This window comes from Phyllopteryx taeniolatus, chromosome 11 (genome assembly GCF_024500385.1).
Source record: "Phyllopteryx taeniolatus isolate TA_2022b chromosome 11, UOR_Ptae_1.2, whole genome shotgun sequence".
Taxonomy (NCBI): domain Eukaryota; kingdom Metazoa; phylum Chordata; class Actinopteri; order Syngnathiformes; family Syngnathidae; genus Phyllopteryx; species Phyllopteryx taeniolatus.
The window spans coordinates 4,401,905-4,546,083 of NC_084512.1; positions in this window are offsets into that span (position 1 = coordinate 4,401,905).

Consider the following 144,179-nt stretch of genomic DNA (forward strand, 5'->3'; position numbering starts at 1 on the left):
TAAGCCCTATCGTTCAGTCTTTTCTGTCCTTTTCATCGGGTCCCCCCACTTGTCCTAGTTATTCACCATGCCCTAGTATTTTACATCCACATGTTTCTTTAGATTCTGATTTTTCTGATTGTGAAGATGGCCCCGATTTAGTTAACCTTCTGTCTGATTCTGAATCTGACACAGATTTAGATTTTTCTGGTTCCTTCCCTAGTTTATCCCGTCGTCAGTTTTTGTCACGTCTCCCCGTTTCCAACCCCAGTGAGTCCAAATCCTTTCCCTCTGACCTTTTCTTGGGCACCCGTTTGGCCCTCTACCCGGGACCGCCGCGTGGTGGCCAATGGAGGCGCCCAAGTAAAGGTCAAATTTTGCCCCCTCGTTGTTTTTCCCCTGTTCACAAGTCACTTAATTTTTCACCTGTTCCCACACGTTGTTCCACGGCTACAATTAAGTCACGTCTAGTCAAACCTGCCCCCAAGCCACCATGTTCAGTACCAGCCATTTTTCCTAGTTCACCTTCCCGAGAACTTGTGCACTCTTCCACTCCCGTACCCTCTACTCCCAAACCTCAATGGCGGAAGGCTGAGGAAGCGACTGCAGGCCCCGTTCCTGCTCCTCGGCAGCTGCGGCAGGCTCCTGTTCCTGCTCCTCGGCAGCTGCGCCAGGCTCTCGTCCAGCGGCCGCCACCCGTCCCCGCTCCGGCGACGCTCGTCCAGCGGCCGCCACCTGACCCCGCTCCGGCGGTGCTCGTCCAGCGGCCGCCACCCGTCCTTGCTCCGGCGGCGCTCGTCCAGCGGCCTGCCACCCGTCCTTGCTCCGGCGGCGCTCGTCCAGCGGCCGCCACCCGACCCTGCTCCGGCGGCGCTCGTCCAGCGGCCGCCACCCGACCCCGCTCCGGCGGCGTTCGTCCAGCGGCCGCCACCCAACCCTATTGCCTGGCCCCTGCATTACCATTGGGTTCGGCACCGTTGCCGTCCGCCTGAATGGCCCTGTAAAGACCCTGGTGCTTGGCGTCCTGGACGACCTCCTGAACTGCTCAGCCAAGCACCTCACCTCGGGTGGCCTGGATGGCCACCAGACTGAATGCCAACTGTTGGAGTTTAGCTCCAAATTTCCTTTCGATTACTGATTATCTACTGTATCTTCGCTTCACATCTTTTATCAACTCTACCTGTGTAACACTACTGCCACTGTCAGGCTAAAGCGAGCAAACCAGGAGGGGCAGCACACTCTTGTATTTGCATGAGTAATATACTGTATGTCGGCTGAGAAACTATACACACACTGCAAGTGTACATCTATCCACAGGCATCTCATGCACACAAATGAAAACCTTTTTACACATTATACTGAAATGTGTTCATATAACATACTGCTGAGATGATCCAGATCTCCTTGAAGCAGTCAGGTTTTCATTAGGGCCTCACCAAACGTCTACCACTTCTGAATTTTTGCACCAGCCCCCAAAGCCGGGCAAGACCCATCAGCTGCCTCTAGGGAAAACGAAATCATAACACGCAAAAAGGCCTGTTATGATGCTTGCAGCTTTACAACATCCCTCATAAAAGTTGATTGTTGAACTGCTGCCTAGGGTGTTCTGGTACCATATCTGGTAATGCGTGTATTTGTTTTACATATAAACAAACACCAGCCAGGAATTGTCCCCCCACCAAAAGATGAAGAGAGATCACCCTCTTATCCACAGGAGTTGGACTCCAATGAACAGGGACCAAGCTGGTGCCCCTCCAATGGGAAGGTGGACCCATCCTGCCCTTTTGAGCTGTGTCCAATGGGCGGCCCAATGGGTGCATGTGCTACTACACCACTCCAGAAAAAAAAAAAAACTAGTAAAACGGTGATTGTTCGTACTTTACAGTAGATTATGCCATTGTGGAGGTGTAATTATGTGAAGATAGTAGGTATGGACACTGAAAACCAAAAACCAAACCATGGGTCTTCAATGGCCCAGCTAAGGGACTTGCCAAACCGCCCTCACACCCGCTACTTAAAAGAGGCCACCAGCCTCGCCTCCTCACACAAAAATAGCTCCCCTCCTCTTTTTAGGGCAACACTCAGGGCTCTATTTTCGTAACTGGTGTATATCCATCGCGGGGCCTGCGCACCTCTGTGAGGAGGCGGGTTAGACCCGATGTTGGTAATTTTGTAAACTGGCATACATCAGCGCATTTAAAAGTGGGACGTCTTCGCCGGTGTGGGTGACATCACAGCCGACCTTAATCCTGTCCAATCGAAGCGGCTCCTCTCATTCCCTTCGAATGCAGCAAGAAAAACGTGCAATTTGCTTCTGTTTATCATCTACAGTATGTCTGCTAACTGATCACCCTGATACAGTAAAGACACAAAACTTCAATTTCTCAGGTGTTTGGAACTGCAAAATACAGTACCGTATTGCACTTTAAAATCAAATTCACAAATGAGAATCTAGGAATTATTTTACTCCATTTTCTACCTGTGCATAATAATTCTCAAAACCTAAATAGATTTTCAAACAGTACCAACTAAAGTGTGAACTATTTTAAATGGATGAGAAAGTGATAAACTGCCCTGCAAATGTATAAACCTTATACATTAACCATGCATAATAAACATATATTTTATGGCATATGTAGGATTCCACCAAAACAAAATGCTATTGTAGTGAAGCTGTTGACTAACATTAAACTGCACATATTTTAACTATTACCGCTGCAAGGATTCATTTTCATTGATCTATAAGCAAATGAATTGAACACTATTCAGTCACAGTGGTTGCTAAAACCAACCCGCTCAATCGCAGTTGCTGTGTCTGAAATCGTACAGTGCACTATATAGTGTGTAGCGAATACGCCCTATGGAACACGTGTCGACGGCACCCCCACGAGCGGACAACCTTGCATTCCTGCCTTCTGACCCTCAACAAGCCGGTCTGTTACCACAAGACTCAGGAAATCTGTTTGATGTCACCTGAGCCATAAACTGGTCAAGAGTCCTCCCCCAGCCATTCGTACTGGTTTCTCCAACAAAGAGCCTTTTCTGAAAACTGATCTAATGACCAAGAGTTTGGGAAATCCTCTTTTCAAATGTGACAGTTCGGGACCATTGACAATAATGGATTTATTAGTTAGACACGCCACAAATTGAACTATTACTCACAGATCGACGCAGGAACTAATCCAGAGGAATTACAACCGACCTTGGGTCATTTAAATGTCCCACCGGACGCTCTGGGACCATCAGTATTGCTTGAGCGAACACTACGGGATCATCAGTAGTGCATGGGCGACACCGACTGGTCACTGCAAGCTTTTTGATTATGACTGCTATTTAGCGTGTTAAACGTCTGTTTTTATATTTTAGGAAACCCTGCACAAATGCTCCAAGTTTATCTCATGATACCAATGTTTTTCCAGGTCTGCTGCCAAATCTGTTTGTCAACCGAATAATATGATTGTGTTTTACCTCAGACAACGTGAAAATGTAACATCACGGACATTAAGTGTTATTAGCCACCAAATAAGGTTGAAACACTCATTACACAGCTTAACCATGGTGTGTGACATAATGCAAAAGCAACAAATATGTGTCATGTTTTATTTTTTCTTTGTTGAAAAGTTACTTACATTTATAAAAAAAAAATAACTCCCTCCCTCTGCGACGCATCTCGTCCTGCCATTCTTCTACTTTTTATTCTCTGAAGACGCAAAGCGTTATGGTACTGTATATCATGACTCGTTGAGTGACCATCGGTTCGTCACAACATTTTGCTATGCTTTCTGGGAAATTTTTAGTGCACTGTATAGGGCACTGAATTTGATCAGTAAGCATTCGGACACCACTATAAAATATATAGTGCACCATATAGTGGTTCGTGAATGATTTTGGACACAGACAATGTCTTTTATGTATTGCGGACCCTCTGGCACACAACAGTCTCCCTCTTCCTCAACTTGCGCCTCCCCCCTTGTCTTTCCCATCCAATTACAAGTCAGGGCTCATCCTATACACATTCAGTTTTAACACAACACATAACTGCAGGGTCACTATCATATGTTTTAAAATTCATTCTGTCGGCTGGCTTGTTGCCCTTGTTTTGGCCCGTGGGCTGTATGTTTGACACCACGTCCATTGAAGCTTGCCGTTCAATATAACATTTGCATGATCACATATTACCTTGGCTTCATGCATGTCCCCTCAAGCCCTCTCCTGCAAAAGAGGGGCACGATCCTGTTGTTATTTGGAGTTGGAGGGCATTAGCCGCTGATGTCTTTACACTTGTAAATGAACCTTGCGCTCCTCCTAATCTGTCTGTTTAATGCACTATAGATTTTATTTCATCTCATTTAATATCACATTCTCAATAATGATCATCAAGCTGACACTGTCCCCTCCTGCGGAAATTAAATCTTACCACTGAGTGCAAAACTAATAAAAGATGTTGAAGAAGGAAATAAAAATAAATAAACATAATGCGTGGTAAGCAGCAGGGATTTGTCTTCAGTTGCACGAGACAATTACACAAGGAATTGGAATTTATCAGCTACTTCACCTCTCAAAGGCTCCTTAATGGGCTACCATCACTGGGCAAGAACTCACTGACATCATCTCACTAATAGAGATGTACAAATGCATGTGGCACTTCTCTCACATGGGGATTTACATACAGTGTACAATCACACATTTTTCTCCATAATAAATGTTCTAAACATTAAAATAGTTATGCAGCAATTAAACTATGTCCTCTTCATTGTTGTTGCTGAGGAACTTCCCAACAAATTTAAAGCATCAACCTCATTTTAATAGTATTATCATTCTGTAATTGTTATTATTTGCTAGTGGTTTGCATTAGTGATATATGGAACGGGTGTGTCACATTTTTCATTTACTCCATAGAAAAGAAAATATTAATAAAAATGACCATTACATATACAGTCAACATAGTTGATAAAATAAAAAAAGGAATTTGTCCACCCGCTGAGGTTATCGCAACTTCCGTCTAGGAAGACTTAACATTAATATTTTGTAGTATGAACTTTCAGTTGTTGTTTTACACATTTGAGATGACACTAATGCTGGACCGAGGGAGCATATGTTGCACTGTAAGTGCTATTTAATCATTCCAACAACTGATATAGCAATACAGGTTTTGTGCATACATGTTCTTAACAACAGCTACAACAGAAAAACATTTGTAAAGTCCCTTTACCGGGGTCATTAACCAAGCGTGCATCAATGTGAGCATCTACTACGTCACAACGAAGACAAAGGTATTCTCCCACAAAATCGCTGCACATTCAGTATATAAATGGAAGAAAATATAATCCCTCGCTACGGTTCACCTATTGCAGATTCAGTGCATTGCAGATTTATTTTAAACATATTTATATTGCCGATAATTCGCCATATCACGGGATTTCTTTATATATATATGTGTGAAAAAATAAACAAGCCGGCGCGGTGATGACTGGTTAGCACATCTGCCTCACAGTTCTGGGGACCAGGGTTTAAATCCCGGCCCCGCCTGTATGGAGTTTGCATGTTCTGCCCGTGGCTGGGTGGGTTTTCTCCGGGCACTCCGGTTTCCTCCCTCATCCCAAAAACATGCTTGGTAGGTTGAATGAGGACTCTAAATTGCCCGTAGGTGTGAATGTGAGTGTGAATGGTTGTTTGTTTCTATGTGCCCTGCGATTGGCTGGCGACCAGTTCAGGGTGTACCACGCCTCCCGCCCAAACATAGCTGGGATAGGCTCCAGCAGCCGAGAGTTTGTTGACAGTCAATGAGTACGTTCGGAAATTCAATCTCAGTGAGTGCAGTGTTCAGAGAGGCAGAGCGCGGTTCATTTTCTATGAATTTACGAATGAGCGTGTTGGCCATTGGCAGGGATACATCACTGGGTCCGCTATATTGCATGTGTCAGTTCTGCCTGTAAACATCTCGTCCTGCCTGACGCTCCGTCCGCTCTGTCTTCTCAGTCAGAGCGGCGGGAGTGCGCTCCGGCACTCCCAGAGTGTGGCGCTTCGAATAACCCAATGGCACACACCAACAACGCTCTGAGTTTCCGACCGTTTCGGAGTGTAGAGAGCGCGCTTGGAGGGAATTTCCGAGTGTACCCTATGTCTCACAGTTACCGTGTTTCGTTACTTTATCAATAAATGTGAGATAAATAATACAGTACTTTATTTGAAGCCCTACAATGCCAACCAAATGTTCTGTGCCTTGAAAAGATACGCCGTTAGCGGCAGAGGAAGATGCAAGCAGTAGCAGTTAACTAGCAGAAAAGATGAAACTTCTCGAACTGTTGAAGGAAGGGAGAAGGTTTGCAGCCATTGTGGCACAAGAGAATCTTTGTTCAGTACATAACAAAAGGCGACAATAATATCAGGTTGACAGCTGTAATGCTCTTCCCGGCTGTGCACTACCAAATCAAAATCAAAATCGGCATCAATTGCAATGTTGAGTACCTTTATAGAATTATAAAGGTACTCAATAGAATAGTTAATATTATGTATGTTTAAGAGTATAAAAAGTGTTTAAGAGTGTAGGAAATGTTCATGAGTAAGGTAGCAGTTAATAAGAGTGTGGGAAAGATTACTAAAGCTGTGTCCAAAATCACTCACTAACCACTATATAGTGCACTATTTAGTGGTTACGCCATTTTGTTGTGGTCTCCGAATGCTTAGTCATCAAATTCAGCGTCCTATATAGTGCAATAAAAATTTTCCACAAAGCATAACAAAAACTAGTGACCAACTGATGGTCACTCACCGAGTCATGATATACTATAATGCATTGCATCTTCAGAGAAGAAGAAGTAGAAGAATGGCAGGACGAGATGCGTCGCAGATGGAGGGAGTGAATGTTTTTGTATAAATGTACAGTAAGTAACTTAAACAAAGCTTCGTTTGTTGACATTTTTATAGCATTGTAATAACAGTACATTTTAATAATGCAGCAATCTTATTTATTTATTTATTTATTTTTAACTGACCGCAAAACAGCCTATTTTGTTATTTTGTCATTAACAGAGCGGCATGTAGTGTCCAAAAGCTTTTTTGAATGAGCTCACTCTGTAGTCCACTATATAGTGCAACCCTACATCGGGAGTAGCTAGTAGTGAGTGAGTGAACGATTTCGGATACAGCCTAAGTGTGGGACCGGGGAGATTCATACAGCTTTAAAATGTGTGAAAAAAAACACGGCCACCACTTTGCGGATTTCACCGATTGCGGAAGTGGTCTGTAACCTAACCATAATGATAAACAAGGGATGACTGCAATCGGTTCTCCCTTTGCAGTGAGAACAGCTTCCACTCTTCTCGTGAGAGTCTACACAAGATGTCGGCGTGTGTCTGTGAGAATATTTGTCCCTTCATCTGGAATAGCATTTGTGAGGTCATAGGCCACTTACGTTTGACCTGAGAGAGGGCCTCCTGGCTCACCAAGTCCGTTGTTGTTGATCCCAAAGGTGCTTCATCAGGTCAGGGTTCTGCGCAAGTTATTCCACACAGAACTCTTCCAAGCATATCTTATGGAACTTGCTTTGTGCACTGGAGCTCAGTCATACTGAAACAGAAAGCGGAAGCACAGAGTTGGAAGCACATAATTGTACAAAAGGTTTTGGTAAGATAATGTTAATATTCAGTGAGCTTCCACTCAGCTGCCCGCAATAAACCACTGGACAAGCATCTCCCCAGATAACTCACACCTAACCTTCTTGTCATCTTCCTCCTCTCTTTTCTCCTCAACTCTTCTCGTGGTCTCTGCCACCCCTCCTCCCGCTCCTCTAGCTGGCTACTTGACAGTTCGAGCCAGTCAGGGTCACCTCCCTCACTTCCCAGGGATTTGAAGGGTGCAGCTCTGGAGCTGGAGGCCCCACGCCCCAGCGGCTCCCTGACTTGCCCCCAGCGAGTAGGGAGTGAAGTGCAGGCAAGTCTGGGTCACAATGCTGAATACGAGCTGCGGGCCTCGAGGCTTGGCCTGGCTCGGCCAGGCACTGACACTTCTTGCTGTGAAATAAAGCGGGACGTAGGCTGCCAGGCACTGACATGACCTCCTCAAACTGATGTGGTACACACTGGCAGCGTTCTCACCAATGCTACAGAGGTTGAAAACAATCTCTGCCCCTTTTCACTTCCTACTTTTTACTTAGTTTTTATTGAAACCATTTTCCTTATTTTTCTTGAACTTTCTCGATAAATCATTAATTTTGGTCCTCTAGCAATAAGTTCCTACATCAGATTGATTGGAGGTCTATAGTCTCCATGACAGAGGGGTTTTCTGCATGAATAAAGCACAGCATGCAAACTATTTTAATCATATGATTTGCAAGATTTTATTTCTCCATGACATTTTTATGTACAACCTCAATTCCAATGAAGTTGGAACATCCTGTTAAACATAAATAAAAAGAGAATACAATGATTTGCAAATCATGTTCAACCTATATTTAATTGAATACACTACAAAGACAAAATATTTAATGTTCAAACTGATAAACTTGATTGTTTTTAGCAAATAATCATTAACTTGGAATTTTATGGTGTTCCAAAAAAGCTGGGACAGGGTCATGTTTACCACTGTGTTACATCACCTTTTCTTTTAACAATATTCAATAAACATTTGGGAACTGAGGACACTAATTGTTGAAGCTTTGTAGGTGGAATTCTTTCTCATTCTTGCTTGATCTACAGATTCAAGTGTTCAACAGTCCAGGATCTCCGTTGTCGTAATTTACGCTTCATAATGCGCCACACATTTTCGATGGGAGACAGGTCTGGACTGCAGGCAGGCCAGTCTAGTACCCACACTCATTTACAACAAAGCAACGCTGTTGTAACACGGGCAGAATGTGGTTTGGCATTGCCTTGCTGAAATAAGCAGGGCCGTCCATGAAAAAGACGTTGCTTGGATGGTAGCATATGTTTCTCCAAAACCTGTATGTACCATCCATCCATTTTCTGAGCCGCTTCTCCTCACGAGGGTCGCGGGAGTGCTGGAGCCTATCCCAGCTATCTTCGGGCAGGAGGCGGGGTACACCCGCCAGCCAATCGCAGGGCACACATAAACAAACAACCATTTGCACTCACATTCACACCTACAGGCAATTTAGAGTTGCCAATTAACCTACCACGCATGTTTTTGGGATGTGGGAGGAAATCGGAGTGCCCGGAGAAAACTCTCGCAGGCACGGGGAGAACATGCAAACTCCACACAGGCGGGGCCGGGGATTGAACCCCGGTCCTCAGAACTATGAGGCAGACGATCTAACCAGTCGGGCATTGGCACTAATTCAGCCCCATACCATCACAGATGCTGGCTTTTGAACTTTGCGTCCATAACAGTCTGGATGGTTCTTTTCCTCTTTGGCCTGGAGGACACGACGTCCACAATTTCCAAAAACAATTTGAAATGTGGACTCATCGGACCACAGAACACTTTTCCACTTTGCATCAGGCCATCTTAGATGAGCTCAGGCCCAGAGAAGCCGGCAGATGTCTCCCATTGGATGTTGTTGATAAATGGCTTTTGCTTTGCAAAAACAATTAAGTTTATCAGTTTGAACATTAAATTTCTGGTCTTTGTAGTGTATTCAATTAAATCTTGGTTGAATAACGATTTGCAAATCATTGTATTCTGTTTTTATTTGTTTAACACAACGTCCCAACTTCATTGGAATTGGGGTTGTAGAATTCTTCACCTCTGGATCACTTTACTATAACACAATGCCGCAATTATTTTACTTTAAAACACAGTCGAATGCCTATGATGTCGTACAATTCAGAAGTCAACCAACATTTTCAGGTGGGTGTACATTCACATTGGCCACATTACTAAAATTGCAGGGTTAAGTTCAAGACTTGATTAACTTGAAAGGCAAAATCTTGTCGCGTTTTTAGCAAATACTATTTTCATTTAGTTGACTGTGTTTTAACCATGTCTTTTGTGAATTCCAGGTGTTTTGCCTTGTTATTAGTTAGGTACAGGATATTCAACTGATGTAAGCTCTGAAGGAAATAATTAGTAATAAGTAAGTAGTGATAATAATAATTGTTCTTATAGCGTTAAAAAAAAGCATTTGTTTTTTCAAACTACACGTGGATTAATATTCCCGATCTGTGAAGATATAACTTTATTCTTCTTTTTTTTTTTTTTTTTTTTACAGAGTTTAGCAAGCTATTTGATTATAGACATTCCAGTTTCAGATATAAATCATAAGAACACTTCCACTGTGAAACAATGATAACAGCCACAACCTCACTATAGCAACCTACAAATGCAACACAATAACTGACATTGCTTGACAGGTAAAAAGTCTGAGCTTGTAACAACAGGCGGTGTTCCTGTCAGTACTTAAATTTTATTCCATTTGATGTATCTTGACATTTTACATATTTCAAGAGATTAAGAAAAGGTGGAATATTAATTCAGCAGTCATTTAAATGATATCCTGTGCAGGTAATTCGGGTTAATTGAAGCTCTGGTAATGTAAAAATGTCTTCTAAATCTTTCCTCACTCTTTTGTCACCAACAACATCTTGACATAAATCATCCAAAGCTTTGTTTAACCAAATTACATTGGTGCTTCCTAAAATGTATTAAATATGTGGCAAGGAATAAAGAAGGATTAAAACCATAATCAGAAATGTATTGTATACATTATTCTTTGTTCTGGCATTCTGCTGCCTTCATGTGTCCATTTTTAGTTGTGCGTGACAGCTGGCTTTCTGAGTGGCGTTTGCAGGCTAAATTGGCCTGTCTCAGTCAAGAAAGTGCCTATGTTTGATGCCAGATAATGTTCACCGGCGAGTCGGGGGGGTGGGGGGGATTAAAGACGAACCACTGATAATTATACCCAACTCCACAGTTGTCCTAACCCTCCTCAGCTAGTTGAAAGAAATTTCCCTGTGATGAACAAAACAGCAGAAAGATGACGGAGGGGGAAAAAAAGTGAAGAGCTGATGATTCTCTTTGAAATTAGTTTTCCTATTTCTGTTGTGTCCTCTGTAGCCTCTGCCAATTTAAGAAGAGTGCTACTGTATTCTCAATGTACTGCAGACATAATCCTGGCCGTTGCAAAGGTACAATCGCTGGGGTTTGTCAACATTAACTGCTTGTGAAATTTCTGACAAAAGCTCGTAAAGAAGTCATTGTTAAAAAGCATTCAATCAAAGAAAAATAACTACAATGATGGAGTTGTCCAAACTCAATGATAATGGTGCAGTAAACAGTGGCGACAAGTGCATGCTGTGAGATCCAGCTGTGCCAACAGCATCTCTTCTGCTCCCTCTCCTTGCAGTACACAAGAGTGGCTACTTTTCAGCTGTTTCTTGATATTTCAGCCAAATTCATCAATAACAAACACAAGCAGAAGTGTGTGATCTTTAAATGCTTTATTCACACCCATCCATTCATTTTCGACACCGCTTTTCCTCACTCAGGTCACGGGTATGCTGGAGCCCATCCCACCTGACTCTGGGCGAGAGGCGGGGTGCACCCTGAACTGGTTGCAAGCCAATCGCAGGGCACATATAAACAAACAACCATTAACACACATATGGGGAATTTAGCATCTTCAATAAACTTACCATGTATGTTTTTGGAATATGGGAGGAAACCGGCATACCATGCACACGACACAAGCACCGGGAGAACATGCAAACTCTACACAGGCAAGGTTGGATTTGAACCCAGGTCCTCCACACTGTGAGGCAGATGTGCTAACCAGTCATCCATCGCTTTATACACATTTTAACTGGAAATGCTATTTACTAGTTCCATTTTTTACAATGCAACAACACAGGTGGCAGGTAGTTTTTTTTTTTTTTTTTTTGTATAATTTGTTGTTTATATCTCAATAATGGTATCTGTTGTGTTGACTGTAATTATGAAAACAGAAATCCAATCCATTGAAATTATTTTAAATAACTGTAGCCATCAAAACCGTTATCCACACGAAAATCTCACCATAAACACCGCAAAGGAAATGAATAGTCATCTCTTCTTAAGCTGGAGGGACAATCACGAGGTTCTCTAAATACATTGTCAACATTGCAAAGCTAGAAATATCAGGTAAGAAAAAAAGGATGAAATTTAAATGATCTATGAATCTGTTGAGACTCCAAATTGCCCATAGGTGTGAATGTGTGTTTGAATGGTTGTTTGTTTCCATGTGCCCTGCGATTGGCTCGCGACCGGTTCAGGGTGTACCCTGCCTCCCGCCCGAACACAGCTGGGATAGGCTCCAGCACCCCGTGACCCTAGTGAGGATAAGCAGTAAAGAAAATGGATGGATTGATGTATCTGTTTTTCTTGTATTTTTTTTGGGGGGGGGGGTTATATAGCAGTACTGTTCCTCTGGAACTAGTAAAGGATCCATAAGATCGAATGGTTTTCAAGAGAAACAAGTTGTCACTTTTGTGTATTAAGGTGCAATTTGGAAATATTATACAACAAGAATATACTTTCTGTTATATCTCCCCATATTTTTATTTCTTTCTTTTTCATTTCACTAATATATCCTGCATTATGTCGACTATGCTATTACAATCATTATTATCACTCTGAAGTGTATGATTGCAAGACCTAGCAGGGGATGATATTCCATGCTGAGGTTAGGCCTGTGCGCAATGCTTAAATGACAGAGCATATATTAATATGAGATCCATCCAATTATCACTAATGGAGGTTTCTGATGTGATACAGTACTCCGTCATTTCAGGTCCATGAGCAAACATTTGAGAATAATTTCCCATATCGATTTGGAGGAATGTTGGGAACAGCTCCTGTATGTGTCTACCGCAACTCTTAGTAACTTGATAAATAAGAGTAATTGTATCTAAATCATACAATGAGTAGCAGTGTGGCTTAACCATTTTATAATCAAGGGTGCACATATGTGGCGCGCAGGTACAAAGGCGCCCTGAAAATATTAGTGTGTCACTGCATTTACGTACCATGCATTTTGCATTCTTTTTTTCTGGAACGGAACGGTAGACGGGGTTCGAGTAGTGTTGTGTCGTTCAGGAATGATGCTTTCAAACCAATAAATCCTTTGAGTGAACGTACTTAATGGAATCTCTTCATGAACAGATTTGTTCCTTTCGCAGTTCATTTGAGCTCAGCCAAGAGTGTGTGCCGCATGAGAAACTCCCTTGCAAATGGTGCCACTCGCGGGGTGGCGACATGGTCAAATTCTGTAACTCTTTAAGTGTCTATCTTCTGCTGTCGTCACTCAGCGAGCTACTTGCTTGATGGCGCAACCTAAATTGTGATCGAACCGCTCACTGTATCCCGTGTTTCACTGCTTTTGCATTATTTTCCTTACCACTGTTCACCAATACTGATGACGTAAAACACATTTCCTAGTCCATCCACAGCTTTGAAACTTTTCTATTGACCAAGTACACACACTACAAATCTTGGACAACATTTCCTGAACTTTACAGTTAACAAATGACAACCAAGAACATCCAAGGCAAGTAAGATATTTCTTAAAACCCCTATAATAATCCGTATTATATATATTTCTGTGATTCTGCCAAATCTGACGTTAACTGATCAATTTGCACAACATGGCCTGGTTGCTTGTGATTTTACTCTGATGATGACTCAAACGCTAATTTCATGAATTTTCTAAACTACCACAGTGCGGATGAAAAAAATATTTTTTATAAGAGATGGACCCGTGCATTAGTTGTTGATAGAAAACTAATAATATCAAACTTTTATTGAGTGGCACTACGGGGCCCCTATGCTGACGCTGACTCTGAAGGCAGGGGAGCCTCATTTGACTCTGCCGAAGCCACAAATGTGCTCCAAAGCTGCCCGACGTCCATGTTCCGTCTGTAGACACCCTTGACAGAATGTGAGAGAAGGGACCCAATCACAACATAAGAGGGAACATGTTGGAATCTGTGTAAACCTCCGGCCGAAACCTAGTGCACCTTTAATCCTACGGGACTCAGCAGCCCCTTTCACCCCAAGGCCCATCACGGAAACTGTGATTGACTGTGTGAAAACTTTGCAAGAGTTGACATTTGGGCAAACCAGGCTACCAGGAACATAGTGTAAACCTGTAGGTTTTGTGTGTAGGTTTTATTGTCAATTCATCCATCATTCAATTGATCCGTCCATGAAAAAGACGTTGCTTGGATGGCAGCATATATTTCTCCAAAACTGTATGCACCTTTCAGCATTAATGGTGCCTTCACAGATGTGTAATTACCCATGCCATTGGCACTAACACAACCCCATACCATCACAGATGCTGCCTTTTGAACTTTGCGTCCATAACAGAACGGATGGTTCTTTTCCTCTGGCCCGACGGCGTTTCTGGGTGTTGTTGATAAAGGGCTTTTGCTTTGCATAGTTGAGTTTTAAGTTGCACTTACGGATGTAGTGCCAAACTGTATTTACTGACTTTGGTTTTCTGAACTGTTCCTGAGCCCATGTGGTGATATCCTTTACACATTGATGTCAGTTTTTGATGCAGTGCCGCCTGAGGGATCGAAGGTCACGGGCATTCAATGTTGGTTTTCGGCCTTGCCGCTTACATGTAGTGACTTCTCCAGATTCTCTGAACCTTTTGATGATATTATGGACCATAGATGATGAAATCCCTAAATTCCTTGCAATTGTACGTTGAGGGACATTGTCCTTAAACTGTTTGACTATTTTCTCATGCACTTGTTTACAAAGAGGTGAACTTCACCCCATCTTTGCTTGTGAATGACTGACCAATTCAGGGAAGCTCCTTTTATAACCAAACATGGCACCCACCTGTTCCCAATTAGCCCGTTCACCTGTGGGATGTTTCAAACAGGTGTTTGATGAGCATTCCTCAACTTTCTCAGTCTTTTTTCCCACCTGTCCCAGCTTTTTTGAAACGTGTTGCAGCCATATCTTGTCTTTGTCGTGTATTCAATTAAATATAGGTTTGCAAATTATTGTAGTCTGTTTATATTTATGTTTAACACAACATTCCAACTTCATTGGAATTGGGGTTCTAAAAAGCTAAATAATACTATGGTATTTACAGTATAAAATGTATTAATTGAATGTGCAAATATCAAAGACCAGGTGACGTGTGCAACATAGTCAAGGTCAGAGAACCAAGGCAAATAAGACATAAATTAGATGACAAAACACCAATGTTGCTGAAGTGGCTGGTGCGACCCTGAGTCATGTGTGTGTGTGCGCGTGCGCTTGTATTGATGTCTGTTTGTGAGTGTGTGTGCATGTGTTGGCATCAGAGTTCAGAGTTCAGGTGGGCAGAGGACAGAAGAGGTAGAGGCGGCAGAGTGGGCAGACAGTAAACAGCCTGATGAATAAAACTGTCTGTGAGTCGGCTCGTCCTGGCCCGCAGTCTCCTCCCTGATGGTAGCAGACTGAAGAGGCTGTGAGATGGATGGGTGACATCCTCCGTTATGCAGAGGGTTTTACGGGTGAGGCAGATGCTGTAAATGTCCTGTGGGGATGGAAGAGAGGTTCCAATGATCTTCTCAGCTTCCCTCATTATGCACTGGAGAGTCTTGCAGCAGGATGCGGTGCAGGCTCCGTACCACACTGTGATGTAGTTGGTCAAGATGCTCTCTATGGTCCCTCTTTAGAATGAGCACATGATTGGGGTCGGGGCTCTGGCTCTTCTCAACTTGCACAGGTAGTAGAGACGCTGGTGAGCTTTCTTGGTCAGTGATGAGGTGTTGCTGGTCCAGGAGAGGTCCACAGTGATGTGCACTCCCAGGAACTTGGTGCTGCACACTCTCTCCACCGCAGCACCGTTGATGTCCAGGGGAGCATCCTGGGAGTGTACTCTCCTGAAGTCCACCACAATATACTTGGTTTACACCACATTTATGGAGAGATTGTTGTCCGTGCAACCCGGCCAGGCGGCTCACCTCACTGCTGTAGTCTGTCAAGACACCACAGTTGTGTCGTCTGCAAACTTGGTGAAGTTGTTGGGGCTGTCTGTCGGTATGCAGTCATAGGTCAGCAGGGTGAAGAGCAGGGGGCTCAACACACAACTTTGAGGGGCCCCCGTGTTCAGAGTGATGGTGCTGGATGTGTCGCTGCCGACCCGTACTGCCTGCAGTCTCCCTGTCAGAAAGTCCAGCAGCCAGTTACACATTGAAGTGAGGAGACCCAGGTGGTCCAATTTGTAGATCAGTTGTTGAGGGATGATGGTATTTAATGCTGAATTGAAGTCTATGAACAGCAGTCTGACATCTGAGTCCTTAGAGTCCAGGTGTGTGAAGGCAGAGTGGATACGGCGTCATGGGTTGACCGGTTGGACCGATAAGCAAACTGGAAGGGGTCCAAGGAGGGGAGGAGGGAGGACTTGATGTGGTGCATGACTAGCCGCTCGAAGTACTTCAACAGGATGGGCGTGAGCACTACTGGACGGTAGTCATTGAGGCAGGAGGGAGACGACTTCCTCGGGACCGGGATGATGGTGGTGGCTTTGAACCACGTGGGGACAACACCCTGACTCAAGGAGGTGTTAAAGATGTCTGTGAAGATATCTGTGAGTTCAGCTGCACAGTCCCTCAGAACATGACCAGGTATGTTATCTGGGCCCGGGGGTTTTCGTGTGTTGATCCTGTTGAGAGATCGTTTCACGCTGTCCCGGGTCAGTGTCAGCACTTGGTCACCAGGAGGGGGTGGAGTCTTTTGTGCAGGGGGGCTGTTGTGTTCCTCAAAGCGAGCAAATAAGTCATTTAGCTCATTTAGCAGGGAGGTAGAGCTGTCACAGGTCTGTGGTGAGAGTTTAGTGTATGTAATGGTCTGAATACCACGCCACAGACTCCTGGTGTCACTGCCGTCACTGAAGCGGTGGACGATCTTCCTGGAGTACTCCATCTTTGCCTCCCTGATGCCATGGGATGGATTGGTGCTGGCTGTCCTCAGGTCCTCTTCATACCAGATCTAAAAGCCATGTTGCGGATCTTCAGTAGTCTGTAGACCTTCCCCAACAGCTATGGCTTCTGATTAGCATGGACAGTGATGGACTTAATGGTGATGACATCATCCATGCACTTGCTGATGTAGGCAGTAACAGTCTCTGTGTACTCCTGAAGGTCTGTGATGCAGTTGTAGGTGGCAGCCTGTTTGAACATGGTCCAGTCTGTGGTGGAAAAACAGTCTTTAAGTGCCTCAAGGGATCCTTCTGGCCACACTTGTATCTGTTTCCTAACTAGTTTCAATGGCATTAGCATAAGCATGAGATGGTCCAAGGCGCCGAGGTGGGGGAGGGGAGGGGCCTACAAGAAAGGTAAAGACATTGTCCAGAGTGTTATTTCCCCATTTTAGAAAGTCAATGTTGGAGTCGAGTTTTGAAAACACAGTCTTGGGGTCAGCATTGTTGAAGACCCCACCTAGGATGAGGAAATCATCTGGGTGGGTAGTCAACTGTTCACTGATATGATGGTATAGCTCATTTAGCGCCTCACTCCTGTTATTGCTGGAGTTTGGAGGAATATAGAGAGCAACAAGCAGTATGGCAGTGAATTCCCTTGGTAAATAAAACGGCCGGCAATTCAGAGCCATGAACTCCAGTAGCGGTGAGCAGTATTGACTGACCAAGATAGCGTCCCGGTACCAGGCAACATTGATGTAAACACACAGTGCCCCCCGCCCCCCGAGTCTTACCTCCCGCGAGAGTTCTGTCCGCTCGACAGCATGCTAGCCGGTCGAGCTGAATTGCGCCGTTCCATAAACACAAAAACACAGCACTCTCCCACAGTCTTATAACTAGAGTGGAGTAATCAAATGTAATTCAGCTTGTTGTCCAGAGAGCGTACGTTGCCTAACAAGATGGAGGGATTAGCCAGCTTGTGTGGTTTAGCCGCAAGCCTAGCTCAGATACCTCCGTGCTTGCCCCGTTTCTGCTTCCTCCTTCACTGTTCAAGGCGAAGTGGGATTCGCAGCTGTTGTAGGCACCCGGAGCAGACTGCAGTGAGAGTATACTTTAACTCCGTAAAAGTAGTTCTGCTGATGTTGATGATGAGCAGACACTTACGACTGTCTTTGTGTCTTGGCACGTGCAGACATGACGAACACGGACTAAACCACTATGACGTATTAGACGAAAAACACGAAAACACCATTTGTTTGGGACAGAGAGCAGCGTATGCATGTGCCGCTATCTTGAGGAGGAAAAAAAATATAAAAAAATATATATAAAATATAATATTAATATATAAACGATATTTAAATATATATATATATATTCCAAATATAAATGACTTAGTTCTCCCCATGCCTGCGTGGGTTTTCTCGGGGTACTCCGGTTTCCTCCCACTTCCCAAAAGCAGGCACGGTAGCTTAATTGAAGACTAAATTGTCCGTAGGTGTGAATATGAGTCCGAATGGTTGTTTGTTTATATGTGCCCTGCAATTGCCTGGCGACCAATTCAGAGTCTACCCGCCTCTTACCCAGAGTCAGCTGGGATAGACTCCAGCACGCCCGCTACCCTAGTGAGGATAAGCGGTGTGGAAAATGAATGAATGAATGAATATAAATGATTTAGTAAAGTGACCAAATCGGAGTTTGGCCAGTTTAATTGGATGAAATGTGATCGAAATATAATGTATTACTGTATTAACAACAGCTTTAATTGGAAGTAGTTTTGAAAGACAGATAGCCTATACATGCATTCATTGTCTTTTTATCTCTCATTTGCTCTTAAATGTTTAATCTGTCCTCTTTCAATAAACATGATGGCTCTGGCTTCTCTTCTGCTATTGATTTTTCTCAGTCTTTCTACTTACCTGCCCCTAATATTGACTTCAACTGGGTCGGGGTAGGCTCCAGCCCACCAGTGACCCCAAACAGGATAAGTGTTTAAGAAAGTGAATAAATTGATGTACTGTATGTACATTTGAGTTACGGATTGAGAGATTCTAGATACCCAGCGTTTGTCATTATCTTAACTTTGAACCATCCACTTACGGTACTTCCACTTACTTTACTTCAACACACTTACGTCTTTCAGAAATTAGATCACTTTCCACTGAAGTGCGAGAAGTGTTTTTTTTTAGAGTTGCATGACCTAAAGTCAATTCTAGTAGAAGTCCTTTATTTCTGCAAACAACCCCCTATGCCATAACGCAGGTGTGGCAGTCAGTTTACACCATAGGTTATTCCACAAGATTAAGGCTGTTTGGGTTCTCCAATCTACTCTCCCCCTTTCTTACTTCATTACTGTTATAGCATGTGTCAAGATCTGTTGTGAGAGTGCCACTTAATGAAGCCATACCTGAATTTATTTGCCCGCGCTTCAGCATAGACCGAGAGAGGAAGTACCAATTAATAGAATGTAAGAGCACACAGTGATTTATAATTAACAAGCATGCAGGTTATCGTAAACATAACACTCAGTGTAATAGCCCAGGAGAGAGATGAGAAGTGGAGAAAGAACTAAGGAGGTGGAGAAGGAGGGTTGGAAAAAAAAAGAGTTGATTTGTCCCTTGGTGGATGAGCGCGGGTCCTTGTGGCTGACAGGAGCTGTCTAAAGCAGCTAAATGAATAATCATTTGTGAGTTAGACTGCAGACAAACGCTTAACGAGGATGGTGTGAACCTTGCTGACATGAGGAGGCTGGAAAGAGAGAGTGAGAACTATTGCAAGACAGCAAACATACCCAGCTTGGAAATGAATGGCACTCATGTTATAATGGCGATGAAGGCGCTACTCAATAGGCCTAAGTCCTACCTGTAATGTAAAGTACCGGTATTTGTTTGTCAAAATTTCTGAACAAGCAATGAATCCTCCAATTAATTCTCAGTTGTTAATGCCAGTGCATAATAGCGTCTGTGTACCAAAGAGAAATTGTAGGAAACAAATGTGACAGCTAAGAAGTGCGGTTTGGGGGTGAGAAAGAATATTTTATGAATGTGGACAATCTTGGCTCATCCAATGTCATTGACATGGTAAACATCTTCAGTAACACAAACTCCCACCTGCCTCAAAGCCGTATCGCTTGGCACCTTCTCTACTTCATGCATACTTCAGCAATAAGCTGCGAGAGGCTACATTACACAAGGTTAAGAACAGTGAAGGGGCTTTGCCAGGCAGAATGAGAAGTAAAGAAGATCACTGTGTAGCTCAGTGTCAGCGGGCTGTTTGCATTTACAAGACATCAAAAGAGGCAAAAGATCACGTAATCTTAATTTTTGTATACGATAGCCCAATAATTGAAGTCTGGTGCTTGAAGGAGTTCCTTGCAAATCCTTTTAAAATCTCATAAAAAGAGTAAATAACGAATCAAATCAAATTTAAATCCAAGGAGCCTCCAAAGCACTCATTAAGCATGTATTAATAATGCTTTACCGGTTAAAAAGAGTTTAAAGTGTATAGAGCCAAATCCCATTTATGTATAGGGGATAATATTATACAGTAAAAGAACAGTGCAATAAAAAAAATTTACATGTACTAAAATACGGTCATTGAAATGTGAATGTTCAATTTGGTAAATATGAACTTCCAACGAAATGTAAAAAGTAAGCAGACTTCTTAAAATCAAACATTGTTGACATTATTATTATTATTATCAAATATAAAATATAAATTGAATGATGAATTATCCAATGTTTTAGCCCGATAGGCTGACTGCTAACAGCAATGATAGATTTGGATGGTTTGTTTTGTTTTTTAACCACACAAGATAATAGCATTATTCTTATATACTAATTGTTTCAATCTTACTGCATTATCTACGCGACACTAAAAAGAGCCACAATATTAGTGAACACTAACAACATTCGGAATAGGCTGCAGCTCAGGGGGGCCTGACCACAAATTGGCCTATCTTGGAACGAAACTGCATGGTTGGATAACATTATTCAAATGATCTGTAGTTCACTGGAAGGCATATGTTTTAGGTGTTGTGCAATGGCTTTTTAATGGTTCAGCTACTATGAGCTAATATACAATAGCGCACAAATGAAGACAGCATTGTCCTGCAGGGTTCCCACGGTAACACTTCAACCTTTTTGAATGCTGATTGGCCATCTGGTATTGTTTTGTGTTACTTCCTATTAAGCTCATTGATCCTCCCTCCCTGTCTGCGGCATGTGGCTGATCATAGTGGATCAGTGTATGTGCCTGTAATATGAATATGGTATGATTACACGACATTATGGTCTCTGTCTGTGTGTTCGCCGAGGCAGCCCCTCCAGCTACGCTTATGTTGACTGTGGCTGTGATTGGGCTGTTTATGTGGCACTTGCACTAAAGGAGCAGAAATTATAAGGGAATACTGTATCATGTGATTGGATCACTGCTGTGGACAGTATTATGAGGCATCACCAAACAGCACACAGACGTTGTCTGTACTCTTAGTCATCTTAAAATATTAGAATCTACCCACAGAAGTAAATGGCATGGTGTGTTCATATCAATATTATTGAATTAGCAGTTTTTGGGGGTATTTTCAAATTACAATTATTGTTTTGATAAGTGGCGGCATGGTGGACGACTAGTTAGCATATTTGCCTCACAGTTCTGAGGACCGGGGTTCAAATCCCGGCCCCGCCTGTGTTGGGTTTGCATGTTCTCCCCGTGTCTGCATGGGTTTTCACCAGGCACTCCGGTTTCCTCCCACATCCCAAAAACATGCATGGTAGGTTAATTGAAGACTCTAAATTGCCCATAGGTGTGAATGTGAGTGTGAATGGTTGTTTGTTTATATGTGCCCTGGTTGGCTGGCGACCAGTTCAGGGTGTACCGCACCTCTCGCATTAAGATAGCTGGGATACGCTCCAGCACGCCCGCGACCCTAGTGAGGAGAAGCGGTACCGAAAATGGATGGATAGATGTTTTGATAGGTACATTAATTTGTGTCATTTTTTTTACCCTTGGCAACATGATCCTAATTTGGTTTGTCATTTCCGTAACAGTGTGAAATAACTGCACTCTTGGTATGCCCTCCGTCACCCTTCAGCATCTGGTGTTTTATGTTCAGTACAAATGGAGTCAGTCTATGTGCAATCTTTCTCAACGTTTGATGGGTCATGAGTCGACTAAGAAAAAATATGTACAGTATTTATTGTATATTTTTAGAGGACAAAATGTATGGGGAAAAAAAACAACTAATAGGGTTTTAAAAGAACAAGGAGATTGGAGGAAGTTCCAGATAAATAACCAGAATTGTCCTTCGATGATCTGTTTTTTTTCTTTTTTTCAATCCAAAGCAAAGCAAAGCAAATTTATTTCATACACAAGGTAACTCAATGTGCTTTACATGATTAAAAGCATTTAAAAACAAAGAAAAAAACTGCTTATAAACATTTAAAACAAAGATAATTTATTTTAAATGAAATAAAAATACCATTAAAACAGCATACAGTACAAGAAATATAATTTAAAAGTGGAAATGTGCTAGAAACCATGGGGGAAAAAAGAATTTTTAACCTGGACTTAAAAACATGCACACTTGGGGCTGACGTCACTTCTGTTGGCAATGTATTCCATTTGTGTGCAGCATAAAAGCTAAATGCTGCTTCACCATGTTTGCGTTGGACTCTGTGCTTCACTATTTGACCTGAGTCTGTCGATCTCAGAGCCCTACTGAGTTTATATACCATTAGCATTTGTTTCATGCTTTTTTTTTTTTTTTTTTTCTGCTTGACACATGTAAGCCTTGACTCTGGACATGTTCTTCAGATGGTAGAAGGCAGGAAAGTCAGGTTGGAAGGTATCAGAACACCAAGGTTTCGGACTTGGTCTTTGGTTTTTAAAGAGAGTGACTCCAGGTATTTACTAACAGCAATCCTCTTTTCCTTACTGCCAAAAACAATTATCTCAGTTTTGTTGTGGTTTAATTGAAGAAAATGTTGGATCATCCAGTAATTTATCTGTTTTAGACAGTGACACAACACCTCAATTGAACTGTAGTCATCTGGAGACACTGCTAGATATAACTGTGTGTCATCTGCATAGCTATTATAGTCAAAATTAAAGAATTTGACCCAAGGGTAGCATATACAGGCTGAACAGGAGGGGTCCAAGAACTGACCCTTGAGGGACCCATAGGTCATTGCCATTCGATGAGATTGAACACTTCCAATGGTTACAAAAAAACTCCTCTCCTGCAGTTAGTACCTGAACCATTTAAGGACTGTTCCGTTTAGTCCGACCCACGTTTCCAATCTGTTCAACAGTATATTATGATCTATCCTATCAAAAGCCGCACTGAGGTCAACGAGACCAGAATTTACACCTTTCCCAAGTCAGTATTCAACCTTATATCATTTAGCACTTTGATAAGAGCAGATTCTGTACTGTGATGAGTTCGGAACCCTGATTGAAATTTGTCAAGAAGTCCATTTAAGTTCAATAAATTGCTGAGTTGATTAAAAATAACTTTCTCAACAATCTTGGCTATGAAAGGGAGATTTGAGATGGGTCTATAGCTTGCTAACATGGAAGCGTCCAGCATGCTATTTTTTAGCAGAGGCTTAATGGCAGCTACTTTAAGAGCTTTAGGAAACTCGCTTGACTGAAGTGAGCAATTGATTATTTGCTGCAAATCAACTAGCACAGACTTCGCAACACTTTTGAAAAAGTCAGATGGTATTGAGTCAAGACAGCTGGTTGATGGTTTCAGCTGCTGAACCATTTTCTCTACAGTTTTTTGGTCAACTGTATCAAATTCTGACATGGTAATCGAGTTTTTCCTGGGTGGCTTCAGATGTAGTATCATTTTATCATTTTGCTGATTTGTGCTAATATTTAACCTGTTGGATTGTATTTTTTTCACTAAAATATCTGGGCAGAGGGGTGGGGTGGTTGTGAGCTTGTCAACCACAGCAAACAGGGTGCGAGTATTGTTGAAGTTCTTACTGATGATTTCAGAAAAGTGTTGCTGTCAAGCCCTGACTAACTCTTGGTTAAAATTACAAAGACTTTGTCTGTAGAGGTCATAGTCAATTTGGAGTTAAATTTTTCTCCACTTACGTTCTGCTTTCCTACACTTTGATTTACAGGTCTTTACCATCATTGTGCTCCTCCACGGTGTTATAGGTCGCCTCAAGATTGTCTTTGTTTTAATAGGAGCGAAAGCATTCATGATATTTGAGAGTTGATAGGTGAAATTATCCAAAAGTTCATCAACTGTGTCAGCATTCTCTCATTTATGTACCTTTTCTTAATAGACATCCAAACGCCAAGCCTCAACATGGAAATAGAAAAAGGAAAGAAATTATAAAGATGTATTGGCTTTTATTTTTCTTATCTGAATTTATTTACCGACACCCAGTGGTGGTCCTAGCTTGAATAGCGCCTTACCACCCAAGCCCCCCCCCCCCCCCCCCTCCACACAGCCCCTCCCATTGCCAGCCACCTGTGACAGGTTGTGCACACAAGTACGTGAAAAACATAATAAATGAGAGTGCATCTTATGTAGTAACATAATTTAAAATAGTCATGGTGACATCTTCTCCCATCACTTTCATTCCTGGGGAAAATGAAGTCTGCTGGTCCTCTATGAACCAGCTCTGTTTGTCAGAGGTGAGGGCCACGGGGTCGGTTGAGAGAGGCTCATCCTCAACAGTGGGACTCAGTGGTGGTTGAGCTCCAGGAATCTCTATTGGGACAGCACATGAAAACATAACTCGTCACATAGCAGTGGAGCATGTCACATAACGAATTATATTTTCATTTCCTCAGCAACTTTTATGGAGGAGGCAGACACACACATACATGTACACACACACACACACACACACACACACTTCAGCAAAACCCACTTAAATATATGAGCTGTGGCGGTAGTTGTGCGTCTTGATGTTTTATACAAATACAATAAATAATATAAATTTGATATGAACCAGGAATGGATTGAGCATGCAAATTAACATGTTATTACATATCATTATACATTAAAAAAGTCAAACAGAGGTCCCATTTAATTAAACAGATCAGCACTACCATTTAATTTATTTTGATATATCACACTTTCAAACATTTGAACGAAAAAAAAAAAAAAAAAAAATGAAAGGCTCTAAAGCAATCAATCAGGGGTCTTGGCGACAGGCTAATAAAAGAGACACTACAAGGCAGTGGCACTATGCTAATAATTAACCTTACGTCAACGATTTCAAGTCAGGCCGCCGACACCCCCCTACCCCCAAAATAAAATTACAATACCCTACAATCATTCAGAACAAAGCTGTGTCATACATTTCTGTATCCTTTGCTCATTTATCAGTCTTCTTTCCTTTTCTTTCAAAATTGTGACCTTGGTTTTAGCAATTTCCTCTCCATTTTTACAAAAAAAAAACATGCATTTCCCATCATTCCCCAAGTATTAACCCCTCCCACACCCGCCATCTCTTCTCGTATCTCTTCTACAGAGGTTCTACACAGGGGTACAAATTACCCATAAAAACAGCAATAATTTACATGGCATACAAAAAAAATAAATACAAAACATAGCTTTTTTTATAAAAAAAATTCATTTGGGGGGGGTTAAAGCATGTTGCCGGCCCACCGGGAGTGATGCCCTGTGCAATTCCACAGTACCAAATACCGCCAATGTCAACACCTACTCACCCATCTTCTCATGAAAAGATGAAGGCATAATTGTGGTGAACTAACAACAACCTTCCCCCTTCCTTGGCAGTTTCCGACTGAGGCTCATTTATTTACTTTAGTATTCTGTGGGGGGGGGGGGACATCCAAAGTAGAGCCACAATGGCTGATTTAAGCTGCCACCCAAATTCCTTTTTTTTTTTCTCTTTTTGCTAAGAGGATTTCTGTCTGGTCCATGTAACAGACCTTCTCTCTCTTACTAGGACAAAGTCACCCATCACATGTGCTGAGTGAAAGTAGTGTCTTGCCGCTAGCTGATTGGCTAATGAGATTTATACAAATGAAAAAGTAGGATAAGGAGGAGGCTTTCGGTGCAGATTTGGACACAAATATACGTACATTTATATAAAGATGTATCGATATACAGTCTGGGACTGGCAAGGCATCAAACGATTGGCCAGTTAAATGGCATGCATGCTCAGTCACACGTATAAATATTCATGGATACAAGCATGCACACCTCCACAGCTTATCCCCTAACTGGCCACCAGTCAAAATGAGCCTTATTCTCAGGGGTTTATATTTTCTCCAGGCCGGGCTTGGCTAGGCACACTCAGTTAAGATGGCAACCAAACAATCTCTCCTCTCACTTCTACCGTTTCTTCCTTTCTAATGCTAATGCCTGGATGAATATATTCCCTTTTCCACTGGCATGCAAGAGAGCCAAATTTCTGATTACCTCCTGTGACAAAATTCCATTGCATCTAGGTCAAAAACTGCTTCAAAGCAATGACAGGATTGTAATGGTTTGTTTTCAAAGTATAGAAATTATGTAAATATAATTCAACGTATCATAGTCAGGCCGGCATGGTGATGACTGGTTAGCACATCTGCCTCACAGTTCTGGGGACCGGGGTTCAAATCCCGGCCCCGCCTGTGTGGAGCTTGCATGTTCTCCCCGTGCCTGGGTCGGTTTTCTCTGGTTTCCTCCCACATCCCAAAAACATGCATGGTAGGTTGATTGAAGACTCTAAATTGCCCGTAGGTATGAATGTGAGTGTGAATGGTTGTTTGTTTATATGTGCCCTGCAATTGGCTGGTGACCGGTTCAGAGTGTACCCCGCCTCCCGCCCGAGCATAGCTGGGATAGGCTCCAGCAGCCCGTGACCCTAGTGAGGATAAGTGGTAAAGAAAATGGATGGATGGATGATAGTCAGACAGTTGTTGATGTGGCGTAAATCTGGCCTCTCTAAAGTAATATGGACGGTCCACAAAGGATATGGAACTCAAACAGCATAAACAGAAATAATGTGTATAATGAAATGTGACAGCAATAAATACAGCATTTACTGTAGTTACAGGATGCTGATTTAAGGTTGTTGAACAGTGGCAGTTAGGGACGAAGCTGCAGATTGTCATAATCCCAAAACTCTTTACACATTCTTTCCTCAGTGAATTAGATTTACAAATGGGTTCTTCAGCCACGCATGCATCCCTCAAGGGTGTACTTAAGTCTATCTACCTAGATACTGTATTTACTGTACCTACTGTTATCTTCCTGCATCATGCACTTCCTGTCAAAGCAAGATTCAGCACTGGTTCCCCCCATGGCTGTATTGATTCTCCTCTCCTTTTCTTGTACAGTTGCTGAAACTGCAGTCATCAATTGGTCAAGCTCATCAAGTTTTCAGATGACACCACCCTTACTCGACTTGACTCTGATGGCTACAGGAGGACAAACATTTTTCACCATGGACAACACACAGAAACATTTACTTTTAGTTCATTAAACAAAGTAAAATTAATCAATCAGTGTGGGTGAAATTTATTTCATCCCATTAATTCTCTCTACCACTTATCCTGTTTGGTGTCACAGGGAGCTCAAGCATCTCCAGCTGACTTCAGGCAAAAGGCAGCCTACACTATGGAACAGGCACCAGTCAATATCGCAACTCTAGAGACAGGCATAATTTACACTGTCACCAGGTAGGAACTGAACCTATGGTGCCTGAACGGAAGGCAGTCGAGTGAACCACTACACCATCAATGTCTACCTTTATTGACTGTATTATAAAAAACTGCTTACCTATACATTACAGCTTTATGCCTATCCGGTTACTGACAAGACAATTGTTTTTTTTTGTTTGTTTGTTTTTTTTCCCAGGATTTTTCTGCTAGAATAGCAGCAGCTCATCTCCACTAGCAGGACCAAAACAAGAGCATATTGTATCTTTGAATGAGGGTTTATTTGAAAATTATTAGTGTGATATGTACAGAGGTGGGTAGTAACGCGCTACATTTACTTTTTGCTAAACTGTATGTCAGAGTCCTTTAAAGCCACCGTTGTCATGAGCAGTGCCCTGCAGTCCTTTTTGTAGGACTGCGCTTTGCGCTTTGCGCCCCTCTCACCCACTCTCTCTCCCTCCATCTCTCTCTTCACAGTAATCAGCAACATCTCGGCCGCGCTCCTGTCATCAATCAGCCCTCATCATCACCTGCATAAAAGCCTGCCAGAACCTGGAAACTCTCGCTGGAGTATTAACGCTCTCTTGCGGTACCACGGCTTCTCACTACTCACTTCCTCACGTCCTCTCTGACCTCCTTGTCCTCAGTGTTCCCTCCGTGTTCCTCGCATCCACGACGTCAAGCCAGCCGCCTGTCCTCACCACCGCCTGCCACACGTTCCCTGGCTCAACAACCCGCCAGCATATCTCAACGACCATCTCCATTCCCCTTGATTCAATAAAACTTTTCATCACAACCGCTCAGCCTCCGCTTGCTCTTGGGTCCCGTCTGGATCAACTCGTGACAGAATACTCTGGCCCGAATGGACCCAGCAACCCCGGAGGCGCGAAAACGGAGGCGCCTCCCATACAAAGAACCTCATGTACCTCTGCCCTAACCCTACTCCGGGGACCTAGGTGCATGTAGCCAGTTTCTACTTAATTGCTCACTCGTTTTCAATCTTCAACCGTACAGTTATTCCACTGAACAAGCCAAGGTCGCATTTGTCACTAACCTTCTCTGTGGCAAAGCAGCCAAATGGTCCACCGCGTTATGGCACAACTCCTCCCCAGCACTCTAGTCATTCGATTCATTTTCTGTTGAACTCAGAAAAGTCTTTGATCACCCCGTTCAGGGCAGAGAAGCCACCTGCCGTCTCCTTACACTCACTCAAAGCGCTAGTTCCGTAGCAGCATATTCAATCGAGTTCTGGGAGAATGCGGGTGGGATGACGCGCCGCTTAGGGGGATTTTTTTAAACGGACTTTCGGAGCAACTCAAAGACGAGCTCGGTGCCCGGGACGAGCCCTCCTCTCTCGAGGCTCTAATAGCGCTCACATTCCACCTCGATAACAGACCACGAGAGAGCGTACGAGAGAGGAGGGTCCGAGTGTGCAAGCTCACTCCCACCATGAGCGCCACGCCGGCAGCATCTAACCCGCCTCCCATGCAAATTGGTCACACCCGACTAGATCCCCAGGAACGTCAGCGTCGTGTCATCCAGCGGCTGTACATTTATTGTGGTCAATTTCATTGCCAATTGCCCCCTGCGACCAAAAGACCAGGCTCGCCACGGTAAGCCAAAACACCAATTTGTCTAGCTCTTCCTCCCTTATGACCGTCCTTGCTTGCATTCTAGGTACCGCTCACAACACACCCATAGTTGCTCTAATTGATTCCGGTACAGATGATAGTTTCATTCACGAAGGTACAGTACATCAGATCCAACTCCCTCTTCAACCACTCACGTCTCCCAAGAAAGTCACAGCCCTGGATGGCCGAATCATCTCCCCTCTCACCCACCAAACAATGCCATTCACCTTGCTCATTTCCAGAAATCACAGTTAGAACATCTCTCTTTTTGTTATCCCTTCCCCTGATACCCCATTATTCCTCAGAATTCCCTGGTTCAAAAAACATAAGACTGGACGCACTTGGCCATCACCGGATGGAGCCCTCACCGCCACTCACACTGCCTGCTCTCAGCTGTGCCACCCTCTGGTAAAACACCACCCTCTTCCAGTGTTCAGCAAAGACCTGGCCATTTCTCTACCCCCCCACCGCCCATATGACTGTGCAATTAATCTGCTGCCGGGTGCCCCTCTTCCCTCCAGCCGTCTCTTCAACCTCTCCCGACCTGAAAAAAAGGCAATGGAGGACTATATCCACAACTCTCTAGCGTCCGGACTCATTCGACCTTCCTCGTCTCCAGTATTAGCCGGTTTCTTTTTGTTGAAAGACACCACTGCCCATGTATCGACTACTGTGGACTCAATGACATCACCGTGAAAAATAAACCTCTGCTTCCCCTCATCGACCCCTGGTTTGAACCCCCCTGTGACGCCCAGATATTCACCAAATTTGACCTATGAAACGCCTACCACCTCATCCGTATACGAGAGGGGGATGAATGGAAAACTGCTTTCAATAACCCTCTCGGACACTTTGAATACCAAGTCATGCCGTTCAGATTAATCAACGCCCCCGCTGTCTTCCAAACCTTCATTAATGACATTCTCCGTGATATGTTGAACCAGTTTGTTTTTGTTTATTTGGATTACATTCTCATTTTCTCCCGCTCCCCTAAAGAACATTGCAGTCAAGTACGCCAAGTCTTCCAATGCCTCCTTGAAAACCGCCTGTATGTCAAACCCTAAAAGTGTGAATTCCACCTCTCCTCTGTACACTTCCTAGGCTACATCATCTCTAAAGTACAACTACAACCCGACCCTGCCAATTATCCAAGCAGTCGTTAACTGGCCCAATCGCACCAACCGCAAAGAACTACAACGTTTCCTTGGATTCGCCAACTTCTACCGTCGATTCAGCCGTAATTACAACAAGGTCGCTATTTCCCTCACAAGCCTGACATCCACCAGCTCCCCCTTTGAGTGGACCCCGGCAGCATCCCAGGCACTCAGTTAACTCAAGACCCTGTTCACCAGTGCTCCCATTGCAGGGGCTGTCCTCTCGCAGCGGGACTGTATGAGCCAGAAACTTCACTCGTGTGCCTTTTTTTTCCCGTTGCCTGTCCCCTGCCGAGAGGAACTATGACGTTGGCAAACGTCTTAACCCCCGACAAGCATGCTGGGCCCTCTTCTTGAGCAGGTTTAATTTCAGTCTCTCCTTCCATCCTGGTTCCCGAAACAGCAAACCCGATGCCCTGTGTCGAATTTACTCACCCCCCTCCAATCCTGAAGAACTGCAATCCATACTTCCTTCCTCGTGCTTCGTAGGACTAAGACTCGCCTGGATCCCAAGACCGGGCCTCCGAACCACCTGTTCGGACCCGATTCCACACGCTGTGACGTCCTTCAGTGGGCCCACAACTCCAAACTCGCTTGTCATCCCGGCATCACCCGAACCATTCAATTCATCCAGCAGCACTTCTGGTGGCCCAGCCTTGGTAAAGACACCCGGGAGTTCGTCCAAGCCTCCTCAGTCTGGGAAGTCTTCACAGCTGCCCCCAGCTGGTCTGCTGCATCCCTTGCCTATCTCAAGCCGCCCTTGGTCCCACATCGCGCTGGACTTTGTTACCGACCTACCCTCATCTGAAGGTAACTCTATCATTCTCGTTATTGTTGATGGGTTTTCCAAATATGTCCATTACGTACCCCTCCCCTAACTACCATCTGCCTTCGAAACTGCTAACCTCCTTGTCCAGCATGTCTTTAGACTCCACGGTATCCCCATCGACACAAACACACACAAGCACTATGCACTAGCTAAGCAGAAACACTACGGTGCTGAGGACAAAATGGCGGACGAGGCAAGGGCGTCGTAAAGTCCAAACGTTGTAGGTTCGAGTACGTCGTAACTCGAGGACTTCCTGTATTTGCAAACAGACACAATATGAAGCCTGTTAAAACCATGTTATCATGAATAAAGTGCGAACATTGCCAAAGCTCGGCTAATGCATAATAATCATATGCAAGCAAAACATTTCATGCCAGTGTTTATTTGATTCTCTGCATACATTGAGAATAAAGTGAAACAAACAAACAAACCCATGAATGGTGCAAAGTTGTGTATGACAGCTTAAGGACAGTTTGAACACATTTTGATGAATGCTAATTCATTTGTGAATCTTTAATCATGTCTAAAAACGTGTAAAATGTTCAAAATGACATCTCAACTTAATTATTTCAACTTGCAAGTTGTGATAAAACTCTTATTAAACATGCACAAGGTTTTTTAAATGCTGTTGAATTTACCATTACATCCAACATGCTTAGATTATATACTGGGGCAAGAAAGTATTTAGTCAGCCACCAATGTTCTCCAACTTAAAAAGATGAGAGAGGCCTGTAATTTTCATCATAGGTATACCTCACTTATGGGAGACGAAATGAGGAAAACAAATCCAGAAAATCACATTGTCTGATTTTTAAATAATTTATTAGGAAATTATGGTGGAAAATAAGTATTTGGTCACCTACCAACAAGGAAGATTTCTGTCTCTCAGAGACTTGTAACTTCTTCTTCAAGAGGCTCCTCTGTCCTCCACTCGTTACCTGTATTAATGTGACCTGTTTGAACTCGTTATCAGTATAAAAGACACCAGTCCACAACCTCAAACAATGAGATTCCAAACTCCACTATGGCCAAGACCAAAGAGCTGTCAAAGAACACCCGAAACAAAATTGTAGACCTGCACCAGGCTGGGAAGACTGAATCTGCAATAGGTAAGCAGCTTGGTGTGAAGAAATCAACTGTGGGAGCAATTATTAGAAAATGAAAGACATATGAGACCACTGATAATTTCCCTCGATCTGGGGCTCCACGCAAGATTTCACCCCGTGGGGTTAAAACGATCACAAGAACGGTGAGCAAAAATCCCAGAACCACACAGGGGGGGGGGATCTATTGAAGATGAAATGTGGATGGGTCTTTCAGCATGACAATGATCTCAAACACACCGTCCGGGCAAAAAAAGGAGTGACTTCGTAAGAAGCATTTCATGGTCCCGGAGTGGCCTCGTCAGTCTCCAGATCTCAACCCCATAGAAAATCTTGGGAGGGAGTTGAAAGTCTGTGTAGCTCACTGACAGCCCCAAAACATCACTGCTCTAGAGGAGATCTGCATGGAGGAGTGGGCCAACATACCAGCAACAGTGTGTGAAAACCTTGTGAGGACATTTGACCTCTGTCATTGCCACCAAAGGGTATATAACAAAGTATTGACATAAAATGTTGTGATTGACCAAATATTTTTTTCCAACCATAATTTGCTAATAAATTATTTCAATCAGAGGATCCGATTTTCTGGCTTTTTTTTTCTCTTCTCATTTTGTCTCTCATAGGTAAGGTATACCTATGATGAAAATTACAGGCCTCTCTCATATTTTATGTGGGAGAACTTGCACAATTGGTGGCTGACTAAATACTTTTTTTGCCCCACAGTATATGTATAATATGCAATGGCTTGAACCTCATTTGGGGTTTGAGTAATTTCACAGAAGTATCCTGCGCTCAATAAAACATTAACATGGAGAGATGGTTCAACTAGTCATTTCACAGGGGATTCATATTCTGTTTATTAATTGTTTATACCAGAATGTGTGCTACTGTGTTTGTCTTGCCTTCTCAGCCACTTTTGGTTTCCCACTACTCCTCTCTCAGTTGTCTGTGATGAAGACATATGAGGACACTCCCCAGAGGCTGAATTGTCATTGTGGCATGCAAGAAAGAATGCCATGGTCAGACGCACAAACACACACATACAGCGGCTGAAATAAGTATTGAGCACGTCACCATTTTTCTCACTAAATTCATTTCCAAAGGTGCTCTTGACATGAAAATTTCACCAGATGTTGGGAACAACCCAAGTAATCCATAAATACAAAGAAAGTAGAACAAATAAGAACATAAATTAAGTTATGAGTAATAATGTGAAATGACACAGGGAAAAAGTATTTAACACGCCAACTGGTATTTATTTAATACTTTGTACAAAAACCTTTCTTTGTAATGACAGGTTCAAGGTGCCTCCTGTATGGAAAAACTAGTTGCATGCATTGCTTTGGTGTGATTTTGGCCCATTCCTCCACAGGAGCAGTCTTCAAATCTTGAAGGGTCCGTCGGCTTCTTTAATGGACCTTGAGTTTCAGTTATTTCCATCGATTTTCGATTGGATTCAAGTCAGGTGATTGGCTGGGCCATTCTCGCAGCTTTATTTTTTTTCTTTGAAAACAATTTTTCACTGCCCTTTCTTCATGTATTCAATACTTTTTCCCTGTGTCATTTCAGATTTTTACACACAACTTAATTTCTGATCTTATTTGTTCTAATTTCTTTGTAATTATGGATTACTTGGGTTGTTCCCAACATCTGGGGAAATTTTGAGGTCAATAGCACCTTTGGAAGTATATTTAGTGAGAGAAATGGTAAAGTACTTATTTCAGCTGCTGTATATACACCAGGTCAAATGTACAGTACTATGCTATGGTTGCTTACATAAAGGGGCTAGCATGAAGGAGCATTGACATCTAGGCATTTTTAAAAATTATTTTTAATGTGTGCGTGTGTGGCGGCACGGTGGCCGACTGGTTAGAGCGTCAGCCTCACAGTTCTGAGGTGCGGGGTTCAATCCCCGTCCCCACCTGTGTGGAGTTTGCATGTTCTCCCCGTGCCTGCGTGGGTTTTCTCCGGGCACTCCGGTTTCCTCCCACATCCCAAAAATATGCATTAATTGGAGACTCTAAATTGCCCGTAGGCATGACTGTGAGTGCGAATGGTTGTTTGTTTCTATGTGCCCTGCGATTGGCTGGCAACCAGTTCAGGGTGTACCCCGCCTCCTGCCCGATGACAGCTGGGATAGGCTCCAGCACGCCCGCGACCCTAGTGAGGAGAAGCGGCTCAGAAAATGGATGGATGGATGGATGGGTGTGCGTGTGTGTTAGTGTGTGCGTGCATGCGTGTGTGTACAGTGGACCCCGCTCTTCGCAGGGTATAATAATAGACACTCCCCTAACAGTGATTATAATTCCATATATTAATAGTTTAAACCATATATATACATACCAAAAACTATCATCCCTAATACTGTAGCATTTCAGATGCTTACAAACATCTTCTAACATTGTTGTACCCTTTAAAAAACACATCTTACAGCGAAGCATGCAAATGCACCTATGTACAGTACCTGTAGCTATGTACATGTGCATAATGATGATGATGAACTATTTTTCCAGTGTAAAACAATGAACCTTTGACTGCAAAGCAAAGCAGGAGTAGCAGTTATGTAGCCGAGTGCCGACTCTCCACGGGGTGGCCTGTACTGGTGGGAAAGTCTGCTGGCCCTGCAATGGTTAGCGCCACTGACCCAAAACTGTTGGATCCACGCAGTGAGAGCACAAAGTACCTGTCGAAGTTAGAATTAGTGATGTCATTGTTTTGTTTTTTTGCAATATGTTTATGTCCCACTCCCAAATCAATATACTTGGAACAGAGTATTGCTAATGTTGGAAAAACTATGTCATTATATATTTGAATATCTTTGCATAACTCTGTAATTTCCTTTTGTGCTGTTAATAGGGACATACAGAGAATGAGCTGGACCCTGGAAGAGCTGGTTCTTACAACAGAGGGAGTTCTCAAAAGTAATATCCACAGCACAAAGCCTCCTGCTGTAAAGGTGAGAATAACTGTGAAAATGCTCACAATTCAATGATTACTTTTATGAATATGATGCAGGATAGTCGTAAGTAAAGCCAGTGGTATATTGTATATCACGTGAGGTCAAAAGACTTTATTGATGCACAGTAAATCTGATGCAGGGTGATTTGGGCACTATATTCTAACATTAAACTGGGGCCTGCTTCTGTGTTACATGAAATACAGGATGCTGTCTGAAATGTCAATGAAAGAGAGATAACTTACTGTATAGCCCTTACTGTGTTGTGTTTGGGCAGGTTTAACACAAGCTGACATTTCTAATTTGCCTCCTGACATGACGGTGACCACTGTGCACACGCACGCGCGCGTGTGAGTGTGTACGTATGTGTACTCAATGACTTGATTGCAGACAACAATAACGACAAAGCTACACGATGTATGTGTGCCTCTATGTGTTACCATAAGTGTCAAAGATATTTTTGCCAACATCAACACACACAAACATGAATGAGACAAACACACTGAGGGCTTGTCTTACTAAAGGTCTGCATGTGCAAAAATGGGTGCAAACTGCCAAACTGCAAATACATCAGCCAACCACAGTAAATTGGCGCAGAATTCATTTTGGCAGATGTATATGCAAATAAATGGATTTAGCATGCACCAATGTGATTTATCAAACCTGAGACAAATTGCGATGGTTGCGTCTTTTAAGTTTCCGCATTGTCAGGATTCAGGTTGCAAGTTGGACCTAGATGCAGAGAGGACAGGGAGGTGAGTTTGTGAATAAAGGTTTATTGCAGCTTGGAAGCAAACAAAAAGGGCTCCGAGAACTAGATCCAGGATTAGCAGGGTTCCAAGGAGGACCAGTCTGCCAGGGTATGAGTCCGGGTTGATGGTGGGCCACAAGAGGTGAGCGCTGGTTTGCAGGGAGCAAAGACAAATGGCAGACTGGGGACAAATAGCAAGAATGGGGTAGAAATACAAATAAAATTACAAGGTCTTCAGGAAGCAAAAGTTGGACAAGGCAGCTAGGCTACAAACTCGACATAGAGCGTTGATCGTTTGGCGATGAGTTGGAGTCCCACAGCGTCTTAAGAGCAGTCAGCTGTAATTAGGATGACAAGGTGCAGCTGCTAGACTCCAACACGAACAACCCTGCAAAGCACTCATGACACACACACACGCACACACACACAAACTGGACTCAGGGTGCTGAAACAGCAGCCCTGACACGTATTTTGCCAAACCAACTTTTTCTAGTCTTGGGGATGTAATATTGTCTCTATGGTGCCTCAGTAAACATATGAAATATGAATTAAAATCGTCCACGCATTACTGAGCACCAAACATTTGTCTGCTGAGGTAATTTGAATTTCTCGAGCTTATCTACATCACTAGTAGCGAAGCGCTCTGCCTACCTCTTTACTCCGAGCCAGCCCTGTCAACACGTGTGCTCTCACAAGTGCGTCTTCTACACGGACCCAACAAAAGGAAAATCAAAGGAAAGGGGGCAGTGTTCGCCAAATATGGACAAAGCAGATGCAAAACTGGGTCAAACAGAATTAGCTGTCAGAGGGGCCTTTTCTGGACACTCATATGACAAAACCAAGGTGTTTTTTTAAAATTAATTGACACTTTTATACTAAGTCCATGTTCGAGAGTCTCTCTATGGAGGTCTAAATAGCCTAAAATACGGTGCCTTTAAATAATACCTCTGAGTGGCAGGTGCAAACCAGCACGCAAAGCAGCACTAGCGTGTCTTATGCAAAATGAGAGGAGTGACAACTTGTGTAAAAAAAATTCAAAGGCCACCAACAAAAATGATCGCCACCTATACTCTATTCAGCCATGCAATTTTGGAAATTCTGAATAATCTAATGGCTGACTCTTGAGCCAGTCTCAAGAATGAGTCATGCCATATTACCAATGACAAAAACTCTTTCTGTGCATCTGGGTCATTTCAGCGCCCTGTGACAGTTGGTGCTGGCATCTCCCAGAGCAGTTTTCTGGCTGTCCTCTCCAAATTTTTAAACAATGATACGCAGGATGGGCATATACAACCAAACACACACTCGGGACAAGTTCAATCAAATAAAACATGGCTTTTATGCCGTTGCTGGCTTTCCCAAAATTACTGGAGTGATTAATTTATTTTCTTTGACTCAGTAATAAGTTTGTTTCCCTTCCACTAACACTCCCAATTCTATCACTTTTGCCACGTTCTGTGTTTCTGCCTGCTGGTGATATAATTTTTTTCTCTGTCCGCAGGCTAACCTGTTTCATTGGTGGGTGTAGCCTCCTGGCCACACCTGATTGCAATCTGCTCTGTTTGGTATTTAGGTGTAGCTTTGGTTGAAGGAAGGTGCTAGAGTGCATTGCATCACGCTTTGCTTACTGTATTGGCATTGTCCTTGTTCAACCTTACTTCTTACCGGTTGGATTCTGCCTCGTCGCTTCCAGAACTACTTAAGGTTTGTTTTATGGTAAGTATTTTTTTGTTTCTATTGTATTTTTATCAGCGGTGGGACCAAGTCATTGTTCTGCAAGTCACAAGTCAGTCTCAAGTCTTTGTCCTCAAGTCCCGAGTCAAGTCCCGAGTCAAGTCGTAAGTATTATACCTTCAGTTTTGAGTTCTTTCAAGTCATTTTAACAACAAAATATAAATATATTTTAAGATATCCATCCATCCATCCATCCATTTTCTGAGCCGGTTATCCTCACAAGGGTCGCGGGAGTGCTGAAGCCTATCCCAGCTATCATCGGGCAGGAGGCGGGATACACCCTGAACTGGTTGCCAGCCAATCGCAGGGCACATACAAACAAACAACCATTCGTACTCACATTCACACCTACGGGCAATTTAGAGTCGTAAATTAACCTACCAGCCATGTCTTTGGGATGTGGGAGGAAACCGGAGTGCCCGGGGAAAACCCACGCAGGCACGGGGAGAACATGCAAACTCCACACAGGCGGGGCCAGGGATTGAACCCCGATCCTCAGAACTGCGAGCCAAACGGTCTAACCAGTCGTCCACTGTGCCGCCTTATTTTAAGATCTATATATCTATATTATATTATTAGGTGTATTATTATATATATATGTTAATTGTTTCCCTTAATGTACACGCAGCACCAGACAGAAAAAAAGGAATTGTTGAAATTTTTGCAGATTTATTAAAAAAGAAAAACTGAAATATCACACAGCCATGAGTATTCAGACCCTTTGCTGTGACACTCCTATATTTAACTATATTTTGTCCATTTCTTCTGATCATCCTTGAGATGGTTCTACACCTTCATTGGAGTCCAGCTCTGTTTTATTATACTGGTATTCTGACCCTTTGCTCAGTATTTAGTAGAAGCATCCTTTTGAGTGAATAGATCCATGAGTCTTTTTGGGAATGATGCAACAAGTTTTTCACACCTGAATTTGGGGATCCTTTGCAATTCCTCCTTGCAGATCCTCTCCAGTTCTGTCAGGTTGGATGGTGAACTTTGGTGGGCAGCCATTTTCAGGTCTATCCAGAGATGCTCAATTGGGTTTAAGTCAAGGCTCTGGCTGGGCCATTCAAGGACAGTCACAGAGCTGTTCTGAAGCCACTCCTGTATTTTAGCTGTGTGCTTAGCGCCATTGATTCGTTGGAAGGTGAACCTTCGGTCCAGTCTGAGCACTCTGGAGGTTTTTGTCCAGGATATCACTGTACTTGGCCGCATTCATCTTTCCTGCGATTGCAACCAGTCGTCCTCTGTCCCTGCAGCTGAAAAACACCCCCACAGCATATGATGCTGCCACCACCATGCTTCACTGTTGGGACTGTATTGGACAGGTGATGAGCAGTGACTGGTTTTCTCCACACATACCACTTATAATTAAGGCCAGCAAGTTCTATATTGGTCTCATCAGACCAGGGAAACCTATTTCTCACCAGCTTGGAGTCCTTCAGGTGTTTTTGAGCAAACCCTATGTGCGCTTTCATGTGTCTTGCACTGAGGGGAGGTTTCCGTCGGGCCACTCTGCCATAAAGCCCTGAGTGGTGGAGGGCTGCAGTGATGGTGGACTTTCTAGAACTTTCTCCTGACTGCATCTCTGGAACTCAGCCGCAGTGATCTTTGGGTTCTTCTTTATCTCTCTCACAAAGGCTTTTCTCCTCCGATTGCACAGTTTGGCCGGACGGCCAGCTCGAGGAAGGGTTGTGATCATCCCAAACGTCTCCCATTTAAGGATTATGGAGGCCACTGTGCTTTTATGAACCTTAAGTGCAGCAGAATTTATTTATTTATTTATTTTTTGTAACTTTGGCCATATCTGTGCCTTGCCACAAGTCTGTCTCTGAGCTCTTCCGGCAGTTTCTTTGACATCATGATGCTCATTTGCTCTGACACGCACTGTGATTTGTAAGATCTTACATAGACAGGTGTAGCTTTCCTAATCAAGTCCAAACGGTATAATCAAACACAGCTAAAAGTTAAATATAGCATTAAAATAGGGAGCAGGGAGCTGCATATTAAAGTCAGCTAAAAAAAAAAAAAAAAAAAGTCGCAATAAAACTTTATGAAAGCCAGTGTAAAGACTTTAGAATTGGATTAACATGCTCTGACCTCTTTGCTCTGGTCAGAACCCACTTGCATCATTCTGAATGAGCTGCAGCTGTTTAATGCTCTTTTTGGGGAGTCCAGTCAGAAGACCATTACATTAGTCAAGTCTACATGAGATAAAAGCATGGATGAGCTTCTCCAGGGGCCTCATGTACAAAAGGTACATACGCACAAAAATGTGGCGTATGTTCTTTTTCATGGCAAAGTTCAGATGTATCAAGAGTGGAAATGTGCGGTGCCTCACGCCAACTTCATAGCACGTTTCTGCAGCTTTTGGTGCTTTGGCGACACTTCCATCCTGTTTCAAACGCTCCACCATCATCCCAGTCCCCAAGAAACCTGCAATCTCGGGTCTGAATGACTACAGGCCTGTCGCTTTGACATCTGTGGTCATGAAGTCCTTTGAACGTCTTGTGCTGAACCACCTCAAGAGTGTCACAGGTCCCCTGCTGGACCCCCTGCAGTTTGCCTACCAAGCGAACAGATCTGCGGATGATGCAGTCAACATGGGACTGCACTTCATCCTAGAACACCTCGACAGTGCAGGGACCTACGCGAGGATCCTGTTTGTCGACTTCAGCTCAGCGTTCAACATCATCATCCCTGAACTCCTTTCATCCAAGCTTCTCCAGCTCAGCGTCTCACCTGCCATCTGCCAGTGGATTTACAGCTTTCTGATGGGCAGGACACAGCAGGTCAGGCTGGGGGAGGCCACCTCATCCACACGCAGCATCAGCACTGGTGCGCCCCAAGGTTGTGTCCTCTCTCCGCTGCTCTTCTCTCTCTACACGAACGACTGCACCTCAGCGAACCCGACTGTCAAACTCCTGAAGTTTGCAGATGACACCACTGTCATCGGCCTCATCAAGGACGGTGACGAGTCTGCATATCGACAGGAAGCGGAGCGGCTGGAGCTGTGGTGCGGCTGACACAACCTGGAGCTGAACACGCTCAAGACTGTAGAGATGATCGTGGACTTCAGGAGGCATACTTCGCCACAGCTGCCCCTCACGTTGTCCAGCTGCCTTGTGTCAACCGTCGAGACCTTCAAGTTCCTGGGAATTACAATCTCCCAGGACCTGAAGTGGGCGACCAACATCAACTCCGTCCTCAAAAAGGCCCAGCAGAGGATGTACTTCCTGCGGCTTCTGAGAAAGCACGGCCTGCCATCGGAGCTGTTGAGGCAGTTCTACACAGCAGTCATTGAATCAGTACTGTGTTCTTCCATCACAGTCTGGTTTGGTGCTGCTACAAAAAAGGACAAACGGACAATCAAAACTGCTGAAAGGATTGTCGGTACCCCCCTACCCACCCTTGAGGACTTGCACGCTGCCAGAACTAAGACAAGGGCATGCAAAATCCTCTCGGACCCTCCCCACCCCGGTCACCAGCTCTTCCAGCTCCTTCCCTCAGGTAGGCGCTACCGATCAATGCAAACTAGAACTAGTAGACATTCCAACAGCTTCTTCCCTCTTGCAATCAACTTCTTAAACAGCTAATTTATAATTCCATTACAACAAGCTGGCAATTTTTTGACTTGAGTTCGTTGTCACATTTCTGTGGGGCCAATTATGTATTACTCGTGCACTCACTGTAGTTGTCTCGCCGTGCTGCACTATTTGCATATACTGGCCACTCATGCCAGAGTAGCATCTGCTCCATTTGCACACTGATTGAGGAGTATCTGTAACATTTGCACAACCATTGTCCCAGATTATCGCACTACTCGTCACTTTAAACCGCATACACTCCTTGAAGTCTCATTGTCCTTTTCACAATGGTCATTGCACCGGACTATTGCGATATTAGCCATTCGAACTGCTCTAAGTGCTAGAGGACTCTGCATCTTTTTGCACAATTGTTTTTTGTCAATGTCTTTATGTCTCCAAAGTGTTCTGTAAATTGACTGTCTGTTGTACTAGAGCGGCTCCAACTACCGGAGACAAATTCCTTGTGTGTTTTGGACATACTTGGCAAATAAAGATGATTGTGATTCTGACTTCGAGGTGATGCTGGGAAACCATTATAATAAATCTGCAAATCAGTGACACATGAACAATTGGCACTGATGAACAATTCATGCCCGACAACATTTGATTTCAACAATGTAAAAGTAAGGACTTGGAATTCACTTGTGTATTTAATGAATCACTATTTGTGAGGACTGCGATTGGCTGGCAACCAGTTCAGGGTGTACCCCGCCTCCTGCCCGATGATAGGCTCCAGCACGCCTGCGACCCTAGTGAGGAGAAGTGGCTCAGAAAATGGATGGATGGTTGGATGGATGGTATTTGTGAGGACACCTATAAATTGATCAAGGCGATCATTTATGCCGCCTATTGCCCTTACAATCTCCTCTTGTGACTCCAGCACAGCACGGGTGAGGACACAGCCAGTCGGGCGGGCAGCAACAGCCGGTTGTTGGAATATAATTGCGTAGGAGACGCTGGGGATGCCGGAGGAGATGCCAGGAACTGGGGATGAATCCTCTGCATCTGTGACACCTGTGATGCCAGCACTGAAAAAAAAGAATCCTTTGAATTTAATTTGAACCTTTACATCGGTTGCATATGAGTAAAATCAATTCATCCATCCATCCATTTTCTTTTTAATATATGTGCATATGGCCTAAAAAAAAGTACTTCAATGTAACAGAAAATATCGTCTGATATAGCCGATATATCACTGGTGGCCCCATTCATTCGTTCATCTTCCGTTCTGCTTATCCTCACTAGGGTTGTGGACATGCTGGAGCCTATCCCAGCCATCTTCGGGTGAGAGGCGGGGTACACCCTGAACTGGTCGCCAGCCAATTGCAGGGCCTGGTGGCACCAGTGATACAAAAGCATCTGTAGAAACCTTTCCATTCACCACAGGATGAAAAAGAAAAGTTTTCCTTTCTCCAAAGCTATAGGTTCCTTAGGAGTTAAATTCACTTACTCATCCTTGTCATTTAGTGCATGTTAATGTCTTAAACATGAAAATAATGGCAGGCTCCCTTGCCCTTTTCTTAATCCCCACTGATCTCATATTGCTATGGTTGCTGAGTTAGAGCCGAGCTCAGAAATTCGAGAGCTGAGGTCACAATCTTTGTTTTTCACATTGCAGCATCAAGTAGCTGTAAAACTTTGGGACACACTGAGTGTCTTGATGGTGGCCAGATAAACATTTGATTCTATTTGAACAAGTGAAGTGTTTGTATGCTTTTGTGTCTTTCTGCCAGAAGAGTTAACGACTGTTGTAAGTCGTCCAGGGCTGTGTCTTGATTTGTGCACAGTTGCTGCTGAGGGTGTCCATGTGTGTTCTCTCACTAGCTATTTTTTTCCCTATAAAAGCAATTTGCCCCATCCTTGAGCTCAGCAATGAGCAGATGCTTGCTTTGTAAATGATGATGCGAGGCGCCATAATAAAGAGTTGATAAACACAGAATTACTGCTGGGTTGTGGGCTTGCAGAGAGAAGGAGGGGAGTGGCTGAAGTGGTAAAATATTTTGAGAGAAAAAATCACTCAGATAAAGAGACAGATAAAATAAAACCTGGGAAAGTGTTACCTTTTATGTATTACGTAGTGTATGAACGTGCCTGAAAGCATCACAATAGGAGTGCAAGACAATCACAGAGCCAAACACATATTCATAACCTATTCCTTTTAATGAACATTCACTATTTCACTTCGATACCTAAATTATTAAATATAATATATTGCATGAGGCCTGATTTGAACCCGGGTCCTCAGAACTGTGCGGCAGATGTGTTAACCAGTCGGCCTACTGTGCCGCCCACTGGAGATTACTTGAGGAAATTTTTTTTTTAAAATAACATTTTAGAAAGCTGCTTAGAGTGCAAAACTGACAAAAGTATTAATTATTTTGACATTCTCCTCTTTAAAAAAATAAAGTATTGCTCAGTAACCTTTATCAAAGTGAAGCTATTGGTACAGGTATTGAAATGTTTTTATTAATACCCAACTATAGTCATGCATCACTTAACCCCCTTCCAGTGTACAAGCCAATCACAGGACCTAAGGTAATAATTTGTTCTCCTTCTTTGGATGGCCCATAGTAGGTTCCGTTACATGCGCCAGCAGTGACTGTTCGGCGTGCTTTATGAACTCAACTCTACCCCCCTATAGTGCACAGCAAAGCAGAACATTTACAAAGTATATCTTGTAGGCTGCGAATGCCGTTATACAGAGGGGAAATTCGCAAATAGCCGAGGCAACAGTCTGAACCATGATATCGTGGGGGATCATTGCACATCCAACATTCTGGACTTGATGCATTCACAACCACTAAGGTCGACACAACGCAGAGAGGTGGTAAAATACAGATTTGTAATTTTGGGACCAGTATGCTTCACAACAGTTGACAATGGAAAGTTAAACATTGGTACTGCCAACTTACACTGTACAGAACTGTACTAGTGAGGCAAAGTTAGAAAATGACAGCTTCTATATACTGTAATTTCTTCCCAGCCATATAGTGTTTTTTGCATTGTAAACCTCACAAAAAGGCCTATAGTTCTCACCTTCAAAATTTATGATCTTGAGCAACAGACTCTTCAGCAGTAGTTGCTGTTTGTTTCATGTCTTCCATGCTTGCATTTGAGACATCGCCATCTGGGTCTTGTGCATGTGTGCTGTTCAGATAGTGCCAACACATTTTTCCCTAGATATCCAAGCTGCATGCAGCCTCTGTTCACCCCAACAGGTCTACCCACACCAACATCGTTATACACTTTGTGAGGGGAGTTGTGGTAACTGTGACCCAAAAGTTGCTCTAGTAAAACAATACTTATTATAATAATACACTGGAGTGATACAGCATGGTTCAAGAGACAATAGCAGAGGTCATTAACTGGTGGACCGCAAGTAGTCCAGGTCCAGAACCGGAAGCTGTCCTTTACAAACACAGACCTAGACCCAAAAAAGAAGGGTTATGACTCAAAACCTAATGGGTCGCTTCTATTTTAAGCGGCACAGCCATTGTAGGCTTTATGGTCGCGGTTTAGTGGATGATGAAACGCTCAGACCAATTACATGCGAGTTAAGCCATCCCACATGACCTTACACAGCCAATCAAGTCTACATTTCAGGTGTTTAGAAAATGACGGCTATAGGGAGAGAAAATACACAACAAATCTCACTCTTCCAAAAAAATCAAATGGAATGGCCAGAGTTATTTTTGTTTATACTACCCACTCGGAGCACTTGTTACAGTAAAAGTGCACATGTAAAATGTTGTTAGGAGACAAAACATAAAGGTTTTGAACAAACATAGCCACTCAAAATCTGAAGTGAGATGACAGAAAATCCTAGCAGGACATGTTATAGCACAATTCTATCACTGAGCAAAGAAGAGGGTGAGTGGAATATAAGAGTGGAAGAAAATTAATTTCTATAACTGTTCAATTGTTAAGATGTGTTTAATAATGTAAATTGGTTGAGACTCGTGTCAAAATGTTAAACAGAGTGGAAACTCAAATGTTTCCTTTGTTTTATTTTTTTCTGAAGTTAAGCACATTACATGCAGACTTTATTTGAACACGTTCAATTTTTTCTTTTATTTACTTGCTTTTATTTTGAAATGCAGTTCTATTTTTGGTCAGTAAATGTGAGAACATTACACAGTTTAGCTCGTTTGATTAAAGAAAACGAGTGATCATTCAAAGCACATTTATTATATTTGTAATAGTATTCAAATCAAACTCTAAGGAGTTCCAGAAAAGCTCAATCATTCAACAAAACATAGCAATAAAGAATATAATGAGATGGTCCCTGTTCAGTCATCAGATATATTATCAAAAAAAATTACATTTCACAATTTCTACCAGTGTATGTATATACAGAATAGTACAAATCGTACTGAACATACAGTATATGCTCAGTTCTGTATTACATAACAATTAAAAAAAAGCCTAAATGTTTTTGAATTTGATTTGATTGAGGTATTGATTACATACATGTAAATACGAAGACTAGGTTATTTAAATATATATCACAATAGATAGACAATGTGATCTACCGTAACTTTGCTCCAATACAATTTCTTGAACTGCAAATCTTAATTTAAATACCATGCACTAAATAATGTGTAACAGTATTTCATCCTATACTAATAATGCAATTGTAGAACAACAATGAATAATTTTTCTCAATAAAGATTTGTTGACAGATTTCCTCCTAGTGTTGACTGTGGCACAAAGAAATGCAGATGTAGGAAAAGACAGACAACAATTAAAGAAGCTGTAGCCATAAAAGTAATTAGTCAAGCACAAGTCATACTTTTAACTTTAAATAAGAAAAAGGACAAGATGTTATACTATGTTTTAAAAGCCTCTATAATAATTAAAATTCTTCATGATAACAACATTCTCTATGTTAGATGGACAGTATGTTCTGCTCTAAAAACATCTCTGTTCCATCATCTTTGTCATCAGTCATCTGATGCCACTGGTGTGACATGAATACACTCGTTTATTGGGAAAAAATAGTTTGACTTAATTAGTTGATCGCAATACCGTCATATTGCCTGTCTGCAGTTACGGTAGTTCCTTTTAGTTCATCCAATCGGATCAATTTGACAAGGTGGACCACTGATAAGGTGAAGACAACATGGAGAAGGTGAAAACAAAAGAGAAAATACAGGCATGAAAGCGAATACGACATAATGGACAGTATTTTAGTGAAGGTTGAATTTGTGTTCTGCTCAAGTTATTCTCATAGTTAAGCCTCAGTCAGGACAAGATAAATACATTTATATGCAAATAAGATAATGGGCACCTTTCGTCAATGTTTACTTCAGTTTGACAAGAAACAAAAAAGAAAATGATCAGGCACAAGCGTAAATCACATCTAAATCTGTGGCTACATCAAGCTGGTGATTTAAAATGCTGCGTGTTGCAATTTTATGAGTGAATTTTCTTTTGCTTAATTTATATCTGCCGCAATCAGACTCATTTAAGGGAATATTTTACACACAAGTCAGTAGTGTGCCATTACTGCACTGTTCTGTGCATGCAAAATGTAAAAATAAATCAAACAAAATTCTACAGCCTAGGTTATACTGTGTTGTCTTTCACAAGTGATTGAGGAATTTATGCAAAACGGCTTCAGGTTTTGAATACAGAAACCAAAAGTTTTGACGAATAGATTAATTGTACATTTCATTTTGTGTAACTCATGAACAAGAAACATAAACATTTATGTCCGTGTCACATCGGCATCTATGAAAGCCCTCTTAATTAATATATTTTTTTTACATATATTACTTACATACAGTAATATGGGGAATTGACTTTACAGTAATTGCTGTACACAAACACTGTATGTGGGCATCTGCATTGTCCACACATCCATTCGGCTATCTATTTTCTGTAGCGCTTATCCTCACTAGGGTCGCGGGCGTGCTGGAGCTCATCCCAGCTATCTTTGGGCGAGAGGCAGTGTACACCCTGAACTGGTCGCCAGCCAATCACATATAAACAAACAACCATTCACACTCAAGGGTGAATTTATAGGATTGAATAAGATTTTTTTTTTCCAGCTTCATAATTTCTGAAAATGTGTCTGTAAGCAAAAAAAACTTTCGGCACCTGCAGACATTAAACATAACCCAATGACTTCCCACATGGCTATGGACATGACCAGAGGTGGGTAGAGTAGCCAAATATTGTACTGTACTGTATTGTATTGTATTAAAGATTTTTCCTACTTTTCAAAAGTCTGGAGCCTTTCTTTAAATGCTAGTTTGTCAACATGGTCACTGGCTACATCTCATACAATAGTAAGTAACACTATACTGTATATAATGTGAGAACACTTCACCATATACTCTGTCACATTTGTATTTGCATTTTTGGGCAAAGGGTTCCATAATTGCAAACTGACGGGAAACAGGAAATGTGACATCATGTATTTTGTTGCCAGTTTAAGAAATTTGGTGTGATGGCTGTGTTTAAAATGGATTTTGTCACTTTGAGGCTTTGTAAAGCGCTTTGGGCACTGTGATAGTGAAGATAAAGCACTATATGAGTGCAGACCATTTACCATTTAATACATGCATGTCACTTCCAGCAAGTTGTCAACTATAGTTTAGCTAAAAATTAGGTTATTATTACACGTATTGAGCACTCCCCAAACATCCCCGAAGCTCAAGGCACCGGGTTGCGGTTACTCTATCCACCGCTAGGGCTACCGGACGTGACGTTGCAATTGAACAACACAGTGCGCAATACTCTATACGCAATGGCGAGCAACGTGTTGGAATATGAGGAGGAGGAGGATTTCGACGTGCAGGAGCACCCAACTGAACTTGGCATCGTCGATCAGGAGGTCGGAACCTGAAAAGATTCACGATTCAGATTATTTTAGGGTGGTGGGTCAAAAAAGTTTGCATGGTTTATATAAAGGGTGTCCAAATTATGAACATCCATTGCCTTAGCAGCCCACAGCATAGACTAAAATGAACATTTGACTCGAGGTTCTTTATAACCAGTATCAATATCAAACCTATGAACTAAAAGGGAATGTGTGTGGAACTGACCTAGTTGATGACCCACATAGAAGCAAATGAAAGTGAATAATAATATTTTTAAAAGACAGTTGGCGGCGATGTTTTTCGCCAATTAATATAATACTGTACGTTGTAGGGACATATTACGGCCAGCTGTCACCGGGCCGTTGCCGGGCCATTGGGGTGCTGGACTTACTACAGTCTCTGGAGTGAGTCAGAGAGGGAAAAAGTGCTTAAGTTCATGGGAGAAAGCGTGCAGCATGTTCGCAGGGCCATATTTGACAGGGAATGCCCACATTTTAGGGTTGCTCCATGCAGTGTGCGAGGGTGTATAAATGACACATTTGAGTGGATGGGGGAATATGCACAGCCAGAGAAGCACACAAATGTGTGCCTTTTCTGATTTACACACATGGGAGAATATGGCCCTCAGTGAACGTGTTACACAGTAAATGTACACCTCCAGGCTGAATCATCAACTGAATGACAAAGCAATGAATGATTCAGTGAACAAATTTGTTGAATACATATTTTAAATAAACTGATTCGAGTAATTCAGTCCAGTCAAAACAGTCGAACTGATGTTCCCATCATTACTATTCATTGAGAGTACATAAATCATTTGGTTGGAGTGATCCTTTTAAACTTCACCAGCAAAAGATCAAATTAAGGGTAGCATAATTTTTGACCAGGCCAGTTGGATTAGCTTGATTATTGATTTGATTCTGCTGGACCACATATAATATTATGTTCATGAGTAATTGTAATAAACACTAGTTTTTATTTTTTAAACAGAAGGATCCCAACAATGTTCCCTATGTTTTTTCATATTTCTGCGTGCTCATGTCCTAAGTCAGTTGGTGAGCTGGACACTATTTTTTTCTCACATCTTTATGTCAGGCTGCTTACATTATTAGGTCCCAAAGGGAAATGTTTGTAACATCACTCACTTAGTATGTATGCACGTGTGTGTGTGTGTGTAGTTTCGATAGGCAGGAATTCAAAAGTGTATAAGTACACCAGCAGCACAGTAATCTGGAAGAGGGCCATCATTCTTACTGCAGCCTGTGTCATCAGTTCCCGTGACAACAGAGGGAATGATGCGGTCGATACATATGAAACAGGGTGTGATGCATAAACATGGAGGCTGCAGGAAGAGGAGGGTGAAGGCAGTGCTGGGGCGAGGTTATATGAAAAGTGTGTGTGTGTGTGTGTGTGTGTGTGTGCGTTTACGTGTGTACATTCTTACCTGTACCAGACTGTATTTTTGTTTATTATTCATAAGCCCCCCAGAGTGCTGTCACTGGCCCCTCCCACTGATATGAGAGTTTGTGTTTGTGTGTGTGTGTGTGTGTGTGTGTGTGTGTGTATAAGAGAGAAAGAGTGTGTGCGTACGTGCGTGCGTGGGTGTTTGTGTGATAGATGGTGACAGCTAGATCAGGATTAAGATCAAACACAGCTCAACGTCATACTCTGCCAGGTCCACTGGACATGTTTGCCCACAGACACTCACACACCCCATCACTGCCATTTTAATGTTTTATCATATTTTGTTTTATCTTGCATAAATAAGAAAAGTATGAAAATGTAAAAAACAAAAACTGATTATGCAAAGTTCACAAATTTATGAGTCCACTGGTCTTATTTATTGATGTCACTTTTAATTTAAATGAGCAATCGATGTTTTAACATTTTGAACAGGAATGCAGAATTTCAAACAGAATTCCCCTTTTTTGTACCAGAATTTGAGATGGCTCACTGGGCTTCTCTATTCAATTTGATTTTCTACAGGCAGGTTTATGAACCACAATGTCAAGATCAGGGTTCGTTGTGGTGCAGTGCAGGCAAAAGGCAGGCAGCAGCGACAGGGAACAAGGCAAGGCAGGAATGCAGGGTATTCTCAAAAAGATTTACCCCCCCCCCCAAAAAAAAAGAAAACAGGCAAACAAAGATACTGAGTAGCCGAGATAAAAATATCCAAATGCCAAAACTGAGAAACAAAGTGGCCAAACACAGTGTAGAGACTCACCACCACAGACGACAGGACCAGGTAGCGACAAAGACAAGCAGACCGGCGCACACAGGAACAACAAACTCCAGTTCAGGAGGCTCTGTGCCAACTAATTTTGGTCCCTGTAGAGATCAAATGAAGGTGTTTGAGATGAATACCAACCTCCACTTTAGTTCAAAAAACCATTTCATGCATTTTTGGTTAAACTTTACTCATTTTATAATCAAATATAAAGAGCTATGGTTTGTCACAATCAAACTGAGATCCTACTGAAACCCCTATTAATTTACTGTATATTAAAATATAAGGCGGCACGGTGGGCGACTGGTTAGAGCGTCAGCCTCACAGTTCTGAGGACCCGGGTTCAATCCCTGGCCCCGCCTGTGTGGAGTTTGCATGTTCTCCCCGTGCCTGCGTGGGTTTTCTCCGGGCACTCCGGTTTCCTCCCACATCCCAAAAACATGCATGAATTGGAGACTCTAAATTGCCCGTAGGCATGACTGTGAGTGCGAATGGTTGTTTGTTCCTATGTGCCCTGCGATTGGCTGGCAACCAGTTTAGGGTGTACCCCGCCTCCTGCCCGATGACAGCTGGGATAGGCTCCAGCACGCACGCGACCCTAGTGAGGAGAAGCGGCTCGGAAAATGGATGGATGGATATTAAAATATAATTGTATGGTGATACCCTGCACGTATTGAATGAGATGTGTTGTTCCAGAACAAATCCATTCAGATGTGTTAAAACTAATTTTCTTAAACACATGGCAGAAAATGCACAATTTGCCGCCATACTTTTTTTCATTTCACAAAAAAGGTAGGTCCCCACTGACAAGAATATAGCATTGTAAGACCAAAACACATCAACAATCATAACAATACCATAGTAATTGACATGATGTAATGATGACATAATGAGCCCTCTCCTTCAACCCCCTTAAGGGATCCAGATCCCTCAAAACAAAAGCGTAGAAGGGGCCGTGTCCTATTCTTTCTGGAAGCTGACCAGAACAATGAGAGGAAGAGGCCAATTAGGATCAGTCTGGTGTCAGACAGGCCAGTCATGAGGACGGCTTGCAGGATGTACACAACAGGGTAGGAAGGTGGGCAGAAAATCCAAAGCAGGGTTGGAAGGCGGAGGCAGGACGTGTGTCACTGCAAGGCGGCCAGGTGACTGGTGCGACGGTTTCGCTCACCTCATCGGAATGTGAATATGTGAGTTCCAGGCGCCCTTTCTGTATTGTAGCCATGGCCAGCTGCAGAGCCGTCCTTGAGCAGCCACTGAGCTGGTAGAGGTACAGGGGGGGTGGAATGCCGCATAGCTGGAACTTAGCCCTTGAGCTGCCGCGGAGCCGAAACTAAGGCCTTGAACTGCCACAGAGATGGAATTGGGTCTGCATCAGTCTGATCAGCTTGACGCCATAAAGGTTCAGGGACACCAGAAACAAGGGCAGGCACGAGAGAAGGTAAGCCAACATTAACGGGTGAGCAGACTTGCACCATGAGAGGTAAAGTGACAGGCATGGAATGAGATAAGAAACAGGTTTGGAACAACATGACAAGACATTCAAGGAACAAGGTGATGGAAACAAGGGCAAAAGAGTGACAGTCACCTTTACTTGGGTGCCTCCATTGGCCACTACGCAATGGTTCAAAATAATTGGTTAAAACGGGTATCCAAGTAAAGGTCAGAGGGGGAAAACATGGGCAAGGGCAAAATGCAGCAGAAATGGAGAGGGACAAAACAATCCACAAGGGGAGAAACAGGAGAAATCCAAGTCTGAGTCGTCATCTGGAAGGAGGTTATATAATTTGGGGCTTTAATCTTCAAAATCGGAATAATCACTCTTGTAAAATGTGTCGAGCAGAATGTAACACGGATGGGCAGAGAGAAAAACTATCACAAGGATGACATGTAGAATAGAGAGGAAATGACAAGAGACCTTACTGGCTGAGGAGTGGTTTGCTTGGCAGTCTGATGGTGAAGGCGAGCAGAGCGACGGCATGCAGGCTGATGCCGTGTTTCCCGCTGGGTCTTTGTTGCTCTGGTCATTCTGTCACAATAGGCGTTTTTCGTGGTGGAGTGTAGGCATAGGGCAGGCAGACCTAAGCGCAGGGGACCAGGCAAGGCAAGAAGTGCAAGGTTTTCTCCCCATAATATTTATTACAAAAACGTTAAACAAAGGTACTGTGTAGCAAGGCTGGGAAAAAAATAAAAATAAATCATAATTAACAAAAACTGCAATCTGGGCAACACCCATCATCCTCTACACCAGACTTTCATTAGGCAGAGGAGAATGTTCAGCAGCAGGCTTTTAGTACAAACTGCTCCACAAATCATCTCAAAAACTCTTTTGTCCCTCTGGCCATATAGATTCACAACTCAGCCATACCTGGCTGTGAGGGGTTATGATCACAGTTACTTTGTTAGGCCTTGTAAAGAGATTTATTTTCTTTATTTTTGCACTTTAAAAATACAGTACTATCTGCACTTTTCAACATTTAACAACATTATAAGCATAATGTTTAACGGTGAGGTGTTCCGGGCACGTCCCATCGGCAGTAGGCTTAAGAAACTGTCTTTCGGTTGGCCTGGGAATGTCTTGGAATCCCCTTAGACCAGAGATGGGCAAACTATGGCCCGCGGGCCACATCCGGCCCGTTGAACATTTCAATCCAGCCCGCCAAAGAGTGGTACAGAATTGCCCAAATCATATCGAAATTACGACTGCATTCATTTGACCTTGTCCTGTTATGCCGAGTGCTTCCACCAGGTTGTCCTGTAATGCCCAGTGATTCCACCAGGTAGCGGAGTAGGTACAGTGATACATTGACTTGACTTTGGCTGTTTTGTTTTTACTCTGCTACTGCTCTGAAACCTTCTTCAACCATGAGTGGACCAAAGAAAAGAAAAGTCGACAGTGAATGCCAAGACTTTAATATAGAATGGACTAATAAATACTTTTTCACTGAAGTGCGGTCAAAGGGTGTATGTGTAATTTGTTAAGAAACCATTGCGGTTTTAGAGGAATATAACATCAGCTGTCACTTTTCTACCAAGCATGCTGATTATGCTAACAGCCAATCAACGCAGGAACTGATGTCTACAGCTCAGCGGTTAAAATCAAGCATGCAGGCTCAGCAAAACACCTTTATCTGACAAACTGCCATCCAAGATTCAGTCACACAAGAGCCCCGTTTCACCACGGGAGCTGCAGATGGAACTGATTGATTTCCAATGTGATACTGTCTTAAAAGAGTTCAACTCTCACACTGGATGAGTTTTATGCTTCATTAAGCGCAGACAAATTTCCAAAAATCCGGAAGATGGCACAGAGGATGCTTGTGGTGTTTGGCTCAAAAGGTGATCAACAAAACAACACTGTTCCATTAAAAGTAAATCTAAGTATTAAGACTACAATACCTTTTTTAAATTTTATTTTTATTCTTTTATTTTTTATAGGTAAGCACTGGTCTTGGCTTGGCCCGCCTGTCAAATTTTAAAAGTCAATGTGGCCCCCGAGCCAAAAAGTTTGCCCACCCCTGGCCTAAAAGAACTGGACGAAGTGGCTGGGGAGAGGGGAAGTCTGGGCTTCCCTGCTTAAGCTGCTGCCCCCGAACACTCACCCTGCATAAATGAAAGAAAATGGATGGATGGATGGATGGAACAACTATTTTTATTTTCTGACCTGGAATCTTTTTTTCATACTTTCTGTAAAGCTGGAATCTATCTATCTATCTATCTATCTATCTATCTATCTATCTATCTATCTATCTATCTATCTATCTATCTATCTATCTATCTATCTATCTATCTATCTATCTATCTATCTATCTATCTATCTATCTATCTATCTATCTATCTATCTATCTATCTATCTATCTATCTATCTATCTATCTATCTATCTATCTATCTATCTATCTATCTATCTATCTATCTATCCAATGACACTGTTCCCTCATGGTGCATCATTTTAACTGATGGCACTTTCAAGATCATTTTGCAGAAAATTACTTTTTCTGCATGTCAACTAACAGATCAAATCAACTTCACAACATCTATCAAAATGATTTTTTTTTCCGGCGGCGTAGTGGATGACAGGTTAGCACATCTGCCTCACAGTTGTGAGGACTGGGGTTCAAATCCCGGCCCCGCCTGTGTGGAGTTTGCATGTTCTCCCCGTGCCTGCGTGGGTTTTCTCCGGGTACTCCGGTTTCCCCCCACATCCCAAAAACATTCATGGGAGGTTAATTGAAGACTCTAAATTACCCGTAGGTGTGAATGTGAGTGCGAATGGTTGTTTGTTTATATGTGCCCTGCGATTGGCTGGCGACCAGTTCAGGGTGTATCCCGCCTCTCGCCCGAACATAGCTGGGATAGGCTCCAGTACGCCGGCGACCCTTGTGAGGATAAAGCGGTACAAAAAAATGGATGGATACTATAAGCGTGTGCTCTGTATTTACAGGTGGATGCCGGGGATGATATAGGATCTTTATTTTTTTCCATATAGATTGACTCCCACCATTCCTCTGCCAACCACAAGTACACACACACACACACACACAAACACACACACACAGAGTCAGTGCTCAGGGAGTGAGGGCAACTATGCTCTCTGAGTTCCCCACACAGCATTCCAAAGTGAGATGTTTTCAATGCACACATTATAGAAGGGTTGTATAGGGTCAAGTTCAATGCCAAGGAAAAAGAGCGGCTACTCTTGAGGGGAGCACGAGACAAACACCCAACCAAAACACGCATGCATGCACTCACGCGCACACACACACACACACACACACACACACACACACACACCGCAATGCAATAGGAACAGCATCAATTACGACCTGCCAAGCTCAGGATGTTGTGTAAATACTCTAAAATTAGCTACATTTGAACTGAAGAAGAGATAGTGGAAACAAAAAGATGTGAGCAAATGGAGGGATGGCATAGGTTGGATAGGGTGCTGTTTGGGTGACGAGGGGAAACTATCTGGGAAGTAAACATGTTTGGGAGGGGCATGTAATGATGTCGTTAGTATGCATCACAGCCCATGTCTTATTCGCTCTCTGTTTCTCTCTGTTCTATTTGTCACTCTATCTCCATCATGTTTTTTCCCCCTATGCATGCCTTGCCTCCCCCTCTGTGAGTTGTTGACTTTATTCTGGGGAAGAGACTGTGTCTGAGTGACAAGTGTGGTCTAGCAGTTGTGTGGATAGCAACAAACCTGACTTTATTGTACCAAATGATTTACTGTATGTTTGTGATCCTGAATGACTACATTCATGGCTACATTAGGTGCCTTGGAGTTAGTTTTGTCATGTATTCTGTAGTGGTGAGTGTTTTGTTTATTAGTGTTTCTTTGTGACTCTGATTTTTGATTTTCTGGGACCTTGTTAATTTAGCATTTAGATTTTTCATGATCCTTGTTTGTCATTTTTGTTTTTCTAAATAAATACTTTTTGGATCCTCCCTGCGTCCCTGCACTTGGGTCTACCGCCTTTTGCCACCAACTCTACTACGTGAAGGTGTGAGTTCTGACACTGAAATTGAATACAAATATATTTGAGGGTGATATATGGGTACAGTGATGGCTGAAAACCTGTTCTACACTAAGTTCAGCATTTATTGAATAGAATAGAATCACTATATTGCAGAAAATTTCTCAACAAAGACAAAAACAGCGTTTCAGGTAATGAATAAATGATTCAACCAGCACCAGCTATCTCTAGCTGTCTCTGTCTCACCTCTGGTATGGGCCCTCTGTTGGTGACTAACCATGCTGCTTTTGAGACTCACAGTAATTACAGTAGAAGTTTTGAGCATTTCTTATAAATGGAGAATATGTGTTATTGACAAATATTTGAATGTATGAGGAGTCTTTTTCGTGATCATGTAATCACAAAAGCATCAAACAGTCAATTGCACAGGTTTAACGAAGGTGAAACACATTTTTTACCTTCAAAATATACCCCGATAAACTTGGGAAAATGTACTAGAGCAGGTGTGTCAAACAAATCTTTGTCACGGGCCACATTGTAGTCACGGTTCCCCTCATAGGGCCGTTGACTGTGAAACCATATAAATGTTTAGTCACCTCATAATATTATTACATACACACAACAAATTGATGGATACCTAGTTTTGAAATCAGAAGTCAAGGATAATAGTTTGTTCAACAATTGTTCAAGTTACTGTAAACAGAAAATGCTTGCAATGTCTCAACGATACTATTTATTGTTATTATTTTATGAGAATTTGAGCAACAATCATGGAAGTTGACACAGATGATTTGCTTTCGCGGGCCACATGAAATTACTTGGTGGGCCAGATTTGGCCCCCGGGCCTTGAGTTTGATAGCTGCGTACTAGCGGGATAGTATGAGTCGAGATGGGTTTTCCCCCCCAGTTTTTACATATTTTATATATATATATATATATATATATATACATATATATATATATATATATATATATATATATTTTTTTTTTACACATTTTATATTTTAGTTTCTAGATAATTGAGTGAGACTATCTTTTAATTGTATCTCCATAAAACAACACAACCAAGGTGGCAAACTTGTTTCAAACTTAGTACATTCAATCAAATAAAAAAATAAATCTTTCCCCACCCCTTTCTGTTGCTCGTTAATTTTGATCACCAGTCCCCTCCCTGAGATCTGCAACATTGAAGCCCTGGAAATGGGACTATGGGGGATAAAAGAAAACCATAATTTTGTCGCGGGATTAATTTGGAGACATGAGCCATGCCAAATGAAATCCCTGTCAAAACCTCTACTGATTCTTTTCATCGCCTGCAGATCCCTGAGAAATCTGTTCCCCACGGCGTTTATGATTTGACAGTCCAGTAGTTTTGGACTTAGTTCCCCCCTGATACCTCTGACATGTTGACATTAAGTGGTTTCCAAGACAGGCAGCGTCCCCATTTCAATCACCATTAAGCAGAGGATATTTGGCGTCAGTGTGCACAGAAAGCGCCGTCAAAAGTCGACATTTCACACAGATACAATGGCGACCAAACAACTGCGAATTCATTAGAGAAGCAGGCATTTCAAGGGAGTGTGGGTTGGTAAATACAGTCCACATGTGACCTTTCGCTTTATGAAAAAAAGTGGGACTGATTGTATACCTGTGTCCTTGTCGAACATCCTTTTTTTCCACAGCAGCCCTGTCATGTGGAAGAACTTGTTACTTTTTCATTTCTTTTTGCCTTGACATAAGACAGACCGCCCAACTGAAAAAAATTTGACATTTTTAATACAAAATGGCCCTTCTGTACATCAGTGAGGCGGATTTAATTATTCTATGAAGTTAGTTAGCAAGACTGCACTCATAAACAAGAAGCATGATCTCACAAAATAATCGCATTGAATGAGAAAGGAACTCAATTTACTAAAAAAAAGAAAACATTTCCCAGTTACTTAAACAATAGTTTTACCAAAAAGTATTTATTTTTTAAATATGTCCCTAATGTCTTTAAAAGAGAATCAAAATGGATTGTGCCAAAATGTATGACATAACCTGTTTTCAAAATTGCTACACAATTTTCATGACTTCATTTGCCATTAATAAGTAAATAAATACAATTAAATATAGCTCGACCAATAATGGAATATCACACATCATATATCATGTTTGGTAAAATAAATAGGAGCAATACAAAAAATTTGGAAAAAACAAAAACAAAAAAAATAGTAGTTTAGTTTAATGAGTACGACTGACGTTATGAAGTAATTAGGAAATATGTTATTGACTTTGAAGATCTCAAGACAAAATGGATTCTGAACGTGTCTTTTTTCATACAAAAAAAAAGAAGAAACAGTTCCAACAATACTGTTTGGAAATATCAGAATCAGAATCAGAATCATTTTTATTTGCCAAGTATGTCCAAAAACACACAAGGAATTTGTCTCCGGTAGTTGGAGCCGCTCTAGTATGACAACAGACAGTCAATTTACAGAACACTTTGGAGACAGAAAGACATTGACAAAAAAAAAAAAAAACAGTCACTGAGCAGTAAAGGGTTGCTAGTTATCTGGTAATGCCAGTACATTTTTTTTTTTGACAATTGTGCAAAAAAAAGTCCTCCAGCACTTAGAGCAGTTCGAATGACTAATATTGCAATAGTCCGGTGCAATGACCATTGTGCAAAGGGCGCTGAGACCTCAAGGAGTGTATGCGGTTTAAAGTGACGAGTAGTGCGATAATCTGGGACAATGTTGGTTGTGCAAATGTTACAGATACTCCTCAATCAGTGTGCAAATGGAGCAGATGCTACTCTGGCATGAGTGGCCAGTATATGCAAATAGTGCAGCATGGCGAGACAACTACTACTATATGATGTGGTATTGTACCTCAGTGCTATGGTATATGTCCCATTACCTAATACATGTTTTATTAACAATATAAGAATTGAAAAATGTGGCCTTTGCAATTGACTAGCAACCAGTCCACAGTGTACCAATCCTCAACCAAGTGTGTCAGGTCCGCTCAGATAGGCTCCAGCTCACAGAACAATATAGAAGATGGATGGACGGTAGGAAAATGACACCTGATATCTTTTTATGTTGAGATACAAAAGAATAGGCATGATTCTCTGACTACCTGCAAACCCAAGCTAACACAAACACACACACACACAACAACCAAGACTGTAAATTTCATATCTTCTGGTTTTTCCTGTGTACAACACAGCTTTGGTCTATCCACCTTAAATCCAACCAACCAACCAACCAAACAAACAATATATTCCCTCTCATCTGAGGCTTTGCTACCATCCACTGAGCTCAATTTAAGCAAACTTCCAATGTGGGATCCAGGATTCAATTTGAGACTGATAGAAACAGATTTAACAAGTAGACAGGGAAGCTGTCGCTCGTGAGGGCAATGGTTTCAGCTTGATTGCTATGTGTGGATTTGGTTTGGAACATTTTAGATTTATTGTACTATGGGTGATGGAAATCCAACTCTGCTTTGGTGCTCGTTCTAAGTGAGGTGAAGCAGAGAAAGTTGGATGTTGAAAAAGTACATGTACATTCAGATTAAAGTCTTTGGAAAAGAGATTTTTTTATTTTAATTTTTTTTTTAAAGAAAGGGAATAAGGTTAGTTGCTTTACTCTGTCTACTCTACTTCTACAATTTCCGCAGTTAGCAATCCTGCTTTCTGCAATATCAGAATAGCATTTTTCCTGAAATGCTGTCTTCTTAGCCATCGCAAAATGTACATCCAGCCCTCCTCACATACCCTCCCTAAATACAGATTATACAGATTTGCCTGTCAAGAGTGCTCTACTGCCACAAGACAAGATGGCAACTTTTGTCTGATTTAACTTTTAAAAACACTTTCAAACCTGCTGCATTTCATTACAGAAGAAGATTGTGAAGGTCAAGACAAGATTACATACAGGAGAAGCACATCCCACAAACACACTGCAGCATACAGATGACATATAGCCTATGTTTTTGATTGTGAAGACCAAGTTTCCTGCCGGACATTTTTTGTTCTGAGAGTGCACACCCTGTCCATTGGCAGAGTTGGATGGGTGAAGGGGGCTGTCACATTTGAAATGATAAATAGAATCTTCCTACAACGAGGGAGTGTCATTGAAGTCTTTGTTTGCCCCTCAATGGCTCAGAGGTGTCTCTGAACTTGAGGGCCGACACAGAATAGAAATGACCATGTAACCTATTTTGAGGTCACCTAATGATGGAAGATGTATTCATATATTTCCTCCATCGGATTAGTTTGTGCAATAGGCTTTCCTTTGAAAACCAAGGTTATGTGTTTTTTTTCTTTTTCTTTTTTTTTTCTTTTTTGGGGGGGTTCCAACCATCCCTTTGCATTGAAGTTTGTTTTGTACTCAGAAACCGGGCTTTACTACTATACAGGTACTGCTCTCCGTCTTTCTAGAAATGTAATTTTCCAACAAGTTTAGCTGTAACGAATGTAATAGACAAGACAAATGCAGACCAGTCAGACAATGCCCTTCCAACTTCCCAGTGCATATGTCTAATGCACCTGTACCAGCATGGCTTGTATTTGAGACCAGGTCCATCCCCAGGGTGGCATGGTTTGTCCAGACACGCTGCAGCCGAGTTGCCTCAAGCAATTTTTTTCCTCCATTTTTTTCCTCACCTGTATTAAACACTCTCACACACCACACCCCACCCCCAATGATCATGCCAGCCCCAATGTCCTGCCTGCCATTGTCCCCACCACCCCTACCACCCGCCGCCTCTCACCATCACAGACAGATTTCCCCAGGTTTTCAAGGCTCATCCTGGCTGGACCCCCTGGTTGGACTCACAGCAGGACTCCCTCCAGCCCGTCAAAGAAGTAATTCACACTCTGACTCATTTGAGTTATTTACTCTATTACCACCCTGGCTGGCCCATTCCCCATTGCTACCCACTGAGACTGGGAGCTCTGGATGGGTACCTAGGCTTTTTAGTAGGGCTGGCAATGCCCTCCAACTCCCCTGCTCTTTGCTGTCTTTCACCACATTATAATGGTTCTGATGGGCGTTGCCACCTCAATCTGCAGCTGACACAGATTTTGGATGGTCGGGGACAGGATGAGTGCGCAGAGCGGACAGTTTTCTTTGAGTGCAGAGGTGTGGATGGCACACCGATGTGTGTGTATGCGTAAGCCTGAATGTGTGTCAATGTTCGGCACATCCCCATCGGTTCTCTCCCGTAAGTCATTATCACACCCAAAGCCTGTGCTTCTCTCAGATGACTTGATAGATTTACATGAGTCTGTCTAGGGATCTGTGAAAAAGGCAGAGTCCAGTGAAGAGATGAGAGAGGGGGATCTGTGCTACCATCCCCTCAAAATAAGGAGAGGGATGACAAAGTCACACCTCAATAAAAGATGTCCTTTTTTTAGGAGAGGAGGAATAGCACTCCGCATACATCACACAATAGGTACGAGTATCTCTTCCATTGTAAAAATGAAATAGTATTTTCATCAAAGATTCTCTTCAGCTCATATGCAAGAGTAAAAATGAGGAATTTAGCTTCTTTATCTAATTTCAATCATAAATCATGTTCATTCACATATTTCTATTCACTTTTATTCTGCCTGTGAATAATTTACTTTTAATTAGTTTGCTTCCATACATTGTCTTCAGGGGCTCGCAGGGGCTCCGAAACAAAGCATGGAGGTAGTTCGTGATTTGAGGTGCTTATACTAACACAATTTAGGCCACAGGATTTTGAGTCGCTGCTCTTAGGTGTTATTGACTCTTTAGTTCAATGGTAGTTAAATCTTAATTTGGGCTCCCCAACGATGAATTAGGCAATAGAGTGGTACTTTGACTTGCGAGTTTAATTTTGTCCATGACCAAGCAAGAATTTTTATTTTAATTGTAATAATTGTAAAATCAGTTATCCCCTTTGAAATGAACTGAAAGGACATTAATCCATTCAGCTTCCAAAAAACACCACCATTTTTTGTTACGTTTTTAAAAGAGGAAAATAGTCTGTATTGTAAAATATAAATGTAAATCACAGTGACCCATAAAAGAGAATGTAAAGGAGTAAACTGATTTTATAGGGGTAATGAAGCAAAAAGTCACACTCACAAACACACGTGTGTTGAAGTGAAGTGCCTTTAAGGGAAGTGGCCTAGAACATGTACGTCAAACTCAGGCCCGGGGGCCAAATTTGGCCCACGATGTAATTATATTTGGCCCGCAAGACCATATCAAATGTGTATTAGAGCTGGCCCGCCAGTATATAGCACATGCGCCACTAATATTACAAATCCCAGAATGGTTTGCTAGTGTGTTGGCCCATCAGTCTAGACCGGCGAGTGACCCTTCCCTTTCTGTTGCTACCAGTCTCCTCGAGCAAATTTACACTTCCCCTTCCCAAAAATGGCCAAACGAAAGATGGAAAACAGTTAACTTCCAAGACAGGTGGAAGGCAGACTATCTGTTCACTAAAGTAAAAGACAGACCTTTTTGTCGTGTCCGAAGAATATAACATAATTGAATTAATGTATTTTTTAATGCCCTTTATCAACTCCTAGGCAGGGACTGTTAATAGTTTAAAGTTTGGCTTTTTATTGAAGGATATCTTATTTTTTTGGGGTTGTTTTGTTGTTGGGCTTTGAAAAAAGATTGACATCAAAAAGAAAGGTAGTTGGAGATAGATAAATAGAAGAGAGAGAGAGAGAGACAGAAGAATTCATGTTATCGATTTAAATACAAAACAACAAACAAATACCACTGATGACTTTATCGCAAATTTGATTTCTCATGTGTTTATAATATGAAAGTTTGTTTATTCCAGATTCAGTGTTTAAGCAAAATGTTTGTTGTCATAAGAATGCTACATTTCTGCAGAAAAGGGAAACATGCACATCGCTGTGATTTTTCATTAAATATTTAGTTTGGCCCACGACGTTGTCCCAATTTTTTATTTTGGCCCATCGTGAATTTGAGTTTGATACCGCTGGCCTAAAGAGTGACATCTGGGGATTTCCTCAGACACGTTACAAAATATTGTACAAAGTTTTCCTGTGTCCATGGTGACGGTCAAATATTTCGCTTATCACAAACTTCAAAACAAGAAAGTGTAAATGAAGCCAGTTACATATTTACAGGAGCTACAGTATTTACAGTTTGTAGATCATGATGTGTTATTGTAATTGGTGACATTGCATGAGACTCCCAAGGTCTCTAATATTGTCATTAGATTGTGGAAATGTACCGGAAGTGCACATGTATGTCGCCGTCGCAAACGTTAAAAATACCTATTGCAAGATCTCCATCATGAGCAAAGCAAAAACATACACATTCGCCGAAGACTCACCATAACTTCCGTTAACATCCCAGGCTAAACTTAGCCCCTCCTCGACATACAAAGTTCTCATTCGCTAAGTTGCGATCTATCACTTTAATATACTTCTCCATTTCATTCTTTCCTTTCATCCAGTGCTTTGGTGCCATCTTGTGGCATTTAAGGGTGGCATAGAATGAGCATAGAAATCTTGAAAGGCTAGTTTTTCAGCAAATAATATTTATTTTGATACTGTGCAAAAGCACAAATACAGTACATGGGGTTCACATTGTATTCAACTTAATTGTTTTATTATACCAGTATGTAGAAGTTCTTTAAAACTAAATGTTGCTTTGTTTTGTTTTTTTTTTAACAACTGAAAAACAGCAAGGTAAATTATTATTTATTCATTAAGATGTGAAATTATCATAATTTACTTGAATATCTCAACAGCAACAAAAAAATCATAGTGGTTAAATGCAGATTACTTTCTGACTCTCAGAATTGGCTCAAATTTGGCTATGTATTTTCCCATCACATGATTGGATTGGGACATCCCTAGTGTATTAATTTGAAATTCCATAATTCCTCTTCAAAATGGAAAAATGTTGAGAATTCACTCAGCAAGCACTTTGGGGTGCTGTATGAACATTTTCGTGACAGGTGGTCTCAAGCATTTGGAAGCACAGTATATTTTTGAAAACTATCAAAACTAGGGGGTGCATGATTGCAGTCTTGGCCCTTGATGCTTTGTAAAAAACGTGGTCCTTGCAGTCATGAAAGATCAAAACCCATCCCAAGAAGCATTCCCTATCTCAATTTGTTGTACACTTACAAAGATAAACTTTATAGTCATGCCCTCAGGATGCAGTTACTACTATTAAAAGAGAGTGAGAAATCACAAGTGGCAGAGGATTTGCAACAAAACAAAAGTAATGTCATGTTTGAAACTACAATTGAAGAGCATTGACCTCTAAAAAGATAAAGGTAAATTTTACAAGCAAGATTATTGGAAAGCATGTGTGTGTGTGTGTGCGCGTGTGTCTGTGTGTGTGTGCGCACGTGTGTGTGTGTTGAGGTGTTACAATTGATGTTTGCCATCTTGACTCTCCAACTATCCTTGGTTGAAATGCGGCAGCAGGTGTTGATGCTGCCTTCATTCAAAGTGTCGGTCACACCATTTAAAAAGTGAGGACACACTTGGCTATTTTGCGTGTGTTGAGGTTTCAGCTTTGCATGCACTATTTGACATTTCATATTGCCTCCCAGCAATTCTTTTTTCTTGCATATTTTTTTCTGTGTTACTGATGAAGCCAATGCTGACGTTCACAGTTTAGATGTTCCCACCAACCTGACTCATGCATAAGTCAAGAGTAGCTTTCATAAGACGCGGTTAAAATAACACAAACTCCATCACTTAGGGATTGATTTTCTAAGCTCTAAATAGCGGGCGCAAAATTGCACCCTTGTACAGACTGTGTGCACTGTTGGTGGACGTGTTAGGAGTGATCTACTAGGAATTCAATGTTTTACTATGATCCCAAGTAGCAGTTTGCATGTTCTCCCCGTGCCTGCGTGGGTTTTCTCCGGGCACTCCGGTTTCCTCCCACATCCTAAAAACATGCATGGTAGGTTAATAGAGGACTCTAAATTGCCCGTAAGTGTGAATGTGAGTGCGAACAGTTGTTTTTTATATGTGCCCTGCGATTGGCTGGCGACCAGTTCAAGGTGTACCCCGCCTCCTGCCCGATGATAGCTGGGATAGGCTCCAGCACGCCCGCGACCCTAGTGAGGAGAAGCGGTTCAGAAAATAGATAGATAGATAGATAGAATTGGAAATCTTAGTGGAAAAGGCAGCTTGACTTGCTATTGACTAAGTCAGCTCCATTGCTAAATAGATAGGTATGTTGCTTATTATATAGATATAGATATAGATATAGATATAGATATAGATATAGATATCTATATATATATATATATATATATATATATAGATATATATATACACCCCTCCTTGAGCCGTCACCTTATCGTGGTGGAGGGGTTTGTGTGTCCCAATGATCCAAGGAGCTAAGTTGTCTGGGGCTTTATGCCCCTGGCAGGGTCACCCATGGCAAACAGGTCCTAGGTGAGGGACCACACAAAGCACGGCTCCAAAAACCCCTATGACGAGTACAATAAATGGATTCGGGTTTCCCTTGCCCGGACGCGGGTCACCGGAGCCCCCCTCTGGAGCCAGGCCCGGAGGTGGGGCTTCCAGGCGAGCGGCCTGCACCCATGGGGCCCGGCCGGACAGGGAAGGAGCCTGAGCTGGTGTGTGAGCTTGGGCTCTGGTACCAGTCCTCTCGAGAGGGGTATATATATATATATATATATATATCTACATAAAATGCTGTAATGCATTAATTATAATTAATTATCCATCCATTTTCCGTACCGCTTATCCTCACAAGGGTCGGGGGCATGCTGGAGCCGACAAAATGTATTAGTTGTTTTTTTTTATTTTTCACATTTTGTATTTCAAACAATGCAGAACATTGTCAGTGCACGGCTTCCTGGTACACCGATTACACTGGCACACACGTCAGAGCTTGGCTACCAAAATGGAGGAATTGGATAAAACAGCCTTGCTGCAACTTTCCATACCGGATCGGTCGTGGCCCGGGTTAACAACGTCCGCCACCGGCGCCGTCAACCTGCAGGGGGCTGTTGGAAATTCAGCTACTGTGGGTCGAAGTCGAAGTCAAAGAAGAAGAAGAAGAGGTGGAAAGCGGGTTCTTCGGCAGAAAGAGAAGAGGAAAACACAGAGCCTAGAACTGAATGTGGGGACTTTGAATGTTGGGACTATGACAGGAAAATCTCGAGAGTTGGTTGACATGATGATTAGGAGAAAGGTTGATATATTGTGTGTCCAGGAGACCAGGTGGAAAGGCAGTAAGGCTAGAAGTTTAGGGGGAGGGTTTAAATTATTTTACCATGGTGTAGATGGGAAGAGAAATGGAGTCAGGGTTATTTTAAAAGAAGAGTTGGCTAAGAATGTCTTGGAGGTGAAAAGAGTATCAGATCGAGTGATGAGGCTGAAATTTGAAATTGAGGGTGTTATGTGTAATGTGATTAGTGGCTATGCCCCACAGGTAGGATGTGACCTAGAGGTGAAAGAGAAATTCTGGAAGGAGCTAGATGATGTAGTTCTGAGCATCCCAGACACAGAGAGAGTCGTAATTGGTGCAGATTGTAATGGACATGTTGGTGAAGGTAATAAGGGTGATGAAGAAGTGATGGGTAAGTACGATATCCAGGAAAGGAACTTGGAGGGACAGATGGTGGTAGACTTTGCAACAAGGATGCAAATGGCTGTAGTGAACACTTTTTTCCAGAAGAGGCACGAACATAGGGTGACCTACAAGAGCGGAGGTAGAAGCACACAGGTGGATTACATATTGTGCAGACGATGTAATCTGAAGGAGGTTACCAACTGTAAGGTAGTGGTAGGGGAGAGTGTGGCTAGACAGCATAGGATGGTGGTGTGTAAGATGACTCTGGTGGTGGGGAGGAAAATTAGGAAGACAAAGGCAGAGAAGAGAACCATGTGGTGGAAGCTGAGACAGGACGAGTGTTGTGCAGCTTTTCGGGAAGAGGTGATACAGGCTCTCGGTGGACGGGAAGAGCTTCCAGAAGACTGGACCACTGCAGCCAAGGTGATCAGAGAAGCAGGCAGGAGAGTACTTGGTGTATCTTCTGGCAGGAAAGGAGAGAAGGAGACTTGGTGGTGGAACCTCACAGTACAGGAAATCATACAAGGAAAACGGTTAGCTAAGAAGAAGTGGGACACTGAGAGGACCGAGGAGAGGCGAAAGGAATACATTGAGATGCGACACAGGGCAAAGGTAGAGGTGGCAAAGGCAAAACAAGAGGCATATGATGACATGTATGGCAGGTTGGACACTAAAGAAGGAGAAAATGATCTATACAGGCTGGCCAGACAGAGGGATAGAGATGGGAAGGATGTGCAGCAGGTTAGGGTGATTAAGGATAGAGATGGAAATATGTTGACTGGTGCCAGCAGTGTGCTAGGTAGATGGAAAGAATACTTCGAGGAGTTGATGAATGAGGAAAATGATAGAGAAGGGAGAGTAGAAGAGGCAAGTGTGGTGGACCAGGAAGTGGCAATGATTAGTAAGGGGGAAGTTAGAAAGGCATTAAAGAGAATGAAAAATGGAAAGGCAGTTGGTCCTGATGACATTCCTGTGGAGGTATGGAAGCATCTAGGAGAGGTGGCTGTGGAGTTTTTGACCAGCTTGTTCAATAGAATTCTAGTGCGTGAGAAGATGCCTGAGGAATGGAGGAAAAGTGTACTGGTGCCCATTTTTAAGAACAAAGGTGATGTGCAGAGCTGTGGCAACTATAGAGGAATAAAGTTGATGAGCCACACAATGAAGTTATGGGAAAGAGTAGTGGAGGCTAGACTCAGGACAGAAGTGAGTATTTGCGAGCAACAGTATGGTTTCATGCCTAGAAAGAGTACCACAGATGCATTATTTGCCTTGAGGATGTTGATGGAAAAGTACAGAGAAGGTCAGAAGGAGCTACATTGTGTATTTGTAGATCTAGAGAAAGCCTATGACAGAGTACCCAGAGAGGAACTGTGGTACTGCATGCGGAGGTCTGGAGTGGCAGAGAAGTATGTTAGAATAATACAGGACATGTACGAGGGCAGCAGAACAGCGGTGAGGTGTGCTGTCGGTGTGACAGAATAATTTAAGGTGGACGTGGGACTGCATCAGGGATCAGCCCTGAGCCCCTTCCTTTTTGCAGTGGTGATGGATAGGCTGACAGATGAGGTTAGACTGGAATCCCCGTGGACCATGATGTTTGCAGATGACATTGTGATCTGCAGTGAAAGCAGGGAGCAGCTGGAGGAACAGTTAGAAAGATGGAGGCATGCACTGGAAAGAAGAGGAATGAAGATTAGCCGAAGTAAAACAGAATATATGTGCATGAATGAGAGGGGTGGTGGGGGAAGAATGAGGCTACAGGGAGAAGAGATGGCAAGGGTAGAGGACTTTAAATACTTGGGGTCAACCGTCCAGAGCAATGGTGAGTGTGGTCAGGAAGTGAAGAAACGGGTCCAAGCAGGTTGGAACGGGTGGAGGAAGGTGTCAGGTGTGTTATGTGACAGAAGAGTCTCTGCTAGGATGAAGGGCAAAGTTTATAAAACAGTGGTGAGGCCAGCAATGATGTATGGATTAGAGACAGTGGCACTGAAGAGAAAACAGGAAGCAGAGCTGGAGGTGGCGGAAATGAAGATGTTGAGGTTTGCTCTCGGAGTGACCAGGTTGGATAAAATTAGAAATGAGCTCATCAGAGGGACAGCCAAGGTTCGATGTTTTGGAGACAAAGTTAGAGAGAGCAGACTTCAATGGTTTGGACACGTCCAGAGGAGAGAGAGTGAGTATATTGGTAGAAGGATGATGAGGATGGAGCTGCCAGGCAAGAGAGCTAGAGGAAGACCAAAGAGAAGGTTGATGGATGTCGTGAGGGAAGACATGATGGCAGTTGGTGTTCGAGAGGAGGATGCAAGAGATAGGCTCTCATGGAAAAGGATGACGCGCTGTGGCGACCCCTAACGGGACAAGCCGAAAGGAAAAGAAGAAGAAGCCTTGCTGCAACTGATGGGAGGCAAATTCACTCACAAAGTGGATTGTTCTGGACTATAAGACCACTTTTAGCGGTAGAAGATAAAGGGCTAGGAAATGTGCCACTTATAGGCAGCAACATTTGATCCAACTTCTGAACTGCCATGCAGAAATCATTTAAAGGCAATAGCTGTACTGTTCTGAAAAAACTGTCCCAAAATGGCAATTTAACCTCATGTCTGTTTAATTTTGCCAAGGGATATTTTTTTTACTGTTTTTCTTTTTTTACTGTTTTGTATTGAAATATTTCCAGAGTTGACATTATTCCCGTCTATGTCAATTATTTTATACAGTGGTCCACAAACATCCATCCATTTTCTGAGCCGCTTCTGCTCACTCGGGTCGCGGGCGTGCTGGAGACTATCCCAGCTATCATCGTGCAGGAGGCAGGGTACACCCTGAACTGGTTGGCAGCCAATCGCAGGGCACATACAAACAAACAACCATTCGCACTCACATTCACACCTACGCAATTAAAAAAAAAAAAATAATTCTCTTTAATATATATATATATATATATATATATATATATATATATATATATATATATATATATATATATATATATTAAAGAGAATTATTTTTTCATATGCATTCCTTACTTCCAAGACAGGTGGGAGGCAGATTGTCTGTTCACTAAAGTAAAAGACAGACCTGTTTGTCGTGTGCGGAGCAACGTGGCTGTAACAAAGAATATAACATAATTGAATTAATGTTTTTTTAATGCCCTTTATCAACTCCTCGGCAGGGACTATTCATAGTTTGAAGTTTGCCTTTTTATTGAAGGACATCTTATTTATTTGGGTTGTTTGTTGTTGGGCTTTGAAAAAAGATTTACATAAAAAAGAAAGGTAGTTGGAGATAGATAAATAGAACATAGAGAGACAGAAGAATTCATGTTATCTATTTAAATACAAAACAAATACCAGTGATGTATTTTATCGCAAATTTGATTTCTCATGTCTATAATGTTAACGTTTGTTTATTCCAGATTCAAAATGTAAGTTTTTTGTCATGTAATAAACTTTAACGCTACATTTCTGCAGAGAAGGGAAACATGCACATCACAGTGATTGAGAGTCTTCAGTTAACCTACCATGCATGTCTAACCCTAACCCACGCAAGCACGGGGGGAATATGAAAACTCCACACAGGCGAGGCCGGATTTGAACCCGGGACCTCAGAACTGTGAGGTGGATGTGCTAACCAGTTGTCAGCCGTGCCGCCTGGTTTTGCTGTTATTGATGTTAATTGCTATTTATTTTATCCATCTATCCATTTTCTGAGCCGCTTCTCCTCACTAGGGTCGCGGGCGTGCTGAAGCCTATCCCAGCTGTCATCGGACAGGAGGCAGGGTACACCCTGAACTGGTTGCCAGCCAATCGCAGGCTATTTATTTTATTTTTCTCGTTTTTGCTAGAGATCTGTATAAATAAAGTGTCTTAGCCTGAATTCTGTCTATATTACAAACAAACTAGGTTGTTGTTTTTAAAAGTCATGATTGATTTTCACATTGGGTAGTAAATGTACTGAAACAACCTGTTGTTCTTTGGGGTGATACAGTTGTGGGATTTCCAACGCACCTTGGGCAAGTGAATGCAGCACTGAGCCGATCAGTGGAGTGAGGGGAGCAGAACGATACTGGCTGGGACTCCAGCTTTAATTGTTCAGAGGTTGTGTGGTGGTAATTTTCGATTAAATGCTCTGTGATGTAGTGCCAATGAGGAAACCTACTCCCCGCAACATCAGGGCGATGAAACTTTGGATGACGGGCCGACATCAGTGCACCGTATGTTTGCTGATTGGGTTGTGACTGCGTGGCGGCCACTTCTTTGTTTATTTGGTCTCTCGCCCAAAGTCAACTGGGATAGACTCCAGTTACCCATCACACTAACAAGTGGCATTGAAAATTGATAGCTGGCACGTCCTACCGTGGTAAGAAGTGTAATTTAGTGTTGATAATGAAATGGCCCTGTTGAACAAGACTTCAAAACTGATTATGTGGTAATAAAAGAGTTGTCGTTGAAATCTTTTATTTTAATTTATAAAATCTTTTTTCTGGTAAAATTTATAAAAATGATTGCTTTAAGCCTGACAAATGTGTGTGTGTGTGTGTGTGTGTGTGCGAGTGTGTGTGTGTGTGTGTCTGGTACCTCAAGCAGCCCTAAGCCTTCAACCAGTGTCAAAAGTTACAGAGCTGGAAGAGTAGCTCTGCTGTGTTTAGGCGTTGGCATTCAAACACACGCACACACACACACACACACACACACACGTGCGCGCGTGCGCACACACATACGTATACTTATCCAGAAGGAAATACAGCACTGCTATTGACACTTTAATATGAATACATTTACTCTCACTCAGGCCCAGCGATATTGTCCAGGATTTGGCACACAGACTTGCATTTCTGTAAATAATAATCACAAGCACAGAAGAACAGCATTGGCATGCATTTACATTATGGAATGATATGACACAAATACACACGCACACACACATACACGCACATTCACTCAGCGATACTGTAAGCTATTGAGTCAGACAAGTCAAAGCGTTTCAAAGTTAGAATGTGTGTCTGTGACTGTGTGTAATAATCCATTGGTTCTGTTCTGTGCTGATTCCGGGCACTAAGCCCTGCCACAATTATTCAAATCCAGGCTTTTAGTTGCAGCACACCTCTCTCCATGGGCCTATGAGCTGGTAATCTTGCCTTTGGCCCTGCATATCAAATGGCCTTAACTCCCATAAGGAATGCATATGAAGAGGAGCCACTAGTGGCTTAATCCTCCCTGTTTAAGTTGCTGAAACGTACACCTGTCACGCCGTCTCGCACCGAAGCTTGTGGCTACTGATAGCTGGGATGTAATTCCAAAGGCGTGTAGCTTTTTAGTCATTTTTAAAAGTATTATCACACTGTTTAGAGTGCGAGGTGTGGGGGGTGTTGAAGACCTCCCTTCTGTCCTGACTTGATGACATCTTGTCTTCGTACTTTTTAATAGTTGCTTTCTGCCAGCCCTAGCTGCCGTCTTTCAACGTTCCTCTTGCTTTTACTGGCTTGCATCTCTTTTTATTCAGCATTTTATCAGCTTGCTCAAATCATTTCTGTTTTATAATGTACTAATTAAAATATAATAATATTTTAATAGTTGAATTACTGTAGGTTCAAGTTCAAGCTTGTTCAGTTTCTTTTACACCCTCGGTTTAACTTAATTTTCTTCATCTATACCACTGATCCGCACTAGGGTCATAGGTGTGCTGGAGGCTATTCCACCTGACACATTCAAATCTTAGGACAATTTAAATTCTTCATTGAATCTAACATGCATGTTTTATGAATATGGGAGGAAACTGGAGTACCTGTAGAAAACCCGGAGAAAACCCAAGCAAGAAAGTCCACACAGAAAGGCTAGAGCCTGGATTTGAACTCCCAACATCAGAACTGTGAGGCAAATGTGCTAACCACGTAGCCTTCAACTTAATTTTGCATTTATTCATTTTAAGTCTACCAACATTCAATGTTAAAACAAGTCTGCTTATTGGGAGATGAGGAGGATATAAAATATGGTCTCCAAAATATTATGATGAAACCATGTTATTGGTGGGTCAAGATTTTATGTAATTATTTATTTATTTATTTATTTATTTTTGCATTTGATAGCCTATAAAAGGGGGTGTCAAACTCATTTTAGTTTGCGGGCCATATTCACCAAAATTTAATTTCAAGTGGGCCAAAAGTTTCCCATTCATTGATTATCATCTTGTTGCAAATGTTATTGCAAATCATGAGCAATCTAAAACTTCTTAACAAAAACAAATGCATTTTCAACAGTATTATACAGTTGTTGTTTTTTTCATTGACTGTACACATGTGCAATTTACAGATCAAGTATTTTAAATTTAATAATAATTTTCTCACACCTATCTGGAAATCTTACACAACCTCAACTGACTCATCTCACCATACAAACTGAAGTGGTAACGATTCAGAAAGAGCTTGCTGTTATCCGCCTATGTTGTAAATGTATACATAAAAACACGTACTAGTTGTGGCAGTGCAAGAAAAAAAAACAGTGTTCCAAAAAAACCAACCTCTTTTGAATATCTATAACAAGAGGTATTTATTTTTCACATAAGTGTTGTGCAAAGGTGCCACGGCATTTTATATGAAATAGGCTTAATTTTCTCCTGAAATTTGGCATCTTTTAAGGCCTTTTCACACTGCACTTGCTTATTATGAAAGATCCCTACGGCAACACGCAGAGACGTCGGCTGCCAGGCGTGTCCAAAGCGGACGATGCCCATATTTGGAAGTGCTGACATACCTGTCGCAGCCTACAAGGAAGTCAAGAGGCTGTCCCCGTTGAGTGGACCTACCTCTGCAATACGTTTTCATCATTGTTCCAAAAGGAAGCCCTAACTTTGCTTATTTTAAGGAGGAGGAGGTGACGCAGCAGCAAAAAGAAGGGAATAGGTATATCCCATAATTTAATGGCAAGCTCGTTTGTGAGCTATAGTTCCATGAAGAGCGCTTTTAGTTGCAGCACACATCTCTCTGTCACATGTGTGTCACATTTCAGGGACCTTTGAAAGGGAGTTTGAAAGCCTTCGGCAGAGACATTTTGGGATATTATATTGCTTTTGTCCCAAAGTTCAGGATAGTGGGAGACCACAATAATTATGCCTTCCTCCATTTCCCCCTTGCCGTTGACAAGTCCGCCAAAATAACACTCAGAAATCATTATTGGAGGATCTTTCTCACGTCACTGCGACACCGCTCCAGAATAGAACATTTTTCTATTCGAGGGTCGCGCCGCGGCACGTCAGCCGCCCTCTGCACTTGCAACGTCGCGCTGCGACATGGCAAACCGCGCTGCTGTACCCTCAGCACATACACAGCGAATGGGAAAGTCGAGGGCGGCTTGTGCATTGCCAAGTGCAGTGTGAAAAGGCCTTTCGCCTTCAGAAGTGCATTAATATCAAGTGACGAATTTTGAGTAGCAGCCAATTTCAGAATGTTATTTAAGTGGAAAGTGGTCGTCAGGGCAACCACCAAAATTAGCAACAACAGTTACTTTTACTGAAAACTAGCAGAGAATGTGTTTTGGCCCATGGGTCGTACGTTTGATATCCCAATTATTGGTGGTATTTATAATTTAATCAATATGTAGGGTCATTACAATCAATAAACATGTTGGAAATAACTTAAAAATAGGACAAAAGGATGTCTCATCTCTACAGAGATGCCGGACATGATATAAGCAAAGCATCATCTCCTCCACAAGGAATCCAATATGCATTACAAGTAAAAGTGGACGTAGACACAAACGCCTGCACACTCACAGGCAAACACTCTGTAGTAGGGACAGTGATCAGCTTATAGGACAGCTGTACAGCAGCCTCAGGTAAGACAGATACTCCAAACCGCTTACTCAAGGGACCGGCATGCGCTAGACATCTGTCGACACATCCACTTTTTTTGGGCCAACAACAAGCTTTTGTTTTGATCTGGGCATGTGATGCTTTGACTAGGGTTTTCCTACTCTCATATGCACTGATTGGACCATGTGGTGCCCAAAGTAAGGAGAGACCGCACACAAGCTGAGTGCAAAGACATCAACACATATACAACCACACACACTCCCTTTCATGCTCCCAGAGCTGTTCAGCTGGCATCTGTGAGGCCCAACGGCCACATGCTGCCAGGTTGTCTGAGCCTGGACGTTCACCCAAAGAGGGACACAGCCAGTGGGCGAATGTTCTACCAGTGGCCCAGGACTGAAATTAGGCCTGCAGAGGTTTAGTCCCACAAGTGTGTCTTCTTGTGTGTGTAGTTTTACTGACTATGTTGGCATTAATGTCTTTGCCATCTGGTTATTTGGTCAGTCATGGACCACACATAGTATTACAGAAATTTTAAAACTAACAAATATATTTACAGGCGCACAAATTTGAAGCAAGGATCAGGAGACACACAAATAATGTCAGCTGGTTTGTCTTGTGGATGTCTTCGTTGGCCTAACGCCAACTCACGTCACATAAACACACTTGGGTGCACACACGCACTTAGACACACAGACACACAAACATACACCTACAGGCACCCGCACGCACTCACTGGGCAATCCATGCATCCTTCCATTTCCTCATCCTCAGTAGGTGTGAGGTGGAGCCCATCCCAGCTGACATTGGGCAAAAGGCGGGGTACACTCTGAACTTGTCGCCAGCCACTCGCAGGGCATATATAGACAAAGAACCATGCACATTCACCTTCACAAATTAGTTTTCAACTGTTTTACGTATGTGGGAGGAAGCCGGAGTACCGGGTGAAGCCCACGCAAGCATGCAAACTTTACACATGAAGGCCAGTTTCTGCTGTGTAGACATGCACTGACTCAGATTTTGTATTTAATATTTTGGGTACTCTGTCTATCAACAAAAGATGGGACAAATTTTTGAAAAGCATTTACCACACTTACAAGTATCATGCAATGCAATGTTTTTAAATGCAACTCTTGTTTTAGATCTGACTAGATTGCATCGATAAGAGTGAAAGTGTAGAGAGCACGTAGACTGGATCTTAAATCACAGATGCAAGCCGGCTGGGACTTTGACACTCCATATTACCACACATTCTGTTCATTTTGTCCATGTTCTTATGTAATTCACGAAAGTGTAATGTACCATTCGTGCTGCTAATGTGATCTATGGCCACCCAATGTTCTCTGCCACCTGCTTGGTGTTTGGGGTCTTAATGCAACTGTGTGGGTGATGCTGGACAGGCTAAGAGAAAAACAGCCTTATCTCATCAGGTCTCAAATAAGCAAATTGGAGAAAAAATTATTTAGTTGAGGTGACGACAGCTATTTGCAGCAGTGTTACATAGTTTTCTTTATTTACATTTTTCTCTTTCTTAAAAGTTACTTCAGCCAACTTCTCATTCATGTTCCAAGCAGTTGATTTTTTTTCTCCCTCAGCTTCAATTGTCCTGTACAAGGATTGTATCACATTTGATTTCACATTATTAATTAAACTGCAATCTTGATATCCACGACTCACATGTTTGTCACGTGATGTTATGTCATGTAAAAAAGCGTACTGAATTTTAGCTGTATATTGCCCTAAGTAAACTCATTCGTACACTGATGATTTGGCAGAGGGAGCAACTGTGAGTTCAATCTTTAGTTCAAGTATACTTGCAAGTTACAACAGTACGCCTGCATTTACAATCCTTAAATAGTAATCGACCAATGCACATTTTGCAATTAGGAGTATATACCTAGCCTGTTAGCTAAGCTTTCTACACTTACTAGTACCACAATCGTAGCAAGGCCCTTTGGTGAACAAGCTAACAATGTGCACTTGTTTTTCGAATAATAGAAGTACACTGATCACCTTCGGACAGACAAGGGTGTGCGTTTTGAGTTTGTGGAGATTGAAATGACCACCATTATAGATCTACAGAGTAAATCTGCATGTATCTGGGTTAGTTTTGGATCCCTTCAATCATTCTGGATAACGTGTGTCTCTTATGCAGTTTAAGGCTACATTTACACAATGTTCCCGGCAACTATGGCAGCCTTGTTTCAGGCTACTGTGGACAAAATGGGATGGACGTGAGACAATGCAGGAGGGGGCGGGATCGGCAAACATTTCAGGCTGTGAATGCCATGGATGCCTGGCGAGAAGTTTCAACTGTCGAAAAACTTGCAACAGTCACGGTGTGGGTGAGAAACCTAGTCGGCCATAGTAAAACGTGGTGCACGCAACTAGTCCCAGTCCGCATGTACAATGTTACCATAATTAAATTAACATTATGGTTGAGGCCTCGCACAATAACTGAACATTCAAGTGCCTGGATAGTCTGTCTTCCGAAGGATAAATATGTCTATGATTAGAGGAGGAATACACGCTGATCGAGGGATAATAGGCCAACAAAGGGATTCCGCATACTAAATAAAATGAAACGTCTCATGCGCTCTGTTAGAAGAAAAGCCAAGGCCATATCGATTTTCTGCTGTATCATATCCCTAAATCTTATCATTTTCCTTGCGCCATAGTTGTGAAATGTCTTCTATGTCCATAAACACTGATCTAAGAATCATGCCCATGTTAATGGGCATCTATCTATCTATCTATCTATCTATCTATCTATCTATCTATCTATCTATCTATCTATCTATCTATCTATCTATCCATCTATCTATCTATCTATCTATCTATCTATCTATCTATCTATCTATCTATCTATCTATCTATCTATCTATCTATCTATCTATCTCTCTCTCTCTCTCTCTCTAAAAATAACCAACAATAGCAAACAGTACTATGCATATACTCGTTCTCACCCCAACTCGTGAGCCAGTAGGATTTGTGTATTTGAAACCTCCCCCAGAACCGTCACAACACACACTTAAGCACACACACAGTGCCACACTTCTCTGTCCATACCATTATCCATTTTTCACGTACAATTGCTCTGTTATGGTAATCGTTGAAGTCTCGCCATGGGCTGATTACTCACAGCTGACTTCAGAAGCTTCTCCCTCCACACTCCTGGCGTTTCCCTGCTGGCTCTTAATGCACTATTAACCCATTCCTGCTTATTAATTCTTTCCCAGTCATTGCAAGTAGTCCACGCCATGATATCTGTCATCATTCCATGCCTATTAGCTCCATGGTCAACAGTTTTTCCTAGTGGACTCCCATCCACCCACCCCCCTCTTTTAACAGTCCTGTTACATGACATGCAATTGTCATGTTGGGTCTTGGTGCAAAGAATTTTAGGATATTGTACAACCATTATATACATATTATTGCGTTTGTCTGGACAGTTGATAAACAATATTTCTTTGTTAAGCTAAATAAAATAATATCAACATATGTAACTAAAATTTCTCAAACAGAGAGCTGGGTCAACTGCATGTAGGTTTAGGCCTTTATAGAACAGTTTTCTCTGAGTACTTTCCTATGCTTGAAATCCTCGTGGAGCACTCTTGGATTAAAAACAGAACTATTGCTCACATTGAATCTTGGCAGTCAGCTTTGGAACTGATGCTTATGTGAAGGCCTGCGGTTTTGGACCATCCCAAGACATATGGAGGAACGCCGAATTACACAAAGCCCCTCAGCTCTCCAGGCTGAACCACACATCGGCTTGGGTTTCCTTAAGACCACATTAAAGTGCAGCGGTAGCACTAAGTGTGGTCGTTTTGATGGAACTTTTACTGATATTTCTTCAGGCTGCTGACACAAGATTCCGCAGGTGTCAATCAATCAAAAGCAGTGTTTATTCTATGTTTTTCATTTAAATGTTACGTGTCCAAAGCACACTTGACCATGAATGGACTAGCAGTGCCAAAGAAAGGAAAAGCTACATTTTAAAGACAGCTGTCTCATCAAATGATCTCAGAAAGAAAAAAAAAATAGCAGCTGTAGCCCAATTTCTAATTGTGTGTTAAACTAAGAAAACACTATGAGCTATGTCTCAAAAAGTACTGCTGTTTGACCTCATGAAATAAAACTCCAGATTTTTTGGTAAAACCTTATCATGTATAGCATGTCTTCTTTTAAGTAGGTTTAAATTTCTAACAGAGATAAAATAATAATAATAATAATAGAAAAATATGTAATGGCCATGGAACAGAGGACTTTTACAAAATTGCTGCACTAAAGTGATCCACATGGGCAGTATATTACAGTATGTGTTTTGGATGCATCTTTACAATTTTAATAAAATCACAATTTCAGGAAAAAGGGCATCTTCTCATTTTTGATCTCATGTTTATACTATACACTACGAGCAAACAGTTTGGTATAGTCGGCTTTTGGTTGAAATTTTTGATGAAGCTAAAATTCACAATAAACTTTAGAAGTTAACTTTTGAATGCACATATCCAACTGTTCAATGTTTCAGTACACTTTGCACATCCTGTTCCCTAACAAGAAGTTGAATGCATAATTCACAAGAGGTGTCCCATAAATTGACGTATACAGTTCCTGTTTCACTTAGAATTGAAATTTAAAGTCCTTTTCATCATGCTGTTGACATTTTGACATCATAAAACCAAGACGATGCTGAACAATACCCATTACGAGGCTTCAAACACAAAGATCTTCTCAGAAGGAAGTGGCTACTGAGCTAAGAGTGTCAGTGTCATTGCCAGGCTGGAACAGATACAGAGAGACTAGAAGAGTCACAGAAAGGCAAATATGTAGACGTTCTTGAAATTGATTGATTAAATTCACCTATAAAGTTTATAGTGAATTTCAGGTTAATTCTGAAATATTTTATTTAAATTTTTAAAGCTCCCCTACCTTTTTGGAGTATATATACAGTACATATTAATATTTAATAATGACAAGAAAGTAAAGTATTGTTCCAAATTACTGTGTGTTCCAAAGTAGCTATATTTATAAAGAACCAAGTGTCAGACAAGAAAAATATTTACTGAACTGTATTTACTATACTGTTTATGAAATAAGTTAGACACTTTGCATGTCCTTGACTCGTGACCATTTCAGGTTATACTCTACCTCTAGATAAAGTCTACTGTTTAGCAATTAGAGCAGCTTGAAATGACTAATAAAACAATAGTCTGGTGCAATGACCATTGTGCAAAGGGCGCAGAGACTTCAAGAAATGTATGCAGTTTAAAGTGACTAGTAGTGGGATAGTCTGGGACAATGTCGATTGTGCAAATGGTGCAGATGCTTCTCAAGCACATGAGTGGCCAGTATTGGTCAACAACAGATATGCAAAAAGTGCAGAGTGGTGAGACTACTACAGTGAGTGCACGAGTAATGTACAACTGGCCCGACAGAGATGTGACAACAATCTCAAAACAACATTGGCAGCATGTTACAATGGAATTGTAAGTTAACTGTTTAAGATGTTAATGGAAAGAGGTAAGAAGCTGGTGGAATGTCTGCTTGTTTTAGTTTGCATTGTTCGGTAGCGCCTACCTGAGGGAAGGAGCTGGAAGAGGTGGTGACCAGGATGTGGAGGGACCAAGAGGATTTTACATCCTCTTGTCTTAGTTCTGGCAGCGTAAAAGGGTAGGACAGGATGTGGGAAAATGAGCCACCAAATCACATGCATGTTAGTCAACTGGTGTTACTGAGCCGGCACATCGAGGAAGGGTGCAAGATAAAAAAAAGAGTGTAAAATGTAAGGGGGTCTGAATACTTTATGTACCCACTGTATGTATGTTTCACTTTTACATTTCTACATTTTCCTAAATAAAATGTCTACTGGCGGCACGGTGGCCGACTGGTTAGAGCGTCAGCCTCACAGTTCTGAGGTGCGGGGTTCAATCCCCGGCCCCGCCTGTGTGGAGTTTGCATGTTCTCCCCGTGCCTGCGTGGGTTGTCTCCGGGCACTCCGGTTTCCTCCCACATCCCAAAAACATGCATTAATTGGAGACTCTAAATTGCCCGTAGGCATGACTGTGAGTCCGAATGGTTGTTTGTTTCTATGTGCCCTGCGATTGGCTGGCAACCAGTTCAGGGTGTACCCCGCCTCCTGCCCGATGACAGCTGGGATAGGCTCCAGCACGCCCGCGACCCTAGTGAGGAGAAGCGGCTCAGAAAATGGATGGATGGAAAATGTCTACTTTTATTCTGACGCATTTCTCCTAACCATCTTATTGTTACTCCAAATAAAATCCGAAGGAAATCGTTTATTGACTTAATGCCTGAACAGTGGCACACAAAGTACTGCGGCGCCTGTACTGATGGATAGTGATAGGAGGAGGTCAAGAAAATGAGATGTACAGTGGCTACTCAGGAAGTCTTTACAGTACTGGTACTGTAGATGGTTGCACCCGTCGCATGTGTGTGTGTGTGTGTGTGTGTGTGTGTGTGTGGGTGGGTCTCTCTCTCTCTCTCTCTCTCTCTCTCTCTGAAGCCAGCAGATGCTAGTGGAGCATGATGGCCAGGCTAAATTGTGGTACCTAACTTCGTTCATTAGCCAACATGCAGCTCTTTAACTACACCACGGAAGTGATCTAAGTAAATACAAATAACGGTAAAATGATTAAAAACAACAACATTCTAACCACTCACTTTTTAATACTTTTACTACTACTTATATAATTAAGTAGCTACATTTAATATCCATCCATCCATCCATTTTCTGTACCGCTTATCCTCACTCGGGTCGCAGGCGTGCTGGAGCCTATCCCAGCTATCTTCGGGCACATATCAACAAACAACCATTCGCAGTCACACAAACACCTACGGACAATTTAGAGCAGTGATTCTCAACCAGTGTGCCGGGGTACATTAGTATGCCATGAGCGCTCTTCAGGTGTACCATTTTTGTTTGTTGGTGTGCTGTGAGATTTTTCAATTGTAAAATATGTGCTTTGGCTCCATAAAGGTTGGAAATCACTGATTTAGAGTCAAGCTGCCATGCATGTTTTTGGGATATGGGAGGAAACCTGGTTACCCGGAGAAAACCCACGCAGGCACGGGGAAAACATGCAACATAACATAATACATAACACAACATCCATCCATTTTCAACACCACTTATCCTAGTTAGGGTCGCGGGACGCTGGAGCCTATCCCAGCTGACTTTGGGCGAAAGGCGGACTACACCCTGAACTGGTCGCCAGTCAGTCGCAGGGCACATATAGACATGGACAACCATTTGCACACACATTAAAAACATCACTGAGTGGGAACTGAACCCACGCTGCCTGCACCAAAGTCAGGCGAGTGTACCACTACACCATCAGTGACTGATAACACAACATATTAATGTTATTTTCTGTTAACTTACTTGAACTTCTATTCAAGTATGACTTGCATGTCCTTTATACCAGTCTGGTTCTGATTAACATGTACACACACATCACATCAAGACTGTAAAGTCAGAATGTGCAGTCTCAATGCTCCAGAGCAATCAATGCAGACTGGTGAAACCCCAGTTGAATTGTAGCCTATTTCAATTTGTTTGAAAAATGATATTTGGTTATAAAACACTCTTTATTTTAGAATCCCAGCACAATACTTTTTATAGTCTCTAAAAAGTGGACGTGTCACCATAAAAGAGGTCATGTCACCTTGTTTTCAATGTTCACAGCTCACACTCAGGAAATGTAATGTAAATATTGGACTACAGGGATCTCGTTTGATGTGTATCCTGCATCTGAGACGCACAAAAATGAGCAGGGACGCATAAAGCATGGTGAGTTCACAGTGCACAGACACACAGCATTGCTTACCAACATATGTGTGTGTGTTGCTGAAGTGGTTCAGCAAATCATTATCCACTAAAAGTACAAGTCTTGTCTTCGTGCTAGCCAGTAGCATATCAGAGTCAGAGTAGAGTTATCGTTCTATAAATACAACGGAGACTTTTTGCAGGACTCGATAAATTGTTTTTTAAATTGTAAATTGTGGTAACGCCCGGCACGCCGCTCACAAAAACAGGTGGAACGGCTTTGGCTCCGTAGATAAACACAAGTGGGACACTTTAGGGAAAGTCAACTATTTATTCATGTCTTGGAGTACTCCAGTTTAGTGCAGACAGAACGATACAGAATCCGCATCACTGCAGACGCTACACCGATCTGGCTGCTGATATCCTGCTCCATTCTTCCCTCACTCCTGAACAAGACCCTAAGATACTTGAACTCCTCCACTTGGGACAGGATCTTCCTGATCTGGAGAAGGAACTCCAACCCTGTCCGACGGAGGACCATGGCCTCAGATTTGGAGGTGCTGATTTTCATTCCAGCTGCTTCACATTCACATATCACGGCTTGATGCCAACAGAACCACATCATATGCAAAAAGCAGTGACATGATACTGATGTCATCAAACCAGACACCCTCAACACCCCGACTGCACCTAGAAATTCTGCCCATAAAGGTAATGAACAGACTCAGTGACAAAAGGCAGCCTTGGCGCAGTCCAAATCTCACTGGAAATGAATCCAACTTACTGCCGGCAATGCTGACTAAACAAACAGCAACCGAACAGGCCGTATCAGGGAGTCCAGTACCCCATACTCACAGAGGACACCCCACAGTACCCCACAGGTCGAACGCCTTCTCCAAGTCCACAAAACACATGTAGACTGGATGTCCAAACGCCCATGCTACCTTGAAGACCCTGCTGCAGGTGTAGAGCTGCTCCACTGTTCCACAGCCAGGACGAAAACCACACTGCTCCTCCTGAATCTGAGATTAGACTTCCTGACGGACCCTCCTCTCCAGAACCCTGAATAGACCTTATCAGCGAGGCTGAGGAGTGTGACTCTCCTATAGTTGGAACACACCCTCCGCTCCCCCTTCTTAAAAAGGGGGACCATCACCGTGGTCTACCAATCTAAAGGCACTGTCCCCCATGTCACCCCGATGTTCCAGAGGCATATCAACGAGGACAGCCCCACAAAATCCAGAGCCTTTAGGAACTCAGGGCGGAGCTCATCCACCCCAAGGTCCCTGCCACTGAGGAACTATTTAACCACCTTGGTGACCTCAACCATAGAGATAGAAGAACCTACTTCAGAGTCCCCAGACTCTGCTTCCTCATGGGAAGGCGTGTCGGTGGAATTGAGTAGGTCTCCAAAGTATTCGGTCCAGCGACTCACAACGTCCTGAGCAGCGCACCGTCCCCATTATAAACAGTGTTGGTTATGCACTGCTTCCCCATCCTGAGAGGCCTGTTGGTGGACCAGATTTTCCTCAAAGCTGTCCGGAAGTCATTTTTCATGGCCTCACCAAACTCCTCCCATGCCCAAGTTTTTGTCTCAGTGACCACCAAAGCTGCATTTCGCTTGGCCAGCTGGTATCCATAAGCTTTCCCCAGAGTCCCACAGGCCAAAAAGGCCCGATAGGTCTCCTTCTTCAGCTTAGTGCTGGTGTCCTCCAATGGGTTTGGGGATTTCCTCCATGACAGGCACAGATAACCTTTCGACCACAGCTCCAGTCAGCCGCCTCAGCAATGCAGGCGTGGAACATGGTCCACTTGGACTCAATGTACCCCACCTCCCCCGGGACGTGGAAGACATTCTGTTGGAGTTTTGAGTTGAAGCTCCTTCTGACAGGGGACTCTGCCAGACGTTCCCAACAGACCCTCACAATACGTTTGGGTCTGCCAGGTCGAACCGGCATCTTCCCTCACCATTGGAGCCAACTCACCACCAGGTGTTGATCAGTTGACAGCTCCGCCCTTCTCTTCACCTGAGTGAATACATGCGGCCGCAAATTCGATGACACGACCACAAAGTCGATCATTGAACTGCGGGCTAGGGTATCCTGATGCCAAGTGCACATGCGGATACCCTTTTGTCTGAACATGGTGTTTATTATGTACATTCCATAATGAGCACATTAGTCCAATAGCAGAGCACCACTCGGGTTCTGGTGTTTGGGGGGGGGGGGGGGGGGGGGGGGGGGGGCGTTACTCCCAATCACCCCCCTCCAAGTCTCACTGTCATTGCCCACGTGAGCGTTGAATTCCACCAGCAGAAAGAGGGAGTCCCCAGTGGGAGCACTCTCCAGCACCTCCTCCAAGGACTCCAAAAAGGGTGGGTACTCTGAACTGCTGTTTGGTTAATAGGCACAAGCAAAAGTTGGGAGCCGTCTGCCCACCCAAGGGCGGAGGGATTCAGTGTTTTGAGGAGTGAGGAGCTAGGAACATTGCATTTAAGGGACTTGAGATGCACCCTTAGTGTAGTAACAAAGCTAACACAATACCCCACACATACATATAATAATATCTGTTGTCGTACTAGAGCGGCTCCAATTACCGGAGACAAATTCCTCGTGTGTTTTTTGGACATACTTGGCAAATCAAGATGATTCTGATTCTGATAAATGATAGCGGGTTATATCGTACGGTAGACGTTTTTATATCACACTACAATATATATCATTATACAGCACATTACACCAAATCATGGGTGACAAGTAAAGACATCTGTCTGTATTGATGGGTGCTAGAATAAGAGCAGTTTGAACCGTGGGTTTTGGGGCTGTCAATATGTCTGAAAAAATTTAAATTTGTGAAAGAAAGTATGCATTAAAAATTGTGAAATGTACTTTCTTCAGGCTTCCGTCTTGGTGTGAGATTAAAAGAATATTTAGCAAAATTTCAACCACATTTTTGTTATTAGGATAGATAGATTGTACAGAAAAACTGCCCATCATTTTGTTTTTGTTAAAGGGCTGTTGTATTATTTTATTTTTTTTATTTTTGTGTGTAAACCAAGCACCACTCAACTAACAAGAGGAATCTTTTGTTATGGCACACTGCAGTGCAATCTTGTAGTTGCAGATTTTCTTAATTCCCTTTTCAGAAAAAGAAAATTCCACAGCCTCTTTTCTTTGATTATGTAGCACCTATTTCTTAGTGTTATGAAAATAACATATTTCCAGCTGTGGAACATTTTAAATGTGTAGCTATAGAAAAGAAAAGAGTTAACCATATCTATAAACATGAAGAAAAAACCCCCAACAATACAGTAAAATATTTTTTGATGTGTTTAAACTAACTGAGGCGGCACGGTGACCGACTGGTTAGAGCGTCTGCCTCACAGTTCTGAGGTCCGGGGTTCAATCCCCGGCCCCGCCTCTGTGGATTTTGCACATTCTACCCGTGCCTGCGTGGCTTTTCTCCGGGCACTCCGGTTTCCTCCCACATCCCAAAAACATGCAGGGTAGGTTAATTGACAACTCTAAATTGCCCGTAGGTGTGAATGTGAGTGCAAATGGTTGTTTGTTTGTATGTGCCCTGCGATTGGCTGGCAACCAGTTCAGGGTGTACCCCGCCTCCTGCCCGATGATAGCTGGGATAGGCTCCAGCGCTCCCGCAACCCAGGTGAGGAGAAGCGGCTCAGAAAATGGATGGATGGATTGATAAACTAACTGAATCCGTCATTGCCAAAATGCGCTGGATCGTTTGCCCCTTAACTCCTGCTTTGTCCCGGAAGATCTGCATCAGTTTGTCTAAGACTTGATCCATCTGTGATCTTTGATTGTAATGGCTTAGTGGTCATCAGCAAAACCTCTGCATTCACCTGCAAAATTTGGAACAATGTACAGACATGTTACCTGTATTGCCATGAGGGACGCAAGATTTTTTAAAACAGATTGCAGCCATAGATCTGCATGGACAATGATAAAACTTAACAACACACAAACATTTACTTACTTCACTCTGCTTAAACAGGGGAGGCCATCTGTTTATGAAATCTCCTATTTTTGGCATCTGCTTCCCAACCATGAGGTGCACTCTTTGCACTTCCACATTACCCTGAAAAGGAAAGCAAAAACATTTAGCACAATTACAACTGAAAAAGTGACATGTGACAAATAATGTGCTGGTATTAAGTAGGCGGTCCATTACTTACAATCACTGAGAGGTCGCCTCCAGTACCTTGGTACTGTTGATGAAACTCAAAAGATTAGACAAATATATTGAGTGAAGGATACTCGTAATTTTGTAGCTTCTGTACGTTCGTGTACACTTTTTCCAGAACACGCTCTGCTGTTAAAACACTAGTTTGAGTGACTACAAACACTCGTAGTTCTATTCAAACTCCATTCTAGTCTAGGCCATCTTATAGCTTATAGCTAGCTTTGCTAGCTAGCCCAGAATGCCCAACTACACTGATGGAAAAAAATTTGCCTCACTTTGGAGTCTTTTGGGAAAGTTTTTTTTATATATATAAACAACTAAATCCAGTATTCACCAGGGAGGGGAATTACAGCCGGATTTATCCGAAGTTGCTCCGCCACAAGTTGTCTGATGTCGATAAAGAAAAGAAAGGAAGCTGAGAGCGCGAGGAACAAGTGTCCCAGAGTTTTGACCAGCCCCAATTAAAATGAAACACATTGTTTAGACTTCTTGAGTATCAAATTGAAACTATTACTTCAGCTTAACAAAAAGTACATGTATAAGTTGTTAATAAGATTTGGTTTAGAAAATTAAACAAAAAATAAATGTGTTGCATGAAAGAAGGGCTTGAATCATTTTTATGAGTGTATAATAAACGGACTTACTAATCGTTCTAAGCAGGAAAGACTATGACAGTGTCCAAATCCTTTTGTCCAGCATTAAACTAAGTGTTTCAGTTCCGTGTTTAGTTGAAGATGATTGCCAGTTGCCATGTGGATGACTGAGCAAAAGCTGTTACCAATTGCGTTTCAGTAGACTGCTATATCCTGCTATTACGATGAGACATTCGGACATAAATTCCGTTCAATATGTAATCCCTTCTCTCCTCTCCCTCTTTCCTTTTCAGTGTTTTAACCTGTGCAATACTATTCCTGGCTGTGTGGCATTTACACCAATTTGCTATCTGCAAATCCACTCATAACTGAGGCCTCTTATTGCATTAGCAATTCACTGTTCTGCTGTGAAAGTCATAGCCTACCTGTTCTGCCCGCACCCTTTGCTGTTGCATATATGAACCTGCAATTACTGAAACTGGTCTGGAAACTGTCAAGCATGACTGCAGTGCTATGGAGTTATTGCAATTACTTTCAGGTAATTGATCTGCCATGGGTGAAGATGTTAAATGCTGTGCCAGGTACTCCATGTTGCTTTCCATTTCTCTCCTTTTCTCATTATTTATAGTATGTTGTGTAAAATGCCTCGCTTTACACGCACCGTTCTTTTTGTCTTGCTGAAAATTAGCCTGTTTTAAGAGGACACCCCTGTTTCAGTTTCATTAGCCTGCTCTGTATATTGCTCGGCCACTGGCAAGTATGAGTTTTGCTAACATTATAACTAGGGGTGGACCACGTTTCGCCCTGAATTTAAAAAAAGCAATGAACCTAACCCTGCGAAGCACATGTGAGCCCCCACAAACAGCAAGGATTGTATTTTCCCTCGTGGAGGCAGCACTTCACCAGCAAGTTGCTGAACTACACTTGTCAGTTCGTGTGTGGATCTGTGTATGTAGTGCATGCAGTGGACACTAATTGAATGAGGTGGTGATGATACGGGCACAGGACAAAGTGGTGAAGAGACAAAAACTGACTGTAACTGGAGAAAGTCAACATAAGATTCTGAGTCAATGAGGAGGCTAGTTAATTAAGGAAAAAAATCAGACACTAAAAAAAATTGACTTGTGGGTTGGGGTCTCAATGGGAGGAACAGAACCACAGAACAAAAAGAGAGAAAAAAGGAAGCAAAGGACCAAGTGACAGTGAGGAAATTAAAATGGGGAGTTACTGAGAGGAAAGTGTGAGCAGACTGATGGTAGACAGGATAAGGGTTAGGCTGACTATCATGGTGATGGCGAGCAGGCCACACACAAAAAAATGGGACCTGAAAGTAGCGTGCATCACTTTTAACACCAAGGTTCTAGAATGGGACACACACTCTGGACCTGTCGTATACACATTTTGGAGGAAATGAAAAGTGGCAACTTAACTGGTGACGTGATGAATCCAAGCATTTAATTCCGCTTCATATCAAATACAATCCTGACTCATTCAACCAGATGTGTTATTTGTGCTCCTTTGAAAAGTATTTATTCATAAACTTTGTTTAGTTTTAGTTTTGACTCAAAGGTGAGTCAACTCAATACTTCATCAATGCCCTCCCACATTTACAGACCTCAGAACTTATATTATCATCATCGTTGATAATATGAATCCAACACTAAATCATATAACATTAAATAATTGCAGAACAGCTCATCAATGATTGTTCAAACTGATATCAATGTTGTCATTATCAGTACTAATTATACAGTATACACGTCATGTTCCATCCATCCATTTTCTGAGCCGCTTCTCCTAACTAGGGTTGCGGGCGTGCTGGAGCCTATCCCAGCTGTCATCGGGCAGGAGGCGGGGTACACCCTGAACTGGTTGCCAGCCAATCGCAGGGCACATAGAAACAAACAACCATTCGCACTCACAGTCATGCCTACGGGCAATTTAGAGTCTCCAATTAATGCATGTTTTTGGGATGTGGGAGGAAACCGGAGTGCCCGGAGAAAACCCACGCAGGCACGGGGAGAACATGCAAACTCCACACAGGCGGAGACGGGGATTGAACCCCGCACCTCAGAACTGTGAGGCTGACGCTCTAACCAGTCGGCCACCGTGCCGCCTACACGTCATGTTATCTGTGATTAAGATAAATAAAAGCTAGCGGTGGGACTTAATAATGTTAATAATTAGTAGTAAATAATTTGTAATAATAATTAAGTATAACGAAATCATAATTTCAAATTCCCATGAAGCTACTAAATATGCAAACAAGTTCCCTTTTGTAATTTTTGTTGCAAAAAAGTGCAATGATACAAATATTATTTCAAACTCTAACTGCGTATTTGTCTTAAATCAGTTGAAAAAACATCTTATAACAACAACTTACATTTTTTGGGGTTTTTTTTGTAACCCAGTGTTATCAAAGACATCAACTACCCAGGATATCATCTCTTCTCCCCCATGCAGTCTGGTCGCCGGTACTGCAGCATATGAACAAACAGCAACCGCTACAGGAACAATTTAAACATTTTTAACAAGTTAAATGTTCATCACAGGACTTTTATTACTTTTAGTACTATTATTACTAGTGTACTTACATGTTGTATGCTTATTTATTATCTAGTTTTTATTATTTTATTTTATGTTATTTTATTCTTTGCTGCCATCCTCCTTTCCACCAAGGTATTTATTCACATTTTATTTCTGCAGTCCAGGCAATACAAACTTTAGTGCTTTTGCCTTCATTTCAATGTTGTCCAATTTGTGTGCATGCACTGTCCATCCCCTTTAAGGGTTGAGTGAGAAAGAGAGTAAGGAAGCGTGAATGCTAAGTATGAAGGAAGTGTGTGCATGTTTCATGTGAACAATAAGAGCTCCAAATAGGAAACCACAACTGCAGTCCATGTCCACTCATTCCCGCGCTGGAGGGAAAATGTTTACTATCCCTGAAATCCAGGTATCCCTTACTTCAGCCTTGCAGTAAGAGGTAGAGCGCCACTGTACTCTCAACTACGGTCGGAAGCCTTGAGCAGGAATGGCTAACATTTGGCACACTGATAGCATTGATGCACAAGTGACGCCAGGGCACCAGAACATTACATTGGGCTAACGATGTGATGAAGTATGAAGAGTGCAATACTCGGCTAAATGGAAAGCTTATTTTGAAAAAGTTGCCCGATAGAAGTGCGGAGAAAAGTGTGGTTGTGTGGAACAAAAACTTTGCTTATCACTGAAACAGTTCAATCCTACCATATCACCCTAATGCAAAGTATGTTTACAGCAAGCACCAGAGCGTCAAGAGTTCTTGAATGAACATGGTTGGTTTATTCCAGTGACTAGCTCATTAAAATGTTCATCACACTGCCTATTTTGTACAAACACAGAAAATACCACTAATCTGTCTCGTCTAACATTTTTATTTAACTCTGTTGTTCTAATACACACACACACACGCACACACACACACAGACACACGGTGGTACCTTGATAAAACTGACCCCGCTATAATGGATACCAGGTAAAACGGACAGTCGAGACTATACAATTTTTTGTCTAAAAATCGTTTCATTTGTCACTTAAAATGCCATTGACAAAGTCTGGTAGTTCCAGAATTGGCCGCTTTTGTTTACTGGTGCTTTGGCATAATGCAGGCAGGGAATGGGACTTACGTATTTCCGGGTCACAGATATAGAATATGTTTAGACCCAATTCCAATAGACGTGCCACCCATGCCTATGTGGCGGCCATGTTGAATGTGGGGCGCTGACGTGGTGGCCATGTCATGATGGTTATATCTGTTGTCTATTGGGCATAGAGCGCAGAGATGCAAAGAGAGAGAGAGAGAGAGAGAGAGAGAGAGAGAGAGAGAGAGAGATAGAGAGAGAGAGAGAGAGAAAGAGCAAGAGCAAGAGCAGCATGGCGGCAGTGTTGACTGACAAATAAAAAATACACAAGTCTCTGGAGTCTGAAACATGCTGTTTTTGGTACAGTAACAATTTTTTCACGCCGTTCGACTTTGGCAACAGATTTGGAACTAGGAAGCACATTAATTCCACGCGACTCGCCTATGATGAGTACTGTTCGTCAACAATGGCTCCATGACCAAGTACACCGGTGTGGTAAGTTTGGATAAAATGTGAAACTTTAAAACATTTTCAAGATTTTTCTTACTTGTATTTAAAGTAACTTTGTACTGTACTGGGAGTTTTAGGCCACCAAAAACACCTACTGTATAGTAATATGGGTGTATATGGCCTAAAAAAAGTGCTTCAGTGGCGATATCGGATGAACCGCCCCCCCCCCCCCCCCCCCCCCCCCCCCCTCGTCCTCCCCACACACACACACACGTCCGAAATGGAGAATAATACTTTGGATAGATGGAGATGAATACTTTGAGCAGTTGATGAAAATGAGAGGGAAGGAAGAGTAGAAGAGGCAAGTGTGGTGGACCAGGAAGTAGCAATGATTAGTAAGGGGAAAGTGAGAAAGGCACCAAAGAGGATGAAAAATAGAAAGGTATATGGTCCTGATGACATACATGTGCAGGTATGGAAGCATGTAGAAGAGGTGGCTGTTGAGTTTTTGACCAGCTTGTTCAAAATAATTCTAGCGGATGAGAAGATCTCTGAGGAATGGAGGAAAAGTGTGTTAGTGCCCATTTTTAAGAACAAGGATGATGTGCAGATAAGTTGCTGGATAAGTACATAGAAGGTCAGAAGGAGCTACCTTGTGTCTTTGTAGATGTAGAGAAAGCCTATAACAGAGTACCCAGAGAGGAACTGTGGTACTGCATGCAGAGGTCTCGAGTTGCAGAGAAGTATGTTAGAATAGTACAGGACATATATGAGGGCAGCAGAACAGTGGTGAGGTGTGCTGTACCCCAAGTACTGGGGGACAGAGGAATTTAAGGTGGAGGTGGGACTGCATCAGGGATCAGCCCTGAGCCCCTTCCTGTTTGCAGTGGTGATGGATAGACTGACAGAAGAGGTTAGACTGGAATCCCCATGGACCATGATGTTCGCAGATGACATTGTGATCTGCAGTGAAAGCAGGGAGCAGGTGGGGGAAGAGGTGGAGGCATGCACTGGAAAGGAGAGGAATGATGATTAGCTAAAGTCAAACAGAATACATGTGGATGAATGAGAGGGGCGGAGGGGAACGAGTGAGGCTACAGAGAGAAGATATAGCGAGGGTGGAGGACTTTAAATACTTGGGGTCAACAGTCAAGAGCAATGGTGAGTGTGGTAAGGAAGTGAAGAAATAGGTCCAAGCAGGTTGGAATGGGTGGAGGAAGGTGTCAGGTGTGTTATGTGACAGAAGAGTATTGGCCGGGATGAAGGGCAAAGTTTATAAGACAGTGCTGAGGCCAGCAATGATGAACGGATTAGAGACAGTGGCACTGAAGAGAAAACAGGAAGCAGAGCTGGAGGTGGTGGAAATGAAGATGTTGAGGTTCTCTCTAAAAGTGACCAGGTTGGATAGGATTACAAATCATCTCATCAGAGGGATGGCCACGGTCAAGATGTTTTGGAGACAAAGTTAAAGAGAGCCGACTTTGATGGTTTGGACATGTCCAGAAGAAAGATAATGAGTATATTGATAGAAGGATGATGAGGATGGAGCTGCCAGGTAAGAGAGCTCGAGGAAGACCAAAGAGAAGGTTGATAGATGTAGAGGGAAAACATGAGGGCAGTTGGTGTTAGAGAGGTGGATGCAGGAGATAGGCTTGCATGAAAAATCATGACACGCTATGGCGACCACAAGCAGGACATGCCGAAAGGAAAAGAAAAAGAGGGACAACGCAGATAAAGATATTAAGAGAACAGATGACACACTAAGTCAGAAACAACAGCAAAGGAGGGTGGGCTAGTGACTGTCTGTTCTCGTGAATCAGAAAGCGGGAGGCGTGGAGGTCGTGGAGGCTGTGTGGAGTCTGGCCAATCCTGTGCATGCCATTCTCATTGGAATTAAGCTTTGCAAAGCAGGCCCCAGGGCTTGGTTGCTAAGCAGTGAGATGGCTTGCCGATTTCCACAGAGACCTCAGGAGCAAGATCCTCTCTGATGGCCTGAACCAGACACCCCATAATAATGAGCAGCACCACAGCAACAATAGGGACCGCAAATCAAGGGGTGCATGCTGTTCGATTGCAGTAACAAGGGGAATAATTCATGTCGTGCAGGTTAATTCTATTGTATTACGTTACCCCCATCTTGTGATACTGACAGCAGGCTCCCACATTTACCATATGGAGAATGTTATCTAAATCTTTTGGCTCTTTTTATGTCAACCAAAGACATTTATGGTGATTATTCTTTCTTTTAATCTAGCCAGCAAGGTATGTTTGGCCCCTCTTCTTTGTTTGCCTCACTAGCTGAGAGGGCACACATTGCTAGCAATTTTGTAATTTCGAAACATAGAGACATGTTGGTAAACTTGGTAACTGTGGCAGCAGGGATTAAATTTTTTTCACCCAGAACTCTCGGGGTCCGTCGTAAGAGCATTTTCCTGAGGTTGTGTTTTTTCCCCCTTTCTCTTTCAAGGGGGTACGACTGGCAAAGGAATTGTGAGTGACCTTTTAAATTTTAGACAGTGGAGAAAGCTAAACAAGCCAAAGTCTGTTACTCTGTCGACAAACACTTAAAGGTCTCAGGAGAAGTTGGGAGCCTCCGGGGTCCTGGGAATGCTATTCATGTGGAGTGTAAGCAAGCATGGCCAAGGATGCTTTAGCAGTGCACGTAAACAAGGACAAATGCCTATCCATTCTCATAATAATCTGGTAGCAATATGCGGCTAGGGCACTGTATGGGACTGCATGTTAAAGGTTAAGTGAAACATGAATAATTATGTGCTGTCTCACCTATTTTCTTGTTTTAGGGGTCCAGAAACATTTTCAAATGTTAGTGCCAGCATTGAAGATGTCAACATGTTTGTTGATATAATAGCATAGTTCTGTAGTACTGAGTTTGTATTTGTGCATGGATGTGTGCAAGATGGAATGAGTGACAGAGTTGCTGTGACATTTTTAGTCATATTATATATTTCTTTAGATATTGCAGCCTGCAGGCAAGCTGACATGTCATTACTAAATCATAAAACTGGTGTATTTGGATTATCCAAGTCAACGTTTTTTAAGATAATTATTATTCATGTTACATTTTGAAATATTTATTGACATTTAGTTTCACTTACCATCTTAAATGTATTTAATGCTATTACTGTGCTTTGCGGGCTACTTCAATTAACTGCTCGAGTACGCAGTGGCCTGTTCATCCATTAACAGACACTTTACTTGCCCATCAATAATTCTGTGTAGTGTAAGCAGCTGCTTTTAATTTATCTCCTGTTGTGGACATTATTAGCATACTACAGCACGTTAAAACAATGAGACCATGGATTGTATTTTAAAGTAAACATACTTTGGCCTTCTTTTCTTACCCGTATTCCAAACGGGACCATGGTCTGATGTGACATTAACCGGTGTGATAAAAAAAAAAATTGTATAAAGAGATCCACATTTTAGCGTTAGTGGTGGCTTGACGTGTCCAGGCAATTAGCTGCTGCCACCAAAGGCAACTGTGGCGATTTTTCTTGCTTAACTCATTAGAAGGGTCTCAGACAGTGTGCTCACTCATGTCAGACCAGCGTAATTACTTTAAACAAGAGGGTGGGAGGGGGATCAAAGTAGCCACTGTCTTGCATTGTTCACTAGAGCCTCATTGTGGAATTTAATTAGCCGTTCATTTTAATAAAAACTCATTTGGGATGAAATGTGGTGTTAATAGTATCCTGGTCCCCTAAATGCATGTGCAACTTTATCTTAGATTAACACTGACAGGTGACATGATGGCTTTTTATAACGTTGGCTTTGATAAGACAGTAAACAATAATCTTGTACAAAAATTAAACTGGCATACATTATTAAATCTACATTTCTTCTGCTCTTTTTCACACACTCAACTTGTTGTAGTGGGTGAAGTGTGAGCAATTAACTGTACAAAATATTGTACCTTGGGTGTGTTTTTATTTGTACTACTTGCACAAATTCATGACATAAATTAAAGTTAGTTGACACATTCACTGTAAACATAACATAAAGTACACATAAAGCTCAAATGTGGGTCTTCTGTGACTTATCAGCTCTTGTTGCTGTATTTTTGTTTGGTTCGGGAGTTCAGGAGGTGCAAAAGCAAGACACACTTTGATATTAATGGTATTGCTGTCCTCTCTCAGGTCTTCACAGTAACAAAACCCTGGCCACACTGGGTCTTCAGAGCCAATTATAGGCCTTTATCCACCCTCGTGCAGCTTTGCTATGTCTTACCTAATTGGTCACTGGTGAGTTGTCCTCTACTCAGGAATGATGACCACCGGACTGTTCGCTTTCTGTGAACCTCAGCTGATGCACAAGTGTGACATCTAAAATTGCAGAAGAGATATAGAAGTCTAGTCTTTGCTGTGACATATATAACCTTAGTTTTTTTCCTGAATTCTGGAACAATGTAAACAGGAGATAAGTGTTTAATTGTACTTAGTACAGAGTTGGTTGGTGTGACTCCACATGCTGAGGTCAATTCCCCTAAATCCTCTTTCAGATACTTTCTGTATCAACAGTTCAGGGGTAAAATCTATCCATCCATCCATTTTCTGAGCCGCTTCTCCTCACTAGGGTCGCGGGCGTGCTGGAGCCTATCCCAGCTGTCATCGGGCAGGAGGTGGGGTACACCCTGAACTGGTTGCCAGCCTATCGCAGGGCACATAAGAACAAACAACCATTTGCACTCACAGTCATGCCTACGGGCAATTTAGAGTCTCCAATGAATGCATGTTTTTGGGATGTGGGAGGAAACCGGAGTGCCCAGAGAAAACCCACGCAGGCACGGGGAGAACATGCAAACTCCACACAGGCGGGGCCGGGGATTGAACCCGGGTCCTCAGAACTGTGAGGCTGACGCTCTAACCAGTCGGCCACCGTGCCGCCGGGTAAAATTTACGCTAAACCAATACAAAACACTGTCAGTGAACTTTTACAGGTTATTGGGAAAAGCAAAGTTGTGTGGATACACAGTATAGCAAACAAGACGTACTGACAGTGATTTAAATGAGAAATGAAATATGTCTACAAGATTTCATTTAACGTGTTCAAACAAAATACCTTCACAATTTTTTGAGAATCTTCCATTACAAATGCGGTGTGAAAAACAAAAAAAGACAACGGCAGCTACACTCAACATTCTGGCACTATTCTGTCATAATATTGATCACTTCTCTCTCTCTTCATTCTTTTTCCAGCTTTTGTGTGTTTTGCTATCACACACAGGTGGAGGATGCACAAACACAAACATGGAGCAAAATAAAAAAGATTTGGAAACGCACAACAGAGTGTGTGCCTCTTTTCTTCCCAGATCTTCTCCAGCAAGTCTTGACAAACATGGACTTCTGACCTTCTGATCGTCCGCCCAAAGCTTGTACACCATCTTAGCTCACATCTTCTGCATCCACAGCTCCTGCACAAATATGGTCTGCACTTCCTGCTCAGGCTGAGTCACTCCGCACCAGATTCTTCACTTTGTCAATGTTCTCAGCAGCCTTTGTCATTGAAGTCCATCCTCCATCTCCTCACAGTCACTTTTCAAGCGCTTGTGTCACTCTAAGTCTTGACAAACGGTAACAGTAGTGTGATACACAAAAAGCCTGAACAAGCACAGAGTGAGAGATATGAACAAATATTATAACACAATAGTAGGGAGAGATGTTGCACAACACAGTAAGCAGTTTGCCAGTTGGCAGAGTCATTAGAATAGCTGCCAGTCTTGTTCATTGTTGCACCTCATACATATAAAGCATTTGCAGGTAAGTGACTTCGAAAGCATCCAAAATACATTATACATTAGTTTAAAAAATATATTAAACACATTGCACACATTGATTATGTTTACATATCCATACAAACAGTTTATTCATTCATGTCTGCAAATCACAAACTTGCGTAAGTGCCCATATGCAATGCAATACTGAGATTCAATCCATCACATTTACATCTTATGTCTACAATGAACCAAACATATAGTGCATGTTTGTGGACTATTGCAGGATGTACACAGAGAGAACTCACAAGCAGAGAGAGAGCACACAGGCGTCTTAGGCCCATTCGCAACTAGCTTTTGTGCCCACTGCTTCCACTTTTTGTGTTGTGTTGTGGTTGAACTATTGTCATGCATAAATGCAACATCAATGCACCAAACATTTGTTTTGCAAAACCTACCGGGGCATTAGTATATACTTTGATTGAATTTGCCATAGTTCACTTAGATGTCAAACTACGAGATTACCGTTTCGCAGTGCATTCTGGCATACTCCTTTTCTTTTGCACCCATGGAAAAGCTTTGTTTAAAGATGGACCGTCATAGTCTGGCACCTGCAGTTCCTTTTTGGGAACTTGGGTGGCGCTTGGTGCCTCGCCTTCCCCTCTCTCTCTCCATTCACCACCACCCTCTCACCTGCGCACCTGTTCCTCATCAGCACTCATCATTGCCGGTATTTAAGCCTGCCAGATCCAAGAGTTAGACGCCAGAGTATTGACGTACACCCATGGGACACCGGCCAACTCTCATGAAAATTCTTGTAAGTTACCCGACTCCCTGCGATTGCGCTTACCCCATTGTGTTCTTCTGCTCCTCCAGTGCTCCTTCCGTGTCACCTGCCTCGCTGTCTGTCCCAACCACGCAACCAAGCACTTCCTCCTGCCACCACCCCTCCCGTTCCCTGCATGTTCCCTGCTTCGGCCAACCACCCTCACTCCTTGAACATCCAGCCTCCGAGATATCCTTCAATAAACCATTCTCAGTTACTTCCTCCACTTCCGCCTGCTGTTGGATCCAATTCAATATCACATGATCACCGATCGTGAAAGAATACTCTGACCCACAAAATGGACTCAAAAAACCCGGGAGCATTGAGGAAAGCGTTCAGCCTCTAAAGCGCCCACATTGACAGAGAGGACAAAGTTCCCTGCAAGATTATGGACTCCATCCACAACCTCGCTCAACAAGTTTCCCTCATATCCTCCAAGATGCATTCCGGCACCTCGTGGGTGAATGCAGGTGGGATGACGTCGCACTGAAGGGGATTTTTTACAACGGACTTTCAGAGCAGCTTAAGGACGAGCCCTCCTCACTCGAGGAATTAATAACCCTAACGATTAAACTGGACAATCGATTGTGAGAGAGAGAGAGAGAGAGAGAGAGAGAGAGAGAGGTTGTTGCACATAGCTTGGTCCCCTCCGCGGACACCGCTCCGCATTCCGAGCTCCCGGCCACCTCCTCATCACCTCACGCTGCTGAGAAGCCTATGCAACTCTGCAAGACCACATTATACCTTGAGGAACGTCAGCACCGTGTTAACCAACGTTTGTGTATTTATTGTGGACAGCCAGATCATTTCATCGCCACCTGCTCTTTAAAGTTAACTATAAGACCAGGCTCACCATGGCGCTCTCGCCAACATCATCACCAACACCTCTTCTAGCTCTCCTTCCCGTATGACCATTTCTTCGTGTATCCTTAGCCCAGATCGCAACACCCCTATCACAGCCGTCATTGACTCCGATGCAGATGACAACTTTAGCCATGAGTGTTTGACATGTCAGCTCCAGCTTTCCCTCGAACCCCTCCATTCTCCTAAAAAGGTTACAGCCCTGGATTGGCGACTCGAACAGCTCTGTTCACTCGATTTATCTCAGGTAATCACCGTGAAAACATCCAACTTTTTGTCATTCCTTCCCCTGATAGCCCATTAGTTCTCGGAATCCCCTGGCTCAAAAAACACAACCCCACCATTGATTGGACCCACCTGTCAATCATCGGTTGGAGTCCATTCTGCCACTCCCAGTGCATTCTCTCCGCTGTTCCACCTTCCAGCAAACCTCAGTCACCTGCCACACCTCTTGATCTCTCTCGGGTTCCGGAAGATTACCACGACATCTCTCCTGTCTTCTGTAAAGACCTTGCACTCTCATTTACCCACCCCCCCCCACCACCGCCCCTATGACTGCGCCTCAGATTTAATTTCAGCCTCTCTTTCTGCCCTGGTTCCCGTAACGGCAAGCCTGATGCCCTTCTCTCGCCTCCATTTCCCCCCTTCAAGCCCAAGTGAACCAGAGCCCATCCTTCCTGCCTCCTGCTTTATTGGGACGGCCACGTGGGAGATTGAACGGGTGGTTAAGGAGGCTCAGAAGTCACAACCGGATCCAAGACCGGACCTCCTAATTGGCTGTTCGTGCCCAATTCCGCATGCTCTGACGTCCTCCGGTGGGCCCAAAATCCTAAGCTTACCTGCCACCCCGGAATCACCCACACCATCCAATTCATTCAACAACACTTCTGGTTGCCCAGCCTGGTTAAAGGCACCCGGGAATTCGTCCTTGCCTACTCAGTCTATGCCAGAGGCAAGGCTTCACATCAACCCCCAGCTGGTCTGCTGGTGCAGCAGCCAGTCTGTCTTCTGGATACCATCCACAGTCCAATGGCCAATCGGAGCGGGCAAATCAGAATCTTGAGTCAGCTCTTTGCTGCGTTACCTCACGTAATCCCACTTCTTGGAGTACCTTTCTCCTTTGGATTGAATATGCCCACATCTCCCTCACCAGGTACGCCACAGATATGTCTCCTTACATGGCACGTTATGGTTTCAAGCCTCCTTAAGGAACAGGAGCATACGGTGGCGGTTCCTGTGGTGAGGGATCACCTGCCAAGGGTTCAGACCGTGTGGAAGGACATCAGGGCGGCTCTATCTCGGTCTGTCGAGAGAAATAAGCATCTGGCGGATCTTCGACGCTCTCCCACAATAGAATACAAGGTGGGTCAGATGGTGTGGCTCTCCTCCCGTGACTTCCCGCTCCAAACAGAATGCTGTAAACTCACTCCGCGATTCATTGGTCCCATTCCGATCACTAAGATCATCAATCCCGCATCAGTTCAATTGCAGCTCCCCCAATCACTCAAGATCCACCCGACATTCCATGTTTCTCTGCTAAAACCCATCTCCACCAGCAACCTTAGCCCTCCGGCTGATTCTGATGCACCACGTCTGCATTGCATATTATGTGACAACAGGCTCAAAACTGCCCAAAAAAGCACTGAATACCTTTCTTCCATTTTCACTGCATGTGATACATTATTCAGTTGCATCGCTTACTTCCTGGTGTGGTCAAATGCTTGAAGTGATAGAATGGCTGGAGAGGCTGACATAACTGCTATATGCTTTCTCTACAAAACTAATGCATGCTCATATAATAGTTTGGCATGCTCAAGAATAAGGTTTGTTCACAGGTTTCTGAAGTTCAAAATTCATTTTTAGCATTTTAAGCACTATATACAGTATATAATGTATATACCTCTTGTTCTGAAATGCCTGCAAAATTATTTAAGGGTTCCTCAGTGTCATCGATAAACACGTAAAATTGACAGTAGCCTACCTTCAAATTCATTTATTTTCTGTACCACTTATCCTCACTCGGGCCGCGGGCGTGCTGGAGCCTATCCCAGCTGACTGGGCGAGAGGCGAGGTACACCCTAAACTGGTCCCCAGCCAATCGCAGGGCACATATAAACAGACAGCCATTCACACTCACATTCACACCTGTGGGAAATTTAGAGTCTTCAATTAACCTACCATGCATGTTTTTGCGGTGTGGGAGGATACCGCAGTACCTGGAGAAAACCCACGTAGGCACGGGGAGACCAATGCAAACACACAGGCGAGGCCGGATTTGACCGGGTCCTTAGAAACATGCCGTCCTACTTTTAAATATAGTTTAGAAATGTTAACAGATTTACTTAAACCTTTGCATGGACATTCAAATTATCTTTCAACAAAAAACTCTTTTCATTTCATTTCATGACTTTTAGTCCAGCTGGTAAACCTGTAAGAAATACCTGACAAGCTATTAGAGAAAAGGAAAAAAATAAATAAATTTTTTAGTGCATCTACAGTATATTGTTTGACCCCTATTGACCTTGCATCTCCGCCCTCACCACTGCATATAGGTCAGCGCATATCCACCTTCATTCATTTCTAACAAGTTTCTCCATTTAGTAGAAAGTATGAATGTTTGAGATGATAAAGGCACACACACAAAGTGAGGCACGCACATCAACAGTAAATACAAAGAGTGAGGTTCACAGTGTCACAGTAAAGTAGCTTTTGTCCATTCCGCGGTGTGAAAGCAAAGTACATAAACATAGCCTTGTATGGCAGCAGACCAGGAAAAGATCAACTCCTTAACTATAAACCTTCACATTATAATGTTTTAATTTATATCACTGATTAAAACCAGGCGGCACTGTGGAAGACTGGTTAGAGCGTCAGCCTCACAGTTTTGAGGACCTGGGTTCAATCCCCGTCCCCGCCTGTGTGGAGTTTGCATGTTCTCCCCGTGCCTGCATTGGTTTTCTCCGGGCACTCCGGTTTCCTCCCACATCCCAAAAACATGCATTAATTGGAGACTCTAAATTGCCCGTAGGGATGACTGTGAGTGCGAATGGTTGTTTGTTTCTATGTGCCCTGCGATTGGCTGGCAACCAGTTCAGGGTGTACCCCGCCTCCTGCCCGATGACAGCTGGGATAGGCTCCAGCACCCCCGTGACCCTAGTGAGGAGAAGCGGCTCAGAAAATGGATGGATGATTAAAACCATGCATTTTCAAAATGTTGAAAAAAATCAAACAGATGACATTGCATTTTTTGTCATATTGTTTTATTGATTTCCTGATGACATTATTGCTTTTCATTACAAACGCAGAGGAATCTATTAGAATTGATTATTTTTGCTCCATGACCCACTCAAAGGTTTAGAAGTACAGTATGATTTTCCTATTTTTTGTGGTAAATAAAATTCAGCATCGGTCATCCATGTCATTTATGACCAACTGAAGGACTGATAAGATGAGAGACGTCAAAAATGTATATGCAACAGATTACCAACACTATTTTGTGATAAAGAAGGAGAGACCAAAGAAGACCTGGCAGTCAGCCGTCAAAGAAGCTTGATGGTGTAAATTTTAGAAAAATCGTTACCCAATATGTCCCAGGGCATCGGAGGGCCTAAATCATATAGTCCCAAATTTGTGTTAATAAACAAAGGTCGTGATTTATTAAAAGGTCCCATGCTATCATTTAAAAAAAAAAAATTCCTAATCTTTGATGTCCTTTTATCGGGATTGCAAGATAATTTGGATTGGAAATGCCCAGGATGCCCTTTTCAAGCTATTTTACTTTTAAGCCTGGCAATTGGGACAGCTGTATTTCTCATTAATAGTCATTATGTATATAAGCTTTGCTGTGATTGGATTGCTGTTATTCTTAATTTTAATACGTAAAACAGCTTTGCTCTGATTGATCCTTGGGCATATCACGGTGTCTTGTGGCGGCCAAGCGATCATAGCAATGTTGCCTTTAGATCCTTGTCCAACAATCATTGTGAAGCAGAATTCATAAACCTTGGAATGGTGTCCCACTAAAAGGGGACCTGAGCTGAAAGAGGACACAGATGAAAATAAAAAACAAGGGGGATATTTTGAGGCTAGGCTCGTCATCAGCTTCCATTCACTTGAACATACTGTAAATGGCATGACTTTCACAGCTCGTGCACATTTTGGCCACAGTAATCTCAAACTTCGCCATTTCATCCACAGCTACATTATGAACTATAAATATTGTTAGGTATTGTTGTAAAAATGCGAGCAAAAATGGGCACAAACTTGACTGCTCACGCAAACAGATGAAGAAGCTGATTACAAACCGGGCTCATCCAAGATTGCGTCTGATAAACACGTAAAATTTCCGCACAGTTCATTTTGCGCATTCTGGAGTACTTTATATGCAAATTGATTAATTTCGCACATGCAATGCAATTTTTCAAAGCAGGTGAAAATCAGCACGCAAAGCAATGCCAACATGGAGCAGGAAAAATTAAGGGAGGCGGGGAGAACATTTCTGCTCGAGTTAACATTTTTGAAAATGACACAAACACAAATTATCTTGCTCTATTGAGCAATGCAATTTTGGAACTTTTGAATAATACAATAGTTGACTTGGAGACAGTCACAAGAAGGAGTCATTTCACATCCCCTGAAACAAAACTCCTTTCAACACTGCATTTCCATAGGTTTCTGTCATTTTAGCGCACTGTGAAGATTGGTGCTGACCTCTCCCAGTGCAGTATTTTGTGTGTGCTTTCCCAAGATCTAAATGCAATGTTACGTAGGATGGGCACACACAACCAATAGCCACACACCTGGGATGAGTTAAATCAAACAAAACATATTATGAGATTGCTGGTTTCCCCAAAATTATTGGAGCAGTCAATTTATTTTATGTTACAACAAATGGAATTGGAAATTCCATCACTTGAAAATTTATTTTGCACATGCATATGCATGGCGAAACCATCAGCGCTACCATCAGAGCACAATCTGTTAGAGTGAGTGCACATGCAATTTAGCGCCCGGTATTTGGAATCTGTAAAATATCGCAATCACGTACAACATGCCCACCAACATCGCGGGCAATCTGTTGGAGTGTCCACGTAATTTTGCATCGCTTTTTGTCATCTTAGTAAATCAGGCCCAAGTCATGAATTGTGGCTCGAACTAGGTTTTAAACTTTCATTACACACAATACTGTTGGCTGATGTTAATGCTAACTGCAAAAAAGGTGTTTGGGCTGGGACTACTTAAAATTATAGTCCACTTTTTTTTTAGATATAGAAAATAGATGGACTTTACATAAATAAATAAATAAACTTTGGATGTGAAGGACTTATGATGGTCCCATTTTGACACAGGAATTATTTGATTTTACATTTTCATTATTTCAAATGAAAAATTGTTTTGAAAGCAGAACCAATCAAACTAGAACAGACTGTGTGTGTTTTAAATATAAGTTTGTAATATAATAGACACTTCTTCAAAGTGATAAAGATTAGTGTGCATTGACCCAAATTGTCACTTAAATCTGCTAAGAATTAGATCCACACAGGGAAAAAAAGGGGAAATCAGGGAGGAAGGAGAGTGCATGGAGGCTGAGGAGGAGTGAAAAGTTAATTAAAAAGATAAGTGACCAACAATGGCGGCCTGTCAGGGTGCAGAGTCATAGCTGGAGTTAACCCGCTTTGTGTTGCATGGCAGTGCACAGTGACATGCTCAGTGAAGGTTTTGTGTGACCTCTCTTGTGAGTGAGCCACACGACATTTTCAGGTGAATGGACTCACAGTCTGCAGAAGGTGGCCCAAGAACAAATGTAGAGCAGAACATACACACGTGCCAACACATGCTCTTCCTCTCTTTCGTCTTTCACACCATCTCCACATGTATCTCCCTCCACCCGCTGTTTCTTCCTCTTTCTCTTCCGAGGCACTTGTGACAGATCTAGGCAGTGGGTGGTGGCGCTGGCACATTGTTTCCTCCTCTCTCTCGCCTCTCTTTCTTCCATAGCAAAAACACACAGACGCACACAGATCCTCACCCACACACGGGGTTATAATTAATACTTTTCTTGTATCCATATTTCAGACTGTTTGCTTTGAATAAAAGCAGAGAGCTGGAGCTGAGGAGGGCTGAGAGAGTACGAGGCATACAAAAAAAGATCTCTAAGATTAATTAACAGTGAAAGAAGGGGAGGAAAGGGATGAGTCCCAAGAAAGCAGCAAGCTCTGCACAATGCAGCACACTTCATTTTAATAAGTGAGCTGTGTGTTTCTCTTTTCTAGGTGTGTGTGTGTGTGTGTGTGTGTGTGTGTGTGTGTATGTGTCACCACGACACCACTCTACCTGAAATGAAGGATAACTAGCCCACTGGATTAGGGTACGCATCATCTATCCTCCGTGCCCCTGCTCCCCTTCCCTTCTCCTCAACCCTTCTGCCCATTATTTGTATTCAAGGTTTTTTGAAATGACATTGCAATCTGACGATGCACCAGCCCATTATAATGTCTAGCAGGACAAATACCCTGCCGTTTTTCTGTGTAGAACTAACACAATTTTTCCATGTCAGTGTGTGTATGTGTGTGTGTGTGTGTGTGTGTGTGTGTGTGTGTGTGTTTGTGGGTGTGCATGGTGGTATTATTACTGTGGTCTGGGGTGGAGGAGAGGCCCCGGGAATGCTGTCATTAATCCTGGAGGAGGGCCGTCGCACAGTCTGATTATTAGAGAAATAAATTTGCATGCTGCATATGAGCCAGGTGAAAAGCACTGAAGGCGCAAATTATATTTCCCTGACAAGCTGAGACGCAGAATGGAGGCTGCCACCATATTGCTCCAAAACACACTTTCATGCATTGACATTCCTGCTGCGACACATAGTAGTTTAGGAAGGCTTTGCATATGCATAGCAGCACAACACACTAAGGGATCATTGAAATATGTACAGATTATGGTGAAGAATGCACGAGAATGTGCTTTCTATTCATAATGGAATGGTCACACAAATTCATAAACACACGTTGATGAATGATTGTGTTACTACAGACAACACTCTGGAAAAGACCACAAAGAGCTAATGCACATTCATGCCTGTTTCTTTTCTTTTCTTTTTTGCATTCATTTGTGATTGTATCATGAGGGTTCCTTTGCTCTGGGCTGTCCTCTAACACAGCCTGTAATGATCCATGCCAGCCAACTTAATGGAGTGGACACTCGCATCAACTTCATTACATTACATTGTCTGACAAAATGATACATCTCCTATACTTTGAGTTCTTGAGTTTTGTCCTCACTCTTTTGCCTTCACAAACTTCACTAACAAATGCATCCCAACTAGCTAGATTGGGTATACAGTGACACTACTACTACTAAGGTGTAGGGTTTACCTCCAGGATATTTTTTTTCCCCCTCTTAGAAAATACTGGATAATAAAATAATCCATTCCAGGGTCAGGGTCATCATCATACAATCTTTGTTTTCAGTACAGGCAATGTTTTTAACATCTTGTTACGTGGAAAACAAGTAAGAATGTTAAAATGAGATTCATGAAGTGCATCTGCGTCAACATAACCCATGTATAATTTTTATGTCTTAGTTTTACATTTGTCTGAATGTTAGAATCAAAACTTCTGACCTAACTTTTAAGTGATTATATATGGTGTATGGTGGCACTGGACTTTTACTGTTTTGCTTTACGTAAACTTGTCAAACCTCAACGGTTATCTTGACTCGTATATTTTACTGCCCTCTTCCAACTTCCCAGTGGTTTCACATTTCTTCCTAATTTGTCTCTATTTGGGCTTGGCACTTGTTTGATTTTAAAAAAGTGAGACGAAACAGGAGCTGAAGTGAATGGAAAGCAGGGCAATTGCAAGTTTTGCTGTGGCGACTTTTCTGTCGAGGATGAGGCAGTCGAGGTGGAGGGATATAGACATCCCACACCATGGCCAATGAATGTGTTTTACTCTTATTTCACTGTAAATTTTATGAAAAGTATGAAATCCATCCGGCATGGTGGGCGACTGGTTAGAGCGTCTGCCTCACAGTTCTGAGGACTGGGGTTCAATCCCCAGCCCCGCCTGTGTGGAGTTTGCCTGTTTGCATGCCTGCGTGGGTTTTCTCCGGACACTCCGGTTTCCTCCCACATCCCAAAAACATGCATGTGATTGCCTGGCAACCAGTTCAAGGTGTACCCCGCCTCCTGCCCGATGATAGCTGGGATAGGCTCCAGCACGCCCACGACCCTAGTGAGGAGAAGCGGCTCAGAAAATTTACCTTTTCTGTACCGCTCATCCTCACTAGGGTCGCGGGCGTGCTGGACCCTATCCCAGCTATCTTCGGGCGAGAGGCAGGGTACACCCTGAACTGGTCGCCAGCCAATCGCGGGGCATATATAAACAAACAAACAACCATTCGCACTCACATACACACCTTCGGGCAATTTAGAGTCTTCAATCAACCTACCACGCATGTTTTGGGGATGTGGAGAAAACCCACGCAGGCAAAGGGAGAACATGCAAATTTCACACAGGCGAGGACGGATTTGAACCCGTGTCTTCAGAACTGTACTGTGAGGCAGATGTGGTAACCGGTCGCCCACCGTGCCGCCCAAGTGTGAAATCATGTAATAATAATATATAAAATATGCCTTACGGTATACTCGCAACTAGTCCAAGGTGTATCTACTCTCGCTCGAGGTGGGCTCGGAGAACAAGTGGCATGGATATATACAATGAAGTCACTGGCGGTGTAGTGGTTCACTCACCTGGTTCCCGTGCAAGCTGAATGGGTTCAATTCCCACTATATTACTTGTGGAGTGAGAACGTGAAGGGTGTCTGTCTCTACAACCCCTTAGATTGAGACAATCAGTGCCATAGTTTGATGTCCTAACGTTCCCAAGGACGGCACGCATGTTCTTCATCCTCTCACACAACTTGTTGTGGCTGAGCTTTTTGGAAAAGGCTTTGTGCAATGTGCCTGATGAATGACATCATGATCATGAGTTGAACTCAGACGTTTAGGCTTATTTTTTTTCAGAAAATGTGGGATGCTTCATAGTTCTTAAATCTTATAGGATAGTTAGACCTAATAAGATAATCCTTTATTGTAACCCTTTATTGATCCCTAGAGGAGAAACTGAAGATAACAATGACATTCAAATAAGTGCCACATGGGTTAGTGCTTGTGTTTGCTGTAGCTCACATTAGAACACATGGTTATTTGTCCACTGTAAGTAATCTTTCATCTCTTAGCCTGTGACTATAGGCAGAGGGAACACAGTAGGATGGGTGATTCTATTCTAACGCCTCTAGTTAGGCATGCATATATTCCTATTAAAGTCAACAGTCCTGGAAGAAGACAACAGAGAGCAAACAGAATGACCTTGAAATATTTATCCGCAGCCTCGCTTCAGAGAATTAAGTTTGGTGTCAGGGGCAACCCGTAGCTACCCAGCTCTACTTTTAGTGGAAGCATATATGCCCATGCACAGACACACACAAACATACACATTCCTATTTTATGTAGACTGAGGCAAACTCATGTACCAGCTTGCAGTGTTCAATATTAAAAGAGGTCAGAAAGGCATGGCTTTGATTGGGACAATAAAGGCTGATGAACAGGATCTTATAGTGAATGTGTGTGTGTGTGTGTGTCTATGTGCCAAAGTGCAAGGGGTACAAGCCAAAACCCTGAAGTGAATGCCAGGAGCTGCCCGGCCTAGAAAGTGTGATTGTGTGTGTGTGTGTGTGAGTGTGTGTGTGTGTGTGTGTGTGTGTGCGTGCGTGCGTGCGTGTGTGTGTGTGTGTGTGTGTGTGTGTGTGTGTGTGTGTGTGTGTGTGTGCAGAAAAGGGGTGGGGGTGAAGAAGGAAAAGAGAGACCCAGTCAAAGTAAATGTGGGTCATAATTGATGATAGAGATGGGATAAAATGTCATGAATTGCAACATTGTTTTTATGGTGGTTAAACAGTAAATATGTATTGTAATAGTGCATCACAAATAAAGCGTTCAAACGCAAAAGCTGTCAGGCGCCATTTAGAGCAAAACCGAGCCACGCCTATTAACAGACTGCCTGTCTGGCATTTCCTAACCCTGCAACACCAAACAGCTAATATGTATAACTTATCGAAAAGAAAGGTTTAATTGCAGAATCTGCTAAGCACTTTACGCATTTCGCTGCAGCTGCCGTCATCTCCATTTAAGACAATCGCATGCCCATAGGTATAGTTACATCACCACAAATTCGGCACTTTTCATGTACGCCTCAAACATCTCTCTTTAACTCGGTGCTAATGTAGCTTCTATTAAGTGATGCAGGGCAATGGGAAAGATGTTGTTCAAACCAGTGTACAATACAAAAAAAAGTTATTTTAATATTAAATTACCAAAGTGATTGCTGTTTGTGCCAAGCTGATGATCCAGTGCAAAATTTCTAAAGGGACGTGTGCAAGGGAGACAGGATTGAGGTTTTGCCAAAAACCTCTTTGTTGTAGTTATGTAATCGTCATGTTCATAGGGAATTTTTATTGAAACAGTAACAAAGCACATGTCCACAAATTAGCTCACTTTCTCCCATTTAACTTCTCATTGTCTGCAATGCCTGTGAGGGCTTACAATAATGGATGATTGGAGGGGACAAAGGAAAACCAGAGGGCTGTGTGTGTGTTTGTGTGAGGAGGGGGAAGCATATTGGCAGTGTGGCAAAGAAAAGCATGCTGGCTTGTTGGAGCACAGTGGAAGTGTGCCTGCCAGTTTTCATGCCACTGGGGCTCTCTGACCTGTGCTTGTGTGTGTGTTTGATTGTGTTTGCAAAACTGAACGGAACAACAAAACCATCACTGCCCAGTCCTGTCTGCAGTTTATTCTGTCTATGTTAGCACTGCCAAACCATGTGCACGTACCTCTCCCATGCCCTTCTCAGTCGGCTTACAGTTTGTGTGCGTGTATATTTGTGTGTGCATGTGTGTGTTGCAAGTCAAGAAGAAGAAGAGGACGGTGCTTGCCTCATATTCATTCATGTCATTATAGTTAGCATACGATCCAGTTCGGTGTTTCATTATGCATTTCTATCTACTGCTCTCTGGTGTTATTCTTACATCTCAATTACCCGCTCTGTTCTGGACATAACATGCATTATGTATGATGACAAAAAAAATTGAAGAGCGAAACTCACATACTTACATTTGGATTACCAAGACAAAAAAACTATCTTCCCTCAACATGTGAATACAGTTAATAAAAAAAATCTAATGATTTACAGATTGCCATTTATATACTTCATAAGATTGACACTATCATGTAGCTTGATACAATAATCCAAAACTTTAGAAATAACTTTAATTATTATTAAATTATGTGTTTTTTCTTCCCTCTTTCATCTTCTTCTCTACAGTTTTTGATATAGAAACTGGACTTTTTTAAACAACCAACACAAAGAAACCCCGTTTGAGTTTTGGTATTTCTATTGAAATTCCCATGGTTAATAGTCCAATACTAAATGCTGACTTGATGTGCTTGTGTTCCCTTTGCTACAGTCAAAAAAAAAAGTATGCCGCTTTAGATCATACGGTTGATCGGACTGCTCCAAGAATGTGCACTGTGACCAGTAGAGAAACATTAATCCCATAACTCAAATTCTCAGGTCAAATTTATAGTGTATTGTCGAATATCCCTTTATGTATGCTTAACATCCTAGATCATTGCGCTCACTGGATTCTCTTTTTATGTTTGCATAGGCCTAATTCATGACATAGCTCTTGCACTTATGGGTATCTCAATGTTTCAGTTGTTCAAGTGTACCTTATGACAGCTGTCTCCAGCTGGTTGACTCACGAGTGGGCCAAAATACCTGTCGGCAGGTGTAACTCTCATTGAAAGTAGCAGAAATCGTTTGCTTGGAGTGAATGCCTCAAAAGACTGGACAACAAAATATTACATTGGAAGTCCAATCATTTTTGTACAGCTAGTTTGATGAATTTATTTATTTGTTTATGTATTTCCTGTTGGACCACAAAAATACAGCAATGTCTGATTTTCATTAGTTCATTTTCGACCGTCAATCAAATGCAGTCCTATTGGGGACACAAGCCAGTGCAAACTGTAGGCCGGTCCCAAGCCCGGATAAATGCACAGGGTTGCGTCAGGAAGGGCATCCGGCTTAAAACTTTGCCAAACAAATATGAGCATTCATCCAAAGAATTTCATAGCGGATCGGTCGTGGCCCGGGTTAACAACGTCCGCCACCGGAGCCGTCCACCTGCAGGGCGCTGGTGAAAATTCAGCTACTGTGGGTTGCAGTCGAAGAAGAAGAAGAGGTGGAAAGCGGGATCTTCAGCACAAAGAGAAGAGGAAAGCACAGAGCATAGAACTGAATTTTGAATGTTGGGACTATGACAGGAAAATCTCTGGAGTTGGTTAACATGATGATTAGGAGAAAGGCTGATATATTGTGTGTCCAGGAGAGCAGGTGGAAAGGCAGTAAGGCTAGAGGTTTAGGGCAGGATTTAAATTATTTTACCATGGTGTAGATGGGAAGAGAAATGGTTATTTTAAAAGAAGAGTTGACGAAGAATGTCTTGGAGGTGAAAAGAGTATCAGATCGAGTGATGAGGCTGAAACTTGAAATTGAGTGTGTTATGTATAATGTGATTAGTGGCTATGCCCCACAGGTAGGATGTGACCTCGAGGTCAAGGAGAAATTCTGTAAGGAGCTAGACGAAGTAGTTCTGAGCATCCCAGACAGAGTGAGAGTCGTGATTGGTGCAGATTATAATGGACATGTTGGTGAAGGAAATAGGGGTGATGAAGAAGTGATGGGTAAGTACGGCATCCAGGAAAGGAACTTGGAGGGACAGATGTATGCAAATGGCTGTAGTGAACACATTTTCCCATAAGAGGCAGGGAGATGAGCGGAGGTAGAAGCACACAGGTGGATTACATCTTGTGCAGACGATGTAATCTGAAGGAGGTTACCGACTGTAAGGTAGTGGTAGGGGAGAGTGTGGCTAGACAGCATAGGATGGTGGTGTGTAAGATGACTTTGGTGGTGGGGAGGAAGATTAGAAACACAAAGGCAGAGCAGAGAACCATGTGGTGGAAGCTGAGACAGGACGAGTGTTGTGCAGCTTTTCGGGAAGAGGTGAGACAGCCTCTCGGTGGACAGGAGGAGCTTCCAGAAGACTGGACCACTACAGCCAAGGTCATCAGAGAGGCAGGCAGGAGAGTACTTTGGGGTATCTTCTGGCAGGAAAGGAGAGGAGACTTGGTGGTGGATCCTCACAGTACAGGAAATCATACAAGGAAAAAGGTTAGCTAAGAAGAAGTGGGACACTGAGAGGACCGAGGCGAGGCGAAAGGAATACATTGAGATGCGACATAGGGCAATGGTAGAGGTGGCAAAGGCCAAACAAGAGGCATATGATGACATGTATGCCAGGTTGGACACTAAAGAAGGAGAAAAGGCTCTATACAGGTTGGGCAGACATAGGGATAGAGATGGGAATGATGTGCAGCAGGTTAGGGTGATTAAGGATAGAGATGGAAATATGTTGACTGGTGCCAGTAGTCTGCTAGATAGATGGAAAGAATACTTCAAGGAGTTGATGAATGAGGAAAATAAAAGAGAAGGGAGAGTAGAAGAGGCACGTGTGGTGGACCAGGAAGTGGCAATGATTAGTAAGGGGGAAGTTAGAAAGGGATTACAGAGGATGAAAAATGGAAAGGCAGTTGGTCCTGATGACATTCCTGTGGAGGTAGGAAGCATCTAGGAGAGGTAGCTGTGGAGTTTTTGACCAGCTTGTTCAATAGAATTCTAGCGCGTGAGAAGATGCCTGAGGAATGGAGGAAAAGTATGCTGGTGCCCATTTTTAAGAACAAGGGTGAAGTGCAGAGCTGTGGGAACTATGGAGGAATAAAGTTGATGAACCTCATAATGAAGTTATGGGAAAGAGTAGTGGAGGCTAGACTCAGGACAGAAGTGAGTATTTGCGAGCAACAGTATGGTTTCATGCCTAGAAAGATTACCACAGATGCATTATTTGCCTTGAGGATGTTGATGGAAAAGTACAGAGAAGGTCAGAAGGAGCTACATTGTGTCTTTGTAGATTGAGAGAAAGCCTATGACAGAGTACCCAGAGAGCAATTGTGGTACTGCATGGAGAAGTCTGGAGTTGCAGAGAAGTTGATAGAATAATACAGGTATGAGAGCAGCAGAACAGTGGTGAGGTGTGCTGTAGGTGTCACAGACTAATTTAAGGTGGAGGTGGGACCAGGTGGGATCAGCCCTGAGCCCCTTCCTGTTTGCAGTGGTGATGGATAGGCTGACAGATGAGGTTAGACTGGAATCCCTGTGGACCGTGATGTTTGCAGATGGCATTGTGATCTGCAGTGAAAGCAGGGAGCAGGTAGAGGAACAGTTAGAAAAATGGAGGCATGCACTGGAAAGCAGAGGAATGAACATTGGCCGAAGTAAGATAGAATATATCTGCATGAATGAGAGGGGTGGTGGGGGAAGAGTGAGGCTACAGGGAGAAGAGATAGCAAGGGTGGAGGACTTTAAATACTTGGGGGTCAACCGTCCAGAGCAATGGTGAGTGTGGTCAGGAAGTGAAGAAACGGGTCCAAGCAGGTTAGAAAGGGTGGAGGAAGGTTTCATGTGTGTTATGTGACAGAAGAGTCTCTGCTAATTTATAAAGTTTATAAAACAGTGGTGAGGCCAGCCTTGATGTACGGATTAGTGGCACTGAAGAGACAACAGGAAGCAGAGCTAGAGGTGTTGGAAATGAAGACGTTGAGGTTCGCTCTCAGAGTGACCAGGTTGGATAAAATTAGAAATGAGCTCATCAGAGGGACAGCCTAGGTTTGATGTTTTGGAGACACAGTTAGAGACACGTCCAGAGGAGAAATAGTGAGTATATTGGAAGAAGGATGATGAGGATGGAGCTGCCAGGCAAGAGAGCTAGAGGACGACCAAAGAGATGGTCGTGAGGAAGACATGAGGGCAGTTGGTGTTCGAGAGGAGGATGCAGGAGATAGTCTTACATGGAAAAGGGTGACCCCTTAAGGGATAAGCCGAAAGGAAAAGAAGAAGAAGATTTTCATCAGTCAATCACTTATCCTCACGAGTGTCGCAGGTGAGCTGGAGCCTATCCAGGCTGACTTTTGGCAATAGGCAGGGAAACACCCTGGACTTGTCGGTAGTCCATCGCAATGTACATAATGTGTAGTCAAACAATCATTCACACTCACATTCACACCTTTGAGTCGTCAATGAACCTAACTTGCATGTTTTTGGATACGTACAACCCCAATTCCAATGAAGTTGGGACGTTGTCCATCCATCCATCCATTTTCTGAGCCGCTTCTCCTCACAAGGGTCGCGGGCGTGCTGAAGCCTATCCCAGCTGTCATCGGGCAGGAGGCGGGGTACACCCTGAACTGGTTGCCAGCCAATCGCAGGGCACATACAAACAAACAACCATTCGCACTCACATTCACACCTACGGGCAATTTAGAGTCACCAATTAATGCATGTTTTTGGGATGTGGGAGGAAACCGGAGTGCCCGGAGAAAACCCTCGCAGGCACGGGGAGAACATGCAAATTCCACACAGGCGGGACCGGGGATTGAACCCGGGTCCTCAGAACTGTGAGGCTGACGCGCTAACCAGTTGACCACCGTGCCGTTGGGACGTTGTGTTATACATAAATAAAAACAGAATACAATGATTTGCAAATCATGTTCGACCTATATTTAATTGAATACACTACAAAGACAAGATATTTAATGTTCAAACTGATAAACTTTATTGTTTTTAGCAAATAATCCTTAACCTTAGAATTTTATGGCTCCGACACGTTCCAAAAAAGCTGGGACAGGGTCATGTTTACCACTGTGTTACATGACCTTGTCTTTTAACAACATTCAATAAATGTTTGGGAACTGAGGACACTAATTGTTGAATCTCTGTAGGTGGAATTCTTTCCCATTCTTGCTTGATGTACAGCTTCAGCTGCTCAACAGTCCGGGGTCTCCGTTGTCATCATTTACTGCAGAATGTGGTTTGACATTGTCTTGCTGAAATAAGCAGGGGTGTCCATGAAAAAGACGATGCTTGGATGGCAGCATATGTTTCCGGATGGTTCTTTTCCTCTTTGGCCCGGAGGACATGACGTCCACAATTTCCAAAAACAATTTGAAATATGGATCGTCGGACCACAGAACACTTTTCCACTTTTCATCAGTCCATCTTAGATGAGCTTGGGCCCAGAGAAGCTGGCGGCGTTTCTGGGTGTTGTTGATTAATGGTTTTTGATTTGAATAGTAGAGTTTCAAGTTGTACTTACAGATGTAGCGCCAAACTGTATTTACTGACATTGGTTTTCTGAATTGTTCCTGAGCCCATGTGGTCATATCCTTTACACATTGATGTCGGTTTTTGATGCAGTGCCGCCTGAGGGATTGAAGGTCACGGGCATTCAATGTTGGTTTTCAGCCTTGCCGCTTACATGCAGTGATTTCTCCAGATTCTCTGAATCTTTTGATGATCTTTTGGACCGTAGATGATGAAATCCCTAAATTCCTTGGATTTGTACGTTGTGGATTATTGTCCTTAAACTGTTCGACTATTTTCTCACTTGTTCACAAAGAGGTGAACCTCGCCCCATCTTTGCTTGTGAATGAATGAGCAATTCAGGGATGCTCCTTTTATACCTAATTATGGCGCCCACCTGTTCACAATTAGCCTGTTCACCTGTGGGATCTTCCAAACAGGTGTTTGATGAGCATTCCTCAACTTTCTCAGTCTTTTTTGCCACCTGTCCCATCTTTTTTGGAACGTGTTGCAGCCATAAAATTCTAAATTAATCATGATTTGCTCAAAACCATAAAGTTAATCAGTTTGAACATTAAATATCTTAAATATAGGTTGAACATGATTTGCAAATCATTGTAATCTGTTTTTATTTGTTTAACACAACGTCCCAACTTCATTGGAATTGGGGTTGTATGTGTATTGGACCTAAATAGCAGTATTGTGCTTGTACTCTAACCTTGTATTTTTGACACAGTGAGACATTAGTACAGTGCACTGTGTTGTTTTTAATTTTAGACAGGAACCATTTCAAGTGGATTGTAATCCTAAACTGCTGTGAAGAAGTGACACCAAGATCGAAGGTACCTTTAATATGAAAATCAATCAATCAATCAATCAATAAAAAAACTTTTCTTTTTCACAACAACTAGCTTAAAATGTAACCACATCATGGCAGTGTCATCTTGGATACTTGCTCAGCCAATATTTCCTAATCACACATTATTGTATGGGCTATAAACAAAAAGGCCCAGTTCTGGCTCAGTGTCTTTGAAGATAATAAAAGTTGGAATTGATTTATGATTTAATAATTTTCATTCAAATCCTGATGCAACACCCATACATCATCCATCCATTTTCTATACCTGCTTGTCCTCATTACAGTCACAGCCTGATGCAAGACCAATTGTGTTAAATAGCTCTTACATTGTTTCTGGTACCAGTCTACGTTGGCCAATTCTTCATTAATCTTGAACCATGAAATGTCCAACATCAACAAAACTGGCAGTATCGCCCTCTCAGGCTTTACATTTATCACTCAAAGAGAAGGGGCAAAAGATTCCACATTTACTTCAAATAACTTGGGCCACTCTTCCAACAAACTAGTGACAAATCCAATCAGATTTGTTCTCCAGTTATAATACGCATCCCATAGGAGTGTTTAGTTAATACCATGGCAGAAAAAGAACAGTTAGATGAAGAGCTTACAATACACAACAAAAATAAATCGATACAACTCTAATTAAATCAGGAATATTGAGGTCAATATGTTCGTTCTGAGTCAAGAATCTTATATTTTAAATGGTTTGTGTAGGTGTCACTGATGGTGTAGTGGTACATTCGCTTAACCTGAGCCAGCGTGGGTTCATTTCCCACTCATTGATGATGTGAATCTGAAAGCAATTTTGTCCGCCTTTCGCCTGAAGTCAACTGGGATAAGCACCCCCACGACCTTGAACATGATAGTATAGAAAAAGGATGGATGGAGGGTTTGCGTTATTTTAATTTATTTTTTTTATTTTTTTTTGAGAGCAATTGTCCGACATCAAGTAAAATAAAATTACATGTCTTAATATAAATAGCTACAGTGTTTCCCTGCTATATTGCTGATTTCTTAAGCATTTTTAATGGGTTTTTACTATATACAGTAATACCACTCCATCGCAGGGATTACGCTCCAGCCAACCCCTACAATAAGTGAAATTCGCGATGTAGAAATACCCTAGTTAAATACCCCATAATCATGTTTTTGTAGCATTTACAATGCTTAAACATTTGTTTAAGGTTTTTAAACACACTTTTAAATACATTTAAACACATACTGTATAATATATTGAGAGAGCAACAGATAACACAAAATTATTGTACAAACAGTATAAAAAATTAGTAACAACTGTACTAACACTTACAAAAAAAAATCTGCGATATTGCGAGACCGCAACGCCTGAACCGCCATATCGCGGGGGATTACTGTACTTACTTACTATAAATACAAAATTGGCTAGAACACTGCAGAAAGAAATATAGTTGATGGCATTCTTTGTCTTGTGAACATTTACTTGTTTTTGGCATAAAATACGTGGAGGGATGGCTGGATCGATACTTTCATCATTCCGTGCAGGAAATTAGATTTACAAGATTAATAAAGTTTTAAAACCTCTCGACATTACCGCAGAATTTTTATTTTTTTACTCCCAGTGACAAGTTTAGCAGCTGATATTCGTAATGCAGTACAGGGTTCAAATAAGTAAAGCAGTGGGTGATCGGTGAAGGGATAGTGAAATACATCTTACAAACAGCTGGGGCAAGATTATTAGGGCTATGCTAGCTAGTTCCTCCATTCGTCTCATCAGCAGTCGGAATGACTATGAGAGTGCGCAGTTCTTTGTAAATGTTATGAAAATGAATAATCCTCCAGTGAATATCCGATCATAACAGCACCGTCCATTCTCTTTGTTTTGCTTTTAAACTAGCCGCGTTTGGGAAGCCATCACGTACATCGGTGGCCTATGTCATTTTCCAGTTGGCCAACGAAAACGATACATGCGTTCCACTGAGGTCCATTGTTTCAATTCACCCACTTATTAAGCTGCTAAACTCCTAAAAAGGTTGCTCGGCCCGCTAGTTTGAGAGTTTATTTTACTTGCCACTGAGTCACCTGACTTTCTCTCCTCACCCTATGCCATCCATGCACCCGTTCAGTTGTTTTTGTTGTTCATGCAGGTGGCTACATCACACTGGCAAGTGCACAACAATGCAGACTGTGTTCCCAGGTCGGCGTAAATGAACCCCCCCCCTCCCCCTCCCAAATCGTTTCTCTTCCAAAAAAAGGTAAATTGTCTTTAATTAAAATACAGATTTCCAACTCTAAACGAGATGACTTGTCAAATCATGTAGTTCAAGTCAAAATGATGTCAAGTCGCTTGGCTACCAAGTCTAAAGTCAAGTCAAGTCGGTCTTAAGTATTTGGTAAGCCAGTTGCAAGTCATAAAACTGGCAGCTCAAGTCGACTTGACTCAAGTCCCCCCATCTCTGTATTTAATAAGTTTAAAGCATGTGGGGGGGAAACAATAAAAGAAAGAAAGGTCTGGATGTGTGCCCTGTGATAAACGGGGGTTCACTGCATTTGAAATCCATATTTAAACAGGACAGTGCTTTAAATGTTTATAGAAATAAAACAAGGTTATGTATTGAAATAGAATTGAAGTCATGCTCATTGGGATATTTCGAACACTTAACTCTATGTGCTCCAACTGCCTGACACTCGTGACTGACACTTGAAAATAAATGTTTGGCTTATCTATTTTGTCATTGTGTGTGACAGCCATCTCAACTGTACCCAGCAAGCATGTAACCACTCAAAACATAAAGAATGTGTTTGACACCTTGCTCTGAGTAATACCAGTTGCTGCCTTGAAAAGAAAATTTGATTGGCCTATCATTGTTTTTTTTCATGCTATGCACAACGTTTTAAGATTAATCTTTTCCAAGTTACATCAGATGACAAGACTTGTTTTGAAAACAACATATTTGTAGGTTGTCATTGGCAAACAAACACAGCGTATGTTTCCATTTGCCCTCCCAAGCCTTTGGCTAGTCTTGCTCACTGACCTGTCACATTCAGCCTGGTTGGCCTTCTCCAACAGGGCTGGACAGCTGACACGAGTACTCACCCTCCCTTTTTCTCCCTAATGAGTTTTGATATGAGCTTATGTGAAAATCTTCATGGCAAAGTTAAGCCCGCAAGCTACTCTAACAATCTGGCATATGTGGGCGTCCATTTCACTATCACTTCCACGCAGAGGTGATGCTGGCAAGAACACTGACCACGATGGTGGAAATATTTTTTGTGTTAACCTGCGAGCTAAAGACAAAGCAAGATGTTTCCAAAGCCTAGAGACATGACAGTTGTGGCTTTTATTGTTTAGCTGAAAAAAGAGGATGTGTCATTGCCTGTAGCTGCAGGAGGGATCTACTATCTTCATCATCTTTTGGACATGCCACACGTTATAAAAAATGTAACTCTTTGAACAAAACAGAAGAACCAATATGCAAAACACATTTCATGATCCTAATGTACAATAGATAAATAACATCCACTACAGTTGAAATGGGCCGCTTCTACATCCAAAGATTCTTTTGCCTTTGTTTAAGTTCACACAGACTGGCCTTTTAACATTTGGTCACAGTGTAACTTGCACCTGAAAATGTGCGTTCTAATGTGGACTCCACCACTGGATAATTATGCCATGTGGATTTCAGTCTTCTGAGATTTCAATGTAAGATGTCAATAACCAACTTGGAAATGACAGGCACACAGGGATTGTGCTCACCAGTTTGGCTGGATCTTTAAAAAGGTCACACCAAGATGTACACCCGTTCTTGAAAGAGATGGACACATAAAATACTATTTTATCACCATTTGTTTTATCTCTGTCCATAGATTAAGGCTGTTACAGTGATTGAAAAACTAAATCAACTATCCAAATTGTAATTAGCATCACTGTACATCACATTTTGGTCAAGAAATGATGTGCATCTATTACTTGATGGTGGTCAGCCAATGGCAAAATCAGGTACTACCAGTTTCTAGGACAGGGGTTATGCGTGCGCTGAGCCATGGGTGGCAGATTTGTCATTGCCACAACATTCTAACGTTTGGGAAAACAAGGCTAGAAATTGCAGTTGCACATTATCTCTGGACGCAGGATTAAACTCCACAGTTTCCATTGCACTACAGCTCTCATCCTCCATTGCTGTCTTTAGTGTGTCCCGTTCTAATGGATACAATAAATGCGGGGGGGGGGGGGTTTTAGAAGAGTTTTTGGGAGTAGAGAAATGGCGGTGCCAAAGCAGGTTGAGGAAAGTCCAAATACTGTTAAGTGAGAGTAGTTCACAATGCGCTACTTTAATGGGCTAAAAGTATACTAAACATAATTTGTGCTTGTACATGATTATAAATAGGGATGCTGGTCAACCTATAGTCTAAGGTCAACAGCTCCAATATACTGTTCATACAGCCATTCCTACACACCGTTCTGTGTGTGTGTGTATGTGTGTGTGTATATATATATATATATATATATATATATATATATATATATATATATATTCACCGTTCTTGTGAATCAGTGGTCTTGTATGTCTTCCATTTTCTAATAATTGCTCTCACAGTTGATTTCTTCACACCAAGCTGCTATTGCAGATTCAGTCTTCCCAGCCTGGTGCAGGTCTACAATTTTGTTTCGGGTGTTCTTTGACAGCTCTTTGGTCTTGGCCATAGTGGAGTTTGGAGTGTGACTGTTTGAGGTTGTGGAGAGGTGTCTTTTATATTGATAATTAGTTCAAACAGGTGCCATTAATATAGGTAACGAGTGGAGGACAGAGGAGCCTCTTAAAGAAGAAATTACAGGTCTGTGAGAGCCAGAAATCTTGCTTGTTTGTAGGTGACCAAATACTTATTTTCCACCATAATTTGGTAATAAATTCTTTAAAAAATTAGACTGATTTTCTTGAATTTTTTTTTCTCATTTTGTCTCATAGGTGAGGTATACCTACGAGGAAAATTACAGGCCTCTGTCATCTTTTTAAGTGGGAGAACTTGCACAATTGGTGGCTGACTAAATACTTTTTTGCCCCATTGTCTCTGCGTATATATATTGCTTATATATATATTAGTGGTGTAATTCATGTGAATGTGTGCGCGTGTGGTTGTGTGTTTATATGTGCCCTGCGATTGGCTGGCAACCTGTTCAGGGCGTACTCCGCCTCTTGCCCAAAGATAGCTGGGATAGGCTCCAGCATGCCCGTGATCCTAGTGAGGATAAAGCGGTACAGAAAATGGATGGATGGAAGAACCCCCGGCTATATGCATTATCAATACACACTAATTCCACCCTCATATCACAAATCAGTCTCCTTTGCCAATGTTTGTTTGTCCTTTGTGTTTTCTTTCCTGCATTGTTACCCTGGTAGATTCCCATGTTAGAGCTCATAAAATTTTCTGTAAAAAATAAATACCTGTATCATTTGTGTGTGTTTGGGTTCGACAAAAGACCTCTGGTTATCGAGAACTCTTATCTAATTATCTAATTCATGTAGCAACCTTCAGATTACGAGGCTGATCAAATATTTTTCGTCACTTTCTCCTAAATGTTATACATATAAAAAGTGACGTAGTGTCCTTTTACAAGACAAAATAGCTTGATTTATAACGCTGAAACTTAAAATCACGCTAAACCGGAAGTAACGCAGGCGTCGCTTCCGGCTCATTCTTTTCTCCTAAATTAATTACGTTTTTATTCAACCCCATATAAGCTACAACAGTATGTATCTGTACATACAATACATGTATCTGTATCCAATCGTTCGATACGGTGGTCATGGTTCGGTTCACACTAAATGACAATTCGTCATTTTATATCAATGTACTATAGATAGAGGGTGACTTTAAAAATGTATTCTGATACAGTTACTAGTTACCTTTTAAAAAGTTTAATTAGGAAGGTTATCCAAGTACCATAAAATTAAGGTAATGTTACTTGATTACTTTTAATTCCTTTTGGATAACTCAAATACCAATATGCAAGTAAAAGTAAAAAGTAGTCATCCAAATATTTACTGAACAGTAAGAAAGTACTCAATGAAAAAACTACTAAAATAAAGAGTAACTTGTGAGTAACTTCTGATTTATTTTTTTTAAAATCAGAGCATGAACATCAAATAAAATAAAAAGATAATAATATATGGGAATTGACACACACCTGACACCATTAACATTTTTAACTGCCCAAAAACCAACAACACATGCACTGGGCCCTGCATGAGACATTATTTTCTTTATTCACTTAAATGACTTCATGAAGAAGCTGTTTGCTAACCAGACTTAGTGATTGTGTGCGTGTGTGCGACATCATAGTATAGTATAATTTTGCCATATCCACAACATCTGCATATCCAGAAACATCTGCAACTTAGCGCAAGGTGTTTTCTCAAGTTAGAAGCGGGCTGAAACATCCAAGATTGGGCAGTCACAATTTAAAAGTTTCATGACAAAGCTGTTGTTTTTTGAAGTCTGTAAAGTAAACACACTCACGCGGCTGTTTTTTCCCGCCCAAAATGAGTCATTTTGATTGGCTCGTGAAGGCTACCTGCGCAGTAATGTGACTGCTTTGTGTTATTTGATTGGTGGACTTGAGTCAAACATCACTGTGGTAACGTTGGATTGGTGCAACAGGCGCCCTATGCGGAAGTCAAAATTGGAGTCTAAAAAAAGACGCGCACACGCAAGAATGAATAAATAAAAGTAGCGAACGGCATGTCCGATCATTGTAACGCAGTAAAAGTATCGATCCTTCTTCACATAAATACTCAAGTAAAAGTCAAAAGTACTGTTGCATTTAAAGTACTCTGACAAGTACAGTTTATCGGAAATGTTACTTGAGTAAATGTAACGGAGTAAATGTGGCGCGTTACTACCCACCTCTGTATACTGTATACATGGAGATCAGATTTCCTTTCCACAACACTGAAGTGAAGTCGAAAACCACAGAGTATGCTGGTATTGGGCAAAGGGGCTGGATTCAATAAATACATGAACTGAGCTCTGCTATTAGACCCCACAGTATTGAATTTCTTATTTAGGTCATTTGGACAGGGCAAAATTTATACAGTATCCAGCTCAAATCTATAGCACTTTTTTTTTAATTCTGTCTTTGCCCTGCTAGATAAATAGCAGATGAAAGAGAAGCCAGTGTGTGTGGGTGTGTAACAATGGCTTCAAGTGAATGAGTCATGTCAAAAAGGAGTAGAGTGCTCTTATTTCATTTCCAAGACAGACTGCAAATGTTTGTGTAGTATGTCTGCGTAGAATGTAAATGTTAAAGGAGATATCCATGTATTTTGCCAAACCGACTTTTTTCTAGTATTTGGGATGTAATGTTGTCTTTATGGTGCCTCAGTAAACATGTGAAATATGAATTAAAGTCGTCCATGCATTCCTAGGTTCCATAAGTTTTTTTGCCGAGAGGACTTCAATCAGCTCATTCGAATTTCTCAACCTTATCTACGTCACTAGGGAAGATCTCACCTTCCCTTTCCTTTCCTGAGCCAGCGTGCTCTCACAAGTGGGTCTTCTACACCGAGGCAACTAATCAGAGGAAAGGGAGCGGTCTCAGCCAAATATAGACAAAGTGGATACAAAACTGGGTAAAACAGAAGTAGCTGTCAGAGGGGCCTTTTCTGGACACTCGTATGACAAAATATGATATTGACACTTTTATACTAAGTCCATGTTAGAGAGTCACTCTATGGAGGTCTAAATAGCCAAAATACAGGACCTTTAAGGAAGGAAAGAGTGGCAAAGAATTAGCTGTGCAGAAGCAAAAGCAAAAGCAAATTGATTAAAAGAGTAAAATTATATGTATGGTTGAGAGAGAGAGGTTTTATTTTGACATTAGTTTCAATGAGGTCGGCACTAGACAATGCTCTCCTGAGTCCTTGTTTAGCTTCGTCTTAATTGGCCATTAGATTGAAAAATAGGCTCTACCTCCTCCTCCTCCTGCCCTCTTGTGCAACTTCAGTGCTGATTAGACCTTTGATTTATGAATAAATACAAAAAAACTGATTACTGTTGCAGTTGAGTTGGCATCAAACATACTGAACTGTGACTGAAGTGGCAATACGAACTAGCATCTTCATACTTACTGTTTTTTTTTTTAATTTAATTTCAAAATGCTACTGATATATAAAGAAACTTGTTACAGTGGCAGTTTCATCCCACGATGCCAAAGGCTAGTTTTATGCCCTTGTCTTATCTTGCTGCACACAGCAATGCTTGATGTCGGCAATTTGATTTTTTTCGTGCTTTTTTTTCTGCTCACCAAACTCACACTGAGCTCTTATGATGAATAAGACATTACCACAATGAGAAGAACCCAATCAGCTTGTTTTGGCTGAGAGTGAGAAAGACAGATAATTACTTGCTAAATAGGCAATCAGAGAGGTGGTGCCCAGCCAATCAAGCTTGTGTGTGCATTTTGGGGAGTTCCTACATAAATGGTGGTCAAATGCTGAAAATGGCTGAATATTTTCTGCTACGAAGACAGGTAGGCCAGTGTTGTTGGCGGAGTGATCAGTACAGGGGTGATATATTACTAAATCATAGGACTATCACAAAGAGAGGAGACAATATTTTATTAGGAGAACAGTGAGTGCTCTTACACCATTTATTCTGAGAAGAAATTGACTTTATGCTATATCTATTCCCTATTGGTATGTATTACTTTTCCTCTCTGACAGCTTCAGTAAATTTGTTTGCTTTTGTGGTTTCACGGGGATTTCTTCGAATCACATAACTTTATGGGAGGACTAAGTTACAAAAGAGAGAAAGAGAACATCCAGTTTAAGAACAAATAGTTTAGATAATACTAATAATTGATTTTTCATAATTTGAAGCTGTAACTTAATTGGGGTTTTGATATACCCGCAATTGAATGCTTCGTGTCTACAACATACTCTAAGTAGATTTAACAAATCCATCCATACTTCTTCCATCCTGCTTGTCCTCATTAGTGTCACGGGTAACCGGAGCCCATCCCAGCTGACCGGGCGAGTGGCGGGTCACGATTTGGTCTGGATGAATGAAACCTTCGAACACTGCGATAAGGTTCGTCATTGGGCAATATTTTTATTTGGTCTGTGGTTCTCAAATGGAATAGTTCGAATATTGAGGTGTTCGTAAATCAGGCTTCCACTGTATGTAATTGTTTTATACAGTGCCCTCAAAAGTCAGCCACATTCATGAATAGTGTGCTTCATTGATACATTTCATCCGGAGGGTCTTTTGTCTCTGAATGAGTTCCGTTCCTACGACACTGACATCAACCAATTTAGTGCAGTCCGTAAGTTGGAACACATGTAGTCTCTATCAACAACCTACGCTAATACATGTACTTTTATAAAAAAATACTTCTAGATCATGAATACAAAATAATCAAATGAAAACACAATAACACTAAAAAAAAGAACAATTCATTCCCTTTACTCCTGTGGTTGCAGTTTTAAAACTGCTAGCAGTATTTGAATGCATCCTCACTTCACTAATCCCCCACCAAAGTCTCTGACCAAAGCTGCACCCCTCAATGATGTGCACGAGCACGATTCTCATACATGGCTATACATAATGACATAGCACTCGCAATACTAAGCTAGCATTAGCGGTGTAAACAAGCTGACGTCAGCCATGGCTGCTATGTTGGTAGCATGACTTATTCGTAAAACAGTGTTACTATAACAATAAATGTTATCGGTTTGAAGTTTTAGTTTTTGGTAGATACAATCAATTAAAAATCAAAAAGAGGTGATAAACTTACCTGTTGATTCTAATTCTGCGTTGCTTCTGAATCATCTCAGCTGCCTGAGGTCCCTTCGCTCTGTTTGCTAGCCTGATGCCCGGTTGTTAGCAAAGAGGGATGGGCATTTTTTTGTTTCCAGAGGTGGCCATTACAACAGTTTCCTGGAGCCCAAGCTAACAGGTCAGTGCGAGGCTGTGAGGGTGTGCCGGTGACCGGCTATGAGTGTGCCTGCAATTGGATGGCAAATGATTGACACCTTGCCAGTCATGCTTTCTGTCTCTGATTAGTTGTTCTTCCTCCGGTACAGTGGGTTCTCTTAAAACTCAAATTAAGAGCTACATGATGGGCCAGAGGGATGATTTTCTTTTTTAATAGATCATTTTACTAATGTACTACTGTCATATTTATACTGACAGGTTTAACAAATATGACAAGATGCATTTTTTGAACAGCAAACTCCCATTTAAGGCATGTATTAATTTACTAAATACACATCAAGAGTGACAAAGTTATTATTACCTAATTCCCTTATTATACTGTATCATATTCAGTAAATATTTTTAGTTTTTATTTGTAATACTGAATACATTATCAAATAGTTTCGTGTCTAATTTATTTTACAAAAACCAAATCAATCAAATGCAAACTAAGTATCTATTCAGGATAGCTTTTTGCATGAATTTTAATTAATCTCTTTGAATAGACATCTTCACACTGAAATATAAATTATTACGGTGTTATTATTAATTGGCATCTTGCCAGTGTAAACAAGCTACTTGGTGTAGGCGTCGATGGATGTGGTTAATGTTTTTCTGTCGGGGGTTCATTTGAACATTCGCATAATTCATGAAATGGTTATGGTTTCACTAAAGCTCTTTGGCTAATAATTTACCTTTCAGGATTTTAGTGCCAATGCCAAAAAAAAAAACATTCTGCTTGGCCTTTAATGTGGCAGATACAGAAAGAAAACATAAGGTAAATGGCTCCCATGCTCTTCACAGGTATGAACAAGGCCAGATGGCATTTATATGACTGCCAATGACAAAATTCCATTTTTTCAACTTGTCCCTCAGAAGTCTTACTTTTAAAAACATTCTCACAGTTCTCCATTGTACATCTATTCTATAAGTGTACAGTATCTGTGTGTGTGTACACATTCATCCATTCATCTGCCTGTGTTGTCTTTGTGTTCTACAGGCCACTGCAAATAGCGCTGCACAATTATTTGTCAGGGACAAGTTTTCTTAAAGTTCGGATTGCGACCCTAAATACTTTTATATTTATTTATTCCATCCATCCATTTTCTGAGCCGCTTCTCCTCACTAGGGTCGCGGGCGTGCTGGAGCCTATCCCAGCTGTCATCGGGCAGGAGGCGGGGTACACCCTGAACTAGTTGCCAGCCAATCGCAGGGCACATACAAACAAACAACCATTCGCACTCACAGTCACACCTACGGGCAATTTAGAGTCTCCAATCAATGCATGTTTTTGGGATGTGGGAGGAAACCCGACTGCCCGGAGAAAACCCACGCAGGCACGGGGAGAACATGCAAACTCCACACAGGCAAGACCGAGGATTGAACTTTGGTCCTCAGAACTGTGAGGCTGACGCTCTAACCAGTCATCCACCGTGCCGCTTATTTATTTATTTATTATTATTTATTTTTATTTTATTTACGTCTAATGACATAATCAGTCCACATGTATTATATGTTGTTTTAATTTTGTGCAATGACCGACACAAGTGTGAATTAAATAAAATGTATGGGTAATTTAAAAAAATAATAATAATTTATGTCCACTCCTGGGCTTCCTATATACAGGTCATGATTTTATATATACTGTATATATCAAAATGTGCATCCGATATCTCACTATAGTGATATTTTTTTTAGGTTTCTAATTGGTCAAAATAGTAATAAGTGTCTGAGAGCCATTGAAAGTGTTTCATGTGGACAGAAGTCCCTTACACATATATATTTTTCTGTTTTAATTGCTAACAGCCAAAAGCAACTGAAGTCACAACCTCACATTGTCAGATCTGCCTGGTTGTTGAAGTGCGTGTGTGGCTTAAAAGTTCAGGTCAAATTCAGACGGATCAAACTATTATTTTTGGTTTTTACTGGATGTTGTTGTGACTTTCGGCTTGTCCCATCAGAAGTCGTTACAGCTTAGACATTTTTCAAATTCCAAATGCCGTTCCTTACACAACTCACCCATTTCTTTTCCGGGTTTGGGACACTTAGTGTATGTGTATTAGGGCACTGACCACCAGGAATCGAACCCACACCACACTGTGAAAGGCAGCAGCATGTACTGTACCACTACATGACCAATGCTACTGGTGAACCTGTGTACATTATTTATTTCCTAGTACCATATATCCCTTTAGCACACTTCATATTTGTTTTTACATTGTATACATATTTTGTTTATTTGAGACTTTCATTTATTGGTGAATCTACTACTAGGAGTTTACATTTTTTTAAGTTTCATTTTATGTCATTTACTATGTTCAAGTTTACTCATAAAATAAGGATATGTTTTGCATTTTGCTCCCTTACTGTACTGAACAGTACCTCGACCATGAAACCAAGGTACAGTTCATGCCGAATCGTCTACCCTGTTTAAAAAAGCATAATGGCTGGTGAAAAGAGCTTATTATTGAGGAGGTCCTCCCTGTGAAATTGTTTAATCAATAGAGGAATGTTCTCTGTAATGAAATGTGTCAGCTTCTTAACAGGACTTAAACCTTTATCAACTCAATGACAAGAGGGGAGGTAAATTTGATGCCTAATGAGGTAATCATGCCTCTAATTGGCAACAACAATGGCTAGAACCCAAACAATGTAAATGCGGGTTTTGTGTCCATTACCACAGAATCTTTTTTATGTCATGGTTGGTTTGTAGTGTTAGATAGTCTAGCTGGATAGCCATCCAGATAATTAAAAAAAAAAAAAAAAGAATGGCCAAGACTAAAAAGTCCACTCTGTCCTAAGAGGTTTCTTAAGTGTTAAACTACTGTTTTTTAAAGTGATTTTAGTTTTTGTGCACTTTTTTAAATCAACTTTTTATCATTATTTAATGATTTACTGTAGACTGTGTTACAGCGTATTAACTTTTAAGTAAAAATGTTGAAATTCAACATCTTATACCCTTACATGTTTTTCCTCTCTAATGTTGCATTTTCCATCTCAGTGGCAAAAGTACACAGATACAAAAAAACTGCTATTAACTTTTTCATGCCATTTCTTTGACTTTTATGATGTTTTCTACATATTTTAAAACAGTCTTGAATTCTTACTGCGTTGTGCGATGTTATGGTTGGGTGCCAAACATAAAAATGCAAAACAAATTAACCATGGGCACAAATAAATTACATCGTTTGATAGACAGTCATGTTGGTGAAAATAATCAATGTGGTTTTGCTGAGTCATGTAAAATTTCAGTGAAAGCACATTTAAAATGCAACCGATACTATATGAGATGCCGATACAACTCTCCTCTTTACCCCCTAAGCACATTAATTGTAATACATGAGGTTGTAAGAAGTGGATAGTTATTTTGACACAAAATCAATCAGAGACAGACAGCAAAATGGTTTGAACCTAAATGAAAGTTGGAGGCATGGACATTGGCCATTAGCTTTAATCAGATCTGTTAGATCAGCCTTCATAAACACATCCCGCCTTCAACATCACATCAGAATGGTTGTTATGTGACATGAAAGTCAGTTAACACAGTGTTGTATATTCACATCAATAAGCACGCAGCGTGTGAATGCTGAAATAACACCAAGTGATCTGCATATGAAACGAAGTGTCATAAGCACAAGCGGCCACTTCCTCAGCAAACGCCGTGCTCTTTCACTGTCATGTACACAAACTGGTCATCAATCCCCCTCTCATCACTCATCTTTCACCACCCTCTCTCTCTCTTCTCTCCCTGTCGTTCATTGATCTCACTCTCATTGGATTCATCACTTTAAATTCTATGCAGACAAAGACCAACCACTGTATGACAATTACATTAGAGCACACAATCTATTTATGGGTTTGCCTCATATTTCAACTCTCTCTCTCTCTCTGTTACTGTCTCTCTTTCTGACACACACAAACACACACACAAACGTTCACACATCTTCTCCCTTTCCTCTGTCTTCCACTCTATGACTTTTTAATAAAAAATGTATTAGCGATAATTACAGTGGACTGTGGAAAAGATAAAACATGAAAAAAACAAAAACAGGTGATATCAAAGCTAGAGGAAAAAAGCCATTGGATGTTCTACAGTTTTTGTTTGACTTGTAGATAATTGCAAATATAATATGTAGATTAAGTGATAAAATTAATTCCAATATAATTAGATGGACTTTGGCTTCCTCCCACATTCTAAAAAAATGCAAGTTAGTTGAAGACTAAATTGCCCATAGCTGTGGATGTGAGTGTGAATTGCTGTTTGTCTATATGTGCCCTGTGACTGGCAGCTTACCAGTCAAAGGTGGACCCTGGCTTTCCTCGGGACAGGCTCTACTAATGAGTACGAGCATCATAGAAAATGGATGGATGGATAATTAGTTTGGTCAGCACAGTGGAGCATGTGATTAGCGCATTTGCCTCAAAGTCAAAGGCTCTCTATTTGAATCCTGGCTTTGACCTGTCTGTGTGGGGTTTTCCTGTTCTTTCCATGCTAGAATGAATTTTCTCTTACCTACTGCAGTTTTCTCCCACATTAAAAAATTGTGCATGCAAGGTTAATTGGAGATTTAAATTGCCCATTGGTTGAATGGCTGTTGGTCCCTGTGACTGACTGGCAATCAGTCCCGGATGTACGTCACCTCTTGGCCAAAGTCAGCTGGAAAAAGCTCCAGATCAACTGTGAGCCTGAATAATGTCTAGAAAATGTATGGATGGATAATTATTTGGCAGCAGTTCATCCATTTTTTTTTTTTTGCATTTAACAGGAGATGAATCATAGTTCAAACATTGTTGAAATAGCACATAAAGCATCGCAAAAGTGTCACTGATAAAACTTATCATGTACAGGGGGTCTTCTGACGGTTTCAACATAAATTTGAGGTTTACGAACAGTGCGCAATTAACTAGTTTGCGCAGCAATTACCGCCACACTTATTGGACTTCATTTGTGTCATGCTATTGTGTTTTTGCCTGTATGTACTACTTGTGATTCTTTTTCCAGTCTGCATGGTGCGTGTTGACGGTCGGAGTCGGCAGCGCTGCACCTGCTTCTTATTATCATCAGCTGAATACTGTATTTAGGATTAGCTGAAGCTGCAGGAAGGCATCTGATCAATACTCATTGCTTCCCACCATTGTTTCGATGTTTTGCTCCATGTGTTCCTAGTCTACTGCTATTTTACCTCGCCAGTTTAGTTACCAATTTTTCATCCGTCTTATTGAATGTACTGCAAGTGCTATTGTGATCTCTCACTCCTTGTGTAGGTTTGAGTCTATATGTAGTTTTAGTTTGCTGGTAGAGCCGTTGTTCTCTCTGGCTTCGTCCACCTCGTTAGTATTTATTCTCTGTGTTGCTTATTTGCATCGACCTTTAGTCTTTGTTGTTTTATTTTTATGCTTCATGGTTGTTACTTGGGTTTTGGGGCTGTTGGCACACCCTTAGATAAAGTTTCGTTTGATTGTGCTAGTCTATACGTTGGTTATGTTTGCTTTCGGGGTCCACGTTTTGGCGCTTTTCGCTAACTGTAACAATTTGATTGTTTTCGATTTATGGCCTAGAAATGTTTATTATAAAATAATTACTATGCTAATAACTGCTATTACAGTATGTCTTTACAACTGCTTTAGCCTAAGTCCGTGAAATTCAGGTTTTGTCACCGCTGTGGAAACGGAAAGCCATCTTAAAAACATCTTAAACACTCCCTTTCTTCTTTTCCTTTCGGCTTGTCCCGTTAGGGGTCGCCACAGCCTGTCATCCTTTTCCATGTAGACCTATCTCCTATCTTCCTCTAGCTCTCTTGCCTGGCAGCTCCATCCTCATCATCCTTCAACCAATATACTCACTATTTCTCCTCTGGACGTGTCCAAACCATCGAAGTCTGCTCTCTCTAACTTTGTTTCCAAAACATCGAACCTTGGCTGTCCCTCTGATGAGCTCATTTCTAATTTTATCCAACCTGGTCACTCCGAGAGCAAACCTCGACATCTTCATTTCCGCCACCTCTAGCTCTGCTTCCTGTTGTCTCTTCAGTGCCACTGTCTCTAATCCGTACATCATGGCTGGCCTCACCACTGTTTTATAAACTTTTCCCTTCATCCTAGCAGAGACTCTTCTGTCACATAACACACCTGAAACCTTCCTCCACCCGTTCCAACCTGCTGGGACCCGTTTCTTCACTTCCTGACCACACTCACCATTGCTCTGGACGGTTGACCCCAAGCATTTAACCACCCTTGCTGTCTAATTCAGGATTACCTCTTACACGCAATTCTGAGATGTTTCCATCAGGCTATATTTTCCTGTTCTCAAGTAAGCCTTTTTTCCCCCCCCACCTGACTTGCACACTTTTCATCTACGCACATTCTTATGTCTGACACACCCAACGTGCGGAACTTGGGAATTTGTAGGCAACAACCAAAGACATGTGATTCATTGAAGAATTAGGCTGGCTGTAAATCATGGTGAATGGAGTTTTCCTGAGAAATTTTTAACACAATTTAAATATGAAAATACCCAATGTAGTGGATGTGTCATCACCAGTGGGATGTGTGCGCCCCTCCGTCTAAACACACTAAACACTGTTATCATCATTATATGCAGTATGTCCAAACAAATGTACCTTTAGTTGTACCAGTCATTAAAACTAAAAAAAAAACGATGGTGTTCTCATATTTTTTTTGTGTCCCATGACTGTAGAAGTACCATTTATAAAAGAACTACAAAAGAGAACTCTTAAGACACTAAGCCAAAGCAATTTTGGTTTCTAGATACAGGCACCCTTTTGAAAAAGCTGAGAGAAATTGTAAGGGAAAATAATTAGAATAGAACTAGATTTGTCTTTGCACAGTGTACATTGAAATTGGGGTACTGTCCCACATCGGTGCAAATGGTGCAAAAAGTGAAATGTATTTCAAGGTAAAAAATGCATAGGGAGGTTAGGTGCTCAAGGCTTTGGTTGAAATGTCAAACGCTTGCTACAGAGGGGAGATCAATTCCTTCATTACTCTCTGCTCCTAGACCATTACCATCATTGCATGGCATTTCTGGAGAGAATTGATGGCCCTCCTGTACATGCATTTTCACACAGAAAATGCATTTATTCGTTCACACACATACACACACACACACGCACACACACATGCGCGTACACACGCGCACACACACACACACACACACACTATTGTAGAAATCCATTTTATCTGTTGCAAAGATTATTGTCTATATAGAATTTGGTGCTTTCTTATTACAGTTGCAAATGTTATTGTGGACAGCCAAAGGCACACCTGTGTGTGTATGTGTATATATATATATATATATATATATATATATATATATATATATATACACCTTTATGTGCCTTTAACTTGGAGGATAAATAGTTGGGTTTGCACATCAACACCAAGGTTAGTGCTGTCCTACCTAGCTTTGTGCATGAACTGAGGAAGCTTGCTCTGATGGGTGGAGAAATATATTCTAAGACAACCAGAACAGCCCAGTTGGTGTCGATTCAATGCCCTGAGAACATGCTGTTTTGTGCTATATTTTTATTGGCTTCTGTTAAAAATCAATATGGTTACGGTGTTTCTCATGGTTAAACTTCAAATCAAAGGAAGTTTGTGATATACAACACACAATGTGTCACAGAATAATACCAACATAAGCAGAATAAACTGCACAAAATGTAAATGATTTTCAATAAATAGTGTTGGGCTGAACCATGATATCTGCGTGCCCCTCCACTCTAAATCGTTACCTTTCTATTTCTCCTCGGAAAAGCTTGTTTCAAGATCAGAAATGGTAACAAATCTTAGCTCGTCACAGCAAACTGAAATATTCAAATGGACCATAGTTGTTTGGATTGTGCAGAAGATGACAGATCTGGTTCAAAGCTCTCATGAGAGAAAGACAGTGGCGGTAGATAATTATTTTCTCTGCCAAAATTAGTCATTCTTTGAACACAATAAAGAGACTGGTTAATTAAAGTGTGTGTTTCCTGTCTTTGTCTTATTGCTGGTAAGAGTGAACTGTCTCTATAGTAGGGTTAGCATGAGATGCGTCTCTGAATGAAACCATGGCCTGAGGATATTTTTAAAAGTCACCATTATTATGGAGAAGATTCCAAAAAAAAAAAAAATCTTACTTTTGGCAGCACTTGAACCACAGTGGGGCACAAACTTGCCACTGAATTCTATCTACATTAAGGAGAAGTTCACTAAGGAATGAATGAAAACAAATCTTTGACAAATCTTCAACAATTTTGGCGCTTCTTCAGAAAAATAATTAGAAAACTGTTAAGAAAGAAAACAGTGTGGCTAGTGTGTCAACCAAGTTCTACTCACGTCAGTCAGTTGACTTATATTTATTATATGAGGACTGGTGTTTCAGATCTTCCCAAGCGGTGAGGTGACAGGGTATGTTTGCTGCTTTAATGGTCATGTCTTCTCTTTTACGCATAATTTAGTCAAGTGTGCGTTGGTATAAGTGCTAGAAATACTGCAAATCAAAACAAGTACTGTTATTGAGAGCAAAGTACAACAATGTCCTATACATGTGTGACACCCCTGAAGTAGGGTGATCACATTTGTAATACAATTTTTTATTTTTGAATAATTACTAAAAAGTCATTTATTTTCTTTATTATTTATAGTATTGTTTACATTCATGCTGTGGTCAAGATTGTAATTTTCATTTTATTAATAATTTCAATGTCATTTTCTTTGTGATGGAAATATGGGGCGGAAGTAGTTGGTTGAGTTATTCTGGGTCGGGACCTGTAAGGAAGCAGGACGTCGCGGCTTCCCTCAGACGCAATCTGGGAGTGAGCAATGGGCATCGTCCTCATTTGCTCTACTTTCCACCTGCTTTCTTTCAATAGACAGTAGACTAAGTACAACTACCTCTGTTATGAAGTTATATGTGAATATTTGTTTAACTGTTAGGCGTTGGAGTTGTGATGATAACTTTAACGTATAAAAAGAGCACAGAAAGATCGTTTTTTCTAAATTTTCATCGGCGCCATTTTGTATGAAGATGCACTTTTTGCACTTCCACATGACAATCTATAAGATTAGGTTTCAGTGACTAGAAAGTTTTAGTTAATAAGAGTTGTTTAGGTGATAATTTTCTGTTTACAATGTTAGAACATGAATAGCAAATATCTCATGAGTCATTCCTGTATATATTACAGAAGTTAAGTGAAGGGTATGATATACCATAGCAATAAAACATTTCATGTCATTGATTTACACAAATGTGAAACATTATTTAAAAAGTGTTGTACTGTGAAAATGTGTAATTCTATTTCCAAAACAAGTGTATTGGTTGGAAAAGTAAGCAGCTGAAAAGCATTTTCATTGATTTTGGGGAATGAATATCTTTGGAAATGTGAGAATTGTAAAATATTGTGAAAGGAGAATTGAGAACCCATCATGTACCGCAATGAGTATATTCTTCAATATATTTTTTATTTTTTTAATTAAACAACCAGATGTGTGCATACAGAGTGAGCAGCGTGCATTGTCCTCATTTGCTCGACTTTCCACCTGCTCATACAAGTAAAAAAATGTGTTACTGTGGTCCACCTCGCTGGACCCGTAACACCTGCAAGAAAGCTAGTTTGAAGATGGCAGTTAACCCAAATCAATAGAGTTAAATTCATTTGGGCAAAGGATGTTTTTGTTTTTTTTTTCCGTTTTTTTCATTAACAGCAGTTGTGAAGGTAACAAAATAACAACCTTGAAATGGATTAAATTTTTCTCCCTAAATGAGGAACCAACCAGTGCTACAGTGGTAGAAGTAAGAAGGAAACCAGACATACTGCCATCTGTTGACAGATAACTGTCACTCTGGGTCACAAAGTGGCCATTCAAAATACTCTGAATAATGTGTCTGAATTCCTTGCTAAAAAAAAAAAAATAAATAATAAAAAAAAAGGTTTAGATGTCAATATGCATCATATTCCTCATGTTTCTCAAACCAAACTTTAGCACTTGGTGAAACTTTGCTTAAGTTTTACCATGAGACAGTCAGTTGGCATCAGTTGCCTTATTACCAGTACAGTTTATGATTGACAGAGCTTCTGCAACCCATCGGGAAATCCTACGGGTGGGACAAAGGGGGTACCGGTTTAATCTAGACTTTGCACTGATCTGATCGGCTTGATCGGTATCGGTCGATAATTAGCATTTTATGCTGATCGGCTTTAATGTCATTATTCGCCGATCCGATCAATAACATCATTGATCAGCTCCGCAAAAGACATGTACTTCGTGTCGCCATCGTGAGCAGTATATTTGAATCTAAAAGCTAGTTTATTTTATAGCCTTGACGCGTGTCTTTTGAAGTAGTACTGTAAATATCTGACCGCCAATAAAGTTATTTTTTTTAAAAACATGATGACGGTGTGGGACAGACAACACATCTGAGACGGACAGCACCTCATATCTGGATCACACTATAAGACAAATTTGGTCTTTCACGATTGCACTATGTCAGACTACTGCAATAAAATATATCGCGATACCACCGCATCCCGTTTTTTACGATCACTGTGGTTTATCTTGTCAACTCAAATGCGGATACGATGGATCACGTCATGTCTATGATAAGAACAAATTGGGGAAAAACGTGTGCTGGTGGTCACCGCTGCTCAGGAGAGGACTTTCATTCAAAGATTGCTTGAGGTATGTTCACGTACTTTTAACATGATACCGCTCGCAAGCAGGCAACAAAATGTAATGTACCCTAGCAAGCTAGTGCTAGTACAAACGGTTGTACGTAAACATGCCGGTGCTATGTCGAATCATGCTCTAAAGTTTCGGTGTGTGTGAAGTAATTTAATTACAGTAAGTTAGCACCCATTATTTCTGTCATGTAATGTTGGTTTGACCTGACTGATTAGAATACATGACCTGAATAGAGAATACTTTAAGATACTCAGTATACAGTACACAAGTATATACAATAAATGAACAAGTCATTTAAAAAGACACCTTCCTCCATCTTGCGATTGGATCGGTGATCAACAATCTGATCATGTAAAGCTTAGTTTAATCCCTGTACGATGGATGTATGTGTGTCTGATGTGTGAGTTTGGTCTGCATTGCAAGCAGTAGCCTAAATTGGATTCGGCTGCAGTAACGGTTGGGGTTTGCCTAGGCTGCCCTTTGTCACTGATTCTGTTCATAATATTTATGGACAGAATTTCTTGGTGCAGCCGAGGCGTTGAGAGGGTTCGATTTGGTGGCCTCAGTATTACATCGCTACTTTTTAATGTTATGTGGTTCTTTTGGCTTCATCTATCAGCACCCCCAAATCTTAGGCCATGGTCCTCAGTCGGAAAAGTGTGGTGTCCCCTGTCCAGGTCTGGGATGTGATCATGCCCCATTGGAGAAGTTCAAGTATGTTGGGGTCTTGTTCACGAGTGAGAGAAGACTGCATTGGGAGATCGACAGATGGATTAGTGCAGTGTCTGCAGTGACTGCGGACTCTGCATCGGTCTGTTGTGAAGGAGCCGACCCAAAAGGCGACATTCCTGATTTACCGGTCGATCTACGTTCATCTACGATCTGTCCCGTGACCGAAAAAACAAGATAATGGATTCAAGTGGCCGAAATGAGTTTCTTCTGCAGCGTGTCCGGGTTCTCCTATAGAAATAATGCGAGAAGCTTGTTCATGCAAATTATCAAGAGGAGCCAGATGCGGTGGTTCAGGCAAATGGTTAGGATCCTTTCTGGACACCTCCCTGTGCTACGGGGATGATCCAGGACGCGCTGGAGAGGCTACAGTACACCTCCCAGCTGGCCTGGGAATGCCTCATGATCAGCCCTGAAGAGCTGGACGAAGTGGCTGGGTAGAGGGAAGTCTGGGCTCCAGTAGCAGAAGAAAATGGATGGATGGATAACTGACATGCTGTATTTCTGTTGTATCATCCAATGTCAATGTCCTTATGTTACCATATAGTGGAGATCAGTTTACCAGTAATGAGGAGTATGACTGACTGCTGTAAAAGGCTGTCTGTCGTAACCATCCAGAGAGGAAGAAAGACTAACTCAGACAATGTCATCGGGTTTATATTCTTCACAGCAGGTCAGTCTTGCCAAGTTATAAACTTGATGTGGAAATACTTTATTGCAAATAAATAATTAAATAAAGAAACATTTCATTTGCTAGCAAGAGGTGTAACATAGGATCCAGTCTATGTATATGGAGCTCAATCGCCATTGTCACTTCCGTTTACTTGCACTTGAGGTACAATATCATTTTGTGTTTGATCGTTGTGATTTTCTATGAAGTCACTGGCTTCAGGTTGTCTTTATACATTTTCTTGACAAAGTTTTAAAAAATAATAATTAATTTGATCCCCCTACAGAAGTGTACTTTATAGTTTTTGCTAACTGCGGTAAAGCCACCGAGGTTAACATAATTTTTAATTAACAAAGACATGGAGAGAAGCTACAAAGGTCAATACAACATGTTAAACATAGACCTAATCTAGAATCACCTTCACCTACCCCAAAAAAATACAAAATACACCTGTCAATCACATGTTCCAATACTTTGGCTTGCATGCATAATGAGTAGATTCACACCAAAGGTACAATCTTCTAAATTGTGTATCAGATCTAGAAGTAAATACCTGGAAATATAAGCTGAAATGTTGAACTCTTTTCTCATATTTATTTTTTGATGTGAAGCACAAACAGTTTCAATCATTGCAAAAGTCACAGAATTGGCCACACTGTTGGGAAGTGATCCGGGGCTGTAACCAGGAATATCAAACACACTATTCTGGTAACAAGCCTTTAATTCCCATCAACCTAGCAACATTTATTCAAATGATGTTCCTTTTATTATACCTAAATTCAGAGGATTTCTTCTAATTTAAAACTCACTCTCAATATCCCAATATAAGGGTGTTATAATGCCAGCATAATATCTGTATTTTTGATATTATGTCTTTCATTATTTTATTTCTTTGTACAATGTTTATTTATTGGAAATGTTAAAAGGACATTCACAACACAACACAATCACAACATGACCAAACAAAATCTAATGAAATCAATAAAGAGCTGTACCAGTATCAATAATTCTGCATTTACAGTGATACTAATGTGCAGTTTTGAGCACTACAGTATTTTGATTGATCTACAGTAAATAGCTAAAATATGAACAACAGCGCTGTTTGATGGAGTGCAGTTCTACACAGCTGCAAACTACTACAAGGATACTGTAAACATATTGATCAGGTAATACCTGCCTAATTAAAATGAGGTACTATCATCTTTGTAAAAGTGCAGTATGTGTTACAGATCTTGTATTGGATCTCATTAGATGCATGTCCATGTGGTAATTGTAAAAACTAGACTGAAAAAGTAGGTTTATTTTGTATATGTGTATATTCATGTTTCTTTAATTTTTATTGTATTTATTTTTTTTATAGAACATCGGTCACTCCAGGGTCATTGATGTTATACAATTTCCAAAAGGTTGGAGGATTTTACGCCATCATTGGGACTGCAAGCTGGTAATCTTTTAGGATGATCTAGAAGAGCCTTCTGATTTTGCGCTGTATCTACATAAGAGTGTCAGCTGAGGAAAAGTGAAATGGAAATGCAAAGTACAAAAAGCTGTGTCGCTGTAATAAGTTGAGCAGCCTCCAACATGGGTGCGGTGTGGTAAATCCCAGCAGAGTCGCATGCTAAACAGCTTCAACCTGGCTGCCTCCAGCTCCCTGTAAACAGGATTTGTGTCACCATTGTCATATTGCAGCTCCATTATTAGACATGAGAGTCTGAGGCCTTTAAGAAGCTTCATACACAGAGCTGGCAGTCTACTTCTCTATCTGTCTCTCGTCTCCCCTCCCTCTTTCTCCCCTTTCTTACACTTTTTCTTTGAGCCTGCTCACATGCTTTTGGTCCAACAGAAAAAAGAAAGAAAAACATTTTATATTTTTACTCTTTTTCTCTCATTCAAATTCTGAATCTTTTTGTTGTTGTTTCATGAACTTTGCTGAAGGTGTGAGTGACCTGATCCAGTCATGACAAATTTAGATTAAAGCTAAAATCCACAACTTTTTTTTGTTAAAAAATATATATTTTCACCCAAACCAAGAGATGATTAAATGTGTATTCAAACTGTCAGTTCTTCTAACATCTTGCTGTGTTCTTCAATAGTTTATAATAAAAAAAATAATTTTAATTTAGTGAACGCCCGATTAATTTCCCGCGCTGGCCCAGTTGGTGGCGCACCGAAAATGACGTACAAGGAAATGACGGGACAGAAATAAGTCATTTTGCCGAGCGATTGGCAGAGCGTGGTTGTAAAACGCTCACTAAAAATATTATTTTGTATTTCTGTAGCAAAAAATAGTCATGCAATACTGTGTAAACAAAAACAACAATAAATATGTTGCACATGAACATATATCTCTTTTAGAGGAGTGTGGGTGGTCAAGTGGTCACAACCCACTCCTCTCGTCCTTACTGGTCTGTTTTATTGCTTTTGTTCATCTCATTTCTTTTGACCTGTGTGTGTAAGTTAACTTGCTAGTGACACAGCAATGTGTTTTGCGAGAACTTTTATCCACTTGATTATAACTTTGAGCGTCGTACCGCTGCTGCCGCTTCACCACCTGTCATGACATGGAGAGGTTCTCCCAGCCGGCTGGTGACATACAGCTGAGGTCCGGAGATGTGACATGAAAAGTATGATCGAGATGTGAAAAGAGGAAGAAGAGCAGGACGACAGGTGAAAAATGAGGGAGATATAAACACACAATGCTTTGCTTTTCAACATATTACAGTAGCCTGAATAAAACAAAATACATAACACTTGGGAATTTAAATAACGATACAGAAAAATCTGGAATCTGGAAATGGTGGCATCCATGGAAGATGCATTTTTCTGGTTGTAGGCATCGGTAGTTAGGTAATTGCACGCTCTAGTTTTAGAAAGGGGTCAAATAATTATAACTAATGTAACTTGCAGTTTTGTCTGATTGCCACTGATGGAACAAAGAGTTTGTTATATAATGGGGAAGGGGTAACTCATGCAGGATGCCCAAGTGCGTCACTGGGCACCGTCTAAGCCACGCCCCAAAAAAAGCATTCATTCATTCATTTTCCGTACCGCTTATCCTCACTAGGGTCGCGGGCATGCTGGAGCCTATCCCATCAACTGCAGGCGAGAGGCGGGGTCCACCCTGAATTGGTCGTCAGCCAATCGCAGGGCACATGCAAACACACAACAATTTGCACTCACATTCACACCAACAGGCAATTTAGAGTCTTCAATTAACCTACCATGCGTGTTTTTAGGATGGGGGAGGAAACCGAAGTGCCCGGAGAAAACCCACGCATACCATGCTATGAAAATCAAATTCAACTTGCAGTGATTCAAATGACACACCATGAGAGATCTAAAAACCGGGGAAATTCAGCAGCTGCCACCCACAGCATGTTTGCTATGGCCATGGATCGTCCAGTATCCAGTGCAATGTTCCTGTGGCCTTGGTGTGCCTTGGCCATGTGAAAAGGTGGGTTGTCTCATGTATAAATTTGAAGACGCACATTTGATTTGTAGATGTCTGAGTAAATTTGCTGCTGTCGTGTTGTTCATTAATCAATGTTGTTTCCCAGAAGTCATTCAAGTTTAAGCCATGACAAGACCTTCGACTGTGTTTACCGATGAGCTTGTATGTTTGGGATCGAGGGGCTTTCTTTATAGAAGCCTTGGCCTTTCCATTACTTTGGTATGGGTTAATCTTTTTCTCATCAAGCCATAAAACCTTTTGATACAGGCACTCCTGTCATGATACTAATCGTATCAACTGGACCCAAAAGCAGACTGAAGCAGAGGGAGTAGGTTTAGAATGGTTAATGGAGGGTTGGCTCAGGGTAAGGCTATCCAAGGCGAGATGGTGGACCGACGGGATAAGGAGTGAGCAGGAAGCGGGGACATGAGCAGGTGGGGTAGCTTGGCAGTGTGGCTGGAGCGGACAGCAAGGCGGTTGGCACGGGAGGAGCACTGGAGACAAAGAAGAACACAATCGGGTGAGTACAGATGCGGATCGTCGGATAGTTACTTGTATACAACAAAAACCTGGAGGTACGAGAGTCGGACGGTGCTAGGGTTATTTTAACCAATAAGTTCACACCAAGGAAGAAGACAGAAGTAAGAAATCACAACTTGAGTTAAGTAACTCTGCAAAATGAGAGCAGCTACAAGAACAAGCACCACGCTTATCTCTCCCGACTCCTCTGAGGTGCCAGCTCGTTTAATTAAGGCTTGAGTAGGTGGTATCACATTCCATGACCTTTTAAGGAATTGTTTGTTATCAAGATGTGGTCAGTGCCTGGAGTTGTGGGGGTTTTATTGCCTTGTGGAAAGTGCATTGTAGTACTTGTAGTTCCAAACTGCTCTTGTTTCCAGTGAACAAGGGTGCTATCAGTTACATGCAGTTACAGCAACACTGTATTTCTATGCAATTATGTATAAAATTTTTCCATCACCGGTGGACGACAATCAAGTGTAAATACTCAGGTGACGGCTTCCTGGAACTGACAGTCTTATATGCAGGCAGTGATGAGTGCTGATTGAAGACAGGTGCACGGCCAAGGTGATGCTGATTGCTGGGGAGAAAGAGGGAGAGAGACAGAGGCAAGGTGCAAAGCGCCAGCCAGCTCCAAAGGAGGAACTGCAGGGCACAGATCGTGACAGTACCCCCCACTCAACGGACGCCTCCAGGCGACCTACCAGGCTTCTCAGGGTGAGCGGCATAGAAGTCCCGAATAGGAGAGTCGTCCAAAATCAGCTTGCGTGAAATCTAGGAGCGTTCCTCAGGACTATACCCCTCCCAGGCCACCAGGAACTGAAATCCCCTGCCCGGGGGCCACACATCAAGGATGCGCGGTGGAGACAGGCTTAAGCAGAGACGTGGAATGTTGGGTGGATCTTGAGCGATTGTGGGACCTTTAATTGAACAGAGGTGGCATTGATGAGTTTGGTGATAGGAAAGGCACCAATGTAGCGGGGAGCGAGCTTACGGGATTCCGTTTGGAGTGGGAGGTCACGGGAGGAGAGCCAAACCATCTGACCCACCTTGTATTCTGGTGTGGGAGAGCCGCTTATTTTTCTCTGTTGAGTTAGAGCAGCCTTGACATTGTTCCACACTGATTGGACCCGTCGAAGGTGCTCCCTCACCACGGGAACCGCCACTGTATGGTCCTGTACCTTAAACAAAGGATATTGGTATCCGTAACATGCCATAAAGGGAGACATACCTGTGGCGGAGCTGGTGAGGGAGTTGTGGGCATATTCCACCCACAGGAGGACGGTGCACCAGGAGGCTGGATGGCGAGTAGCGACGCTTCCAGGTTTTGATTCGCCCGCTCTGTCTGACCGTTGGATTGAGGGTGGTAGCCAGTAGACAAACTGGCTATTGTGCCCACTGCTTTGCAGAACTCCTTCCAGACCTGGGAGGAAAATTGAGGATCCCGGTCTGAGACTATGTCAATAGGGATACAATGAAGTCTGAACACGTGGAGGACAAGAAGGTTAGCAGCCTCAAAAGCAGAGGGCAACTTGGGAAGGGGCTGGAGGGTTTCACGGTGATTACCTGAAAAGAGCAGGTTGAATGGGGCAGTTTGGTGGGTGACAGGGGAGATGAGTCGCCCATCCAGGGCCGTAACCTTCTTAGAGAATGAGAGGGGCACGAGGGGAAGCTGGAGCTGACACGCCAAGCCCTCATGAATAAAATTTTCATCTGTGCCAGAGTCAATGAGGGCTGTGACTGGTGTGTTGCGAGCGGGAGGAAGAATACACGCGGGAATGGTGATACGGGAGGGAGAGCTTGGGGAACTGTTGGTTTGGCACACCATGGCGCTCATGGGTCATGGTGAGCCCGGTCTTTTGGTCTAATGGAGCAATTGGCTATGACGTGACCTGGCTCCTGATGTTCCAGGGGGTCTAAACAGGTCTTGCCTAGTTGTATCGGCTCCTCCAGTCCAGTGGGGGGTGAAGAGGAGGTGGCAGTGGGTTCAGTGTGTGGCGGAGTGGTTGGAGGCACTGTACCCGTAGGTGAAGCAAAACTGCGCGTTTTTGTTCCTCACTCACGAGTTCTCTCTCGGAGGCGGTTGTCAAGTTTGATGGCTAATGATATTAAGTTCTTGAGTGAGGTGGGTTCGTCCCTGGCTGCGAGCTTGTCCTTGAGCTGTTTTGACAACCCCTTGAAAAAAATTCCCCTTAACGCCAGGTCGTCCCACCCACATTCACTCGCAAGTATCCGGAAATCAGCAGAGTATGACGCCACGGTTTTCTACCCATAATGCGGTGATCAAAGACTTACTTTAGTTCCACCATAAAGGAATCGAGTGACGCAAATACCGGGGAAGAATTATGCCAAATTGCGGTAGCCGCATTTGCCAGCTCTTCATGTATGCAATTTTGGATTTGTCTGTGGGGTAGCTCAGCGGTTGTAGGTCAAATACTAGTGTACAGTTCGATAAAAATTGACTACATGAACCTAGGTCCCCGAGTAAGCTTTAGTGAGGAGGAACATGTGGCTCTTTATATGGGAGGAGGGGTTGAGCGGAGGCTGCGGGCTCGGAAAGACTATTCATGGGAGGGTTGCTGAGGCGGCTCTGGGAGAACAGGAAAAATACTTGTTGCATGAGTGTATCCAGGGAGTTAATTGATTTCGCAGAGGGCTTTGTCTTCTCTGCCGATACGAGTTCCCTGGTGGGCGAGCGCTTCCCTCAACCCTTCCGTTGTTGCTGGGTCCATGATGGCCTGAATATTCTGTCACGATACTAATCGTATCAGCTTTGACTGGACCCAA